At 33.5% G+C, this 144,179-nt stretch overlaps 5 protein-coding genes across 5 annotated transcripts in view; 2 read left to right on the top strand and 3 right to left on the bottom strand.

The window, feature by feature from the left end:
* Window positions 1-3,698, bottom strand: part of LOC127721249 (uncharacterized) — an 8,666-nt gene extending 4,968 nt beyond the window's left edge. The window contains exon 1 of the mRNA XM_052227926.1: window positions 3,294-3,698. The gene's annotated coding sequence lies outside the window, so the exon portion shown is untranslated. The remainder of the gene's footprint in view (window positions 1-3,293) is intronic.
* Window positions 3,699-12,621: 8,923 nt separating this feature from the next.
* LOC127721252 (uncharacterized) lies at window positions 12,622-15,192 on the top strand. The gene is made up of 4 exons (XM_052227930.1): window positions 12,622-12,768; window positions 13,294-13,458; window positions 13,821-13,999; window positions 14,864-15,192. Exons 1-4 carry the CDS (start codon window positions 12,715-12,717, stop codon window positions 14,871-14,873), a joined length of 408 nt encoding a protein of 135 aa, XP_052083890.1. The 5' UTR covers window positions 12,622-12,714; the 3' UTR covers window positions 14,874-15,192.
* A 13,120-nt stretch (window positions 15,193-28,312) lies between these two features.
* On the bottom strand, window positions 28,313-50,246 carry LOC127721248 (uncharacterized). Its single transcript, XM_052227925.1, has 4 exons — window positions 50,193-50,246; window positions 49,097-49,171; window positions 39,412-39,549; window positions 28,313-37,103 (listed from the first exon to the last, which is right to left on the bottom strand). Exons 2-4 carry the CDS (start codon window positions 49,112-49,114, stop codon window positions 36,096-36,098), a joined length of 1,164 nt encoding a protein of 387 aa, XP_052083885.1. The 5' UTR covers window positions 49,115-49,171; window positions 50,193-50,246; the 3' UTR covers window positions 28,313-36,095.
* Window positions 50,247-50,475: 229 nt separating this feature from the next.
* On the top strand, window positions 50,476-68,922 carry LOC127721250 (uncharacterized). The gene is made up of 3 exons (XM_052227928.1): window positions 50,476-50,598; window positions 59,923-60,055; window positions 61,876-68,922. The coding sequence occupies exons 2-3, from the start codon at window positions 59,924-59,926 to the stop codon at window positions 62,800-62,802; spliced, it is 1,059 nt and encodes a 352-aa protein (XP_052083888.1). The 5' UTR covers window positions 50,476-50,598; window position 59,923; the 3' UTR covers window positions 62,803-68,922.
* A 7,812-nt stretch (window positions 68,923-76,734) lies between these two features.
* Window positions 76,735-89,573, bottom strand: LOC127721244 (heat shock 70 kDa protein 12A-like). Its single transcript, XM_052227920.1, has 4 exons — window positions 89,271-89,573; window positions 86,505-86,723; window positions 78,948-79,083; window positions 76,735-77,993 (listed from the first exon to the last, which is right to left on the bottom strand). Exons 1-4 carry the CDS (start codon window positions 89,568-89,570, stop codon window positions 76,936-76,938), a joined length of 1,713 nt encoding a protein of 570 aa, XP_052083880.1. The 5' UTR covers window positions 89,571-89,573; the 3' UTR covers window positions 76,735-76,935.
* Between the last annotated feature and the right edge of the window lie 54,606 nt (window positions 89,574-144,179).

Genomic DNA, 144,179 nt, shown 5'->3' with positions numbered 1-144,179 from the left:
TTTGAATCTGGAATAATTTTAAATTCTGGAAAATTGATTAGAAAATAATGATGAAAACTAACCCAACTAAATAGGGTTAGCCATGCGCGCATATCTAAGGTTATTTTTCCCCACTAATAAATCATTATGAACTAACTAACCCCCCTTAGCCATGGTCGCATGGCTAACCCTATTTAGGGGGTTAGTTTTCATCATACATTTCTCATCAATTTACCAGATTTCAAAAGTATTCCAGATTCAAATAATTCCTTGTTTTAAGGATGTACTTAGGTGAAATTAAAAAAATCTAGAAGTTAAAATTGATACTATAAGACGGAAGAGCTTTAGTTAAGGAACAAAATAATTTGGCTAAAAATATTGATAGGTTATCTCCTTTTCGAGATATTTGAGTTTTAAATAATGGCGGGAAAAGGCTGACCCTGACTTTTACCTCGTACTTTCATTGGTATCATTTGGGTCTCAAATCGAAAGAAAAGAAATCTAGAATCTGCTTAAATTTTGGTAAATGACCTTTTATGAGCTATTGAAGTCTTATATGAAAAGAAAAGTGGGTGTTATGGGGCAAAATATTTTACCGTGTATCGTAGAAAAAAAGCCAAGGAGTCCGAACATCTGACACAAATTCCTTAACCTCACCTAAGTACATCCTTAAAGCAAAGAAATCCTAGTAATGTCTACACACTAGACACACAATAAGATAAATTTCTTTTGTAGATGAACGTAATATTGGAGATGATGTTGTTGGAATGCCAGTTGTTTTTTTTTTAAATCAAAAGGAACTGTCTAAATTTGGTATTACTATATGAGGGTTTGGATTGGGGTTAACAGAATAGAGAAAATAAACCCCCCAAAAAAATAAATACTAGAGAATAACGGGGTGCTAAAATATAGAGTAAAGAAAAATGGACCAAATATATAAAGATTGATAGAGAAAAATGACCTTGAAAACTTAAAGAATACAGAAATGAAGGACACCCCCCCCCCCCCCCAAATCCAGACCCTCCTTTTACCGAAACATTAATAAATACAATAAAATATGAATAAAAGGAAATAAAGGGAATAGGTCAGTAAGACGACAACCCAACGACACAAATGACAAAACAAAATAAATAGAGGTAACACACAGACATCTACGATAGACCGCAGTCTTTATTATATGTGAGGCTCCAAATGGTCCCCAGTCCTGAAAATACGAATAAAACAAATTGTTGCTGTCACGTCCTGTCTGCGTTTTTGTTTGATGTTTTTCTTTGTATCCATCTGATGAGTTAAGCCTTTCAACTGATTTTTATAGTTTGTTCTTATGTTGTGCTGGTATACCACTGTCCCAGGTTAGGAGAGGGTTGAGCACTCACAAACATGTTTAACCCCGCCACGTTCTTCATGTGCCTGTCCCAAGTCAGGAGCCTGTAGTTCAGTGGTCGTCATTGATTTATGTCTGTCATGTTTGTTTTTCGTAAATTGTTTTGTTATAAATTAGGCCGTAAGTTTTCTCAATTGAATTGTTTCATATTTTCATTTCGGGGCCTTTTATAGCCGACTATACGGTATCTCATTGTTGAAGGCCGTAGTGTTGTCTATAATTGCTTGCATCCGCTTCTTTTGAACTTTGGTGGAAAGTTGTCTCATTGGCAATTGTACCACCTCTCTTACCTTATTTTAGAATAATCAAAGATGTTCCTTCAACACAAAATGTGCAAAAATGACAGAAAACACATTATGGCATAAGACGTCAACTAAGGGGACGATAATTAGATTTGGCAGGGGGAGGGGGCAGGATGATTTTTTTTTGTGGCCGGAATATTCATTTTCAACTGTTGTAGTTAAGCTTACTTACATATCCTTTAAAAATAAATAATTTCTGCATTTTGTTGAGCAGAATATTCATTTTCATCCTGTCTTAGGCAATGCTATTTTTCATATCTTACAAGTAAACTTGAGAATGGAAACGGCGAATGTGATAAAGAGATAACAACTCGACTAAAGAGCAGAAAACAGCCCAAGGCCACCAATGGGTCTTTAACACAGCGAGAAAATCCTGCACCCGCAGGCGGGGTTCAGCTGTCCCCAATTAAAACAAAAATATGTACTAGTTCAGCGAAAATGGGCGTCACATTAAACTCCGAAACATGTATATTAACCAAAATTTTAGAAAAGGCCATGATCCGGTGTTAAGCTATTTTTTTCAGATCTCAATTCTCCCCCGTTTGATTTTAGATAAGTGCATAGAATAATAACAAGAACACACTTATCAGAAAAACGATATAAAGATAAAAAAAATCAACAATGAATTATATATATGTCGAATCAACAATGAATTATATATATGTCGAATCAATAAATGCTTATAGTACTTAAAACTTATGTTCGATTGAGTCCGTTTATATGTTGTTATGACTAGAATTTAAGTTGCAAGAAAAAAGATAAAACATGAGAAAAGTACCGCCTATATAAGTTTTACAAAATTTCAAACGTTTTACAAATTTACATTATTTTAAACCCATTGCCCTTTTAATAAAGCTTTTTTTTTAAATAAAATCTGGTTATTTTGTTTAGTGTACTTCATTTTTTTTTTGTGTATACATTTTCGAGATAGATTTCAATTAAGAATTCTCTCGGTCGCAGAAGTTAAACCGAATTTCATAATCTTATACAGTGTACCTTCTTATACACACTCATATCAGCCGCTGCATTGTAACATAAAAAATACAGCCCAAAACTAAGGCTATTTATTCTAACTTCAAGATATATAATATTAATAAGATATCTCATATAGTTTATAAGATCTCTTATATAGTTTATAAGATCTCTTATATAGTTTATAAGATATCTTATATAATTTATAAGATATCTTATACAGTTTATAAGATATCTCATATAGTTTATAAGATCTCTTATATAGTTTATAAGATATCTTATATAGTTTATAAGATATCTTATATAGTTTATAAGATATCTCATATAGTTTTCTTTATAAGATATCTTTTAAATTATATAAGATATTTTATAAACTATATGAGATATCTTGAAGTTAGTATAAATAGTAAAACGGCTTGCCATACAAAATATTGATATTCGTATTTTAAAAATGGCCAAGCGGGAAGCAGCATCTTTAAGAAACCAATCTTCATAAAAAATCAAATGTGTTTATATCAAACGAATAGATGAACAAATAAAAATAAACAAACAAATAGACAGATAAAAAGATGAATAAATGAAAAAATAAATTATTTTACTTATAAAAATTATACAAGTAAAAAACACTTATAATTTTGAAAAAAAATGAAACTTACTGTAATTTTCTTTTGACAGGCTATTACCAGACCTTTCTTTATTCTTATGAAAAAATTATGAAAGTGATCTCCTATCAATGAGACCAGAAAGTCACAAACAGGACCTTTGCATACGCGTAATGACGATTATAGAAGGATGTGTCTTGTTAAATCGTTATTAAATAAACAGTCAATGAAGGTAAAGGGGTCCCGAACAGGATGCAGACAACTACATGTAATCTTAATCTTAATTATTTGTTATAATCCAGTGTATGATACAAACAGGAAATATTTTTATCAGATTTATATGTACGTTACGTTTGAAAATATTATTGAACGATTATAAAAATACTTTTGACTATTCAGCTGTACATTACGTTTGAAAATATTATTGCACGATTGTAGTCTTTCAGCATCACCATGTTCGCGCTGCGTTTAAAAATACCAGTGAATAAAAGTATATTTTGTTTAAAAAAAGTTCTCAATTACTGTAAGTTGTTTTTAATGCGCTTTTTCAATTGACAGCAAACCGGATTTTCCTGGATGAAAATGATATTTGGAAATCTGAATTCCCAAACAGGATCAAGTAAAAAAATAAATGAGTTTTTGTAGGCTTCATAAATGGGAAGGTCAAACTGATCTATTTATTATAAGTGACATAATATTGGAATTTAAGAAGGTAGGAATAAGAAGTCATGAAGTCAATGATGAAAGAAATACCCGGTATGTCAATGAGATTATAACCTTTTTGATATGAAACCATAGAATTTTGTGGTCACTCCAATAAAAGAGAGGCGAAAGATACCAGAGGGACATTCAAACTCATTAATCGAAAACAAACTGACAACGCCATGGCTAAAAGAGAAAAGGACAAACAGACAAACAATAGTACATAAGACACAACATAGAACTTTCCAGAAACCCAATTTCAAACGGTTGTCGTCTGGTTATATATGCATGGAAGAATGATAGTCTGTAAATTCATCGATGAGCTTGGCCTTAATGAAGTGGATGCAAAGTACACCGAACTTTTCAACTGCTCAGTTTGTTTGAACTGGTCAATATTGATATCTTCAAGAAGAACTGTGTAATAATTGGGTGTCATCACAAAACGTATTGTATTATAAATTTTGTCCACATTGGTTGATGGGTGACCATGACCTTCATTTAGTCACAGGAAACAACATATCTAAATTTGAAAAGATTTCGTCAAAGCGTTATCAAGTTATTGCACGGACAACGCTCTAAGTATCACTGTTCACTACTGAAAGGTCTACAACTCAACAACGATAAAAGCTAAAATCGTGAAAATCAAACTGGACCTTCATTTAGTCACAGGAACCAACATATCTAAATTCGCCGCCGTACACCCCCAAATCAATAATCGTTATCATAAAAAAGCTTCTGCCAAATTTTCATAAAACTATATGAAGGTTTGACAAAGTAGTTGATATGTAACAAACTTTAACCCGTGACTGTGTCTATTTTTAAACTGTAAAAGTCCAATAATGTATAAGTAAAATACGGAAAAATGAAAATATATTTTGAAACTCCGAAACAGTGGTGACGTTGGCTAAACTATCAAAGTCAACGTAGTGTAGCAAGGAGGACGTTACCACTGTTTCGGAGTTTGATATATTTTTAATTTTTACTCTTGATACTTTCATTTGTTCATAAAAAAGCTTCTGTCCAACTTGAGTAAAATTCAATGAAAGTTTGACAAAGTTATTGATGACTAAAAAAAAAACTTTAACCACAGACTGAACCTTAATGTTTGCGACACCGAAACCGCCAACGACGGAATCTGGGATCGCTATGTCTAGCTCTTGCAGGCTCGACAATAAGAATATGATTGCCAATGAGACAACTATCCACCAGATTGACGTAGACTTTTGTTGTTTTTTTTTCATTGACTGGTCGAGATAAAAACTGGGAGAGTTGAGTATACCGACTCATGGAAATGTTTGTGGATACATGTATTACATTTACATAACACCGTTTTGATATGCATATGATATTTGCCGCGACCGTTAACTTGACACCAAACTACCAACATTTTCTGTCTGACAGAAGTTCAGTAGCGGATTCAGGGGGGGGGGGTTCGAGGAGGGCGTACGACCCATTTTGATCGAAAAAAAAATATTTTTCGCATAATTTTGTTTTTTGGCTGGGCTTTATTTTACCAGTGAGAGGATTTATGCCCCCCTCCCCTCATTGGACCCCATGATTCGTCCATGTAATCTGTCTTTGTTTTTACTTATATCTTAGTGTTTAATTATTTGATATTGATGTGAAAAATGTTGTACTCATTGTAATATTTAGTAACAACTTGTCCAGACTTTCGTTTAAACGATTGAACCGCTATGTGTTCTTTGTCTTGTTTTATTTCTTTGTGTGTGTGTGTGGGGGGGGGGGGGGGAGTTACTTCTGTCTCGTTAAAGAATAAATCGCAATCCAGCAGTTTACAACTTCTTTTTGACCCTTTAGATCATATAGATATTCACATGTAAAGGTAGTCGTACATCCCGGATTTTCAATCATTTTTTAGTTTGAGGGCTCCTTTGTGTTAGTGAAAAAACACGCTGCAGAAGCAATAACTTTATAAAGTGTTAGTTTTCAGATATACATAGCGTTAAGATACGGAATTCTCTGTAAATATCTATATAAAGGTCAATAGACAATAACAATTTGACAGCTTGCTTTCTTAGAAATTATTTAATCAATATTAAAATTTTGACAATAAATCTTGTTTTCAGTACAAAGATGTATATTACATAATATTTAAAGTTTATATTAGGAAAAAAAGCTATGTTTATTTGTAAATGTTTGAATGACCTTTTAGTCCTGTGAATTTTCGTTCTACATTCGCATAAATTATTAGGTGAAGAGATCTTCTTGTTTTTGGTTTAAAGTGGCAAAGACCTCACGGAACGCCCGTTCGATTTTCTGTGGAAGGGACACAAGTTCAAGTTGAAAATAAATAACTTTGCACAAGACAGGTTGAAAACGAATATTCGTCAACATAAAATGCGTGTAGCAATTATGTTCAAAAGTGAAAATAAATTTTCGCGCCAAAAATAAGCACGCATAGCAACATATGAAAATGAAAATTCAATCCGAAAAAAAATCTCCCCCCCCCCCCTTTCCCCTCCCTCCCCCGAATATCAAATCAATTTCAAACGTTTTTTATTATTAAAAAAAAAGTTATAATCTTTTAAAATATGTTATTTCAGCATGAAAGTTTTTATTTTCTGGTCCAACAACGATATGGTACTTGTAGGACCTAGGGTGAAGTATTTTTTTTCAAGTATAATCGGATCAAAGAAAGTCAAATAAATCATGAAAGCATTACAAATATAGCAGGAAGTAACTTCAGTTCTAGTAGAATTCGCTAAAACTACATTTATGTAAATTTAAAAGCCGTTTTTGCATGTTTTTAACTGTTGTGTTATAGAAGTCTCAGTATTTGTCAATGGCTTTTATGTACACTATGGTTAGTATTATATCATTACAGAACCGTGAGCTCTATATGTAGAAATACCACCTCGGCATGCAGTAGTCTCGTCGTAACATGATCGCCTCGAGTGCCGTTAGGGGGAGGTGGGTCGTGGGATCGAACCCTTGCAGGGTCACTCTAAGACTTGTAATTTTGGGTTTAGGCCATGAAGTCAGTTTGGGTCTTGGACGTTTCGGCCATGGAGCAAGTTCGGTCTTGGTCGTTTCGGCCATGGACCACTTCGGACATAAAATAAACGTCGTTTCCACAATACATTTACTTTATATAAACAGAGATTTGTTTTGTTTGAAATTTCATTTGTATTCCTTTTATCCTTTTATAACTTTAAAAAAAAAATTACTTTATTACACATTTAGTACTACCGTTTAATTTTAATTTATTTAATTCTTTTAATTTATATTTTTTTTACCACTCAAACTGTCGGTAACATTCATTATCTTATATATAGATATTGTCATGCTGAAAAGTATTACGGTTATTTCTTATATTTTAACTAAAAACTTTTTTTATAAGGTTAACAATTTATCGTATTTGTTTACTTAATGATTTTTTTTTTTTTTTTAAATTCAAAGTTAATTAGTTGATTGCAGATAACACATACAGTTATTTTTCATAATTGGTGTGATAATTAAAATACAATGTTTTCCTTTGAAGTTGTAATTTGCCACGTTTCATAAATAATGGTCTTTAAAGAGTGCGACAGTCCCAAGCGGAGCCCAAGCTTATGCAAACTTTGCCTGTTATGGAAAATGATAAAATCATATACTCAATTTGAGACATTCCTTTGATATTCCGCCTTGTACTTATAAAAGCTGAAGGCATGGTCTCCCAGTTTTTATTTCCTCTATTATGTCGTTTCCATGTGCTTACTGTGAGAAGGAGGTTCGTCCTCGACAGCATGCCTTTGAGTGTGAGACTTGTTCTTGTTGGCAGCATCGTCTTTGTAACACAGGTTAGTTGTATTTGATTATTTTGTATTTAAGGTAAAAGAACAGTAAAATGGCTATGTCACATATTTCGGAAAAGGTGGTCAACGTAAACTTTATCTGGAAATTTAAAAAAAAATAATTGATCTCTTCTTTTACTGAAATATTACTGATTGATTTTATTCAAAAAATAGGTGAACTTTTGTAAAGAAAGTACATAAAATCGAAAAAAAAAAACGTTCTTAACGTCTTTAATTCATATCATGAAATCTCATATTAAAAATCCGAAGATTTTTTTCTTTAAAAAAACTACATGTTGTTGATACATTGATTTCCGTGGAATGGATGTAAAAAAAATATGGTGTATATTAACCATTTATAGTAACTTGACCTTTCAACTTTACACCCAAGACATTATTTTATAAATGAAAGAATATCCCATCAAATTACTTTCGGAGTCATTTGTAAAACGTTTTTTGAAATCTTCTGCTTCTTCCTTCTGTAACTTTCTCCTGTGGTTAGGAGCACATCCATTGTCTAATTTTTACAGTACGCTTATAGCACACGGACGAAAATAGCTAAAATCACTCTGGTATTAAAAAAAAATTATAAAAAAGGATTGGTTTTATCATTATCGTTTTGGTATGTCAGATATGGTACATGTAAAAATAATCATATTGCACAGATTTTTAATGAAATTCCGTTATTTTAATTTCACTCGTAATTGCATGATTATGGAACATATATGAAGTTTTGATAATTCAATGCGTCTTTTTGTTATCATATATGGTGGTAGAAAAGATCAGAAAAATATCTTTTGATTTAGCATAAGTCAAACCATTGAAGTATTATATTGACGTCAATATAATAATTCCATGGTCAAACATACAACACAAGCTCTAAGGAGCTTTTGACCAAATATAAAAAGGGTAAAAACAGTCTAAGATATAAAAAACAACATGCAAAGTTGAATCTCACACATAGAATGATTTAAAAATTAAGCAGCAAAATTTATTTAGAATGAAATGAAAGCATGTTTAACCTATTCAAAAATTTAAAAATTTAGATTAAAAATATGGTTAACTATTTTAATAAAAAGATTACTTATATAAAAGTCGAATAAAAAGTTTGGAACTAATTAAAGTATATGCTTCCTGGGACTATTATACTAACAAAAAATCAATAAACCGCTATCAAGGCAATGAAATCTCAACAGATCGATCAGTTTCCAGTCCCGTTAGTATAATAGTCCCAGATGCTTCGAGATTTAGAAACGTCAATGAACAAAATATTTTCAACGTGCATTGATTACCTTATTTCTGGAAATATTTGTCAGTGACTAAACAATTTTTTTTGTTGTTGTTGGTATAAAATTGATATTTTACTGTGTGCTTAAGGTTGCGCGGGAATATAAACATAAATGATATAGAATTTGCTCATGCTTTGCCAAAATATAGGCTATATTGTGACAGGTTCAAAAATATAATAAAATTTATAGGTCATCGATCTTCTTTAGTGAATAAATGACACATTTTGTATGAATTATACACACAAAAAGCATCATTATATGAAGAAAAGGTAGAGTTTTGAAATAGAATATGAGAAGACAGCTCTTATAGAATGCTCTCAAAATATCAAAAGAAAAATTGTGTCACTGTACTTTTGATCCTTCTATAACATAAAATAAAATAATTTCATGAAGATTCCGTTATAAATTATACTTATTCTGAGTTACCCCCTTTAATAGGCACAATTTAAAAAAATTGATATCAAGCAAAACTATAATTATTCTACTTTAAAAAAAAATTGAGTGATAATATAAACATAGATTACATTAATTTGTTTATCCAACTAGTAAGTTGCATTCCTGCAATTTGCTGACCTAATTAAAATACTGGACCTACTGTGTTCTGCTATTTAACAATTTCAGATTGAGGAAAACACACGAACTATTTTAAATTTCATTTACATTTTAGGTGTTTCACTTGCTGATTATAGAAGACTGGTGTGCAATGAGGTAGAAATGTTTTTTGAGTGTTGTAAATGTTCCCCAGTATTGGAATGTGCATCAGAGTGGGAACCAGTTGTAGAAGATGAGCAACCTAAGGTAAGTTATAATTCAAATATATTGAGGGTCTTTAAGGTAGATTCACTGTATGCCGCCATCTTGGAATGTACAATAGCAATACACAATCAGTCTAGTTCTTTGCCTTTATCTTCAAATTTTGAAACAGATTTGCAATTCATGTGTAACACTACTTAATTGTATAAAGGAAAATTGTGATTCATTGCATCATCCAAAATATTTAAACAAAACCGAATATTTATGTTTTTACAAGGATTTGTATAGTGAGACTCTCATTATACAAATCCTTGGTTTTTAGAATCAATTTTTCAACTTGTCCATTTAAGGGGAGATAACTCTTAATGTAAAAAAATATAAATTAATTATGTATACTTTAAATTTGTAGGGTAATTCCTTTATCTTTAAAATAAACGCTTATTAGGTAAATTTCTTATGAAAATGATAGCACTATTTAATTTCTATGTAATTTGGGGATTTATTTATTCTGTGCAGCGTTCATTTCTGTAATCAGTATTGTATTTTTATTTAAATATTTTATTTTCCACTGTTATTTCATTATACTTTTGCACCCCATTATTCTCTTTTTATTCTTTTTGGCCATTATTCTCTATTCTGTAAACCCGGTCCAGACCTCATATATCACCCATGGATTTTCTTTTTTTATTCATAACGTAACAAATAATACGTTATATATTTTTACAAAACGTTTGAGTGTCGAAATCAATTTATTCAAATTTCAATTTGTTCTCATACTTTTTCAATTCTTAATTTCCATTCTATCGTAATGCTGAACCATGTGACAATAAGCACATAATAAAGTGATAGTCTTGTTTGCAAATTATCAAATCAAATTACAAGATGATTGGTTGAAAATGTGAAGGACCGACTCGGGCCTCGTGTGTGCTCATTTTTCCCCCAATTGTATTTTCATTTTCCCACTTCTCTTTTTTCTTCATGGACTCGAATTGTTTACCCCCAATATCCCACATCACAGAAGTGTGCCATCTCCCTCAGCAGACATACGTCTTTGGCAAGAACATATTATCACTAAGCTAATCTAATAATCCAATTAATCATACACACGTATATAAATGAATGAATATTTATTGCATTAAAAACAACATTGCTTATGCAAAAAATCTATTACAGTATACATAGAACAAATAAACTACTAGTATGCAGAGATAACTTATTATAACACATATTTTTGTACAACATATAATTTGTGATCTGAAATTCATTACCGCCTTTAGATAATTACAAATTTCTTTGAAAAGCTTTTTGACCCAGCTTTTAACAAACAAACAAATAACTTTCGCGTATATGTCCATGAACAATAAAATCTTAGTAAAAAAATACATTTCAGTGCTTTTAAACAGGACAAATCAACACAAAATGATAATCATCTTCAATGTTGTTCATTTTACAACATCTATAAAAAAGATTGTTTTTAGGAACATTAATTGTCATATGGACCTGTTTCTAAATTCAATTTTAAACTTTCACTACGTAATTTGGTAAGTATATTGGTATTAAAATCATATGCAGTGGTATCAATTCTCTATTGTAATACTAATTATAATCTCATTCACTACACTGGAAGTTAAACAACCAACAATCAATCAATCAATCAATCAATCAATCCACTACAACATTATTATAATATTTTAAAGCAAGGATTTGTAAAGTAAGACTATAACAAATCCTTGTTTAAAGCAAAAATAAAATGGAATAAAATTGAGAATGGAAATGGGGAATGTGTCAAAGAGATAACAACCCGACCTAAGAGCAGAAAGAGCCGAAGGCCACAAACGGGTCTTCAACACAATGAGAAAATCCCGCACCCGGAGGCGGGCTTCAGCTGGTCACTAAACAAAAATGTGTACTAGTTCAGTGAAAATGGACAATAAACATTGTTGTAATATTCTGTTCCGACATTTTTTGTTAAAATCTATATGTTAAAAATATGTATTCAACAAGTTGGTTTTTGTTTCAGAACGAGAGAGACATCGCTCTGGTTGACGCCCTAGAAAAGTCCCTTGGTCCGTTGTCATCCGAAGCAGCAGATGTGTCAATTCCAGACTTATCGTTCAACATTTCTATAGAGTTTGATCGTTAAGTTGTTGAAAGGTATGGTTATATATAAAATACCATAAAAAAGTTATATATTATTATTTAAAGTAGATGTCTAATTGTTCGACGATATTTATGTTTTTTTAAATTCTGAAGACCTACTTTCAAATCTCAATAAAAAATACTAGGGGTCATGGACCTCGTTTTTTCATTGAAATAAATTGAAATAAACGAAATCACTATCTGTTATATTATATGTGTTATATACGGAGAAATTATTTTTCCTAATTGAAGGAACATAAAACGATATACTTGATTGATTAAAACTCAATGAAAGAATTCTTTTCATAAATACTTCCTAAATATCAAATAGAAAAAGGGGGTCTCGGCCCTTATTTTTTGAAAAATAAAAAAATAAAACAAATTGTCCTAGCTAATTCAGTATGATTATCTGCCCTTAATTTCTTAAAGATTTGTTTTTCTTTCTGGAAACTTAACATTTAACCGTTGGATAGTTTAAAGTTTAAATATGTTTTTGTTGCACATTGAATAATTTTGCAACATGCCCAGAAGGGATGCTCAGAAAAAGAAACCCTCTTAACGAAGGATTGTGATTATAGGATCATTTGAAAACATCGAAAAAGGTTACTTACTATTTATTTTACAATGTATACATATACAAAAATAATTTAAAAAAAACACACACCATAACTCAGTAATTTATTGATTTTCCTTTTTAGTGACACAGATGACTCTGATTCCTTCACCGAAAACCATGACCAATCAGATTCCTTCATCGAAGACAGACCTGTGACCTTTGAGGTAGTTGACAGTGGTACGATGAGAAAAACAAAGAAGTTGGTCAGCAGTGATGGCTATTCATACACAGTAAAGGTAATTTAACTAACTGCATTACAATAGTATTGGGGTAGATGGATGTTAAACTTGTTTGTTAAATGCGTTAATTTTATTTCAATTCGATAAACTAATCCGGCCGTGAAATTGGCGATGAATTTCATTATATTTTAGAATGTTCGGCAATAAACGATAGAAGACAAACGCTTTTTTTTATACATTAATTAATGCCTAGAATCTCCTGGGTACCCACTTTATGTCTTTACTTTACATTCGTAATTTCATTTTATGATATGAATGCTAATTTATTTGTGTATGTTTCTTAACCATTATACATTGGTTTACGAGAATACAGATTAGTATTGAGAAATCTAGCTTCTCAGTGATCAACATAAGTTTTTGTTAAACTGCTATATATCCTATTATAGTCAAAGTGTTGGGTACCCTCATTAAATACTAACTTTATATATATACAAGGCCTAATTGGTGTTAAATGTGATACAGTATTTTGCTGTCAAACATTTGATCTTGTATCAAATAAAAAAATTAACTTATTTTTTCCAGAATGCTACATCACGTACAATCAACTGGAGATGCAGTGTTCGCAACAAGACCATCTCCTGTAAAGCAACTGTTGCACAGAGGGACCAGCACTTTATTCGAGGAGCTAAGCCACATATCCACCCTAATGACCCTGGTGTTGTAAAAAAGACAAAGATAAGAGCTGAGGTAATTTATAAAAACATTGTAAATATTTATATCAAATATCTGTTAGTGGTTAATCTTTTAATGTTTCTGATTCATATACTCTTTGACATTTCAATGATGAATAATAAGATAGCTCAAATTTAAAATAAGGAGATGCGGTATGATTGCCAATGAGTAAACTATCCACTAGAGACCAATGTTTACAACCTATAGGTCACCGTACGACCTTTAACAATGAGGACAACTCTTATAGTTATTAATTAAATGTGGAGCACTTATACATCTTTTATGCCGGGACAAAATAACACAAAATGGTGGCTTGCTACGTCACAAAAGTCAAGTGATGTCTTATATACTTTGTTAAATATTCTTGATCTTTTCAGGTCATGACAGAAGCTGTTGTTCATGCCCATAAGTCTGCTGCTGACATTGTAAAAGAGAAAATACACAACAACATCATTGGCGAAGACCTCAACCTCCCAAACACTAACAACCTTACCAGAGCAATCAACAGACTTCGACAGGAGCGCCGTCTAAAGGAACCTAGAGATTTAAACTTGAGGTACTTAATCAAAGCTAAGATTTGTCAATAACACAATTGTTCATATTTTTTTTTAATAAGATAGACATAGATGTAAAGTACTATGGGGTCTTCAACAATGAGCAGAACCCACACCAATGTTATGAGAAAAAGATGAAATTGATATCAATTTATCATTATATAATACTAGAAAACGCACAGTAGCTTTTAGATACGGATGTAATTATACTAACCGTTACGCGTCTGACATCATTTATTTTATTGCTTATATTTGTATAACATTACATGTATGTGTCAGTTAAATCGATAATTTTGATTGGCTTAAAACAATCGCGAGGCACACCCATATAAAATTTTATTTCCGTGTAAAAGTAAACAGCTACACGTGCTGTACACGTGCTATCCGTGACCATGTTTAAACTATATATATATATGCATAATTAAACAAACGAAAAGCTTGATATAACTCTTAATTTCATGATTGTAGTATAAAGATATTTATTTTATTCCGCATATTCCGTATAAAATTCAACAGCTATACATGAATACACGTGACAATGTTAAAACAATGCACAGAAAACAAACGAAAAGATTGATATAACTCTTAATTTCGTGGTTAAAGAATAAAAATATAATTATAAGAATTGGATCGTGTGCGCATTTTTAATATGAAGCGCGGAAATGATCTTCAGTCGAATCTGATCCTTTTACACCCCAACAAAATTATATAAAGAAGCATTCAATACTTAATTGTTTTTAATTTATTTTGAAAATAATAGTGATTATACTTGTTGAAATACAGTATTGCATACATGTATGTACTGAATTGTGTAATTAAGTTAAGCTATTTGTATATGTTTTTACATTTTTGTTCCTATCCTGTAGGTTAGCATAGACGCTTGAATGGTAAATGGTTGACACATCTATTAGTAGGCGAACACCATGAACTGAACAAATTTTGTTTGTGAATTCTATATGTTTTTTCTGTTTAAACGACAGAGTCTAGTGCTTTATATGATAGTATCTGTAACTAATTGTTTGAAATGAACATTGATAATCGCGGGCCTTAATATGTTTGTGTATTCTGCAATGTTTCGTGTGAGTGTTTTTTACGTTATAATGTATAGTGCTTTATATGTAACCATTCTAAATTGTTCTTGTTATTAACTGTTATTTGATGATACTCTTTGTAAACAATAAAGATATGAAATATATTCATTTTCTTTTTTCAAATCGATCATTTGGCATATATATCTGGGGTAATATACCTCGAGCTTCAACATAACGATACAAAATTAAAAATTACAAGTATAAATTTTATTTTGATTCAGCATATTGATAAACATTTGAACATAAGCTCTGATGGGCTTCTCACCGAATATAATGAAAAAAAAACCAACAACATTCAACATACAACAAAGAAAAAAAGTACAAATTAAGTACAAATGCGTACTATACACGGTCGAAACGGTAATTACATTGTCAAGGAATTCCGACCAAGTTCTGTACCTGGCTCTACTTGCTGTGTCATTCTAACAGTGCACCGTATTTATCTTTATTGAGAAAGGGTTAATATATATAATAAAGAAATATCCAAACATTGATAGAAAAGAACATTTATAAAAAATGTATAATGGACCGAAACGATCAAGGCCGAATCGACCATGACCGACAGGACATTGGAAGGCGTCACAGCAAAAAAGACGTCATAATTATTTTGCCTAGTTCTCGTCCTGAATATGCATTTGATTTTCCACTGGAATCTGCCACCCATCTAACTGTAGTACTAATGTACTGTTTTTTGATAGTAATGACACAAAGTATTGATAACCCCAACTATAAGTCTTAGCAGAACTACATTATAAAAATAAAGAGATGTGATAAGATTGCCGATGAGACAACTATCCACCAAAGTTCAAAGGAAGTGGATGTAAGCAATATTAAGCAACCGTACGGCCTTCAACAATGTCACGATTAGGTAAACATGAAGTTGATATGTAATGGGATCCTGGGACTTTATGAGGGAATGCCTGTTGGGGGACCTTCTTTTCTGTATTCTTTAATTTTTTCGCTCATTATTCTCTAGCTTTAAAAATAATGGCCATTCTGTAATTACTTGATAACTGTATTCTGGACATTGTTCTTTTATGTAATCAATATATATATATGTTTACCCAATTTTTGTAATTTTTGCAGATATTCTTTATATTTTAGCTCCCCATTATTCTCTTCTCCTTAATTTTTTTCCCAGTTCATATTCCTTATTTTCCACCATTATTATCTATTCTGTAAACCCTATCCAAACCATCCTATATAACTACAATACATAATGTAACGTGAAAATTCATCACATGGTAAAACATGCTTACACGAAACTTGATATCCGTCAGATGGACAGACAGACAGGTGTAGTATACTATGACTAGACTGTCAGTTATGGCATGGTATAGGTTGCAAAAATTTGATATTTTTCATTTAAATGCAATATTTCTTATTTAATTGGTATATATCTTCATTTAAATGCAATATTTTTTTATTTGAATGGTATATTTTTTCATTTAAATGAAATATTTTTTATTCAGATGGTATAATTTTTCATTCAAATGGTATAATTTTTCATTCAAATGGTATAATTTTCGTTCAAATGCAATATTTTTTATTCTGATGGTATAATTTTTCATTCAAATGGTATAATTTTTCATCAGATGGTATAATTTTTCATTCAGATGGTATAATTTTTCATTCAAATGGTATAATTTTTCATACAAATGGTATAATTTTTCATTCAAATGGTATAATTTTTCATTCAAATGGTATAATTTTCGTTCAAATGCAATATTTTTTATTCAGATGGTATAATTTTTCATTCAAATGGTATAATTTTTCATTCAGATGGTATAATTTTTCATTCAAATGGTATAATTTTTCATACAAATGGTATAATTTTTCATTCAAATGGTATAATTTTTCATTCAAATGGTATAATTTTCGTTCAAATGCAATATTTTTTATTCAATTGGTATAAAATGTCATTTGAATGCAATTTTTTTTATTCAATTGGTATAGTAGTTTTTTATTTATATGCAATAATTGCATTATGGGAAATTCTTTGACGTCATAAGGTCAAATTTGCAACAACGTTTGTGATTGGTCGGTAATTGTTTGGATTTCTCCCCTTTCTTTCTAAACTTGAGTGACCAAGAATTAAAAAACACGTCAGAATATCGTCCCTCTAACTAAATTTGGCGTTCGTGTGAGTTCGTGCATTGGCTATTAATGCCAATAATGGCCAGGACGAGCAAAAAATGCGAGTGACAAATAATAATAATTAATTTGACACACAACTTGTTCATGGATAGAAACAGATGCCTGCGTGCATAGCAAAAACACATCCAATGAAAACCTTTTCTGAAGAAACTCTCCTACAGTCTACACATTGAAATAAAAAAAAATACATAGCTAGCCCCCCTCCCCCTTCTAAGTCCAGATACATGTAATCATAACGTTCTTTAGTGCTATATCATTTTTTACTTTTCTTGATCCTCAGAAACGTTGCAGGTAGGCACACATGAAAAAAGAATAAAAAGCATCCAGGACGTTACAATTATTTGGACTAAGCCCCCTCTTTTTTACTACATGTAGAAAAAAAATCACCTAATTACGACAGCAGAACCAGAAACCCACAAGTAGAGAAATAAGCTGTTATACTCCGGAACTAATTCTTTAATAAAGACAATTCAGGATAAATTGGAACCAGTTACTTACCCATGTTACAACAATAGTCCTATGACATAGGACTTCACTATATGAGGCGTGAACTTCATATTTAATACTATCTATAATATGTGCTCTCATGTCTTATGCTGCAAATCATTTTACATTTAGGATTCGTTGCTGAGCTTTTTTTTACTGTTCTCGTCTCCGAATCCCTTAAATAGATTTTTTTTCAAGCCCCACAGTAGTTCAATAATTACTATATGTCTTTGCATAAATAAGTATGCAGGGCATATTTCAAAACATATTTTATCTTCAGGACTTTTAAATGATTTACTTTTCAATACTGCATTGGGAAGGGGGGTATACAAGTTTATTTTGTGACACATTACATAATATAATTAGGTATCCAACAAATTATATGATTGTACGTTTAGCTATTATCTGGACCCGTACAAAATGTTTATAATTAGACACATTTAACCGGGGCGGATCCAAAACCTCGGTGTCTAGAGGGAGGGGGGGAGTAGGTTCAAATTTAGATATTTGCATAGAGATGTATATATGCGAGTATTGGCAGTAATGGTTATGGTGTGTGTGTGAGGGTAGGGGTTTCAGGTCAAAGATCGTTTCTATAATTCTATATCTTTTAGTTTTTACCATTTTACTCTATTCTTTATCCTTTGATCTCTATTATATTTGTCCTAAACATGCGTGACATATTTGCCACTGGACATAAGGCAACCAAAAGTCAATCAACGTATTCTGTATATTTCATCATTTCTTTATTATGTTATCTATAGGTTTGGTCCCGCCCCTTATCTAGTTTGCACATAAGGGACGACATCAAAAGTTCAATGTAGGATAAAAAAAATATAGTCTTTTTCACTGACCCCCTACCCCCCTCTTAACTTAATTTGGGAAAAATTGATTGACCAATAAGGATATATATAAAATCGATGTTAATTAAACAAAACTTGCAGCAATTTTGACCCCCCCCCCCCTCCCCCCAAAAAAAAACTATTTGAATTAAGTTTTTTATCCTTCATTGATTTTCTGATGTCTTCCCTTATCCTCTCTATGTAAACCCAATTCATGTCCTGATAAATGGTGACTCATGCATAGCATCATATGTGGTTATTAAAACAAGAAACATATTCATATTATAATAATTAATGTATGCTAGGACTTATAGATGTCACTAGTCCCAGGTCATGTAATAAAGTAGGTCTTATAAAAATACAATAGCATTTTAATTTTGATGATTATATATATGTTTATATATTTAATAATGCCATTTTTTTTGGAAAAAAGGGTAGGGGCAAGGCGTTTTTAAAACTTATCAATGGGGCGCGTTTTTTTTTTTTGTTCTTCGGAAGTGAGCCGGAAGAAGTCCATTTCTGTTTTTTTTTGCATTGGGAAGATCTTCTGGCTCTCTTCCACCTCTTCTTTTTTGATAGGTTGGCGGCAGAGGCACATAACAAACATGGCGTCATTTAGTCTAAATGAAATTAATAAATTTATGAATGCAGATATATTAGAATGTGAGCTGTTTTATAAACGTTTTTATGGTATGACAGCCTTAGTGGGACATCCCTGTAGGACGATAAGCTGGATAAATATAAGAACTACACGGACAATAACAGTTAAGGGACGATTATTTAATATTCTAGGGAAGGGAGTTTGATTGATTGGTGTTTAACGCTACTTTCAACACTATTGGGCTATTCCGTGGTGGTCAGTTTAAATTTATAGATGAAGGATGGGGAAGGGAAGAGAGAGCATTATTATTCATTTCAATCTGTCGCTAATCATGCCTATTTTCCAGCTCTTACCAGGCAACCATATTCATATATGAAATCCTTCTGTCCCCAACAAATAAATAAATATCAAATGGTTTTTCCTCTTATTTAACACAAGTTTAAATTGATTGATTGTTTGTTGCTAACTTTAACGCCCAGTGAAAATTATTTCATGCTTGTTCAGGAAAACACGAGTTTAGAAGTCACGTATATAATATAAAAATGAAGAGATGGAATATGATTGCTAATAAGGCAACTATCCACCGGAGTTCAAATATGAAGTGGATGTAAGCAATTATAGATAAGATAAGATAAGATAAGAAAAATTTGTTTTAAGTCGGGTTACATGAAATACTACAAGCATAAGCTCTGTAGAGCTTTTTGCCGTCATGTAGACAAATGCTTTTTGTAGACAATCGTAAGGCCTTCAACAATGACAAAAATCTGATACTGTAAAGTCGTCTATAAAAGGCCCGACATGAAAAGTGTGAAGAATTCAAACGAAAAAACTAACAGCCTAATTATACATAACAAAACAATTTACAAAATATCAAATATGAGTCGAGACAGGAACCAACGACAACCACTAAACCACAGGCTCCATCCCTGGGACAGGCAAATAAAGATTATGGCAGGGTGGATATAAAAACGAAGATGTGGTATGATTGCAAGTGAGACAACTCTCCACAAGAGATCAAATGACACAGAAATCAACAGCTATAAGTCACCGTACGGCCTTCAACAATAAGCAAAGCCTACACCGCATAGTCAGCTATAAAAGGCCCCGAAATCAAAAATGTAAAACAATTCAATCGAGAAAACTAACGGCCGAATTAATGTACAAAAAAATGAACGAAACACAAATATGTATAACAAAGCAACAAACGGCAACCACTTAATTACAGGCTCCTGACTTGGGACAAGCACATACATACAGAATGTGGCGGGGTTAAACATGTTAGCGGGATCCCAATCCTCCCCATAATCTGGGACAGCGGTGTAACAGTACAACAACATGTTTGTGAGCAACCCATCCCGAAGCTGGGACAGTGGTGTAACAGTACAATAAAATAACAACCTGCACAAATCAGCAAATTAACTCAAAAGATCGGTACGAGACACACAAAAAAAACTAACATTAAGACAATAGACACAAAGCACCGACATAAGAGTATTTGCAATTACTGGAAGTTTGCTCAAACCTAATTACAACTGGTACTGAAATAAATCTTGTTCTCCCAGACTGAAGTATCAATCAGTACACAACGCGCGGCAAAGGATTTATTAAAAAAAGAAAAAAGTCTGAGAAACGTCTGGTTTACGTTGTATATAGATATAAGAAGGTGTGGTATGAGTGCCGATGAGACAACTCTCCATCCAAGTCATAATTTGTAAATGTAAACCATTAAAGGTCAACGTACTGTCTTCAACACGGAGCCTTGGCTCAAACCGAACAGCAAGCTATAAAGGGCCCCCAAAAATTTGTAGTGTAAAACCATTCAAACGGGAAAACCAACGGTGTCTAATCTATTTAAAAAAAAACGATACACTTGCATATAAATCCATATACAATGAAACGGTTTTTGAAAAGTGGACCGAACGTTTTGACCATCGAAATTTTGCAATAGAAATACTAGTTATGACCACAAGATTTTAACAGCCAGTGCAGGACTCGCACGAACGTTAGATTTAGTTAGAGGGGCGATATTCTGACGCGTTTTTTAATTCTTGGTCACCCATGTTTAGAAAGAAAGGGGAGAAATCCAAACAATTTCCGACCAATCACAAACGTTGTTGCAAATTTGACCTTATGACGTCAAAGAATTTCCCATAATGCAATTATTGCATATAAATAAAAAAACTACTATACCAATTGAAAAAAAAATATTGCATTCAAATGACATTTTATACCAATTGAATAAAAACTATTGCATTTGAATGAAAATTATACCATTTGAATGAAAAATTATACCATTTGAATGAAAAATTATACCATTTGAATGAAAAATTATACCATTTGAATAAAAAATATTGCATTTAAATGAAAAAATATACCATTCAAATAAAAAAATATTGCATTTAAATGAAGAAATATACCAATAAAATAAGAAATATTGCATTTAAATGAAAAATATCAAATTTTTGCAACCAATACCATGCCATAGTCAGTGGCGGATCCGGGGGGGGGGCATACGTTCATCCTTCGTTGATTGGAAAACATCATTTTTCAGCATTAAATCGTCCAAAATAAAATCTCGCTTGCTCTGCTTGGCAGTAAATATCCACTTTAATGTAATTGCGACCCTTTCAAAAGTCATGGATCCGCCCCTGACTGCATTATATATAATTTGTACAATATCCAAAACTAGACAGCGACTCAGAAAAAGAGTAAGGCCGTGACCGGCAGTACTAAATAAAAAGATAGGTTCTCTGAAACAACCACTGGTCAGTGATTCAGAAATGGAGTCAGGCCGTGACCGACAGTAATAAAGACAAGTTCTTCTAGACGACCAAGACATACTACAAGAGTTACTAGTCAGAGACTCATAAATGGAGTCAGGCCGTGACCAGCAGTATGAAATGAATTTAAAGGAAAAAAATCAAAAATCAAACAATGAATAAATAAATGAATATAAGAAATCAATAAGTATACAATAAATTAAGATTTTATTTATGATCAGTTAATATTTATAGAATGTTAAAACAATAAAAATATTGAATTAAAAACCAATTGTTCAGAGAACAATTGAAGGTCTTTCCACCAAAAGCCATGAATTTTAATATGAAAGTAGTAAAATTAGGTTAAAAATGTCATTTCAATGGTCAAATGATAGCTTATTGTACGCTGATTCCAAAAATATATGGTTTCTATACAATATTTTTTTAAATAAGGGAGATAATTTGTTACTTCCGGTTTGAAAAATGATACTTCCGATACTATCTGAATATTTACTTGACACTGATTCCAAAAATATCTGGTTCTATATACTTTTATATTAAGAAAGTACAAAATATAGCTACTTCCGGTTTACACAAGGTCACTTCCAGTTGTTTTTTCAAGGTTAAATGGTTTGATACCTATTGCCAAATGTCTCATGGCTTTATCATGTATACATATGAGGTAAAAGCAAAGGTCAAAATCTAGAACGTCAAAATAAGCTATGACCTTGAGATCAATTTCAAGGTCATAATTCAAGGACCTCAAATCAAAAGACCATAGGTCTTAATTATATTTAGTTAATGAGTTATATCACCATATGCGTATTTTTAAATACAAGAAGGGAGAAAACTCCGTTTTATGTTCAACATACCCTTGCAATCAAAATTTACGTGTTACGACATGTCGCAAATAACAATTTAGTAAAAATAATTTGTCGATATCTCATACGGTTTTTGGAAATAAGTGAAAAAAAGCCAAATTCAATTTAGAATATGACCTTGACCTTTGACCTTGACCTTATTTTCATTTTTTTGGACCAAGGACCTCAAATCAGAAGATCCTAGGTCTCTATCACTTATGGTTTACAAGATAGAAATGCATATCACTTATATCAAATGCATAAGGGGAAATAACTCTCATATGGAGCGTTCATATTGCTTCGGTCAAAATAGGACAAATCATGCAAAGGATATAACGAGCAATTTTATAAAATAAATTTGTCGCTTTCTTTTACGGTTACGGAGGAGATGTAGTCACAAGGAAAACAGTGTTCGGGGAGATAACTCTTACAAAGAAAATTGTTCGGCTTAGCATGGGTGAAAATAAAAAGCGCATAAACTATATGATACTATATAAGAAATATCTTAGCGACATATTGGGAAACAAAAATGTTACGCGAGAACAAAATTTGGCGGAAGAAAATAATAATAATCAGAACAAATACAATAGGTCTTTCCACAGAAAAGTGGAAAGACCTAATTATGCTAACTAAACAATACATCGCGCTAATCTTTGGCTATTTATCAAAATTAGCGGCACCAAAATTATTTTTGTGACTACCTTTCTGAACCTTTTGTGATTTATTTTTCAATTTCTAAGCCGCATGTCAAATCAAAGACTTAAACTAAGACTGGTACTTCGTAAGATCTGGTTTGGTACAAAGCAGTCAAAATTATATATAGACCCTGTGGTTTCTGCTTTATATATATATTATTTTATTTCATATACTAATCTTTTTTTATGTACATATAAAACTTTCTTCCAATTATTTTTCCTAAATTCACACACACGTATCTAGGCCTATTTGGTTTTATACAACATATTTGGCAACTAAATTCACATACACAATTTGGCATATCAAAATTCACCACTCTTTACTTGCTGCCGCTTTGCCGCTTGTTTGGCCTTTTCTCCTGTTCCGGATTTTGGTGATACCATTTTTATTTCTTGCTTTTTTTTTTTTATCTATTTAAGTTCTATTTATTTTTACTTTACTCATTAAACTATCAATTATTATTCATCAAATCATTTATTCATTTTTTTTTATCAAATTACTGTTCATTTTACTTTTTATTCATGTTTTTACATAATTTATGTTATGTATTTGTCTCTCAAAATTATACTTATTACCATAAGGTATTTTTTTTTTATTAAAATGCCCCAAAAAGGCGTAAGCCAGGGCCGACCGTGCGAGGCCCTCATGGGTAGTCAAGGTCGTTAAACACCCCCTAGTAGAAGTACAAAACTGGACATGCAGACAACTTATTGTTTTTGTTTGTTTGGTTGCTGTCTCATTCTTGTCTAGATCTATTGTAGAAGAAGTATGGTGGCCTCTAATTGTCTTCTGTTTATTTCTATCTTTGGTTGCTCTCTCTGATGTTTAGTCACATATAGGAAATGCATATATGCGTATTGGTTATTTTTGTGTGTACCATAACAACCAAAGCCGTAATACCGCTGTTGTGCACGTCTATCACATCTGTTATAACAGGTAAGTACATGGAAACCATACCACCCAACTAAGTTTAAATGCCCACGCCGCAGAAAGGACTTACTCCGAAACGATAAAAAAAAGTCTTTAACCAGTTTTTCAAAACCTTAGTGTAATTTCCAATACCTCATTTCAGATGTTATTCTCTTAGACATAAATCTGACTGTCTCCAGGAAATGAATAATACTCGGAAATATTGTCTAATGAAATTTGTTTTTTTTTACCATTTGGATGAATAAAAGAAAATCAATAGCCAGATTATGTTCTTCTAGATTTTTAAATGCAGTTTTGAAATCGTTTAAAATTGAAGTGTCATTTCATAAGTCATAAGGTCTTCTTGAAGCTTAATTTTCATGTATAAATATAGATGCTGATGAGTATTGCTTAAGTGAGTCAATGAATTCATTTCGGAGTAAGTCCCCTTTATGGCGTGCACATGTGCTTTGTAGAGGAAACTGGTGAAGAAATTTGACGGAATTTTAGGTGTCAGTGGCTTCGCACAAATCTTATACGGAGGTCTTCTCTGTGATTTTGCTGCATGTTTTGGTGCATTAAGCCATAGTCATGACTTTCAACTGACCATCATAGTAACTGAAAAGGAAACCAAATCATGTTCAGATATAAAACAAAATACTTTGAGGCATTTTCTCTATTTCTAACATTAGAGATGCACATTATTTAAAAAACTAAAATATGGACCAAAATGAAATACCTTAAATTTGTAATAAGTCATCATAACAAAGTAGGTGTGTTTGAATTACAAACTATCAGATAAAGACAAAATTATAGGATAAGTGAATTAGTTATCCAGGGTAGTCTATGCTTGTATGTTAGCATTTTGATGGAATGTTTGCTTGGATTGTGTTTTTAAGTCTTGTTTTTAAAAGCTCCCATAAAGTATTTACGCCTGATGGTTTATAGATGTTAAGTATGTCTGAATGGATTTTTTCTAACTCTGATTTTATGTTATTCCAGTTTGCCTTGTTATATTTCAAAACTTTACGTGGTGTTTCTCTTACCCCGTTAAGCCAGATATCTGCCTCGGCAAAGACAATATCGTGGTCACTAAGACTAATAAGTGGAAGAGTGCTTATTTTGTTTATGTAATTAGAGTTGCTTGTCAAAATTAGGTCGAGTATAGATCTTTTCTAGTTGGAATGTCTACTAATTGATGTAACTTTGAATCATTTATCAAGCCAAGAAGCATATAATGTTGGTGTTGGTCAGGTTTCCCCGACTCCGAGATGAAAAAGTTGTTCGACCAATTTATATGACCTAGATTAAAGTCACTGCCTATAATAACTGTTGAGTTTGTTTGTTTATTTATTCTGTTTATTAGGTCTTTCCACTATTTTGTGGAAAGACCTATTGTATTTGTTCTGATTAATTTTTTTTCTTCTTCTGCCAAATTTCAAAACTTGTTTTGTAGTTTCGCAAGATGTCTCTTAGATTTTTTGCATATGATATCGAACAGTTATTGCGCTTTTGAGACTGATCCTGTTTAGTCGAAGACTTTTTATTGTAAGAGTTATCTCCCCAAACACTGTTTTCTTTGTGGTGAGATCTCCTCCGTAACCGTAAAAGAAAGGAACACATTTATTTTACTAAATTGCTCGTTGATTTGCCAAATTTTAACCGAATCAATTTGTAGACTCCATATGACAGTTATTTCCCCTTTTGAATTTGACATGAGTGATATGTCAATGTATCACAAGAATGGTAAGTAATACAGACCTAAGGTACGTGTATTTGAGGTCCTGGGTTCATAAAAATAAATTTGCGGTCAAGGTCAAAGGTCAAGGTCATGTTCTAAATTTTAACTTTTCATTGTTCTGAGATCTCCTCCGTAACCGTAAAAAAGAAAGCGACAAATTTATTTTACCAAATTGCTCGTTTCATCTTCAGGATTAGGATGACCATTTGGACCGAAGCTATCCGGAGACTCCATATGAGAGTTATTTCCCCTTATGCATTTGATATAAGTGATATGCATTTCTAACTGTTAAACCTTAAGTGATAGAGACCTAGGGTCTTTTGATTTGAGGTCCTTGGTCCAAAAAAAAAAAAACCAAAATTAGGTCAAGGTTAATGGTCAAGGTCATATTCTAAATTTTGATTTTGGCTTATTTTCACTTCTTTTCAAAAACCATATAAGATATTGACAACATATTTTTACTAAATTGTGAGTTGCGACATGTCGTAACACATACATTTTGGTTATAAGGGTACGCTGACATTAAATGGGAGTTTTCTCCCCATTATATTTAGAATTACATGTACAACGATATAACTCATTAACCATATATAATAAAGACCTAGTGTCTTTTGATTTGAGGTCCTTGGTTTATGACCTTGAAATTGAGGTCAAGGTCATAGGTAAATTTGACGTTCTAGATTTTTGAACTTTGCTTTAAATTCATATTTATAAATCATAAAGCCATAGGACTTTGTGCATTAGGTTACAAGCCGTATGACTTTGAAAAAGCAAACATCAGTGACCTTGTGTAAACCGGAAGTGGCTATTTTTTGTACTTATTTCATGTAAAAGTATATAGAACAATATATTTTTGAAAGCAGTTTCAAATAAACTATCAAATAATACCGGAAATGACATTTTTCAGACCGGAAGTATCAAATTACCTCCGTTATTTCAAACAAAATTGTATAGAAACCATATATTTTTGGAATCAGCAAACAACAAGCTATCATTTGACACTGGTAATGACATTTTAAACCGAATTTTTATATTTTCATATCAAAATAAATCTTTAGAAGTGGAAAGACCTTCAATTGTTCTCTGGTTTTTAATTTACAATTGTAGTTGTTCTAATGCTATGCCATTGTCAGAAGGTGGTCTATAGAATGATGCTAGTTGTAAGTTTCTAGAACCGGTGATATTGATTTCTGCCTATACTATTTCACAATTAGTTTTTAATTCTTTTTTTTCAGAGTTTACAAAGTCTTTAGTTATTGCTATGAGAATTCCACCGTGGCTTTGCTCGATTTTGTTAGGTGGTCTGTCATTTCTATATATATTATAGAGTTCAGATGGGAAATAGTCATATGATGATGTATCTGAATCTAGCCAAGTTTCAGTGCCCATTAAAATATCTGGTTTTACAGTATCAGTAATTTCTAGGTGATCTGGTTTCTTATTTTTTATTGACTGGAAATTTTTGTTTAAGATCTTTAAAGGCTTTTATTTCTGTTTGGGGTCTACTTGTTACATATACTTTCATGTGATGGTGGACTGGTGCACCTAGACTAACTATGCAGCCGAAGCTTTTCTGTTGATTACCTAGGCTTTCAAACATGTTAGATGTTTCAATGGTTGTTGAGTTGAAGAAACTTGTTGAAAAGTTTGACATCCCACTAGCTGACTGACATTATGGGGAGGGACTGAATTATTCGGTTTTATTTGTCTCATATCTTGATAATGAAATGCTGTAAGGATGTAGGAGGTTCTAGATGGTGGTTCCTTCATTTTCTTTATATTTTTTGCTCATTTTACTCTATTCTATATATTTTGGCACCGATTATTTTCTTTTCTTTTCTTTTTTTTTTTGTCTCTTTTTTTTTCTATTCTTTTTTGTTTGCCCATTTTTCTGTAGATTAGGCCCATTATTCCCTATTCTTTTATTCAGATCCTCATGTGGATAATCAGATCATTACCAAGTAGGAAGAATTAAAATTTTCTGGAAAATATATTATTTATTTATTCATATTATTTCTTGGAGGGCTGTTCTAAACTGGCACTTATTTGAAAGAAACCCTGTTGATTATAATATAGTAAAGTAAAGCTAATCTTGTATGAAATAAAGGACATTTGTAATAATTGCCATTCATGATAATTTAAAATATTTTAGGCATTAGAAAGCTACAACTAGTGCGATATAAAATATCTTTTATTAAACTTTGTTTAAAACAAAGTAACAATATATAATCATAATATGCAGAAAACTCTAATCTCATGTGAACATATCATGCTGAAGTACAAAATATGATTATAATCTCACTGATTAGAAAATTTGACCTTCAATACTGTGTTTCTTTACAAATTTATTCTAAGCTTAAAAATAAATCAATCTGATTAAAATTCAGATTCTGTGTCAACGCTTTGCTTATAAGGATCTACCAACATTCCATTCTACTTTCTGTTCTGGTAATTATTACATCAGCCAATGAAATTCCTCCCTACAAATTGTTGAAGGTGTATATCACAACAAAATCAGAGGATCCTGTAAGATCTTAGGTAAGACAGAAAGTAGAACAGATCCGTCTCAGATCCTCGGAAACAAAGCATGGACACAGGATCTGTTTTTTAATCTGATTGAGTAATAAAAATATGTTACAGGGTGCAGGACCCAGTAAAGACAAAGTTGTCATGGTCTCACAGTACATGAGTTCTAATCCTACATTGCAGATCTAACATTGTTGGAAATTTTTTAATGGAAGTATAAAATTGAGAATGGAAACAGGGAATGTGTCAAAGAGACAACAACCCGACCAAAGAGCAGAAAACAGCCCAAGGCCACCAATGGGTCTTATACATATTTAAAGCTCTGTTCAGCTTTGACTTTTCAATTAAGAAATATCAAGTATATATTATTATGCAAGAAAATGAAAAAATGTTAAATATATAAATAGAAAACAAATATTTGGTTACATAAACATAATAAAGGTTGTATTACAAGTTGGATTTTCTGATGGATGAAAACAATGGACAATTTCCACAATAAAACTTACGTAGTTTGAAAATATGAAATATTTTGATTTAACAACCAATAAATACACAATTAAACATGTTCTGATTTGTAAGTTTTCTGATGAATGATTTCATTTTTCCTTTAAAAAAACAGAAAAATATAATAACAAAAATACATGTATAAGCACTGCATTAAAACAAATAGTCACAAATTAATTCACCAAGTTTACACCTTGGAATATTACCAGTCAGGGGCAGATTCAGGGGGGCCTGATCATAGCCCAAAGATGATTATTCTAATAAAGAGCTGCGCCATCAGTGCATGATATGCCCATCGCTTTTTCAACAAATAAAGGTTCACAACTCCTCAATGTCATATCAGAAATTTATAAAAAAACTAGAGGGAGCTTATTTTGATAGATATATATATATTAGTGATGTCAACTCGGTGAAGATTTACTAATCGAGTACTCGTAGGATTTAGCTAGCGATACTCGAGTACTCGCTCGGAAAAACATCTACAAAATGTAAATACAAAATTATACCCATTTTACGTATTGTGGGACGTTGTCTTATGGACATAAAACCCTCAACATTATTACCAAGGACTAGATAATAGTCCCAGGAATTTTATATCATAATAAATAGCTCATTTACTACATATACTAATTATGTAAACTGGCAATGATCTAATCAACTAATTAATAAACATCTATAGAAAAATGATTACTCAAACAATAGTATTTGGGAATCGTAAAAAAACACATTTAATGATCACCAAAGGGGTGATGATTAGAACTTACTGATGCCTTTAACCCGAGGGTAGACACAGGGTCAATGAATTTCTTCTTATTTAGAAATATTATCTTGTCAGCTTTTTCTGTGACAAGTCCATTTCTCAGCTTTGTTACACAACTAACAGTCCTGCTGATGAAAATATTTGTTCTGACGGTACAGAGGTGATGGAATGACTAAGACACGATAAACTAAAAGTGTAAGCCTTGGAAAGGTGCTATTGTTCATAGCCTTCCTATGTTCGGAGGAATTTTAAATGACAATTAAACGCAAACATTCAAAACATATTTTAATTTTGACTAATATTTAATTTCCCGGGAGTTGCTCTTAATAAAAATATTATTTCTTTAAGAAGGCAACAAAATTCCAACAGGAAACCGATTAGTCGAGTATCATTTTGGTATTCAATACTTGGTACTACCAAGCGATACTCGAGTACTCGAGTACTCGTTGACATCCCTTATATATATAAAACAAGTCATCAAAAGTTTTATGAATTTTTAAGCATTTTTGAGCTATTGTCCGTAAACTGGAAAATCTCCACTTTTTCATCCCATAACTCTGAAACGTAATCTAAAAATTTCAAAAGTTGAAAGGGAGCTTACGTTAATAGTTATAAACAATTCACAAAAGTTTCATGAAAATTGGTTAAAGCATTTTTGAGTTATTGTCCGACATGTTGAAGACGGATGGTATACCACCATAATACGTCCCGTAAATGGGCGTACAAAAACAGAACAAACATTTTGTAAAAAAAAAATGAAAAACAGATAAAGCTATACACAATATGCCAATGAGACAACTCTCCACCAGAGACAAAATGATGCAAAAGTTAACAACTATAGGTCAAGATACGGCCTTCAACAATGACCAAACCATGGCCAACATAGCATAGAAAGCATTAAAAGGCCTCTTAATGACAAATGTAAAACCAGAAAACTAATAGCCTGATTTCTGTTCAAAACAATTAACGGAAAATAAATATGATATTCGGCAACAAACAACATCCACTGAATTACAGGCTCCTGATTTGGTACATGCACATACAGAATGTGGCGGGTTAATCATGTTTCCAAGCCCCAACCCCCTTCCTAACCTGGGACAGTGTAACCTTATAAATAAAGCATTTAATTAAAAGCATCTGTATCAAAAAGACCACAAAATCTCTAAACAGCCATGGACACAAACTTGTATAAACACTATAAAAAATAAAGTTTCAGTAAATATCGTCTTTTCAGTACATTTCAAAAGGTGATATAAAATAATCAGTGTTGCTGGTCTTGTGTGAAGAACAATAAAAACAAAGTAAAAGCTTATGTCTGTATCTTATTACAATGTTATTTATGAAATTGTCATGTTATCTGAGGGTCTTTATAGGGGATTTTTCATTTTTGTATTCTATAATTTTGTAGGCAATTTCTAATTTATTGTGCCTATTATTTGTTTTATTTTTTTTACATTTTAGCAGACCATTATTATCTATTCTTTATTTTTATGGTCAATTTGTAATATCTTTTTTGCCAAATTTTTCTATTCTTTATATTTATTTGGCCCCATTTTTCTGTGATATTGGCCCACTATTTTCTATGATGTACACCCCATCCTAAGGGACAAGGGGTTAATTAAAAATGACCATAGGACAGAAATTTTAAGTTCATGAGGCCTAGTAATCCAAACTTTGTACATATATGATTAAAGTTTCATAATTATTTATTTGATTATGCAAATGAACAATTTCCTACACTGTACAATGATTTTTCTTTGACAAGACATTATTTCAAGAATATTTTCCCTTCATATTCACCTAATTGTAAATTATAATTTATTATTTATTTGTGACTTTTGGTTGTGAGACTTTTTGTCCATTCAATTTGCAACTTTATGTCCTATGACTTTATATCATGTGACTTTCTATCCTTTTGCCAAAAATACAACTGCACTATGATCAGATAATGAATGTTCAATGGTATTTTAAAACTTGTTGTAACCTGATTGCAGCATAATATCAAAAGTTAGCATACTGTGATTCCATTATTATTCATGGGATACCATTTTTGTGGATTTCATGGGTATAGCTAAACCAAGAATCCAAATGTTCAATGAAATACAAATATTCTATAGATATCTATGCAGAACTTTGAAAACCATGAACAAAAGTTTTCCAGAAAAAAACAATTTTTCCTGATAATCATAAAAATTGGTAACCCAAAAAATAAATGAATCTACAGAATATTCAACATATAGCTATAAACAATAATAGAAATGAGTTAAGATAAAGTAACTTATGATATAGACATGCATAATAAACAATTTCAGGGCCCCACGGTCATAAAACTTTACTCAGTACTCACAGTACAAAATCTATGCTCGAAACACCACATCCAGTGTTTTGATTGATTGATTTTAATAAGCCAATTACGGCACAAATTGCTGAGAATATAATACTAATCATTCATAACAAAATAAATATATATCAAACACAATTAAAATCATCAATTAACAATGATAAGTAAGAAAGAAATGACAAAATAATGGAAAAAAGAATCAAATAAAAACATGCTCAGATCCACAATATCAAAATAACCACATATTAAGTTGCAGTAAAAACATTGTCATTTACCATACATGAAACCATCACCTACTCACAACTTTAAATGAATAAGTCTCCATTAAAATCTCTGTGCAATAAATTTGTTCTATAAGAAATGTAAAGCCTTGCAAACTTAAAAGACCCACAATATAAGAGGGTCTGGATGGGGAGTCCTTCATTTCTGTATTTTTTAATTTTATAGACCATTTTCTCAATTCTTTATACTTTTTGCCCATTATTCTCTATTTTGTAAACCCCATCCACACCCTCACGTTATAACATATATATATTCCACAATTTAATGGCACAATATGCTGGCAAGAATACTTTGAAGAAAAAAATTATCTATTTGTCCATGATTACTCCCTTATTATTAACAGGGGCGGATCAAGGATTTTAGGTTAGGAGGGGGCGCAAACTTAAATTTTCGCCGAGCAGATCCAGGCAAAATTTTGTTTGAGGTAAAATTATCGAAATATTCTTTATTAGGCTGAGGACAACCCATGCTTTGCAAATTTTAGGAAGGGGGGTGGGAGGTGCACGCCAACCACGCCCCCTCCTGAATCCGCCCCTGATTAATTAGAGAGTGACTTATTTCACTACTTTCACAATACAAAAATTGCCAAAATTGCCCATCATAAAAAATGCCTTACATCATAATAATTTTATAATCATAAAAATACTTTCAAAAAGGTAAAAATTAAACTTAGATAGAATTAAATTCACCCTTTTCTTCTGCAAATCACCAACATTACCCAAAATACAGTAACCATGGTAACTGTTCACTAACATCAATGACTTTAGAATAAAATAATACTGCAAAGATTTCGACAAATCATTGAAACAAACAATGTTTGTCTCTTTAAAAGCATAGAATATTAAAAACTCCATATTTAAGTGCCAATGAATCAGGCAGTGGCGAAAACATGACAAACAAAAACCCACTCAAGTTGACATTGATTTATGTTCAAAATGTACAATGGTGCACAAATATAACATTCATTTCCTTTTCCTGTTCTAGTAATTCAAGATATAATTTGGTTGAAATGCACTAGAAACTTACAATTAAGGGGAGCTAACTCCGTAATTTGCTATTATTCTAACCAAAAGTTATCTAGAGATTTCTCGAATTACCAGACACGCAGAAATGAAAGACCTAACATTTCTATCTCAGGAGGAGGATAACTTTCAAATAGGATGGTTAGGTTGGTGGGTTTTTTCGACCATGTTTTGATTTTTTTCAAAATTGCCTGATTCTTACAAAGACTGGCACTTAAGTGAAAACAAAGCATAGGAAATATCAAATACTGTTATTTACATTCTGATTTATCTGAAGAAAAGGTAAAATTGCAAACAAAAAAGAGACTTTGATGTCATATTTGATCAGAAAAAAACATTAGTCAATCTAGAAACTGACCATTTATTAGAAATTTCTCATAATAAGTAAAACAAAGCAAAAAACATGACAATAAACAAACAAACACTGTCACTAAAAAAAAACCCAAAAAACATAAAATGCAACAAAAACAGCAAAAAATAGTTACAAAAAAGTGCTGTAGTAATTAATTTTGGATTTCATTATAGATACATGAGAATAATAAATGGAAAATGTGTCCATGGGACACAGATGATGCCCCGCTTGCATATAATGTTATAAAGGGGCATACATGTAACTGGAGAACAGTAAAAGTGACAAATTCATACTTGATCTATGTTTTGTAGTAATAAGCATTGTGTATTATGTTTCCTAACATTTGTTTGAGGCAAACTTAAGTTAGAGAACAGTAACCAATTTTGGGATGTATGGACGGACGAGGGTAACACTCAATGCCCCCTCGTTAACTTAATTAGCCATAATATTATTTGATAAATTGATGTATAGGTTTGTTGTAGTTGAGGTTGTGATACATAGATTCAAGTGTGATATGGTATTTCTTCCCTCTAGACAGTTCAATTTAAAAAAAAGTTGTCGAGAGATGGCGAAATATCATAAGAGGGTCTGGATGGGTTTTACAGAAAAAAATAAAGAATACAGAGAAAAATGGATAAAAAATTACTAATAGAGAATAATGGGGGCTTAAATATATAAAAAATAGAGAATACTGGGAAAAAAATAGAGAGAAAAAAAAAATTGCAAAAAAATTAAAGAATACCAAAATTAAGGACACCCCCCATCTACATCCTCATCATATTGCACGAGATTAGTTTAGATGGTCTAATTTATTTTTTCACGATATGTAGACGATTCAAATTTTATTTTTCAATGATAACAAACCATGTGTTCTTTCTAGGTGAAGTCATCTTATTTACATGACCAATGAAGAACTCAGATAAAACAAACCATACATTGATTATAAAAAAAACATTTTCAGGCAATTTTTCTCTATTCTTCATACTTTTTGCCCATTATTCTCTATTCTGTAACCCCCCCCCCCCCCCATCCACACTCAATTATGCAATAACAACAATGTGATTTACTTAAAAAAAAATAACAGAAAATGTTTAATTCATCAAGATGACTTATCACAAAAATCAGCGCTCTTTCCCCTTAAATTCTTACATGAGGGTCTGGATGTCATTTCTATAAATTCTTTAATATTTTACAACATTTTTTCTTTTCTTTATCTTTTGCCTATCCAGACCATCTTACATGGTCCAAGTTTTCTATATGAATGACAGATCTGTACATGCACAATAATATACTTTTGTTGAATAAATGTTTTCACCACTTGAAAATTGATCTATTTCAGAAAAAAACACATTTGAAAAAAAACATTTCCTAAATAATTTCTTGTTTAATTTAAAAAAAATCTTTAAAGAAAGTTTAAACTATTAAAAACAGAAATATCTGCAGTTTCTTGCAATAATTTTCATATATTTATAGAATATATTTGACCAATTATGGACCCGTGCAGAGTTTTAAATTTCATACTATCATAACAATGATTTTTTTTATAACAACAAGCATTCTGAGAGTATTGCATGGCAATACATAGTCCCCTACCGGGTAAAAATTCATTATACTGGAACAAAATGCTAACTTGTTCTATAACTTGTCATGGTGTAAACAAAAAGAAAATATCAAGTCAATATCTTCAAGCATGACTAAAAACAGTGTGGAAAACTGAATATAAGAGTGAATTTTTTCAAGTCCAAGGACCATAACTCTGCACAAAATTATCAGACCGAAACAAAAATTTGAACTTGATCTGTAACTTGTCATGATAAAACTATATACCAATGGTCAATCAATATCTTCAAGCATGATGAAAAAAGTGTGGAAAACCTATAACACTCTAACATTAGATATGATTAATAGTTCTCTAAAATCAGATATGATGTAATACAATGTATATCTATTTTCAAATTACAATCAAAGATCATTTTTTTCTTCCCTCCCCTTTTCCCCCATCTTATTCGCTATTCTTTCTATTTTTTAGCATCCCATTATTCTCTATTTATAATTTTTTTTTGGCCTGATTTTCTTAATCTTTATATTTGGCCCTTTATTATCTATTTCCCTCATTAATTTCTATTCTGTAAACCCCATGTATCTAGACCCTCTTATATGCATGTTTTTTTAATATTTTACAATCTTCCCATTTGCATCTAAATGTATAGGTTCCTCAGGAAGATTGTCTAATCGAGGATCCCACTCCATCACTAAAGGATCTGTATTTTTAAGTGTCTTTGCAAAATGTAGTCCTTTCTCCTTCCAATTTATCGTCATACCAGCATTATGTGGGAAGTTTGGATAAAGTGTCCTTTCTTTTTTACTATATGCATAGTAAATGTGCCACATAGTCCACATACTATCTGTCTTCCCTTGTTTTAAAAAAGTTTTGTACCACCCTGTTGGCAAAATTCCAGGAACATAAGGCTGAAAGCTTGTATTTTTACGTGCTTCTGCAAACCAACGTTGAAATCCTATCCAATTCTCTTTCTTCGGTGAAAATCCCCAGGAACCAACAATGGGATACAAGAAGACTACATGATCATCGGGTGCATGGAGATTTCCACCAGCTCCGCCATGTTTTATGCTGATACCTTGCAATGAATAACCATTCACTTCTGGTCGATGGTCGTAACGAGCGTGGACATTTTTCAAATAACGGTAGAAAAATGGCGACACTGTTATATCATCTTCAAAGATAACAGCAATTTCTTTACTATCTGCTGTTGGTTGCCACGTGTCAATCCATTGCCCATAGATACCAACATGCTTATCCTGCTGGTGAACCGTTTTAAAACCTTTTTCAAAAGAAAAATTTCGTGCAGTGCCAAAAGTCTTTTTATCTATAACGCCATCCTTTGACCTATCAACCCAAATTTCAAGGACAACTCTATCCTCCAGGTAATCTACCTTGTTCAAAGAATTTAACAGTCTAAGCATAGACTCCGCTCTATTATACGTGATCACCATTATTCTTAAATGAACTTCTGTTACTCTCGGTGGATGGATGTAGTCATTGCTTGTATCGCCTTTCATTTCCCATGGGCGTGGTTTAAGTGTTGAATATGGTAAATTCTTCGCCACTGGAGGCGGTCCTATGTTATATTTGTCTGTAAATGGTTTGATAGGTCCCCTCTGTAAAATACAAACAGTAAAAAATATACCACTGATTTATTTTTATTAAAGATCAACCTAAGGGACCAGCCATTTAACTGTAGGGGGAGGGAAAAAAATGTAATTGAGTATTGCCATTAGAAAATAAATGTTTCCTGCTTAGCACAGCAAAAAAAAATATAAAAATTGGATACATGTATGGTTCAAAATTAAAATGTTTATAACAAGAGTGCACACGCTGAAACATGTGAAATGTCTCGCCTTCTTTACTAATCATTGATATTATGTTGATAGTCCTAAATATAAAGATTTATTACAACTGTCACATAAACTTAACATTAACCAAGTAAACTAAACATTGACCAATGAACCATGAAAATGAGGTCAAGGTCAGATGAACCATGCTAGGCAGGCATGTACAGCTAACAATTCTTCCATACAACAAATAGAGTTGACCTATTGCTTATAGTTTAAGAAAAACAGACCAAAACACAAAAACTTAACACTGAGCAATGAACCTTGAAAATGAGGTCAAGGTCAAATAAAACCTGCGTGACTGCCAAATAGATCATAAAATATTTCCATACACCACATATAGTTGAACTATTGCATACAGTATAAGAAAAACAGACCAAAACACAAAAACTTAACTATAACCACTGAACCATGAAAATGAGGTCAAGGTCAGATGACACCTGCCAGTTGGACATGTACACCTTACAGTCCTTCCATACACCGAATATACTAGACCTATTGCTTATAGTATCTGAGATATGGACTTGACCAACAAAACTTAACCTTGTTCATTGATCCATGAAATGAGGTCAAGGTCAAGTGAAAACTGTCTGACGGGCATGAGGACCTTGCAAGGTACGCACATACCAAATATAGTTGAACTATTGCACATAGTATTAGAAAAAAAGACCAAAACTCAAAAACTTAACTTTGACCACTGAACCATGAAAATGAGGTCAAGGTCAGATGACACCTGCCCACTAGACATGTACACCTGACAATCATTCCATACACCAAATATAGTAGACCTATATGGCATACAGTATAAGAAAAACAGACCAAAACACAAAAACTTAACTATAACCACTGAACCATGAAAATGAGGTCAAGGTCAGATGACACCTGCCAGTTGGACATGTACACCTTACAGTCCTTCCATACACCGAATATACTAGACCTATTGCTTATAGTATCTGAGATATGGACTTGACCACCAAAACTTAACCTTGTTCACTGATCCATGAAATGAGGTCGAGGTCAAGTGAAAACTGTCTGACTGGCATGAGGACCTTGCAAGGTACGCACATATCAAATATAGTTATCCTATTACTTATAATAAGAGAGAATCTAACATTACAAAAAATCTTAACTTTTTTTTCAAGTAGTCACTGAACCATGAAAATGAGGTCAAGGACATTGGACATGTGACTGACGGAAACTTCGTAACATGAGGCATCCATATACAAAGTATGAAGCATCCAGACCTTCCACCTTCTAAAATATAAAGCTTTTAAGAAGTTAGCTAATGCCGCCGCCGCCGCCGCCGGATCACTATCCCTATGTCGAGCTTTCTGCGACAAAAGTCGCAGGCTCGACAAAAAACCGCATAAACCCTCAATCAATCCCAAAGTTAAATGTTCTTCCCTAATTAAATTGTTATTCTTTCTGACACATGTGACAGTAAGATTAAATGTATATTGCTTTTTATTTTGCAATGTGAACTTAAAATCTAACACTAAATTACAATAGGGTGACTAGGGTCAGGTGAACCCTGTCCAGAGGAGGATTTAGGAGGTGGCCTTGGGTGTAATGGACATGATGGACATATATCTGTACAGAAAGTATAAAGCATTCAGGTATTCTACCCTCTGAAATATCAATTAGCTGTAAACAAATAGTTTACACTGCAGTCTCCAGATTGTAATCTCTACCATGTCTATGTACGGCATATTCATTCTGCAACAAAATTATGCTACAGGTAAGAATAATGCAAGGTTTTTTCATTTTTTTTTATCGTTTTCCAGAATTTCTAAAACTTTCAGACATGAGTTGGAGTGACTGAAATAAAATAAACAGGCATCTCCTTTTATGAAGGTCTAGATGGGGTCCTTCTTTTCCTTTTTCTTTAAATTTTTAGGTCATATTTCTCTATTCTATATTTTTTTTGTCCATTTATTCTCTATTTGTTATATCTTAGCACCCTATTATTCGACATTCCTTATTTCTGTATATTTTTTCCCATTATTCTACATGGAAATAACAGTGTTGCAATATCAAGATACACATGACCTTGCACATTATTCTATAAACTTACAAATTCCATGTGTGGTTCTCCATCACTGAAAAAATGGAAATTGAATATGTTCCAATCATAGTTTACAAACTGTAGAACAAACAAAGCTATAAACAACCACAGAACAACACACATAGCAGACGGTCCATTTCTTCTCCTCTGAAATAAAAGAACATAAAAATATATATATATATATATATACAAGTCTAAAGTTGAAACCTATGATTGCGTTGGATAAAAACCGCAATTTTTATACGTGTGCATGCAAAATAAATTTCTTGTTAGAGGGGTCTAAATACAGCACAAACAACATTTTCCAAAAGACCAAAAAAGTGAAAAAGTATATTTTAACAAAACGCATTTGACTAACAGGTCGAACAACAAATGTTCCTTAAACCCTGCTGACTGCCATTGGCCACTGCCAAATAAACGGATCACCGATGTAATAAATGAATCTTAATTATAAATTTAAAACTAAACAGTAAACAATAAACTCGCGGAAAAGATGGTATACCGCAAAGGTTTTTGTACACCATTTTCCGATTTCGATAATTAATGTCTCTTCAGTGATGTTAGGAATCGAAAAGGTATTTGGAAAGCCATACAATTAACCTCAATTTAGGATAGACTCTTGAATATATATATATAAATTGCCTAACAATATAATTTTAACACACTATTTAGAATGTAAATATTAAAATGTTAAAAATACATGAAATATTTACAATGCAATAAAAAATAAACATGATATTTCGCTAAACAAACTAGCTTCATTGAGCCTGCATCTATCCAGGTGAAATCAGATGCAGATAAGAAACTTTTGTAGCTCTTTGTACATGAATTTTGCTGCCTTGTAAATACTTCAAAGTTGGATGAAGTTCAAGATTATTTATTTTATTACAAAATTTGTGGTTGAAGTTTGCAACATCCATTGGCCAATATTACAGAGATATAAAGGACGATGCTGCATAATTTATTATTCTTTATATATATATATATATATAAGTATGTCTAAACAAGTGACAACTCTACGACAGATCCATCCATTGGATCACCAGTGAAGGTGATAAACGGCTGAAAACACATATTATATTCATAATTACTCTAAATATCAGCACAACAATGTTAAATCTGCAAATTTGGGGAAGCAAGTTTTTGTTCTTCCCTTGCCGGGATTCGAACTCATCCTATTGGGATATCGAGACAACACTGCCTGCACTGTTTCCATCACTCACAATAATAAATCCTACATTTTTGTCCATTCTTCAAAAATCGATATAAAAAATGCAAGCAAAAGTTTCTGACTGTCAAATTCAAAGGAATATTTTTTTTACCCTTTTTTCGTATCCAACCGGATATATATGACGTACACAGGAAATAAGGGATGAAAATTTTATTGATAAACTTCCAGTGATGGTTATTATCTTATATGCAATGAAAAGTTATGTGAAAGTTTGACTGTAGTACTGGACGGGATAAATCTTGACTCATGCCAAGTATTTCTTTATTTGAAACAAAGATAAATTCTGCAGAATTTTTTGAAAAGTGCAAATTTAACAAAGACTAATTGTGGAAAACAATGGTGGTAATACACCTACATATGTATTGTGAGAACAGGATTAATGGATTTGATCAACAGCTTTTAAAAAAAAAAGTAAAATCACAAAAATACTGAACTCCGAGGAAAATTCAATCGGAAAGTCCCTAATCACATGGCAAAATCAAATGACAAAACACATCAAACGAATGGACAACAACTGTCATATTCCTGACTTGGTACAGGCATTTTCAAATGTAGAAAATGGTGGATTGAACCTAGTTTTATAGCGCTAAACCTCTCACTTGTACGACAGTCTTATCAAATTCCGTTATAAAATATAATAACCATAATCATGATAATAAAAGGCAAACTATCATATGTATCAGTTCTATTTTCAATTAGTTTATTTTTACAAGGTTAAAAATGTTCAGAATTTTTTTTATTGTAATTTGTTCAATAGTCAGGTTGTCCTTCGTTATATATCATATTACTTTGTTCTCTTTGGAATTCCCTATTGATCTATTGTAAAAAAATGAATTTCTTACTTAGCTTGGGGAAAATTTAGTGCTACACATTATATGAGGGTCTGGGTGTGTGGAAGTTTTCATTTCTGTATTATTCATCTTTAGGCATGTTTCTTTATATTGATTACAAAAATAAGTTTTCAACTCTTAAACAATTCACTTATAAATTTCTGAGCACAAGGTACAATTTTTAAAGATCAATGACTTATTGCAAAAAATCTGCATCAGAAAAAAAAACCATATATTTATTCACTTTTATGTTTTTATTCATAACTTTTTGAGAGGATTAATCAGTATCTGTACCAATATTTTTTTTAGCTAAGTCATTAAACTTTTAAACAAGATGACCTTGGCAACCTCTTTATAGCAAAAATAATCCTTGATTTGAATAATTAGTTGTCCAGGATATAATCCCCACTCAAAGATTATAAACTGATCAATGTCTAAAGATTATTTTCTAATAAAAAATTTTAATGTTTCATTGTTCAAATTTAGCATCCTGTTATGTGTATAAGTGACCGTTTAGGTAGACTACCTGGTAGTTAACATAAGGGAATGACCATTTAACTTCAAGAGGGGGGGGATGAAAAAAAAATTATTCTGAATCCAGATTTTCCACCTACCTAATTATAGTGTTAAATTTTGAAAAAAATAATTTGATTGATAGCTAGCATCGAAAAACTGAAGAAAAAATATCTGAAAGACAAAATGACCATCACCCCCCTTCTGAAGTTAAATGGTTGCTCCCTAATTTGTGTTTATTCTTAAATGCATTTTTTGAAATAAAAATTACACTTTATAAAGGTGTTTGGAATCCTAGGAGCTTTTCTGGATCTACCTTCATCAGTAATGGTCAAAGACAAAATTTGAAAGCTTGGGATATATACATATGATGTGCTTAATTAATTGTAAATGACCAAGATTAACTTAACTATAATAGCCAGAACCATCTCAGTGGCGAATCCAAAACTTTTTATAAGGGGGCCCACTGACTGCCATAATAGGGGGCCCGCTACAGTCATGCTTCAGTGATTCCCTATATAATCAACCAAATTTTTCCCACAAAAGGGGGGCCCGGGGCCCCCCAGGATCCTCCTATACATCTAGGGTCCACTGTTACTGTGGGAGTTTGAATCTAGTTTCAAAATAACATAGTTTAAAATACTTCCAAACAGAATTCTTGATTTCTAACATTCTTAATAATTTTATATGTTATGTATAGAACTCACAAATTAAACTGCGACACTTGCATGAGGTCGACAGAGCAGGCTGCCATGAGACCATAGAGTTGGTTCCAACATTACATTCATGTGAGGTAATATTTTGTTGTTATGACATAAGATGATTACTTTTAGATTGTATTGTTCAGAAATTAGAACTGAGAAAATGAGTATACTTGAGGGTCTGAATGGGGGTCCCTTATTAATTATTTAGGTCATATCTATGTATTCTTTATATTTTTTTGCCTATTATTCTCTAATCTTTATTCCTTAGCACCACATTATTCTCTATTCTTTATTTTTTTTCCCCTTTATTCTGCATTTTTTCTTCTTTATACTCTACTCTTTCAGAACCTCATACTTGATACAGTTGTAGCCCCTGTTGTATCACTCACAGTAAAATGTATAACCATACAGAAAAACTTCCAAACTGTTACAATCTTAAATAAATTTCAAATCAATTACAGTTCGAAAAAATTTGTAACTATATTATACATAAACTTTTATCACAGAGATATTTCTTGCCTTTTTGTAATTTTGATAATGCAAATGTTGAAATTAAAATAGCAATACTTAAACATGTAAATTATGCAAATATTCAAAGTCGATGAACCATGACTGAAGGTACATGGCTAAACAATCTCCATGGAATGAGATGTGCCAATGCTAATACAACTGCATACCAAATACCATTGACTTATTATAAGTCGTTCCCTTTAAACAAACCTAAACACAAACATTAACTTGTAAACTATGTAAAAGTTTCAAAGTCAATGAACCATGATCAGGGGTGGGGCTATATAACCTCCATGGAAACGATACTAGAAAATGCCAATAAAGTTGCATACCAAATATCATTGACTTAACATTAGCAGTTCATCTTAAACTGATCTAATCACAAACTAATACATGTAAACTAAGCAAAAGTTTCAAAGTAAATAGACCATGACTGAATGGGCAGGGCCAAATATTCTCCATGGAAATGAGATGTGCTAATGCTTATACAACTGAACACCAATTAACATTGGCCTACCACTAATGGTTCCCCTTGAACTGACCTAATCACAAACTAATACATGTTAACTTAGCAAAATTTTCAAAGTCTATAGACCATTACTAGGGGGCGGAGCCAAATAATTTCCATGGAAATGAGGTATGCCAATGCTTATACAACTGCATACCAAATATCATTGACCTACCACTAGTGGCGCATGGTTCCCCATAAACTGACCTAATCACAAACTAATACATGTAAACTATGAAAAGTTTCAAAGTAAATTGACCTTGACTGAGGGGGCGAGGCCAAATAATCTCCATGGTAATGAGATGTGCCAATGCTAATACAACTGCATACCAAATATCATTGACCTACCACTAGTGGTTCACCATAAACTAGACCTAATCACAAACAAATACATTGTTGAAGCGGACGCTGCCGCCAATGCCAGAAACAGAATACCTATGTCTCGCTTTTAGACTCCGTCAAGGCGAGACAAAAACCAATTATTGAATAACATTTAAACAAAAAGCAAGGGTAAGTAATCATGTACTATTTGGCATTAAATGTTCAACAGTTATCTCCCTTTATTATGTTAAATTGGGATTTTTGGAGTCTTTTAAATGATAGAGTACTTGTTCACAAAATAATTTTAAGATTTCAACATAATGTAATGTTCCATAAAGTACAGGTCAAGTTTGATTTAAAAGTTTACTGTTTAAAAGTAAAACTTCTTAATTATCTTCAACAAGAGGCTGTCAGAGTGACAAAAACCAGATTTTTTAACATTTATTTCGATCCTGCCGTTTTTCAATATCACAAGGACCATAATTCCTGAACGGTAAAGTGACAATCATCAATATTGAATTTGACCTCCATTTTGTCATCAGTAACAACATATTAATGAACAACTTAATGAAGCATGCATTCAATGTAAAAACTTCCCTTATATTTCAAAGTATGAACAATGTCATGTGAGTCTGAAAATTTTAATATGTTAGTGTCAAGATTTATAAGTTCTTGTTTTGAAATAAGAGAAAATTTGCATTCCAGTAACTAACTAAATATACATGTAGTAGTAGTGATGTTACAGTAGCTTATTTATTTTTATGTATTAGAGAGGGTTAATATCCTATTTTATTTATTTTCAAACACCATCTGGTATGGATTATAGTTATTTAATCATTTATTTTTAATGTAATATATCTCAAAAATTACTGTATAATTAATACTATACATATATGTATATGCTCCGAAACAGGCCCTTTAATTGGATTCAATAAATATTCTTATTCTTATTATTCTTCTTATTAAAATTTGAAAAGCTTTGGTTGAAGGGTCCATGAGTTAAAGCACGGACACGACTGGAAACACAATTTTTTTTCAATCTTTCAAGAACCATAACTCCTGAACCGTGAAATCCGGTTAATAATGAAAAATTGGGATTTTTGGGGTTTCAGTGTGATCCTGTTGAAAAATGAGAGTATTACTAGAAAAAAATCTGTTTAGATTTTAACACAACATCTTCAACAATAAAATACAGGGGCTCTTTTCTCAAAAAATCGTATGACTAAAATTGATTGTAAGTTATACTGAAATATTCACGACTTTAATAGGAGTGAATTTAATTTACTCCTAAGATTTTTTGTGAAAAGAGTCGGAGATCAAGTTTAATTTTGACAGTTTTGGCAATTACCTTCAGAGAGTTGTGCCCATTAGAGGGTCTCAACATATGATTTTGGGTACAAGTGTGCTGCTTTGGTTTAAACCTCCCATTCATATTCTAAGGTTTTGAGCAAAATTCCAACCCATAATCATATTTCATGGTAAAATCATAACACATTCATACCCCAAGAGTAACTGGGGTATAGAAATATGGCCATCTTTGGTTTTCTTCCAATCTTCTGATCTGTAAACCCTTGCCAATGAGGGGCGACTGTTAGGTTGTGCAGGAAATATAAATACACATTCATCTCCACTCATAATGAGGAGGTTAAATCAAATGCCTCATGTAGAGGAGTTCCATGCTGTCAGCACATTTAAATAACCCTTGTAACAATTCTTTGAGCAGTGCATAGGTGGTTTCTAATTAATATATCCCTATTTTCCAGTCAGTGAAGGTTCAAATTTCCCGTCCGTGGAACCCTATTACAGAACCTGACTATTGTTTTTATTGTTAACTTGTTCTCTTCTTAAACATGCAGAAAATATTTGCAACTTGACATTAAGCAAACATCAATCAAGCATAACCCATTCATAAATTTTTTAGTCATAAATTATACAATCTGTGATCTTTGATAAAACTTAAGGTAGCTTGGGTGTCTAAATGTTCAAAGATAGATTTTTTTTAAACTTCTAGGTCAAAGTACTTTCAAATTTAATTTAAAATTGGAGGTCATGGACCTTGTTTTTCATTTAAAATGCACTGAAATTATCGAAATAACAGTTATTTTAAAAGGGTTATATAGGGAAAAACTTATTTTTTCTTCATTGAGGAATTAATTAAATGATAGAATTAGTTAAAATTTAATGAGATAATTTCTTTCCATAAATACTTCTGAAAGATCAAATAAAAATAGGGGGTCACAGGCCTTATTTTCTTTTAAAAGTCCCCCAAAACACAAATTTTCCTATCAAATTCAATATAATTATTTGCCCTTTGGTATTAGGTGGATTTTTTCGGAAAATTTTAAATACACTTTACGACACTTCATTTTTTATCATTAAATGTTAAAATTTCCAGATTTAGATGTTTCTGATGTATATGGAATGTTATTTGGTAAAATATTTTAAACCATAACAGTAATTTTGAAACATGCCCAGAAGGCATACTCAGAAAAAGACACCCGATCTACCTTAAAAAGATTATTCAATGTGTGTCCTAAAAAAATTTCAGCAGAAAAACATGTGAATTTTCATAATCTTTATATAGACACCTAACAAATGACAATTCATTGCAGCTACATGTCTGCATATACATGTACCTTCATATACATGTAGGAAGAGATACCTGTGATTGTGCCCTTAATTATTTAAAAATAGGGATATTGCGGTTTTTTTTTAAAGTTTCCTGATGAAAACTGAAGTACCACTTGTAAATGTACACAGCAGACTTTTCTATAATTGAGGGTATGGATGGGGTCTCTCATTTCTGATTTTTTAATTTTTGGGGCCATTTTGCTCTTATCTTTCTAATTTTTTTTTGCTGATTATTCCCTTTTCTTTATATTCAGCGCCATATTATATTCTATTCTAATTTTTTTGGCCTATTTTTTCTCTATTCTGTATTTTAGACCCTTAGCTTCATTCAGCATTTTTTGCTCATTATTCTCTATACTCTCATGACTCTATTCTGTAAATACCATCCAGAACCTCATATTTCATAGTTTAATCATTTTACATTCAAAAAATTTTCAAAGTTATCTGATGCGAAGAAATTTGTTTGGATTCTTTCATCTGAAGATTTGTTTGTTACTTCAAACTTATGTTAATTATTGCACTCCTATTTGAAGACTGAAAGAAACTTCTAGAAAATATCAAGTTTGAAAAAGAAACAAAAATAATCAGGAGTTGTCTCCCATATCATTGCATATGACTAGGCCTATAAAATGAATAAGAAAACATATTTTTCCAGGTCACAGTAGACTTCCAAAAGACTTTTATCTGTTGTCAATGACATTGCTTATAATAAATATATTTCATGTACTTCGTTTAAATGTGTATACATGTTTTTGTTTAAATGTAGTTCAATCACTCTAATCATTCTAATCACTCTAATCATTCTAATCTTTTACCATGTTTACTTTGCTTAAGGATGTTCGCTTGTTATGTTTTGGAATTTTTGTTAGATTTTCGGGATCCTCTGGTTTTATCCATTTGAATGCCTTAAAAAATTTTGCCAACTAACAGTGACTAACGCCCATTTTTCTTTTTATAAATCTTTTACATGTATAATTATAAGCCATCTGTAAAAGTCTAATAAAATCTTTGTTATTTTTTTTTTTTTTTTGAGACCAGGCCTCTACAATTACTTTTTTTCCAACTTGTCCAGTAGGACAAGTACATACCAAAACTTACTTGTCCGAATGAAATTGTAACTTGTCCAACAAAAATCTTAATAATAACCTTTTTTGCATTTTAAGTTGATTCAAGGAACAAAGTGAATTAAAACAATAGAACAGAATTTGATTTATATCTTTTGAAATACCTTTTAAAAATATGAGTCGAGAACAACTGAATCTAGTCATGTCACAGGACTTAGGTTCTAGTTTTCGTCGATGCCAAAGTCTCATCAGACTCTTCACATGAGGCACCGTCTGATAGGCCTGTCAATTTCCACTCATTGGATTTGTATCCTGGTTTTTTAAGTTGAAAAAAGTTTATTCAAATTCAATCAATAAAAAAAAGAAGATGAGGTATGATTGCCAATGAGACAACTCTCTGCAAGAGACCAAATGACACAGAAATTAATAACTATAGGTCACCGTATTGCAAGTATTGTTTTTTCTTCTATATATGATCAAATATGATTTGGGAATTTTATGGTAAATAATTTCTTCATTTTTATTTAAAAAATATTTTTGTTAAAAAAATTACGGTATGGTATTTATTATAAAGCAACAGAATAAGGTAGGAAAACGAGGTACTGATTTGTCTTGGTCCCAACATGTCTCCTGTCTCCTGCGTTCCCAAACTGTCTATGAATCATGTCTATTAAATATGTCTCCTACGGTGCCAAACTGTCTATTAAACTTGGAGCCAAATCGTTTCCGAGCTGGTGAGCTGGTAACGAACTGTCTTGTAAAGTTACCTTATCTACAAAACGCATCGCTGATTCGGATCAGTAAGACTAGTTTCCGAGAATAGTATGCCTTTTACCTGTTAAAAAGTACCTGACAAAGAACCAGTTTTAAATTATCGATTGCAAGTAAACATGTCAAATAAATACTTGTGTTTATCTTCTTTTCTTGTGTTTTGTTTATAATTACTTTTTTCATCAAAGTTGGATTAAATTTATTTTCTGCATAATAATTTAACTTGTCCCGTCGGACAAGCTTGATATAGCTTTTACTTGTCCGACCTTTTTTTCCTCTGGTACCGGACAATCGGACAAGCGTTATTGTCGAGCCCTGGAGACTTAAACTTGTCAATAATAAAGCTATGAAAAATCAAGAGAGAACATTTTCCCGCCAAAATTTCAATGACTAATATCTCGAAAACAAGCACAATGACCTATATTTTTTTTTCTCGCTCTTTTGGTTCCTTTATTAATCCCCTATCAATATATACTAGTGTTATGAAAAGCTTGTTATTTTGAAACTGAGTAGTAAACTTCCTTAATTATGTAATAATTCATTTGATTGTATTGCTCAAATTTTGGGCACCATGATTGTTTAATAAAAATATCTTATCTTATTACACTTACCATGATGTCATTTATCATCACCAGATGCTGAATATGAACAGGAACTTGACAACACCTAATTCACATTCATGTGTACTGCAATACAAAATGTAAACTACATGTACAAAAAAAGAAAAAAATAGGGTTATACTTCATCCAAGATCTACAGAAATGCATTTATACATTGGTTTCAAGTACGGTACACCCCTCAGACCATCAATTTTAATGAAATAAAAACAGACATCCCCACTCTTCATTTTGTATTTTTTCCATAAGCATGATACATGTGATAAGCCCTAAAATATATATAGGTCACATTTTACCGTTCACTCTGAAAGATTGTCAAATGACCAAAGAGAAAAAGTAAGGCGCAATGCATTATTGGAGCTGATTTATGCAAATGACCGTGGGTCAATATGAATACATAATCTAACACCTCGTTCATTTACAATGCAAATAAGCTGAATGGCCGAGTGTGTTCCGATTGTTACAATGTTTGGCTAGGAAGGTCAAAGGCCGAAATTAGCATAAAAACTTGCATATTTAAGTTTTGAGGCAGCGAAGTCTCTCGTAACTTGACGTCCATTTGAAAATGAAAGTTAAAATGCCGGAATCAATGGGTCAATGTGAAAACTGTCCAAATATGAGAAAATAAAGGGTGGCAGGTATAATCATGATAATGCAGATGAAACTTACATAAATGCAGAGATAAATGAAAATGAACAAATTGAGCCCGAATTTAAATGGATCCAAGGCTGTCAGTCATGAGGCGGCGCATCCATATGACAACCACGGCCCCAGCTTGTCTGGCATAACAGCCGTTGGACGTCAGAGCAATCTCGGACTAGGTAAACGCTCCAAGTAGGCCAAGTTCATTTTTCTCAAACACAAGTACCTGTGGCTGTTGTCTCGATCTGTTGAAGGCAGGACACAGTGGTTTGTTACTAAATAAAATACTGTGGGCAGAACATCATGTTTTATTTGTTTACATCTTGAATAATTTGAGCAGTGTGGATGATAAAAGCAATCAATACTTTTTAATTGTTTAGGTGGTTAAAATTTGGGCGTGATATTTCGAAAAAAGCTGGAAGGCTTCACAGCTTGACTTAACACTTACAACAATAAAGTAGAACCAGTTTGCGTTGTGTCAATTATTAATCAAGGGAGGCGACTCGGGTAGAATCTACTAATAACGGAAACAAACCGGATTTTTCCGTTTTTCCGGATTTTGTTATGAACAAAAACTAAAAAAGACATTCAAATTAAAGAAGCCTTTAATATGAAAAGCGATTGATATGTTAGCTTTTCCACAAAAATGATACTTATAAGAACCGTTTTATTGTAACAGTTAGTTGATTGCATTAATCAATGTTAAATCATTTACTGGTATCTTTTGGTAATCAAGTACCATTCAGGTACCAGTTTCACCACGCTTCATTGACAACGGAATAGCATCACATACCTGTCCGAACCTAATCAAGAAGAGGAAGACCAGTGAAGCTACTTCTACATTAAAACAAAAGGTATAAGCGTTTACAATGTCCTTTAATCGTCTGTTCAAGTTGGTGCTCTTTTCTTTTAGCTATAGTCACAATATGATCATGATATAAACATTAGAATCAAGGTCCTTTCGCCTATAGGCTATATTTTCATACCTAAAGACTAAAGACTTCATACCTGTTTGTCTATATTCTAACATCATTCTCAGTTTTCATGATAAACTTTGGGAGCGACAGGCCGAAGTTCATTTCATGGAAAAATTTGTATAGATCTATTCGCCTCATGTATTAGAAATTCTTTTGGGCCAGATAGAAATTTTACAAGAAGGTCATAACTTATGAGCAGGTAAAGCTTGGGGCGGTAGTTTTTCATAACCGCACAATTACTGACCACATTGAAAATACTATCTAAACATATTGTTTTCATACTATTTATATATTTGACTGATTTCTGAACGAGGAAGAATATTTTTACACATATATTAAAATACACCTTATCGCTATTTCGTTACTCCAATCCGGATAAGTTTTGAAATTGCACAACTTTTTCATCCAGTTGAAGCTACCTGGGCCCTTTTTAAACAATGTACTATGCATAAAACTTTTCAAAGAGATATGTTTAAACCATCGCAAACACCTCATTCAATGGCTCATACACATGTCATACAAAACATTTTTATGATTTTAATTTGTGTTTTAAAAAATAAGATCATAATCTATCATAGTTTTAAAATGTAGGCTTTCTAAACATTTTCCTTCCTCAGCTCGTTACTGATGACCTTTGTATTTTAATCCTTGACCCAAACTGAAAGTTGTCTAAATGACTTATTTTTTTCCGGATTGGACTATATAGTGTAGCGATAAGGTGTATTAAATAGAGAGGATATTAACCAGAAAAACCAAAAAGAACATTCTTTTGAGGTAAACCAATTGCAACTGATTTTCACAGTTTGTTTTGATGTAGTACGTTGTGCTGTAAGACTGCTGTCCCAGGTTACTTAAGGGGGAGGATAGAGTGCTCACAAACATGTTTAACCCTGCCACATTCTTTTTTTCGTTCATGTTCAGCAAACAGTGCTTGTCCCAAGTCAGGAGCCTGTAGTTCAGTGGTTGTCGTTTGTTCATGTCTGTCATATTTTTTTTCCTAAAATGTTGTGTTATAAATTAGGCCATTAGTTTTCTCAATTGATTTGTTTCACATTCTTCATGTTGGGGGCTTTTTAATAGTTGACTAGGGTATGGGTTCTCATTGTTAAAGGCTGTATGTTTACCTACTGTATACATTTGTACATGTATATAGTTGCTTACATTCGCTTCATTTGCCTACAAAAAGAAATCTTGAGAGAAGACACATATAGATAAATAGAAACTTTTGATTTCTTTGACATGTTTGAGACATGAAATCTTTCATAATTTTAATATGTTTAACCCAAAACAAACTACATATGCCCATTAATAAGTTATGTTGTAATTTTTGGTAATAACATTTTCAGACAAAATAACAGATCTATAAAATAAATTAGAAAAGTTAATTATGTTTCTGTCATTTTTGTTGAGCCTGCGAAATTTATTTTGTGAAAACGAGACATAGTGATCCTAGATTCCGGCGTTGGCGGCGTCAACATTTAGGTTCAGTCTGTTGTTAAACTTTTTTTAAACACCAATAACTTTATAAAACCTTCAGTTTTTTTTTACAGTTATCATTCAGATTCAGTCTGAGGTTAAAGTTTTTCTGTCATCAATAACTTTGTCAAACCTTCATGGAATTTTATGAAATTTGGACAGAAGCTTGTTAATGACCAAAATACAGTATCCAGTGCAAAATTATGAAAATATTTATTTTAATTTTTCCATATTTTGATGATATATGAACTTAGTTTATTTTACTGTTAACAAGTAGATACAGTCTGGGGTTAAAGTTTGTTACACATCAAATACTTTGTCAAACCTTCATAGAATTTAATGATTAAGAGATAATGTCTGATTCAAAGTTTTGAAAATATATTTCATTTTCAGTATTTTTCTGATAGATGGACTTATTAGTTTTTTACAGTTAACATTTACAGACAGTCTGGGATTAAATTTTTTTGACATGACAAGTTTGTAAACCTTCACGGGTTGTTATGAAACTAGGACAGAAGCTAATCTTCAAGACCAAGAAATAGCATCTAAAGAAAAAGTTTGAATATTTTTTAAATTCTGTATTTTACTGATAAATGGACTCACTTTTTAAGTCAACATTACACTTTTACACTGACAGCAGCAATCATAGGCGAGACACAGCATGCACAGGGTTCCGCGGAACCCCTTATGGATTTTTTCAAAGTAACTTTTTTATTGGTATACCAGGGTTCTCACTAAGGCGAGTCTATGAGTCCTGGACTCATGAAAATCTGTCTGGACTCACCATTTTCAAAACTGGTGAGTCCAAAAATGCATCAAGATTGAAATATTTTGTATAAACTGAACACACATATCATCATTTTATAGCAAAGTTTAAAAGTAATCTGAATTTTAATGTCATTTCATTGCTCTATTAGGTCATACAGACTAAAATAATAAATTATATAGCAATAAAATATCTTTTTCTTACTGTTGGACTCACCATGGCCAAAAATGATGAGTCCCTGGACTTGCCTTCAAAAATCCGTAGTGAGAACCCTGGTATACCATGTATACAGTCATGACAATACTCAATTTCAATTTCTTCAAATTTTTCCTGATTAAGGTAACACGATACCGAATGACGTTACGCCACGAGTTATCGTTCCTGACGTTATCGAATAACGTTCACACATACAAGCCAATGCAGCAGGTTCTGCAATCACAAAGTGATAAAATAATAAAAAAAATATTTTTGGTAATTCATTATGTGACATTTTTAACGGTAACTTTCCCTAGATGTAGAGTGCTGAGAGTTTTGATGCAATACGTAACGGTTAACTTATTTGACATAGATTGCTTTATCGTTTTCCGGCAATTCTTCTGCTCATTGTTAACCTTTAAAAATGTATTACTTTACTTTTAAATATTGTTTTTCTTTAATTTTTAAGCATCTGCACGATTTATCTTATATATGTTTTTATGCATAACAGACAGAGTTTTAACACTTTATTTTATTCTTGGTTTATTTTTGCAATAAATACTTATTCATGATGCGCGCCGTATCGCCATGAAATTTTGTTTTGAAAGTCGAAATCTAATCTATAGACACTTGGGATGATGTGTGAAAAAACAACTATTAATTCGTGTTAAAATGGTCGTCAAAAACACCGCTCGGGCAAAATGGAACAAGGAAATTTATCGGAATGAGAATACGGATAGAATTAGGCGAAAAAGCACAATATAAGCAGACTTTGATACTCATACAGAAAATAGTTTGTTAGTATGGAATGTAAAAAACGTGGTTTAACTTGCTTATTTTGCCGAATAACTTTCCCTATGTTCCAAGTGTAAACAGTCTCTGAAAATCATTGGTTTGTACAGAGTAAATCCGATATAGTTTCGGAAACATTTTAAAAATAAAGTGCTAGCTTTGTAACCCTATAGACCAAGTCTACACAGGGCAGACAGCAACATCGGAACGAGGCCTGAGAAAGTTAACGTAGGCTGAGAAATACATGGGAACTTGATTCGGCAAAAATGAAATAAAAAAAATTCAGGTCCCGTTACAGTCTGATTAAAGCCAGCTCCAAGTATCCACTTGCGTCTATAAACGCAAGTTGATAGTTCGGGCTGGCTCTAGTCAGACTGGTTCAGTTACAATTTTTTTCTCTCGAAATTTACAAGCAAACGACTGACTAATTATTTTTCAAACGGCAGAAAGAGACTGAAATAGCTTGATCTTGAAATCATTTAGATTTTATATTCGTGTTAATTTACGCTTGCATGGGTATTCGGTGGTAGTGTGGTTTTTTTGGTGTGATTTGAGTTGGAAATAATTTACATTTACAAGTTCGGAGACAAAACGACTGAAAGAGAATAAACATAGTTGCCTTTTGAGGCCCTGAGGGACATATTGCTCACATACTAGGCGTCAGGAAAAGCCCGAGGAGTTTCACAGTCTTAAAAGGAGTTTTTAGAACAAGTATAAAAGTATATATATATACATGTAAAAAAGAAGTGTTTTTATTTCTTTGTGTGGATAAATATACTATATATATATATGTACATTGTAATATAAAATGTATGTGTACGAGCTTTAGAAACACGATGAAAAGCGAGACTCGCCGACCTTTCCACTTGTTTCGTAGTGAGTACAAATACATTGAATTTTATATTTCTGACAATGTACATAATTTTTATATTTTGTTTTTATTCTACAATTTACACCCCAAGGATGACTAGGAAATAGAAATATGGTCACTTGGTCTTCTTCCGACCTGCAGTCAGAAAATGCTTCCAAAGTGGGGCGTCCATTTGGCTGTGCGGGATGTATCAAGTTTGCAGCCACGTCCGGTCAGAATGGGGACGTTAAATCCGATGCCTCGTGTAAAGAGAGTTCTACGCTCTTTGAACATTAAGAACCCTTGAAACAACTCTTTGAGAGGTCCGTTGGTGGCCTGTTGCGAAACAAAATGTCTGTCCCTATCCAATATACCCTAATTTTCCAGTGTCAGTCCAAATTTTCTCGACCATCATCCCAGATGGCCTCTACTACAAAACCTAGCTATTGTATTTATTGTTAACTTGTTCTCGTCCTGAACATGCATGAACTATTTGCCACTGGACGTTAAGCAACCAACAATCAATCCTATAATTTACACCCGTCACTTATAACTTTAATTGTTAAAATTTAAATCATTGCCTCTAATTTTTTCAAAGCAATCGACCGCTTGCTCATTATGGAAGTGAGGTAACATGGGACTTTATTTGTAAAAGGACAAGTACAAATAAAACAAAAAAATATATGGTACATGTTTTTTGTACAAAAGTTGGCTGTTATAATGATAAATGGAGATATGGGATATGCAATTTATAAGATAGCAACATCTGGACATTTAACGACATCAAAACCAAAGACATCAAGAAAATAGTCTAATGCTAATTGGACGAGTATCTTTTTATTTCTAATTTGTAGTTTTAGTAAACGTTGGTCCCCTAAATTGGAAAGTATGTGTAGTATAATTATCACAGTAACATTTCAGTCTCTTAGTACATATTTGTTAAGTCTTAAAACTTTTGTTCTTCTTGAGAAAATTCAAACCATAATGAAATAAGGAGATGCGGTAAGATTGCCAATTAATCAACTTTCCACCAAAGACAAAATGACGGAAATGGTAGCTTGCTTACATTGCTACTTCATTTTAGATCTCCAAATTACCATTCCATTATATGAACTGCATATTCAAAAATATGTTTTGTCACCAAAATTCCAATAGAGCACATATCATCATATTGTTTCACCCGTGTCCGTTCGACCGTCAATCCCGCACTTGACATATATACATAGGGTTTATACATACGGCTAATTATTTAGGACTACAGTCTTTTTGCTTCAGGTTTAAATTATTTACCTGGTGTTACTACTCATATTAAAGGTACGCATGTCGTCTGGATTTTCTTTATTTTTTGTTCATGACAGGTTGCTGGATTAGGCATTTTGATAACATATAAAAGGAACGCAGTGTACAGACTCCGGCTTACATCTCCTACATGTGGAATTTCAAGCTGGAACTTTTATATTTCGCGGTTTGCTTTACTTATAAAGAATGAATATATGATCTCAAGATTTGTTTTGTAAATAATTTTCCACAAATGACAGACTGTTGAACTTTGTGAAATTTTGCATACAGTTTGCAAGGTTTGTCCGACTTGCTCAACCAACCAACTCACACATTTACACCACGTAGAGTACACTATACTAATGTATGTACCAAGTCAAGAATATGACGGCTGTTTATCATTCTTTCGATGTATTTGAGCTTATGATTTCGTCATTTGATAAGGGACTTTTAAGTTTTGAATTTTTCTTTGAGTTTTGTTATTTTATTTTTTAGAATGTGTATTTTATCAGGATCATTATTTTCCCTCATAATTTTCACAACTAACAGAATGTTTAACCTTTTTTGACTTGCTGCATCAAATTTGTCTTTTATAAACAACTGTTTTCCAAATTGTATTGTGTCGTCCCGAACATGCATGAACTATTTGCCACTGAACGTTAAACAACCATCAAAAACCAAGCAATTATAAATCTGTTAACTGAATCAAATTTTTAAAGTACTCTATTTCTGCATGGATGCAGCGATGACACCACCATTGTCTTAAATGATGGAGTTAAAAACTCAGTAATTCAAATGAACCACACGTGAAATTTTTCATGTTATTTTCACGTGAACTTTACAAACATTTGGAGGTATTTTTCATGATTTTAATTAAATTTAGAATAAAGATATTATTTGAATAATCTTATTATAAAAATTTACGTGAATTCAACGTGTACCAAATTCCGTTGATTTATGCGTGAACTATTATCATAAGATTCACGTGGAACCAACCAGTTCAAGCAAGTTTCAAGTATATGCTCGTTTGGTGTGAAATTCAGACGAGATTAATGTTAATTCATGTGAGTGAAATTTCCATGTGCAGGACGAAATAAATTTATATCAGTAGAATTTCATATTGCATAACTAGGAAATTTACGAAACCCGACAGGGGAAATGAAAATAAAAAAACAACATTCAGATCCTGACACATATTTTGTTTTCCATATCTCTGAGTAGGAATAACGTTATATTCTGTATTCAATAACGTCATACGTTTTCGGTCAAATTCTAGGCATATCGATCAACTTTGAAGCCATTTATCTCAAAAACAAGGATGGTGACATATGAGTTTTTTTACGTGTATGGATTCAGTATGCAATCCTGGATATTATGTTAGTTTTTTGTTTTTCTCCGTATATAAGAACATATCCATCCATTGGAAAATCTAAAAAGGAAAGCCGAAAAAAAGCCATTTCTCCTATATACCTTTGTAAATTTGTCGCCAAAATTGACGTATTCCTATCAAAATACCAAGAAAACAAAAATGGTGACCCCCATTTTTTATTACATATTCCGATGTAATTCGATTCAAAGAACACGTGTGTCAAAAAGTTTGGAAATTGGGAGATATGCCATTCGGTATCGTGTTACCTTAAATAGGACAAATTAATCAAAATTTGTTCAGTGTAACTGCTGTAGGCTGATGTCTTTTTTTCAATGAAATTTTTTTGTTTTGTTTTGAGTTTATACATGTACATGTAGATTTTCTTAAAAAAAATCACTAGATAATTTTAAAAGGATACTTTACTTGTCTATTAAAGCAACAATGCCCCTGATTACATATAAGGTCAGACCACCCTTAAACAATTAAAATATGTTGCCTACCCATGCCTCATAGGGTTGGTTAGAGGTACAATGTACATGTAGGTAAGGATTTTATTTTTTCTGCCAACAACATAAGTTACATGCATATGTTTTAGACAATGTTAGAGGAGAAAACAACGTTAGAGCAGGAAAAAAATCTTTTTTTGATTTGTGTCATAAAATGTTTTGGGTAGGTTGCATTTTAGGTGGGTAGGTAGGCAACATCAACCAATTTAAATTTTATTTTTGGCCTCACGATAGAGAAGGCTACAGCTCATAGGTTAGTGTAGGTTATTTGAATTATAAAGATATTTCAAAGATCTTACAGATTATATTCTGCATGAACATGCATACGCCTCTGGGTGCGGGAATTTCTCGCTGCATTGAAGACCTGTTGGTGACCTTCTGCTGTTGTCTGTTCTATGGTCGGGTTGTTGTCTCTTTGACACATTCTCCATTTCCATTCTCAATTTTATGTACATTTGTCAACTAATTGTTTAGCCCCTGCATGGTTATTAAAATTCTTAAATGTTTAGGCTCTCACCACATACTGTCTCCTGCTTTACTGGATATGTTATATTTACTGGGAAGGCATTTGAATTGCATTTTGTCAAAATGGTGTCTGTTATAATGGGAACAGGACATTCTAGCGAAAAATTAAAAACTACTAGGGAAAATTTATGGCCCACGTCAGCACCCAAATTTATATGTTCACCTTTATTTCTGATAGCCCATTTAGTGAAAACTCACCTGGTTGAAAAATACTCACCACAGTAAAACAGTAATTATTATACCCTACTTTAAAAAAGTGGGGGTATTTGCCTGGTATACTGTTTTACCTCTCTTTGTTCGTCGGTCTGTCCATCTGTCCGTCCATCCATCCATCCATCCCATGAATATTTTTCATCGCATCTTTCTCAGGAACTACATCATAAGGATTTCTGAAATTTGGTTTCAGGGTTTATATAAGTCAGCTATACAGTGTGATGCGTTTTCAGATTCATCCCTCAACAACTTCCTGTTTACCGAAATATTTGGGCAGGGGTATCATCAGTGAGCAGTAGCTCGCAGTTTCACTTGTTTACACTGGGTTATTGTTTAAGTATTAGATAGTGGTGAAACGAAACTGGAAATAAAAGTGCAATATGTGATGGTAAATTAGTGCAAATAGACTTGAACCATCATTTAATCACATTTTTTATGTCATTCATGATACAAAAATGAATTATTAGTCTCATATTATATATATTATGTTGATTCATTATTATTCGTTGGATACAAATTTTCCAGGATTTCATGGGAACAGCTGAACCACCAAATTAAATGTTCAACGAATGACAAAATTTCTTTAGGCTTTAGGCTTTATATGCAGACTTCAGCAAAACCATGAAATTTAATATCCATGAACATGATGAAAATGCAAGTTTTCTTGAAGCCACGAAAATTGGTACCCACGAAAATAAATGAATCCACAGTACATGTATATGCAAACATGATTATATCACAATGATAGTATTCATTCAAAGTAAATTACATGCAACTTGGAAAAACAAAAAATATGTTACCCAAAACTATTGTAGTAAATATCTATATACATGTGTATAAGTTTCGAAAAACATTGAAATATAAGATATCATATTATGAATACCCATCATAAACAGACACACACCCTAAAGGAAAACCAAATATTTTTTAAAAACCTGCATCGAGAAGTAATGCTAGAATCGTTTCTGGGTAATGATGCAGAACCACATTATGAATATAAAAATTAATACGAAAAAAGAAGTTTTGACAATTTGGCAATCATACCATATCTCCTTACTTTTGTTGAAGGCTGTATCATGTGTATGGTGAGTCTTTTTTGGTGACGTATAATCCCTTACATCCACATCATTTTGATTTTTTTTGGATAGTTGTCTAGCTAATTGGCAATTAAACCACATGTCCTTATTGATATTTTTATTACTTGAAAATCAATGTCTTCATATAATTTCAGAATGGGTCTGATAAGAAAATTGAAGTCGTCATGGTTACCATCTTCTATACTCCTTGGCATGTTTTTGTGTTGGTACATGTTACATCTGATACAGAACACTCCAGGTCGGGATCCGGATCCACATAGTGATGAGGTAAAATACTTAATATACATCAATAAAAATTAAGAAAGAGGGGGAACCCTTTTCCTCATGTATATTTCAAAACTTGTTCAATTATAACATGTCAGTTGTGAATCTATAAATATAAATCTACATCTGAATCTGTATATATAAATCTACATCTGAATCTGTATATATAAATCTACATCTGAATCTGTATATATAAATCTACATCTGAATCTATATATATAAATCTACATCTGAATCTATATATATAAATCTACATCTGAATCTATATACGAATATATGAATAACAATCCACAAAAGACTACACAGAAAATTTAACATTTAATAATATATAATTAACACATAGCTGAGAGGGTGATAGAGCAGATTGTTACCCCGAGAAAATATTGTCAGCTGAGGGAAAGCCAAGGTTGACAATGTCTTTTCAAGGGGTAACAATCTGCTCTACCACCCTCTCAGATATGTGTTATTTAATTATTTAGGGAGGGATATCTGAGTTTCCTGGTGTCACTCCGTGAATAATTGTGGTATACGGAGTTTGGAAACATGTTAGCTTTAACTGTACTGTATAGTGATCAGTCTGTCTGTCCGTCTATCCGTCCATCTGTCCATCCGTCCGTAACAAATTGTGTCCGCTTTATATCTAGAGAACCGTTATGATTTCATACTTTATACTTGACATGTATATTAACCAACACCAGAGGGTGTGTCATAATGTTTGTACAACTTCTTAGGCCAAAGGTCAAGGTCAAAAACTTAGGTTTTAGTTGACAACCCCATGTCCTATGGTAAAGATTGTGTCTGCTCTATATCTTGAGAAACTTTATGATTTCAAAATTTATACTTGACATGTATATTAACCAACACCAGAGGGTGTGTCATAATGTATGTACAACTTCCTCTACTAGGTCAAAGGTCAAGGTCGAAAACTGGTTTCAGTTGACAACCCCATGTCCTATGGTAAAGATCGTGTCCACTCTATATCTTGAGAACCGTTATGATTTCAAATTTATACTTGACATGTATATTAACCAACACCAGAGGGTGTGTCATAATGTTTGTACAACTTTCTAAGTCAAAGGTCAAGGTCAAAAACTTTGGTTTTCAGTTGACAACCCCATGTCCTATGGTAAAGATCATGTCCGCTCTATATCTAGAGAACCGTTATGATTTCAAAGTTTATACTTGACATGTATATTAACCAACACCAGAGGGTGTATCATAATGTATGTACAACTTCCTAGGTCAAAGGTCAAGGTCAAAACCTTTGGTTTCAGATGACAACCCCATGTCCTATGGTAAAGATACAAATTTTTTACCACACGTTATTCACAGCGGGGCCCACAGAGATGGCTCCCATCTCAATGATGTTTAGTTTTATCTACCCTGATTAGTGTCAAAAAAGGTAAATTGTTTATGGAGAACCTTATTTAAACAAAAAGCAATTACAGTTAATCATCATATTGGGTATTGTACTATATTTGCTAAATGAGGGTCTGGATGGGGTTTACAGAATAGAGAATAAAAGGCAAAAAGTGCAGAATTAAGGGCTTAAAAAACATAGAATAGAGAAAAATAGGCTTAAAATAGTTGAGAATAATGGGGTGCTAAAATATATATATAAAAAAAAGGATAAATGGCAAAAAATATAAAAAATAGAGAAAAATGACCTAAATAAAGAATACAGAAATGAAGGACCCCCTATTCAGACCCTCCTAAATTATTACCCACTCTGTTTGTCAAGTGCTCATTGTTTCAGGCTTTTATTATGATTAAAAGTTGTAGTCATGACGTCATGGTAATTTGATTTTGTATTTCAATTTCAGCCTAAAAATTTTCCAGTTATTTTCGATTCTTCACCACAGTTAAGAATTATTGTCCTAACTTACAATAGGTCAAAATCCTTAAAACGCTTATTTGATTCGTTGCTACTGACAGATTACCAAGGTGAAAGAGTAGTTTTAGATATCTGGGTTGATCGCTCTATAAATGGTGAGGTTCACAATGAAACAGTTCAGTTTGCAAAAGATTTTCAGTTTGTACATGGAGAGAAAAATGTGTATGTTCGTGGCCAACATGCAGGGATAATAAACCAGTGGTTGAGAACTTGGAAATTATCGGATAATCCGAGGGAAATATGTGTCATTCTTGAAGATGATTTGACAGTATCTCCAGTTTTTTATCAATGGTTAAAATCAGTACACTCGACTTACAAAGATGATAATAAAATCAGCGGATTTACACTTCAAGGAGTAGGCTCCATTTATTCTGGACCCAGTGCACTTGAAAATGTTAATGTGTCGAAAAAGCATTTAACCTATTTGTACTCAATGCCAGGCAGTTGGGGATTTTCACCAAAACTGAACCAGTGGAAAGAATTTATAACTTGGTGGGAAAAGATGTCACTAGATAAAAGTTTTCATCCCCTGGTACCCAATAATCTAGCGACTGTATGGTATTCAGAAAACAGAAGACAGGGAAATGCTCAAAATATGTGGACCATGTGGTTTATTTATTTTAACTGGAAATTTCATAAGTATGTTTTGTATCCAAATATAATGCCAAAATACAAAGGTTTCAGTTACAACTGGCAGGAACCAGGGCTAAACCATTTTGGACATGCAGGATTACCATCCACTGGGCCTCTTGTTGTAAAATGGTTGCCAGAGTTTGACAGTCTGTCTCCTTTACCTCCTATTGTATTTACAAATGGCACAGTTTTAAATGAATTGAATAGAAAAATCACTGTATAATGTTTAAGACTGGTGATCATGAAGATTAGCTATATAATGTTAAAGGTTGGTGAAAAATAACTGTAATAGGATAATGTTCAAGAATGATAAGAAACACAAAAAACATGTTTTTTTCAGTTTGTATCAATACTATCAATATTTGTAAGAATTTATGTGAATCACATTTGAGGGGTACATACTGCAGTCTTCGTGATTATAACCACAAACCCTACGACCCAGGCGGCCAGTCCTGAGTAAAATTGTTGTTGACCCAGTATAATTTTCGTGTAAAGAGGCCTCATAAGCCAGGAGTAAAATGTTGTCAAATTTTTTCGGAAAATGAGGCCTTATTTGATGTACACAAAAATGAAAGTAAGATGAATTTATATTTTTGTTTTTTTTGTAAAATTGATTTTTGTAACTTGTAAGTCAAAAAAATTTTGGTAAAGACTACTGTAGTGTACTTTGCTCTCCTTGAGTGTGGTAGGTCATGGGTTTGATCCCTGCTGAAGTCAATACCCAAATACAAGAAAATTGGTATTTGCTGCGTCTCCAGGCAATTAATATTTAGCACATGATACCTCAGGCTTGTAAATCATAAACGTTTGGTAAAGACTACTGCAGTGTAGTGTATTTAGCTCTACTTGAGTGTAGAAGGTCATGGGTTTGATCCCTGCCCAGGTCAAAACCAAAATACATGAAAATTGGTATATGCTGCTTCTCTGGGCCCAAAGCATGTGGTATTCAGGAAAAAGAGTAAAGACTGATCTGCTCAGAGCTAAGATAAAGGAGGTTGATATGCCTTTCTACTGTTACCTTGTGAACTACAGTGCAGCTCGGGGGGATTTTGCTTTGTCCACCCGCCCACAGTGAGAGTGGGCACCAGGTGGGCAAAATTTCTAGCTTGTCAACTCTTTCCACCCATAGGAGTGGGCATGCGTTTTATTTTGTTTAATCAAAAGACTTGCAAGTACAAACAATTGAAAAAAGCAGATAAGCATTTGTAATTAATATTTTTACAAAAAGAAGAGAATATAGCTAGAATGGGCACAGGTGGGCTGTCCACAGTGGGCAGGAGGAAAAAGCAAAATCCACAAGGGCTGTTGTGTAGCATGTATAAATACCTTCTCAGTACATCAGTCTATTACAATGCAGGGTTCTTAACATGTTCTGGTCCTGATGTACATGTGACATGTGTAATATTTGTCACTGCCTGGACATCAAACAACATCTAGCCAATGGACAAATCAATTAAATGACCTATGACATTAATCAGGCCGTTATTTTTCTCGTTTGAATTGTTTGACATTTGTCATTTCGGGGCCTGTTATAGCTGACTATGCAGTATGGGTTTTACTCATTGTTGAAGGCCGTACGGTGACCTATAGTTGCTTACCTTCTAAGTCATTTGGTCTCTGGTAGAGAGTTGTTTCATTGGCAATCATACCACATCTTCTTATTTTTACATGGCTCAACTCCTGATATAATAATTAGGCCAAGTAAATTTAATTAGTAGATTTTCATCCAAATTTTTGAAAAAAATGGGGTGGGTGGGAGGATTTTATTTTTTATTTTTTATTAGATATGAAACGCTCTTGTGACGTGTTCTTCATATATGCAAGTGTAATAATAAGGTTCTATCATGTATATACATGTATAACGAATCAAACATACAAAGAAATGCAAAAACCAAAATTTGAAACAGGATGTTATTAATGAAACGAAATTATCGACAGTTACCGGTAACAAAAATGAACAAAATCCGGAAATCGTAAATTTTTCAAAATAAAAAAAATTGGGGCGGAACGATTTCAGAGGGGCGGGCGGGGATGAAAATCTATCAATCAATTTTAATTGGCCTTATAAGGAACTACTTAAATTTATAGAAAACAGTATTCAAATTTTTTATATAAATTTATTTGCATTCATTTTGTATTTATATATATATACCTTATACTGATCTTTGTGAAACTCAATGTATACATGTATTTAAGTTTTGAAAAAAGATAACTTATTTATCTTTATACATACATAATTGACTATTGAATTGCTGGATTGATAGTATTTTGGGGTTGTTAAAACTTTTTCCAATACTGTGGATTCATCATTTTTCGTTGGATACCAATTTTCGTGGATTCAATGGGTACAGGTAAACCACAAATTAAAATGTTCAACAATTACAATTTTTCCATTGGCTTGTATGCAAATTTTGGCAAAACCATGAATTAAATATCCATGAAAGTGTAACTTTTCCTCAATCCACAAAAATTGGTACCCACGAAAATAAATGAATCCTCAGTAGTTAAAAATTCCTTTTTTTAATTTAAAAGTATCTTTTTTCCCTTATGAAAAATATTGGGCAGAATTTAAGGACAAAAGGGAGCATTATTATTAAGAGAAGAGTAACTGCCCCACTATTTTTTGCTATCTCTAACAGTGTAAGAAGGGACACTTTAATTTGGTGTAAATGTCAATCAAATGCTAATGTCATATATGTGAACTTATTTACCATTTAATCATACCAGTGCATATCAACAGTTCATATTGATCAATGACAAACTCACTTTTTGACGGGAAAATGTATCAAAGTTTTGAAGTCTTAATTCTACCATGATTGAAAGGCTAATGACAAACTTATGATAATTTATGTATTGTAAATCCAGAAATTTTTTGTGTGCATTTATTTTTGTTATTGTCTAATAATGATCACAAATTTAATTATTACGATCTCAGCAAATGCTGCATACAAATAATCCTATCAAATTTAGTTGGAGCTTTTATTTGCAAAGCCACAATTTTTGCAATAATAAATACATCACAAAAATTTGTGAATTTACAGTATTTTGTTTCTTTTACAGTATTGAGGTTTTATGGTTAAAAAAAATTATTAAAGATTACATTTGGCAAGCTTCATTTCTAATTAGAATAAATACACCACACAAAAAAATATCATTGAATGTTCCACTATTTGATAAAGTCCAGTCACAATATTGATGTTTTTTTTTTCCACAATAAGAAGATTGAACAAGACTTTACCCTCCATAATTGATTGACAAATTTTCAAGTGACCTCAATTGTATTATGTTATAAAACATAATACATTATTTGTCAGTTAAAGGGAGTTGACATAGGTAAAGGGACACAACTCTTAGGAATCAATTGTATGTTTTTATGTCAACATTGTCATTAGAATTACAAATTTTTAAAATTTTGTTCACATGCTTAAAAATAATTCATTAAATTGCCTATTACAAATGCATTACTGATTTGAAGGGAAAGTGTGCCCCCTTTTCCCCAGAGATATTCTTATAATAAAAGTACAAATCAACAAAACTGTTCAATCTTACTTTTAGGACAATAGATGCAGAATAAACTCTGAATTTTAAGATGATATTTGTTCATTTTTAATGGAATATTCTTAATGTACTTTCATAGCTACTTCAGAGTATACACTATAAGTTATTTCCTATACACTTTTAAAGGTATTTTTAAAAATGGTGTATATTGAATTTATAACAAAAAACAAAATAATAAAAAATAAAGAGAAAGGTCGAGTTTTGAGGTCAATATACATTTTTTGCAAGAGTAATTTATCAATATGTGTTATGTATTAACAGTGTTAGAGGATACCATGCTTACTTTTGTCACACAATCAATTGTTTTACTCATGTTCTCATGTATATATTGACAATCTGTTTTTGTTTTGATTTATTATATCATGTATATTTGCAACAATTTATATTATTTAAAAAAAAATGTAGATACAAATATGAATTTCAAATCCTGATAGAATTACATATAAACATGATAAACAGCATTAGTTATTTTTTTAATTTTGAAAATTGACAATCTAAATGTGTGACATAGCAGAATGAGAGCAATTAAAGGATTAATTTTTTTGTATTGGAAAACTGCTCAACTTCTGTGAATTAAGAGTATTATTCTATTCTTTCTGTTTGTTTGTTGTTTATATAAATATTTTTGGTTGTGTATATTTTTTATTGGCTATTTGGATTTTTGAATTCAGTTACATCTATATAAATGTGAACAGCAGTATAGGAAAAGGTACTGAGAACAAAGCACTAATCATTTTCTATAGATATATAACATAGTACCTTTTGTTAGCTATTATTCGTATGTTTCTCTGTCCTATATGTTCTCCCATTTATTTGTATTGTAGTCCTGTCATGTAATGTTGTCATTTTAATGTTATATTTAACATTAATTGCCATAAAAGCGGGAGGTTTGGCTAGCCACAAAACCAGGTTCAACCCACCATTTTTTTCTTAAAATGTCCTGTACCAAGTCAGGAAAATGGCCATTGTTATATTATAGTTCGTTTCTGTGTGTGTTACATTTTAATGTTGTGTTTCTGTTGTGTCCTAGTTGTCCTCTTATATTTGATGTGTTTCCCTCAGTTTAAGTTTGTAACCCCGGATTTGTTTTTTTTTCTCAATCGATTTATGAATTTCGAACAGCGGTATACTACTGTTGCCTTTATTTATAACAAAGACATTTTTGACTTATATTTTTTGGAAAATTTGTTGATTCTCAAAACAAATAATGCTTGAAATTAAAGATATGTCCCCATGAGTAGATGATTTCCTGAAATAATTTAATATAACTTTTTACAATGTTAAAAAAATACCAATGAACATTCGCTATCTTTTTACCCAGGTGAAATCCTAAAATAAGAAGAGAAAACACAACAAAACTGTTTTATTTTACCCTTTTAGGACAACAGATACATAAAATAAAAAAAGTCAAGTTTTGAGGTCAATAAGATTAATTTATCAATATATATATCATGTATTAAAACATACACTGTTTACTATTGTCGCACAATTGTTTAACTGATGTTTTAATGTACATTTACATTCCAAATTTTTGTATTGATATACATGTATTTGCAACAATTATTTAAAAAAAATGTTAATTAGAATTTGCATTTTAAATTCTGATTAAATTTGATGTGTATAGCATTAGTGAAATTTGATCAACAATCATTTGTGAATTTATAGCGTATTTTATTTTTTTTCTCTGTGTGCTGTTTTTAATAATGTGTAATTTTTTTGATTGACTATATGCATTTTTTTCTCAGCTACATCCATTTTATTGTGATCAGTAGTATAAGAAAAAGTACTTAGAAGAAAGCATTAACTATATAATTATTTATGAATATTCTGTAAATAGGTAACAAATTAATTTCTTGACACATCTTTTAGAAAATTAAATTTGTTGATTCTCCAAAAAAAAAAATGCTTGGAATTAAAGATGTTATGAAACCTTGAGTAGATGAGAATCCTGCAATAATTTATTTGACTTTTTTACAATGAGTTTAAAAATACCAGTGAAAGGTCCATTATCTGATTAAAGCATATCTATATTGTATTTTTGACCACTACCTAACTAGGTAAGATAAGATTGAGTTTAAATTGGTTGTAATTACACTAGAGCTCATTGGGATTTTATACTTTCACCACCTGGCTGCCATGGACAGACAACTCTTGCTCACTCAAATCTAATCTCAGATTTTGTAAAAATATTGGAAAAAAATAACTTTCCATTATTAAGTATTTAATTCTTATGAAGAAAAAAAAAAAGAAATTGCATGTCTTATCCAAAAGTTTGCCACAGGGGACCATATAGAATATTTGCCCATTTTGAGCCCACTTAACCATGGACAGCTGATGGAAAGAACAAAATCTTAGTGAGCTGTATGATCTGCTTACCCTTTGGGAACACCTGAGATCACCCCCTGGTTTTTGGTGGATTTGTGTTGCTCAGTGTTTAGTTTTTTATGTTTTGTAGACTGTTGTTTCTCTTTTGGTTGTTTTTTCGTTTTTTGTCATGGTGTTGTCAGGTTGTCTTTGATATATGAGTTTAAAATCCCTTTGGCATCTTCTGCCTCTCTTGTAGCATATGGTACTTATGAAATCCAACATTTGTCAAATCATGAACTTTCAATGGTAATTTTAAACATCTAATATGTCAGATTTCTGTTGTTTCACATTTTTCTCAGACATTTACATTTTTCCTCTCTATACATGCATTATTTTTATTTATTATTGAAATTTTATGAATTTATATGTTTTTGTTACATTTATTCTAAAATGCATAATAAATTTATACATTTTCCAAGTCGAATTTATTTAGTTTTCTAATGAAACCTTTTTTTCATGGACATAATTTACCATTGTTACCTTTTTTACACATCGAAATATGTCCTTTGTGATTATGCAAGAAATGGTATGACTCTAAATGAGACAACCGTCCACCAAAGAAAGGACAATGATATGAATACAGATCACCATTCTGCCTTCAACAATAAGCAATTGTTTGCCTCTTTTTATTCATCTAGTTTATTATGGTATACAGTTGTATGTCTGTCTGTTAGTCCTTGTATCTGTCTGTTTAGTAGAGCATGTCTTGAAATTACAAAAAGAGACGAAAATCAGTTGAAACAGTGTTGACACATCAGATCGATACACAGCACACAAAAAAAAACCCTCACAAAACACTTAGCATAGCAGGAGTAGCTTACCTTGATGACGCCCCCGGTATCGCTCCCTTTTGAGTCCATTCGATTCCCTGAGTGTTAGTTTCTTACTTTGAATTGTATGTTCTGAATACATTTTTGCGATTTGAACATTGGCTAATTATTGTTGCCTCTAGTTAGACAAAAAGCAATACCAAAGAATGCTGAGCATTATGTGTTCTACAGTAGTCGTAAAGTCTGCTGCTTTAAGCCAAGCTGACGATTTATAGACATGTCATTCATAACCAGCTTGCAGAAATCAGAATTTATGCTCATGAAGTTTACAGGTTTTTGCAATAGTTTGTAAGGAACACATGATATTTGTTCGAACATGTGACTTAAATCAATAGAAAAAATGAATTTAAATAAACTCCTCATAGATTCCAGGATTTAAATTGTGTACGCCAGATGCGCATTTCGTCATAAAAGACTCATCAGTGATGCTCGAATAAAAAAAGTTTAAAAGGCCAAATAAGTGCGAAGTTAAAAGAGTATTGAGGTGTCAGACCACCTATGCACTCCCTCCAATTTAGAACATATGTAAAAGTAGCCCTAATCTGACAATAAACAGTACTTTTAATGTCATTGTTTACTTAAACTAACCAACAAATTTGCAGAAATGAAATTTTTGGTGAAAGAGAAATATTTTTAGACCATTTTGAGCCAAAATTTACTTGTCCATGAGTTTGCTCCATAGTCATGATAGTATACTAATTTAAGATTTCCAGAAAACCAGGGGTTATTTTTAGTAGTACTTGGCTTCCGAAAGGCAGTTCTTTCTTATAAGACTTTAAACTTTGGTTGAAAATAAAGGGATTTTGAATTGGTGGTCTGACACCTTGAGGACCCAACATTCCGAAAGGTTATATATAAAAATAATGGTATGATTGCCAATGACACAACTACCTACCAGAGACCAAATTACGTGGATGTAAGAAATTATAGGTCGCATTACGACCCTCAACAATGAGCAATAGGTATATGTATAGTAAGGTATAAAAGGCCCCGAAATGACAAAATGTGAATAATTCAAACGAAAAACTAACTTCAGGCCGATCTAAGCTAAAACAATAATTTGAAAACACATACGAAAGACAGCAACCAACGACAACCACTGAATTACAGGCTCCTGTCAGTGCAGATACAGAATATGACGGGGATAAATATATTTTTAAGCGCTGAACCCTCCTCCTTAATGTCCGGAATAGTGGTGTAACATCACAACATTTAAACAAATTGTTAAAGTCATGTGTAAAGGGATTGTATATGTATTGTTTTAATTGTTTTTTCCAACTTTTTGAAAATTTCCTGAAAGTGTCTGCATAATTATGTAATGTGGTGACTCTACTTGTGACGCTTCTGCTTCTAAGTATGTTACTTCGCGCCATTACATTTTTTTCTTTCATTATATAGACTTTTCCACAATCAGCTGTTTCAAAGGGGACTTTGGTCTGTTCTTTCACAGAAATAATGTCGAATCATGCTGTAAAACGGCTCAGCATCTGATGGGTAAACGGCCGGCTTCTTTGTCTGGAATTCAAAAGTATTGTCTCTAGGAAGACGACGAAAGCGGTTAAGGAATCTGTGAAGGCGATGATTTGAAATTAGAAAATATTTCATTCTTGTCTCATCCCTATGTTTGGAGTTACTACTAGTATATGAATATGAATAAAAGGAGATGTGGGGTAAAGTTAAAACGGCGATGAAACAAAAGGCACTAATTTACGTTGAAACGTAACAATAACAAAACGGTATATTGCTGGGTCTTCCAAGTGCTCCACAAAACCTCTCTACATTATTTAACATCAATTTTATCAGCAATCAAAGCCGGGCTTCAAAGTTATTGTGAAACTACATATTTTAGAGGTGGCGTGAATCAGATGTGGATACTAAAAATTCCAAAGATCTTTTAGAGTACATACAATCTAAGACGCTTTCATCTTGCAATAGTATTAAAACATTTGACTTTTCTACACTTTACACAAGTATTCCACATTCCAAATTAAAAAGACAAATTGGAAGAGTTGGTCCTGCTTTGTTTCATAAAAAAGGAATGACCAACGTAGATACAAATATCTTGTCTTTGGGTTGGATAAATCCTACTTTGTAAAAAATCACTCTGATTCAAACAAAAAATTCTCTGAAACTGACATTATCAAGATGCATCGACATACCCCGGTATCTGTTACTTTTGGAGGACGTGTTTTTTAACAAACAATCGGCATTCCCATGGGAACCAACATTGCCCCTCTACTTGCCGACTTGTTACTTTATTCATATGTGGCTGATTTCATACAGGAACTTCTTAGGAAGAAAGAAAAGAAGTTACCAGTATCGTTTAACTTTACTTTCCGCTATATAGATGATGTTCTCTCACTAAATAAATGTAATTCAAAATTTGGTGACTATGTTGAACGCATCTATCCCATCGAACTTGAGATAAAGGATACAACAGATACAGTTAAGTCTGCCTGATATCTTGACTTACATCTAGAAATTGACAATGAGGGTCAGTTGAAAACAAAGCTTTACGACAGAAGAGATGATTTCAGCTTCCCAGTTGTGAACGTTCCATTTCTATGTATCAACATTCCAGCAGCGCCTGCATACGGAGTATATATCTCCCAAGTGATACTTGTATTTCCTATCATGAATTTCTTGATAGAGGGTTGCTGCTCACAAGGAAGCTATTAAACCAAGAGTTCCAAGTGATGAAGTTGAAATCATCCCTTCGAAAATTTTACGGACGCCATCACGAGTTGGTTGACCCTTACGGAATATCCGTTTCACAGATGATAGCAGATATGTTCCTTATGTCGTAAATAAAATCCCGCCCCTTTTCCCGAATTAGACTTATTACCGGGTTTGTACTAACATGAGCAACACGACGGGTGCCACATGTGGAGCAGGATCTGCCTACCCTTCCGGACCACTTGATATCAATCCCAGTTTTTGGTGGGGTTAGTGTTGCTCAGTCTTTAGTTTTCTATGTTGTGTATTGTGTACTATTGTATGTCTGTTGGTCTTTTTCTTTTTTAGCCATGGCTTTGTCAGTTTATTTTCGACTTATGATTTTGAATCTTCCTTTGGTATCTTTCGCCTCTCTTTTGTTACGTTGGACACTAATTGCCGGAATGCTAGGTTGGGTTGTGAACCGATGAAATACGAACATAAAAATAATATGTGTCTACAGTTACGTTGCATTATTGTTACGTAAGGTTTATCAAAATTTAATTATAACTGACTTTAGTTTTGTTGCTGATTAATTCTCCGATAGGCTTGATAATAATAATAATTATTATTATTATTACTCATAAAATCAAAATGGCTGCCTATCGAACGTGTATTAAAGGAGTACACTTCGAAGTACAAAAGTTCTTAATTTTCCTATTAGAATCAAAATGATCTTATCATGCCATGATATATGCTCATTTTAACATGGGTAGGCACTATATGTGTCAACATTTTACACCTCGCTAACGCTCGGTATAAAGGTATTGACAAATGTAATGCCTACCCATGTTAAAATGAGCAAAGAGCATTACACGAAAGAATTATTTCTTAGATATTACATACATATGGAACAAACTATTTATATTACCATTCCCAGCATATATTGAAATGCATCAACGTAACAATAACACAACTTAACTGTAGACACAAATATTATTATTACGTTCCTAATTAATCGGTTCCTAACCCAATCCCTGCATTCCGGGAATAAGTGTCAAACGTAACTATAACTTTTTTTGTTATTATTCGGGTTACGTTAAACAATAGATAGGTGTCTTTAAAATATATGTCACGCTCTAAATAGTCCCGAGTCTTTAAAAACTGTTGAAAAATAAACAGTAATAATAAAAAGGTCTGCCCTCCAAGTAACGTATGACGAATTACAATTACTGACGAGGTTTCTGCCACGGAAAAAGATGCATGTAATGTGGTCGGGTTTGAATAAGTGATGTCTGTTTTTTACTGTTCTGCTACTGCATGCCAGGATATTACTACCACTATCTCCATTGTGACGTTGAATTGAACAATACCAAAATGGCAACAAAAAAAAAGCAAACTTTTCGATAACAATTGATTTGAACTACCTGACAACATTATTTCAGAAAATTAAAAGACAGGCCGAATATACCAAAGGGGAGAGTCACACTTATAAGTCGAAGACAAATTGACAACGCCATGACAAAAGACGAAAAACGACAAAAGACAAACATCAACATAACATTGTAAATGTAACAATGTAGCATTGTAAATATACATGATTATTAACACATTCAATTTCATCGTATAATAAGAATAATGTAAAATCGACAGTTCCCGAACGATGCATTAAAACACTGAGAAGCAATCAAACAATTTTGAAAGAGAACATGTATCTAGTAATAGTACGCAACTGGTCATTTATGTAACTTAATGACAATAATTACGGGAGCTAACACGAAAAAAGCATTTTGTATAATTGTAAATGATTTTGTTATGAGTGGAGTATTATCTTTCATATTTTTTTTAAAGTTTCCATTCAAACTCATTAGATATTATGATGTAGAATCTAGTTTCTCAAGACCTCACACTAACACTTTTTTTATGAAAGATAAAGACAGAGAAAGTATTTCTATATGCTTCTATATGTTGTCATGTATCATCTATTTCTGTTTATATAAAACTATTATGTGCCACTGGACGTTAAACAACCAACAATCAATCAATCAATCATAAAACTACTTGCCAAACCCACTATAGGACTCTGACGTATGTCACATTGATACCCTACTCAATAAAAAGTAGAAACGTAATGGAAGAAGAAAAAAGAGAACCCTGGGACATAGTTTACATCAGAAGATATGGTCTGTCCCTTTAATTTGATTTGCTCTCATACGTTTGATATGTTTTGCCTTCTTGAATTTTAGTTTCCAAAGTACCAGATGAAGATCATTCGAGAAATACGAGTCGTAAGGTACCATATATTTTGTAGATATCTTTGCAAAGGTCGTCATCTGTTTTTCACTAACAGTTAATCATTATTGTATATATTGAAATGTATCTTATGTTAATATAAAAAAGAAGATGTGGTATGATTGCCAATGAGACAACTTTCCACAAGAGACCAAATGACGCAGAAATTAACAACTATAGGTCACCGTACGGCCTTCAACAATGAGCAAAGTCCATACCGCACAGTCAGCTATAAAAGGCCCCGAAATGACAATGTAAAACAATTCAAACGAGAAAACTAACGGCCTAATGTATGTACAAAAAATGAACGAAAAACAAATATGTAACACATAAACAAACGACAACCACTGAATTACAGGCTCCTGACTTGGGACAGGCACATACATACAGAATGTGGCGGGGTTAAACATGTTAGCGGGATCCCAGCCCTCCCCTAACCTGGGACAGTGGTGTAACAGTACAACATAAGAACGAACTATAAAAATCAGTTGAAAGAGGCTTAACTCATCAGATGGATAAAAATACAAATACAAGCGGACGTGGCCGGGTACTTGTACATCCAAACAACAAAAATACACTAAGTACAGATCTGAGAGTACTCGCAATTACTGACAGCTAGTTCAAAGCCACTAACAACTAATAAAAAAAATCATGCATCTAAGACTAAATTATCAATCCGTACACATCCAACATCCAATGGATTTAGTGTAAAGACGTCATAAACAGTCAGAGAAAAACATGACCTTGTGCAATGCCAAGATACAGGTATCGACATATTGTAGATCAATGAATGTGTATATGTATATAACAATAATATTTAGTTTGCTTTTAATTTACTGATAACAAAATCAATATTAGTACCAATAAAAACAATATTTAATGATCTAATTACAGTGTTGAATTGGTAACCTTTTAGAATAAGTTTATTTAAAGGATCGATAAGTTTACCAGGATCGTTTCTAAATTTCCGGGCAGGGTAAATAATATTGCCGTAAAAATGAGGATGTGCAATCCCGTTTGAAATAAGTTTTCTACAAGTACAACCAAACTTCAAAACCAAATCTTTATATCTGTGGAAGAATTTAGTAAAGGTTTTAAGTAATTTGTGGTAACGAAATCCCTGGCTTAATAATTTACCAGTAATACATAGATTGCGTTCGTTAAAATCAAAAACGTCACAACAGACACGGGCATAGCGAACGAGTTGTGAAATATAAACACCGTAAGATGGTGCCAAAGGAACATCACCATCCAAAAAGGGAAAATTAACAATAGGGAACGAAAAATCGTCCCTTTTGTCGTAAATTTTAGTGTGGAGTTTCCCGTGTAAAACCGAAATATCTAAATCTAGGAAAGGACAGTTATTACCGTTTAAATTTGATTTACTTAAAGTAAGTTCCTTTGGGTAAATTTCGGCAGTATATTGAGAAAATTCTTGATTATTTAACGAAAAAATATCATCAAGATAACGGTAAGTGTTGTTGAGTTTATCAATTAAATGCAATTTAGACGGGTCTTTACTGAGTTTGGTCATAAACTGTGATTCATAACAGTACAAAAACAAGTCTGCTATTAAAGGGGCGCAATTAGTGCCCATAGGAATACCTACAACCTGTCGATAAACTTTGCTGCCGAAACGTACATAAATATTATCAAGGAGAAAATTAACAGCTTCTATCATCTCATCACACCTCCAGTAAGTATATCTAGCATATTTACCTTTCTCATTAGAGAAGAAGGCTTTAAATGAGTTGCAGCAAATATATTTGCATTCAGATTTACCAAACGACCATTTATTTAAATAGTCAATTTTTTGTTTGATAAGATTGTGTGGAAGTGTAGTGTAAAGAGTAGAAAAGTCAAAACTGTCAACAGAATCAAAAGGACCATCAAAAGCACGTAATTTATCTAAAACATCCAAAGAATTTTTTACACTCCAAAAATAGTTAATTCCACTATTTTCATATATTTTATTACAATAGTTTATGATAAGCTCTTTGATAGTAGTTAAGGAACTTGTTAAAAGCACTGAAAGATTAGTTGTAGAACTCTTACTAGAGGCCGAGATGAAACGATATTTTACTGGTTTTTTTGTGTAGTTTAGGTAACCAATACATAGTAGGGACCTTGAAATGTTCAGACGAAGCCTTACAATTTATTTAAATAAAGTAACGTGTCACATTTTTCGTACAGTAGTTTTCTTTTAGTTCCATCCATCTTCATGCGAGTGACTTTGGACGTATTCAAAACGAATATTAATTAATGTTTGTTTTAATAATGAAGCAATACAGACTTTCTCGCATTAAGATATTTATACCGAGGTTTTCATAAATGAAAACAAACTGACACATTGTTTAATGTAAGCAACTTTGACCATTCTTTGCTTATTATTTTAATTGCATGAGGTTCCAATGAACACGTGTAGTGTACATGGTGTATACAAACATCATTGATTCATTGTAATTCTTTATTTTAGACAAACAAATTTCCAAAGTTAACCCAAATTTAGTGACTTACACGGAATTTCCTTTGAATTGATCTATTTGTATATTGGTATGAAGCCCCAAAATGAAAGACTGTTTTTTTTAAAACCACACCAGTAACAAGTTGTAAAGACGCATATGATAAATTGAATCTTATATCTTAAGATCAGCTTAACGTTGAAGTTCGAAAAACTCTTTCTTTTCGGATTTGGATTCAACATCAATTACTGTTAATGAGAATTCTGTGTCTCCAAAGTTGAATATAACTTTCATTTCCCTGGTATGTTTAGTTGGATTTATAAAATGTATCGTAAATTCTCCAAGTAATGAACACTCTCCAGTGTCTGTATACATAACGTTCTCATGTTTGGTGTAAAACACTTGGTACAAACAAGTTCTTTGAAACTGCTCACGTGTTTCATACGTTTTCTCAATTGTGTGGCCAACTGATATAGGTGTATTTATCTTCATGAATGGAGAAAACACATTTTTGCAATATCTTTTCCCCGACTCCACTTTTATCTTCTCCATAGCATGCACCTTATCATCAAAATGACAGTCGATCTCTATACCATATGTATATCTTGCCATTCGAGATGATATGTAATCGGATGTATAACCAAATAAAACTGCACCCTTAAGAACTATAGTTGAAGTATCCTCTTGCAAAATTATGTTTTCATTAAGAAAAGCAGATTTCATAGTGTTTTGTATTACCTTGCAATCTGCAAAACCACCGACAAGAAGAATCTTTGTAACGTTTGGAACTGCCGACTGTTGCAAAACAGACTGTAATAAAGATACAACATTATCACATGTTGCTTTGAACAATGATTCAACAAATACTGGTTCAATTCGTATTTTGTCTCGAATTATTTCAATGTTACTAGACAGACTGGATGAATTAATGACGGTAGTGATATTTTCCCCTAAATATGACTGGCACAGATCATCAAGAGTCGAACGAGGAATTGTTATATTTACTTTCCTAGTTTGTGATGTCTCATATACTCTTTTAACGTTCTCTATACTTCGAAGCAGATACAAGTAAGAATCAGGAAACTCTGATTTTAGGCTGTTCATAATTGGTCTACCAAATATACGAACGAACAACTGAATAAATTCATCATCAATAAAAGTCCCACCACAACCATTTCCAGAGGCTTTTACCACTTCCTTCAATGTTCCATTTGCATTCTTTTCATGTACCGTTATGTCTACTGTGCCACCTAGAAAACAAAATATGAAAATATGTAATACACTTTTATAGGAATCATCGATGTAGTAAATTGATAAGAATCCCCAGGTTATACCTCTTACATTAAACAAACTTCATAAACAGCCTTGTGCTCCTTCGCCACGATGAAAACGACTGAAGCCCGCCCAAGAACAAATGATCGATACGATTTATCTGTCAAAAATAACGAGATGCATGTTTTCGCGGTCTGAGAATTTGCGAGACAAAAAAAGTCGTCTAATCTGTAAATCTATTGATCGTATCCTTTTTCTATTTTGAAATTGTTTTAAGGTGGTACCAAACACCTTGACTAAAATTAATTTGGCTCGTTTAATTTTCATAAAATATTTACTTTGACTTGTTGACAAAAATATAAAAATTTCAAAAAATTTGAACCAAACACTTTATCTAGAAAATTTCATTGGATATACAGCAGTTTGACAAACACTTATTTTGATCATTGAGAAGCTTAATATTTCCTTAACAATAGAACGTGATTAAAACGTTCATCTGACTTTTACAAAGTTATCTCCCTGTAGTGTTATGTACCACCTTAAGTCTGGATTCGCATGGTGGGTGCTGTATGCATATCAGAAAACTTTAATTTTAAATTATGTTTTACTGTTTATGGTGTGTCAGGTGTTTCGACTTAGGATCGTGAATGCACCCTTTGTATGTTCACTATTGTTCTCTATAATTCACTTTACGACTATCTTCCTGAAATAGAAAAAAAATATTTATATCTTTGTGGGATATTATTGATTTCTCAGTACACCTTGCTTAAATTTTGCCCATGACTTTAATGCAGAGGCTATTTATGGCATAGGTTTAACAAATCGCAAGTGCCCATTTTTTGCCGTTATATCTAATTCTTAATATAACGATATAGCTTGATTTAATCACTTGAACTGTTCGAAAGGACTTTGTGTCCATCCATATAACTTACCCCCAAGATCCACGACCATATATCTTGATCCAATTTCAGCGATTTCTTGGCAACCAGGAGACGGGAACGTCTGACAATATATTGATGCCGCTTCTGGTTCAAGGGCAATAGTTAAATTATCTCTTGGTATTCCAGCCTGTCAAAAAATATGCTCTCCTTTATTCTGTTATGATTTATTGATTATATCGATGAGTGCCTAACGCCATGAACGTGAATAAAGGCTATATCATGGCCAAAAATGCAATTAAGTTTTACAAACATCAAGAAATGGGCACGTTTTAATACCACAGATTGATTGATTGTTGGTTGCTTAACGTCCAGTGGCAAATTTTTCATGCATATTCAGGACGAGATCAAGTTCACAATAAATACAATAGGTAGTTCTGTAATAGATTAAGTGATTAAGGTCGGAGAAACTTAGACTGCCACGGGAAATGAGAGTATATTGGATAGGGACAGAAATTTAGCCTTGCAACAGGTCACCTACGGACCCCTCAAAGAGTTGTATCAAGGGTTCTTAACGTGCAAAGAGCGTAGCACTCTCTTTATACGAGGCATCGGATTTAACGTCCCCATTCTGACCGGACGTGGCTGCAAATTTGTACATCCCGCACAGCCAAACGGACGCCCCACTTTGGCGAGGTACCGCCGGTCGGAGGAAGACCAATGGTGACCATACTTCTATTCCCCAGTCACCCTTGGGGATTTTAATACCACAGGGTCGATTATTAAGCAAAAAAGTTATAATAAAAAAAACCATATATATGCACATAAAATGAAACATAAAGGAGACTGAAATATTGTCAATTAGAATTTTAAAATATTATTACACATTTACATCTTATGGTAAACGCCTATAGTTCTTAAAATTTGAAATAAGTCCCTTTGGACTTTTGAGAAAAGATCAAACACGTTATTCAGTAGCATTATGTATTATTTTTCTAAAAACAAATCCTTGATTGTATAGATCACTGCAACTGGTAAGCCAGCCTTGCATGAGTGAAAAACGGAACTTTATATGACATTTGTATAATTCTATTCAAATAATATCAATTCAGGGGAACCACCTCGGTGGTCTCGTGGTAGCGTGTTTGCTTCGAGTGCGGGAGGACGTAGGTTCAAACCCAGGCCGGGTCAAACCAAAGACTTTGAAATTGGTATTTGCTGCTTCTCCGCTAAGCATGCGACATTAATGAGTAAGAGTGAAGACTGGCCAGCCCGGAGTCAGAATAATGTGTCCGGGTAAGATGATATGTCTTCCTGCGAACTGTTACCTTGTGAATTAGCACGTAAAAAATCCGACTCAGCGTGTCGGTCAAGTACAAAGCAGGGTTCATATTCATATCACATTAACATGTTCCCGTCCGGAATATGCATATTAATATGCCGCTGAACGTTAAGTAGCAATCCATCATCATCATCATCAACATCATCATTTCAGGGGTATGCTTAAACACGCCTATTCTCTATGTTTCTTTCAAAAAGCTTCTTGTGCAAATTATTTCGACGAAAACGGAATTTAGGTTTCACTATCAACATTGTCAGGTGATTGCTTGAATCCATCAATTTGAGATGCGTGATACTCTATTAAAGAACTGACTGTCAAAATCGACGTAATGTCATTCTACAGGTTTCTTGAAAATGTCCTTGACCGTCTGTATATATATAGATATTGTAGTATACATCTTAATCTTAAAGGTTATCAATTTCGCACTGTAGTAAGATTTAGTGAATAGTGTCTTTATCAGTACTATATGACAATTCACAATGCCATTCCGTTATCAACATCAATGGTCCTACATCGTGACAATACTTATATTAAGGTATTGTACAATATCACGCGTTTCTCAAACGTGTATGACGTCTTTACACTTAATCCAATGGAGGTGTACGTATTAATATCTAATTCTTGGAAAACATGGTTTATTTGTAAGATGAATTTGGTATGAACTAGCTCTTAGTAACAACAATTTCTAAGATCGCAACTTTGTGTTTTGTTTTTCATTTTGTTAAATTCGTATTCCACTTTTTTAACTCTTTTCCGATCTGGTTATTCAAACCTTCTCAAAATAGTTTTTACGTTTTGTTCTAATGTTTTGTTGTCTCAAAACTTTCCTAGGGAAGATTAATTGTTTTCAAACAGGTTTATCCACCATATACTTGTATTTGCCGCACGCCCGCAGTCAGTAGTTTAGTTGTTGTCGTTTGTCATAAATTTTTGTTATCTAATGCAAAAACTTAAATGAAGCCGCAGCCTTTCAGTTGAATTGTTTCAGATTCACACTTAGGTATCTCGGTGCCTTTCGGAATTCAATCAAATGCTATTGGTTATGCTCATTCGTAAAACTAAGCGCTGACATGTTGTTGCCATGCTTTTTGCTTAGTCTTTGGTAACAACAGCCCGTTTTTGCTATATGCATCGATTATGAATTGGACTAGAGATATTTCAAAAATGTTTTTTTTCTCGCAAGATTAAGACTTTTCTGAGCTTTTGGTAGTTTCTTTACAGTGTATTCGTAATTTATACAGGCCGACTCTCTGATTGTTTTGTTAAACATTTGAACCCCTACAGTGACTGCGGTATTGCAAAATGGTGTTCTTCCGTTCGGCAGTAAAAATATTGCCAAAGTTAGTCGTTCATTTGGCTGTTCGGGATGTATTAATTCGCTGCGACGTTTGGTCATTATGGGGATGCTAAATCCGATGCCTCGTCTCGTGAGAGTGCCGCACTCTCTGCAGAAAGAAACATCCTTTCAATACATCTTTTAGGTGTTTCTGCGTCAATATCGATCCAAAATACGATTGATGTCCCGTTGCAGTCCAATTTTCCAACTTGCCGTAAACATGATAAACACGTATCACACGGACAATGGTAATTATTTCAATCTTTCAATCTGATTGGTTAATTAGCCGGGTGTAAATATCATTCCATCCTAGTTGAACTATTTATACACCCGAGGATAAGGTTTCTCTCCACTCCCAAAATTTTAAAATATCACCCCCAGTTGTTGGTGGGGTTCGTGTTGCTCAGTCTTTAGTCTTCTATGTTGTGTTTTGTGTACTATTGTTTGTCTGTTTGTCTTTTTCTTTTTTAGCCATGGCGTTGTCACTTTATTTTTGACTTATGAGTTTGAATGTCCCTCTGATATCTTTTGCCTCTCTTGAATAGAAAGTAATTGTTTTATCCAAGGATAAACGAACAGCAACAGCCTGCAAATCAGTGGTGAGTTGGACCGTACTATGAATGACGTTGTCCTTCACAAGAACTGTTGATCCTCCAGCAGCACGTTCATCTTTATTAGAAAAAAAATATCAATTTAAAGAGATATAGTTACTTTCTTTTAAGTGAGTTTCTTAAAGACAAAATACAACAGGTAAAAAAGAACTGAACTAAAAGTGTTAACTCAAGAAGATTTATTTGAAGACCTCGGCCATTCCGTTGGATAATATAGGTCATGAATTAAGAGAAGGGCGAATGTGATCAAGCTTTCCAGCATTTTTCTTTCGATTTTCCTGTGATTGTGGTTTTTCTGATGGAACAATATCATCATTCCATCTGCGAGTCCTCTAACCCAGCAAACCTATTTTGAGAAGAGAGAACTTTCTCTTCTTGACTCGAGTGGTTAGATGATGTTTTCCCACCTCGCCGTGTATCACGAGATCGCCTCTCAGCTTTCTGGGAGAATGATCTTATCGGTGATTTTGTGCCTACTTTCGGGTTTAAGTTACGCAGTGGAGACGGATGTTTGGGTGGCTTAATCGGGGGCGATTTCTTTTCAACATTCAAGGGCTATCTGTTTTCACTAACAAAACTGTCAGGTTTTTCGGTAACTTTTACATTTAAAACTAGATTTCCTAAATCCCTACTTTGGAAGATGACTGTGAACTTTGTAGCGGAGGTTGTGTTGATTGAGTAGCGGTTTTAGGAGGTTTTGGTTTTCGTGGAATTGTTATTTTACCGGTAGGTTCAGTTTCAACAGGCAACATTTTAAAAGTGTCAGCATCAATTGGCCATGTCATGCGAGTTTGTATAGTTTCATGACTGAATGAACGGTCAACATTACTGGCATACGATGGTTTGTTTACAACTGGAAGATCATTCGAAACAGAAGCTATCTGTTTAGCTTCTGTTTAACTGATGTTTGTTTTTGTTTTTATTTTAATTATATTTTTTCTTTAAGGTAAACGGGGCATTACCTAAATAATGAAAAATGGGATCCACCACAGTTTACACATTTAGTAGATGAAGGAGGATTTGAAGTTCTAAAGGTCAAAAGTTAAGTATTAAGTTTGATTATATTTTCTTTTTTATTTGAAATCTAACATCATCAGTTACACCTTGGTTTCAAATTTCATTTTTAATTTCGTCCACAGTAAGGTCAGCCAGATATTGACTTCTGTCTCGAATGATTCCTTTACTACTGTTCAAACTATTGTGAGGAGAGGCAGATACAGTAAAGTGTATAATTGTTTTCATTGTCAGCAAATTTGTTGATTGACTTTTGTTGGAACATCCAACCAACAAATTACCTGATCTCATCTTAGAATGTTTTTTCACAGTGCCAGCAGTCCTTGGGATTTGTTTGTAAAGCACAAAAGGATATATTTGAAATAGATTTTTCATCTGTACCTTTAGGTAGCAATACACAGTTAGAAGTTCAGTTTCGCATTTTGGCTATAATTATGATTTTTTTAAATATGAAAGTTTTTGTACAATAAATTTTTTTTTTATTAGTTGAAGAATAATATAGCCTTCCAAGTGGGTTTATATGAACATCAAGATTGTTTTTTGCATGTTTTAAAGGTCATGCTTTTCTGTTTAACAGTCCGTATTCACATCCGTACCGCCCATAGGTCCAGAAATTATTGTAGTGTTTTTTTACCCTCGAACTTTTCAATTCAATTTTATAGAAAAATGAGCAAAAAATGATTTTCTTTTTGACCTGTTGATAAATAAATGTCTATGGTTTCAGGAAAGGCATCCCTCTAATGGATTGAAATTTTCCTTTGGACCAAATTTTGGGGACTTTTATTACATTTTCACCCCCCTTTTTCCATATTTTGTATCAAATAAATTCAGATTGTTGCCATGGTTACACCAAAAAGATTATATTTCACCATTATAACTATTGAAAATCAAATCTATAGAAGATGCTCTTTCCATAAATATACACATGCATAATACAAATATAAAGCCTTATTTGTTAGAAAGCAATGGAAAAAGGGTGGTTAAAAATTATGAGTGTCAATTTTAAGTTTTTTTCCTAACTGTGTATTGCTACCTTAATTACTCTAAATCGGGGCCAACTGTCATTTTCCGGACAGGGAGCCGAGTCATCACATTTTCTTTTTTCATTTATTAAAGCTGATTGCTAGGGATTGGTTTTGGTGTGCCATAGGAAATGAAAAAGATTCACTATTCGTGTCATCCAACCACCTCGGAGTGCCTACAAGGGCGATGCTGTGTTTCCGTAACGAACCGGGGCCAAGTGCTAATGCTGAAAACGAGCTCCAAGTATAATGTAGCTCTCCCCAAAATAAGCACCAAAGATCCACTGCGGAAAGCACCAGATGTTACAAGAATAGTATAGTTTACTGCAGGGTTTGTTGCTCGTGCTGTGTGGTTGCAGTAGAATGTGTCCCCGTGCTTGTGGAGTCTGCCCTTATATTTTACAATTATGGGTTGTTTGCATGTGAGCGTGCTGTTCGGTGAGGGCCAATGCTCCGTGTTGAATGCTGTACTTTGACATATAGTTGTTTACTTTTTTATACATTGTGACTTGGATGGAGAGTTGTCTCATTGGCACTCATACCACATCTTCTTATTTATATCAAGCAGAGCGTATCCATCAAGCGAAATAGAAAGCCTACCACTTGATTGACCCATGAGCCATCGCCTTCTTCAGTTATCTTAAATATAATTAGCTTAATTTAAATGCATGTGTATATAATGAACATTGTTATAAGAAAGCTTATTGTTGTGGATAAACTGAAGGGCTCGACATGACCAGCCGATTGATCGGATTGTGTCCATCCGACCTCTCGTTTGGGTGATATCGGAGCCAAATCAACCTATTGAACTATAGTCTCGTCCGTCCGGGTATTTTTCTGACCGTATGGAGTCCGGCTACAGACCTCACACGCAAGGATCTCGTCAACCACCGACACGGGTAACAAACCACGGCAAATGGGTTGGAATGCTTATTTTATTTTAGAGATCGGGCAACTCGTACGATGTTCGGATGACTTTAGTCTGGCCTCTACCCTTCGACATGTCCAGCATGGGTGACCCTAACAGGAGACGACGCTCCAGCTGGGATAGCTCTTAGGGTCACTGAGACACATAAGCCCCTCGACCACGACAAGGATAGCAATCTATCGGGGGAAATAGTATATGGTGCTGTGAAAAACAATTGATACATTGAATATACGAACTTAATGACTAATATACTAAAAGAATAAAACTAAATTTGAACGAATTACTTTTATGCGTTGTTAACAGTTTGCTAAAGCTATTTTTTAATATGATATAGTATGTAGAAATTTAAGTAACAGCAGGTCACCGATGATCAAATCTCATAAATCGATTTTGAAAAAAAATCAACCGCAACAGAAAATAAAAGAATCGCATGAACTCAAAAAATAGCGAAATCGGGTGCTTCGAAAAGGTCAGCACGCATCACCAACCATACTAATCAAAATTTCACGATCATTCAGAAAATTTGTGACAAAATAAGTTGATGTTGAACTTTAGTAACCATCTTCCATAAATTATAAAATATCTGACATTGGGGACATTTTTTCCTGATAAAACTGAGAGTGAAACGTATAATACATTAATTTTGTCGTATGCCTCTAACCAAATAAAACCCATCATTATTAACAAACATCTTTTGTTTAACTAATATAGCAATCGATATATTAACATAAGTCTACAAATGGAAATATCAACATATACAGGCGTGTCTGGAATTCAGTATCTGCTAAATAAAATGGTATATATTGCTGCATATATTGATAAACACAAAATTATAACTGTGAAAGAAACTTTCAAATAAAGGCAACAGTAGTATACCGCTGTTTGAAATTCATAAATCGATTGAGAAAAAACAAATCCGGGTTACAAATCTAAAACTGAGGGAAACACATCAAATATAAGAGGAGAACTGCGACACAACAGAAACACAACATTTAAATGTAACACACACAGAAACGAACTATAATATAACAATGGTCATTTTCCTGACTTGGTACAGGACATTTTAAGAAAAAATGGTGGGTTGAACCTGGTTTTGTGGCTAGCCAAACCTCCCGCTTTAATGGCAATGTTAAATATAACATTAAAATGATAACATTACAAGACAGGACTACAATACAAATAAATGGGAGAATATAAAAGACAGAGAAACATACGAATAATAGCTAACAAAAGGTACCAGGTTTAAAATTTAATACGCAAGACGCGCGTTTCGTCCACACAAGACTAACCAGTGACGCTCAGATAAAAAAAGTACGAAAGCCAAAACAACTATTTAAAATTAATAATGAATTAATTACCTTTTCAGCACTTTTCCTCATGAACTGCTTAGCTGTGTCTGTCCAAATGGCAGGAACGGTAAGTACCCATTTCGTCTGCCTTTTGTCAAATTCTATGTTCTTTACTTCAATAGAACTGTGTAGGTGACATTTTAAGGCTTGAATCGATAAAGAAAACACGTCAATGGCAGGTAGTGGTTTTCCTCTCACATCTTCAAGAACCATACTCATTCTTATATTCTGTAAAAAGAGTCTATTTTCTTAAAACAAAAATACGAAGTCAATAAACAAAATATTTGGCATTTTTATGCAGATTCTATGAATTACATCGAAAAAGTTTTTAAGATGTACGCAAGAGATCAGTATCAACAACATTTAAATTGCAAAATACTTTAATAAAATTAACGTATCAATTTTACTGCACCACATGCATATTTTGAAATATAAACTCAGAGAGTTGTGCATATTTTTGCGTTTTTTTTGTGGATAAAAAGACAAAAAAATAGAAATAAATTATTACTATTTCAGTTATCTGCAAACGAACATTGCAATGAAGATTTAAAATGAGAATTAAACTTTTGCAAAACCTATTTCGTCGCAATTTCATAAACAAGCAAAATATCGCAAAATTTTCCGAGTTTACAGTAAGTGAACCTGATTTCTTTCTCAAAATATACTGTAACTATTGAGGGTTCGTTTTTATTCTAGGAGATAAAATATGATATAATAAAACTATGTTATATATCTGTTTAATTCTCATAAAATTCGTGCTAATAACTAATCTAAATTGTGGTTGACAGGATATCTATTTTGAAAATAATTCTAACCAAGAATAACAAGAACTTCGACAGGAGGGATTGGTTGATTGGTTGATTGTTTGTTGCCTCAGGTCCATTGGCAATATTTCATGCATGTTCAGAACGAGTAGAACAAATTAACAATAAGTACAATAGGTAGGTCCAAAAATAGAGGCCGTCCATATTAGATCGGGGAAATTTAGACTGCCAGTGTCAAATGGGATATGTTGGATAGGGACAGAAATTTAGCCTTGCAACTGGCCACCTAAGGACCCATCAAAGAGTTGTTGCAAGGGTTTTAACGTACAGTTAGCGTTGCACTCTCTTTACAAGAGGCATCGGATTTAACGTCCACATATTGACCGGACGTGGTTGAGTACTTGTAAATACCGCACATCCAAACGGACGCCCCATCTTGGCAAGGGTTTCACTGCCGGACGTGACCAAAAGTGACCATATTTCTTTTCCCCATTCACCCTTGGGAAGTCGACCGGAGCGAAACCTGGTGCGTCAACATGTTATGAATCTCTGTTAAACATGCTTCATTTGTCAAGCGAATCCAGATTTAGCAAACAATATCATGATAGGAAAGTAGACGTAATCACTGTCGGTTGCTGTATTCTACGACTTTGAATAAGTTTCTCGTGTTGTGCGCAACAGACATATCGTATTGCTCAATAAATTAGTTCAGTAACCATAAGGTTGACTATTTTTTTGGCAGTCATATACCAATAATCGTAATCATTACTGCTGGTACCTCAGAACGATTTTTTTACATTAAATATTTACGATATGAGGCTACAGGTACTATATTGTGTGTTGGTGCATATCAAGTATTTTTGGTACCTTATATCATGTAATACATAACTGTACAATACTGTCAGCTTCAATTGTCAATATTTTTTCTTGTCGTTATAAATCATATACCAGAATAGGAAATCATTACTCTTGCTACCTCAAAAACGGAGGGAGGGGGAAAAAGGGGGAGGGGGCAGTTTAACTTAACAGATTAGCTATATAAGCGCGTATATTAAACGAAAAAGTTAAATCACAAAAATACTGAACTCAGAGTATAATTTAAAACGGAAAATTTGTGTTGATTTGAATTAACGAGTGCCAACTGTATCCAAAATACTAGTCTAATAGATCGGCAACTTAATTGCTGATATAATTATATTTATCTTACCTCCTATACATTTCTAGCAATATCATTAGTTAAAAGCGATCACGTGGAGACCGTTTATATTTAATATTGGGTCAGTAGGCGTGTTTCACTTTAATACACGGTTAGTAACAGTGTTATGTCCCTTTACCCTTCCGGAGCACCTGAGATCACCCCCCGTTTTTGGTGGGGTTCGTGTTGCTTAGTCTTTAGTTTTCTATATTGTATTATTATTTGTCTGTTTGTCTTTGTATTTTTGGCCATGGCGTTGTCAGTTTGTTTTCGATCTATGAGTTTGACTGTCCCTCTTTTTTATAAACAACATGACGTTAAAGAAAAATCTGAACCGTTTTCCTAGACAACAGATGAAGAAACTGATAATCGATTGTAAATAAATGCAGAAAACACACTAAAATCCACCAAATTGGTATTGTTGGCATTTGTTTTTTGTGAACAATGAAGACTTGATCTCTTTAATAGGCAACTAGTCTAAATTCTACATGATAGTCTGCAAGATAAATTCGTTACGCAGTGTGTTTGTGGCCAAATACGATATAAAGTAAATTCCGTATATATCGTATTTGCTCTCACTCCATATGACATTTATTGACCCCGTATACATCGTATTAGATCAATAGCACACTGTGCAACTAATGATATACCATACTGTCCCAGTGGTACATGTATGTACTTATTTTCCTAACTGCTGATATATCTGTCTATATCATATTCACAATAATATCCCAGTGATACATGTATGTACTTAATTTCTGAATTGCTGATATATTTATCTATATTTTATTCACGATACTATCCCGTTTTAATTACCTGATTATTATGAAGATTCATTTTAAATCTATGAAAGAAGTAGTAATCATCAGCATGACCATCCATTACAATATCTGCATACTGTTCCTCTGCTTCATACCCGAAAGCTACCAGGTCACGTTCTTTCGTGAGCAGTAGGCAAGTTGGTGTCTTTAACGATGCAACTTCTGCTGTTCCAGAATTCCATACCTGATTGGATAATATCTCTACATTCTTCAGCTCAGTGTTAGGTGAACTCACAGAAAATGCATACCCTGAATATGTAGTCCCAAAGTCTATGGCAGCCACATAGACAGCCATGATTTATCTGAAAATATTCGATAATTACGCACAAAAAGCCTCATTTGGGAAGATACTTAAATAGTCAAAGATATTTTGCTTTATTTCAAACCAGGTCCCCAGATATATATATATATATATATATATATTCTACCGTTGCATCGATTGTGATACGATATTTCACCACTCGAGACAGTTAAATTTTCAAATTTAAAACGCGAGGCTCGCCGGGCGTTTTAAATATTTAAAATTTAACTGTCGAGAGTGAAGAAATATCGTATTTCACGAGAATCTGTGGTAAAATCTTTTTTTCTAATAATTTTCAGACTATATGCCTTCTTTTCCAATGATCTGCAAAAAAGACGTTTTCTTTCTTTGTAACGTCATCAGTCATTGACGCCATTTTTCTTGAAGTCACAAGAGGAAATTCAGAAGTAAGCAAAAATATTTGACGTCATAATTGAATTTTGACCAATAAAGAATTGAGATCAAACGAATCCCATGTTGATTAACAAAATAATCAACAGGCCAGGAAAAGGATAAATCGGGTAATAATTAGGGAAAATCTACTATAAATACAGAAGGGGAATTTTATCAGTATAAATACAGTTTGATACATTTATCAAAATCAAAATAAATTATCAGGATGACTTTAATATCATTTTACACGTAAAGAAAGTTAATTGTATAATTTACACAGAATGCAACCTATAAATATTTTTTTTTTCAAAAACACATAAATCCTAAACAGTTTGGGGAAATCTGGAAAAAAAACTAGCATTGATAATGAAATAAAATAATTCCAATTGAAATGAATTCACAATACTGTATGTACGGAAGTATGCGTAAAATGAGACGTTCAAAGGGAAGATGATATCTTTTTCAAACAGTGAACAATACTGAAAATTTACAACATTAATTTTTTTTCAATTGAAGTACAAAAAACATTATCATTCGTAAATTCAAAGATATTTCCGTACAATTGAAAGTTCAGGAAAAGGGCAAGAATGTATATTCTGCCCTACACAATGCAAAAAATAATTTTGTAGAGGAGTGATAATAAATAAGCAAGCCTTGTTACAGGTGAAAATGATATATTATCCGCAAGAACCTCCTTACCCCCAACCTCAAGCGCGGAATATCAAAAAGTCGTCATCTTTGATATTTAACATGAATACAGTACTCTGCGGGAATATGGCTATATTTTCATTTTTTTCTGGTTATATTTCCTGGCTTTCATGAGAGGTTGTAAATAGTCTTAACTTATAAAAAGTCTTCTCGGAAATACAGCGGACCAGTTTTACAAATTTGCTGCATCGATATGAACATTTTGGGCTTTGTTATGATGATAAAAAAAGTCGGCGTTGTCTATAAACACATGTGCGTGTATCAACATTTGACCTTTTAACTTTAAAATCCATGACTTACTAGACCTAACTACACTGAAAATTGAGAATACCAAGTGTTGATGAAATCATTTGAAAAGAAACAAGCTCTACATTGTCCACAAGTTTGTAACGAACGACGCATGGATAGCTCCGTTACAATATGCACTTTGATTCGATGGAAAAGTAGGATCGATAAATTTTAAGAGGCCTTCAAAAAGTAGTTTTTCGCTTTGAGAAAGCAGTGCAGTCTTCCATGGAGCAATCACACATCTTAGTATATTTGTGATCGGATAATTGTAAAATAAATCTGTTGGTGTGAATTAATAGCATTTTTACTTGAAGGTATACTTCAATATAAAATAATTGCAAATACATATTTGTATCAGTAAATTATAAGAGAAAAGATAAAAAAAAAATATGAAAGAGGCATTTACTCGTTATTCGTTCATTGAAAAAAAGTATAATACCGTTAAAATTAATATGAATATATGTTATGGTAATCTTGAATGATTTTTATTGATACGACTCTTCGTTTAACCTGTACACCGTAGTTGTCACTTATATTGAACATGTCTATTTAAATTTGTAGATAGTGTTCACCTTTATTTACTGATAACTGATCGTGAACAGAAATGAAAGGAAAAGTAGAAAGTACACAATAACATTCAAACAGTAAAGGCAGTGATTTGACCAATGTAAGACATATATCAAATATCCGTGCTTCATCAATTATTCATTGGCCTTTCTGTGAGCTTGCTGTAAATGTACATTGAATGTTTGCTACAGACTGATGTTTGTCAGTAAGGGATTTGAAACTGATTAATTATCAGTATTTATCATGAAATAAAAAGAAAGTCGTTGAGATTGATACTGTTTCTCTTCTTTTGTTTAAAAAGGTATTCCATTATTTAAGTAATAAAGAAAAAGAACAAAGATACTATTTTATGTTTTTTTAATTGACGGGCTCCAACCCGAAATAAAATAATAATATGTTCAAAACGTGTGAAAAAGTTCTCTTTAGGTACAATTCACACCATTATTTCGTGTTACATCTTGTATCAAACGTGAAAGTCAAAATAGTTGAACTTTTCTTAATAGTATTATCACTTGAAGAGTTTTATAAGTATAACTTTCAAACATTCAATTTCAAATTGACAATAAATAAATTTATGGAATGTGATATTCTCATTTGACACATGTCGTATCAAACATGGATTTAGTTAAAAATTATTATACTTCATGTGAAAATGCAGGATTCTGATTGGTCAATACGAGGGAGACAATTTACTCTTTCCCATGGCAAAGACTCTATTACCCTTCACGGAGACGCTTGATCAATTGTGCGATTTACTGGGTGGTTGTTATGTACAAGACGTAATTTATTATTTATAAAGTTTATTACTTTGAAATTTAATAGACAGTAGTAACAGAACATTCAGTATAATAAAGTAAATAACACATAGCTGAGAGGGTGATAGCTATGTGTTATTTATATAATGTCCTACCTTGAATAAAGTTATCACAAAAAAGGAAGTAAATTGACAATGCGCATGCCAAATATTATTATCAAATCAAAGATAAAAAAGTTAAGGGCATTCATGCAGGAAATAGAGTTAAAATTAGATCAACACCAATAGATATTTTCCGAAAGTATACAGCGAAATCAATAAATTTAACTACAATAATGAAAGTAAAAGTAACAAAGTTAAACAGAACTCATTACACGTCGTCATGTGAATATCTTAACGATATTACACTCATGTTCCTTAATGCTGTTAAATCGAATATTAAATTATAAGCGTCATTTCCTTAATATTCGACTAAGAAACAAACAGTGATGTCGAAATTGAATATATGGACATGCATATCAACTATTTGTTAACTTGTATTTTTATCTTTTGCCAATGTTAATACAACTGCATACCAAATACCATTGACTTTTCACAAGTCGTTCCCTTTAAACAAACCTAAACACAAACATTAACTTGTAAACTATGTAAAAGTTTCAATGTCAATGAACCATAATGAGGGGGTGGGGTTATATAATCTCCATGGAATGAAACTTATAAATGCCAATACATTTGCATACCAAATATCACTGACTTAACATTAGTGGTTCAAATTAAACTGACTTAATCACAAACTAATACATGAAAACTAAGCACAAGTTTCAAAGTCAATAGACCATGACTGAGGTGGCGGGGCCAAAATATCTCCATGGAAATGAGTTATGCCAATGCTGATACAACTGCATACCAAATATCATTGACCTAACACTAGTAGTTCCCCATTAACTGACCTAATCACAAACTAATACATCTATACTGACCATTGATTTTATGTTGATAGTCCTACATATAAAGTTTTACTACAAGTATCACATTAAAATTTATGATCCAAGAAAATGAGGTCAAGGTCAGATAAACCAAGCCGGAGGTACATGTACACCTTTAATACAATCATTCCATACACAGAATACAGATGACATATTGCGTATAGTATAAAAGAAACAGACCAAACCATGGAAATTCTAAACTGACCAATGAACCATGAAAACGAAGTCAAAGTCAGATGAACCCTGCCAGACAGACATGTAAACCGTAAAATCAGTCCATGCATCAAATATAGTTGACATATTGCTTATAGTATCTAAGAAACAAAGTTAACCAGGAAAACTGAACATTGATCAATCAACCATGAAAATGAGGTGAAGGTCAGATGATACCTGCCAGACAGACATATACACCTCACAATCATTCCATACACCAAATATAGTTGACCTATTGTTTAAAGTTTAAAAAAAACAGACCAAAACACAAAAACTTAACATTGAGCAATAAAACCGTGAAAATGCGGTCAAGGTCAAATAAAATCTGCCAGACTGCCATGTACATCGTAAAATATTTCCATACACCAGATAGAGTTGACCTACTGCATACAGTATTAGAAAAACAGACCAAAACACAAAAATTTAAGTGTGACCACTGAACCATGAAAATGAGGTCAAGGTCAGATGACACCGGTTGGACATATACACCTTACAATCATTACATACACCAAATATAGTAGACCTATTGCTTATAGTATCTGAGATATGGCCTTGTCTAAAAGGCATGGGGATCTTGCAAGGTACGCACATACCAAATATAGTTATCCTATTACTCATAAGAGAGAAATTAACATTACAAAAATTTTAACTTTTTTTCCAGTAGTCACTGAACCATGAAAATGAGGTCAAGGACAGTGGACATATGACAGACGGAAACTTCATATCATAAGGCATCTATATACAGCGTATGTAGTTCATACGTGTTTCTCGTTTGAATGGTTTTACACTAGTAATTTTGGGGGCCCTTTATAGCTTGCTGTTCGGTGTAAGCCAATGCTCCGTGTTGAAGGCCGTACCTTGACCTATAATGGTTTACTTTTATAAATTGTTACTTGGATGGAGATTTGTCTCATTGGCACTCATACCACATCTTCCTATATCTATGAAGCATCAAGGACTTCTACCTTCTGAAATATTAAGCTTTTAGGAAGTTAGTTAACGCCGCCGCCGGTTCACTATCCCTATGTCGAGCTTTCTGCGACAAAAGTCGCACGCTCGACAAAAACTAAACTAAGTTTAAAAGTCAATCGACTACGACTGAGGGGGCGGGCCAAATTATCTCCGTGGAAATGAGATATGCCAATGCTTATACAAATGCATACCAAATATCATTAACCTACTACTAGTGGTTCCCCATAAACTAAGTTAATCACAAACTAATACATGTAAACTTAGCAAATTTCAAAGTTAATAGACCATGACTGAGGGTACGGGGCCAAATAATCTCCATTGTAATGAGATGTGCCGATGCTAAAACAACTGCATACCAAATTTCATTGACCTACCACTAATGGTTCATCATAAACTAGACCTAATCACAAAATCATACATTGTTGACGCCGCCGCCGGAAACAGCATACCTATGTCTCGCTTTGTTTACTTCGTCAAGGCGAGACAAAAAGTGGACACAGATTCCGATAAGACTTCCACGACTAAGTGGGAATCTGATCTATGGAATTTAGTTTAAACTTATGTCTTCATTTATGAACATCGATATAGACTTGTCAAAGTATAAATATACAGAAGGTCTTATTTGCCTGTAAAACTGTGTAAAATTGTAGTATTTGTCTGTCTGCACATTTTCATGTGTTTTAACATTGTTTGAATACAATAACATCTAAACAAAATAATAAATTCGCCTTCCAGAACACATAGCTTTATACAGATTATGGACACATGCCTCTATTACGGCATTTTACAAATGATTGATTGATTGATTGTTGGTTGCTTAACGTCCAGTGGCAAGTATTTCATGCATGTTCAGGACGAGAACACGTTTACAATAAATACAATAGGAAGGTCTTGTAAAAGAGGCCTCCGGGTTGATGGTCGGGAAAATTTGGACTGCCACTGGAAAATGAGGGTATATTGATTGGGACAGATATTTTGCCTTGCAACAGGCCACCTACGGACCCTCATTGAGTTGTTGCAAGGGTTCTTAACGTGCAAAGATCGTGGCACTCTCTTTAAACGAGGCATCGGATTTAGTGTCCCCATTGTGACCGGACGTGGCTGTGTACTTGATACATCCCACACAGCCAAACGGACACCCCACTTTTGCAAGCGTTTTACTGCCGGTCGGAAGAAGACCAAGTGACCATATTTCGATTCCCCAGTCACCCTTGGGGGTTTTCTCAAATGATATTGTCATTTAATCTGAACCAAAGTCAAGATATATGAAAATATATGGGGTATATTAGTAGTTTAAAACATGCAAGTTTGTGTAAATAGTCGCTGTTTTTGATATACCTCTGAAAACTCATTTTTTTCAAGCACATAGTCATTAATTTGGTCCAATAACGGGAACAAGTTCAATAATTTCAGATATATAGTAATTTTACAAGGAAAATGGATACCCTTTTACATTTAAGAACAAATTATGTTTAACTCAAATAGGTGCTTCCTTCTAAACACGTCATTAGGAAACGGATTAATATAAGTTAACAGCTTGTTTCCGGTTCCTATTAATTATTTAGTTATATTGAGTGTTTATGCCAAATTGTGTATATTCAAGACCATATGAGTATTTGTACCGTACGCGTACGGTCCGCACTCATACGGTCTAGTACGAGCTGGACCATACATGAATTTGGATCATATAGGTTAATTTTAGACAAACATTTATCAAAATCTTTTGAGTTTTACAAATTTATAATATTACAATTAGAAGATCAATAAAGTGAATAAGTGAACATTCAATCAATTGAAATTAAATATTTATTTAATCGTCTATTTGAATCTTATTTTGGCACTCTCGCCCAGAGTGATACTTGCTGCCATAAGAAACGTCAGATGTTTTACATTTACATGTTTTGTTCATGCATGTTCCTTTGTATTTGTATCTCTTGCTAGCAAGAGAAAAGCTTGCTTGTTTTGCGGCATGCAATGAAATTCCGTCTGTTTTCCAATGTGCAGCATCTTGCAATAGTATTAAAACGTTTGACTTTTCTACACTTTACAAAAGTATTCCCCATTCCAAACTAAAAGACAAATTGAAAGAGTTGGTATTGCTTTGTTTCATAAAAAAATAATGGCGAACGTAGATACAAGTATCTTGTCTTGGGGAGGGATGAATCCTACTTTGTAAAGAATCACTCTGATTCAAACAAAAAATTCCCTGAAACTGACATTATCAAGATGCTTGATTTCTTGATTGACAACATATTTGTTACGTTTGGAGGAAGTGTTTTTCAACAGACTGTCGGCATTCCAATGGGAACCAATTGTGCCTCTCTTCTTGCCGACTTGTTTCTTTATTATTATGCGGCTGACTTCATACAAGAACTTCTTAGGAAGAAAGATAAGAAGTTAGCAATATCCTTTAACTTTACTTTCCGCTATATAGATGATGTTCTCTCAGCGCCTGCATACGGAGTATATATCTCCCAATTGATACGATATTCCCGGACTTGTATTTCCTATCATGATTTCCTTTACTCACAAGGAAGCTATTAAACCAAGAGTTCCAAATGGTGAAGTTGAAATCATCCCTTCATAAATTTTACGGACGCCATCACGAGTTGGTTAACCGTTATGGAATAACCGTTTCACAGATGATATCGGATATGTTCCTTATATCGTAATTACAATCCACTTCCTTTTTCACCACGAATGTGACCTACCAAATTAGACTATTTACCGGATTTGTAATAACATGAGCAACACGACAGGTGCCACATGTGGAGCAGGACCTGCTTACCCTTCCGGAGCACATGAGATCACCCCCAGTTTTTTGGCGGGGTTCGTGTTGCTTAGTTTTTAGTTTTCTGTGTTGTGTCTTGTGTACTATTATTTGTCTGTTTGTCTTTTAATTTTTTAGCCATGGTGTTGTCAGTTTATTTTCGATCTATGAGTTTGACTGTCCCTCTGGTATCTTTCGCCCCTCTTTTTCTACACCACCCATATCATCATAATCATAACAAGAGTTTAATATGCCAAATTCACATGAAAGTTTTTACAAACTTGCATCTTTACCAATTATATCATCAACCCTACATAATAATCGGGGAAAATCCCCTGATGCCCTATCAACAACTGGTATTCTTACAGTAACAAAGCTACCTTTTTCAATCTTTGCATTAGTTTTCGACTTTTTTTTTACATGTATTATATTTTCTCATTTAATTTTCAACAGATTTTTATAATTTCTGTCCAGTATCTTTCGTATTCTGTCATGAGTCATTTGTCTGTCGTCCGTTGTCATGGTACAGTTTCTGCCATCAGGAGGGAGCTATAATGTTATTCAGTATCATAAAATCATCAAATGCCATGAGTTCATCCTGTGTATGTCTGTAGTCTGTAACATCGTATGTCTCAGTAGATATTTTTGACGTTTCAGTTCGTCGTCGTTTTCGGGTAGATTGAATGATTCCTGTTTGTAAGTCGGTCTCGTTTTCTGTCTGTGAGTCGGTCTCGTTTTCTGCCTGTGAGTCAGTCTCGTTTTCTGTCTGTTTTCCGATAACTTCAATTTCAGTGAGCACAATTCAGTTTCATGTATTACTGGCATGCTAAATACAGGAGCTTAACAGATTAAATTAACGTGACTTTTTTTAAATAGTTACAGTTTTTATTTTAATTACGATTGAACTTTTTATATTAGTTCAACTATTTCAGTTATGTTGATCTGTAATATACATTTGTATTTGATAAACTTGACCTCCTTTTTAAAATAAGACAAACCGTACGCGCACAGTTCGAAAGTATGCGTATTTTGAAAGAGTACGCATACGGTCCAAACAGTAGGCGTACGGTCCAAATACTTAGTACTCATATGGTCTGGAAACAAGTATAATATTTAACTTGAGTTTAATTTATAAAATATGTTTACGCTAAATAAACCATTTGTTCAAAATTAAATGCAAACCGGAAATGTCCGTTAGTAGATACTTTACATTAGGCGTACTTGTTTCTCAACAAAAATGGGCTGCTTGTCGTGTGACAGGTAAAGAAAAGAACCAAGCAAAACAATAATATTTACGTGATTGCAAAATCTTTTATTATTAAATACAGAACGGAAAATCCATTCGTGTTTGATATTTGTTATTAGTTAATAACAATGCATTTATTTATTTTAAGATTCAGAGGAGAGTTTAGTGTACTATGTTACGCCATGTACACCTCAACCAAGCACAAGTAAGGCTCCATCACCTTGAAAAAGAAAGAGGGGACATTAAATTAGAAAAGAAACTGGAACAAGTTCCAAAAGGGAAGCCAACAAAGTCAAAGGAATTCACCACAGGAGGAGAAATGCCATTTTCAAAGAATTGCTTCATTTAAAAAATGAACACCCAGTGGGAGGCGATAGTAATTTTACGATCAAAGGATAGGAAGAAAATAGTTTGTGGGGAACAAACACTGAACTTGAAGAAACGTTTTTCAAGCAGGAAGATCTTGTAGACAATTTGTACATAATTAAAACGAAAGACATGCACAAAATTGACATGTCAAGTGTTATGATTAATCTGGCAACAGTTGGCAAAAGGTGTTATGGGTTTTTTTTGTGCTCAATACATTTTCAATTCTTGTAACAAAAAAAATATCGAAGCTAAATTATTTAATAAGTATTTTGTACATAAATTAGGCCGTTAGTTTTCTCGTTTGAATTATTTTACATTGTCATTTTGGGGCCTTTTATAGCTCACTGTGCGGTATGGGCTTTGCTCATTGTTGAAGCCGTACGGTGATCTATAGTTGCTAATTTCTGTCTCATTTGGTCTCATGAGGAGAGTTGTGGACATTAAGCCAACCAAAATCAGTGAGACTGAACTGAAAATGACACTTCATAAATTTGGTGTGTACAAAATGCTTTTCTAGAACACTAAAATTCAAAACATGAAGACTATATATTAGACCTGCATTAACTTATTTTGCCATAGCTCATTTTGTCAGGGTTTTTAGTTGTGCCTTTTGTGATATCATATACTTACAGCCTCCTTTTGTTTTTTAATCAGCCAGAGCTGTTAAGTCTTCATCCTGACCGCCATCCTCATTTTGCATTACTAAATCTTGATCGTCAATAAGGGACTTATCATTTTTTATCTGGGAGGGGGGCTGGTCAAAATGCAGGGGGGATCAAGTTTTTTTCTGTATGTGGACAAGGGGGGTTCAAATTTTTTTTATAAATTCAAAGTGGGGGGATCAATATTTTTTGCACTTGGAAATAAGTAGTTCACATACTTCAAGAGACAAAATGTCAAGAAGAACATTACAACAGTCAAATCGAAATATATTAACACCATTCATATACAATTAGGTAAGACATCACAAGACTTTGGTGATGTAGGAAGCTGCCATTTTGTGTCATTTTGTCCTATATAAAATACATAGGTGCTTCATAATCCGAATAATTCAGTTGTTATATTTAACCCACGTCGATCACTAAATTTACAAGCATTATTGCCAATGTATCTTTTTGTTTTCATTACAAGAGCCCTTTGGGTCCATTTATACCTCTCACTCTCTCAAAATTGGTACTTTTTAGGCTAATAAATCAAAAATTTAAGGTTACTATCACACATTTATGAATGAAATGTGACAATAAATGAGTAATTGAATTGTTCAAGGTGAAAGCATAAGCTATCCATATAAAAGTTTAGCGACTCAATGGAGGTTTCAATAAGGCCATACGTAAAACTTAAGTTTAAGCAGCGTTCAAGAGAGGAACATATAAATAATGTGTTGTTACTGTTTCAAAAAAGTTTACTTTTTAATCTATATTTTTTACAGTGTTACTCAGAATCATGTTTTCTTTCATAGCCTAATATAGAAAATTAGAAAAAAAAGTCAGAAAAGCTACTCAAAGCACTGGCTTGCTCTACCTACTAATATTCATGGAAGAGCCCTATTTCAAGGCAAGTTTCCCTCAAATAAGTTTTGGGACTCAATCCACTGAGAATATTTCATTTTCAATATTTCCTTGAAATAACATGATAAGTGATTTGCATGTTAAAATTTTGGCATGTTTAATAGAGGGGGGATCACATTTTTTAAATGTTTTTACAGGGGGGATCAAATAAAAATAGTGAAATATTATGGGAGGAGGGGGGATCAAGAAATTTTGTATGTATGATTTCAAAATGACCAGCCCCCCCCCCCTCCCAGGTAAAAAATGATAAGTCCCTAACTTAAGTAATTCTGCGAAAAATTCAAGGTGAACAGACTTTTTTTTCGTAGAATTTCTTTTTTGAACCTGTCTTGATAAGCGCTTTTTTGTTTTTTATCTATGAAAATTTTCTATGAGATCTATTATTTGATTGTCTATGGTAGCTATTGTCTGATTATGAAAAGTTAAGTAATGATCTGCTTCAGAATCTGTTACAAAGACAGGATGCTTTAATGTTTGATCATCTGGACCCTCTTGATGAATGAAAAACTCAATCAAATTATAATTGCGTTTTCTTATGGCTTCTTCAGTAAAATTCAATAAGCCCTCATTTAATTTTTCTCCTTGAAGAGACTCATGAATGTACTTTTCATTTAACAAATACTCTTTTTTCTGTTAAACAAACCCGCCAACCACATATAGCATCATCTTGGTTGATTTTTCTAGTATTAGAGCTGTCTGTATCAAGCTGAAGGATATTTTTATTCCCGTTACCGCCCAGCCATTGTCAACTTGATGAGTTCATTTTAGAAGAAGTAAACAAGGGAATGAAATCATGGATAAGACGTGGTGTAGCGAGTGATAATATGTGACTTAGCGTTTGCTGAAATTATAATCAGTTAAATGAGATACGGACAAAGCTTAAAAATATCCTTCAGCTTGATACAGCTAAAAATCAGGTTAGAGACAACGGGCATATGACAGACGGAAACTTTGTAACATAAGGCATCTGTATACAAAGTATAAAACCTACAGGTCTGCTACCCTCTGAAATATAAAGCTTAATACAAAAAGTTTATGTCGTAATCCTCGTCTCCCATTCAGCAACTATTGTTTAAGCGAGACAAAAACCAAGAAGTTGTTTTTTTCTTTTGGATTTTTTTTTCATTTATAAATTCCTTGCCCTTTAAAAGGTTATCGGTACTTCCTATATGTTATGGTATTCTCTCATTGTTACACTCGTACGGTGGTCAATAGTTGCACTCACTAACACTGACTCTTCAGATAATCATTTCATTGGCAAACACTCCATACTTCTTATTTTCATGTTGAAAGAATAAAATATCCCATACATTCTAGCTTGAAACTTTTTATGCCAAGTGTCATGAAAAGCTACATAAATTTAAAGATATTATGAAACACTTATTTGAGTGCTTTAAAGCAAAAAAGTAACTCACCAAGCAAGTCCATAAAGTACAAGATATTAAAAACATGTCAATTGATTGATTGTTGGTTGCTTAACGTCCAGTGGCAAATATTTCATCCATATTCAGGACGAGAACAAATAATCAATAAACACAATATGTAGGTTCTGTAATAGGGGCGTCCGGGATCAAGGTCGGAAAAATTTAGACTGCCACGGGAAATGAGGGTATATTGGATAGGGGCAGAAATTTAGCCTTGCAACAGGTCACCTACGGACCCCTCAAAGAGTTGTTGCAAGGGTTCTTAATGTGCAAAGAGCGTGGCACTCTCTTTACACGAGGCATCGGATTTAACGTCCCCATTCTGACCGGACGTGGCTGCAAATTTGTACATCCCGCACAGCCAAACGGACGCCCCACTTTAGCAAGGGTTTTACTGCCGGTCGGAGGAAGACCAATGGTGACCATATTTCTATTCCCCAGTCACCCTTGGGGGTCAAAGACATGTCAAATTCTTGATTCATGGAAAGACCAAAACAACAAGTAAAACAGTTTTACTTCCTCATGGATCCAATTGTAAAGTGGTAGGTTATGGTTACTGGTATGTAAAAGAGTATAGAGCAAATGCTTAGAAAGCACACAATGATCAATTTAAAACATATTGTATCATTTGATTAAATTGCCATTTCCACAAAAAAACCTGTCCTAGGAAGATTTTGATAAACAATTTTCTGGAAATATTAAACTTGCTATATATTTCTACTGATATTAGTTACATACATTAAATAAAAATCCATGTAATTCATATTTCATTTGCCAGGAAAATTGATATAAATCAGTTAAATTGCTTGTTCATTTACATACCCTTTAACATTTAGACAGTAACAAAATAAAATATTTAAAAAAAAACTACGGTGACCTTACTTAATTTTTTATTTATAAAGTATATTTAATATGTTATAACTAATCACAATATACATTGAAAAACTAACTATCTGTTACAAATACACAGATGATAAAACTTTTTATTCCATTTTTTTCTTATCTGTAATATTTTTGTTTCAAATAACTAGATTTCAAGTTCTTAGTATGCAAAAATGTAGTTTAACTTTATAACTGAAGTGAAAAAAAAATTATAGGCAATTATTCTTCTGTCCTGGATCATCCTCAACCTCCAATTATATTCATCTTCTCATTGATTACCCGATATATTTTGTGGGTTGGGTCAATCTACCATACTTCTATTCCCCAGTCACCCTTGGGGGGGGGGGCTTTTAATACAGAAAGCATGTAAAAGTATCAGCTACCAAAATATAAACCAATAAATTACTACTGCAGTGTTAAATGTCATTATCATGGCAATTGAATGAATTCTTTTACCCTGTATGATTATGACTAACTAGTTCTATTGCTAGTGTACAACTCCAAACTTTGTGCTGTTTGAGACAAGATGAATTCAACTAAATTTTTAAATAGCTAAAAAGTTGAAATCTTACCTTTATCTGTCCAGTATGATGTCTTTACTTTTGTTTTATACACTTTTGGAAATAATCTAGTCTTAAAAAAAAAAGCTTCAATTCATATTATGGTCAATTCCATTTAAATTGTTTTGTCATATATTAGATTGTTAGTTTTTTTAATTGAATTGTTTCATATTTTTATGTCGGAGCCTTTTATAGCCGACTATACAGTATGGATCGTACCGTTGCCCATAATTGCTTGCCGTCCACTTCATTTGAACTTCGATGGATAGTTGTTTCCTTGGCAATCATACCACATCTCTTGAATTTTATCTATCAATGCCACATTGATGCTTTGTATGGGACATCATTGCTTTAAATTTTTGAGTATCCTGTCCTGTCCTGAACCTTCAATATTAGTCAGTAGGATCACATGGAAAATGCACAAGCTACCAATAAATTTTTCCTAAAAGGAACAAAACAGAATTTTTCATTACAAAATTTTTGCAGGTTCAGATGAAAAGTTGAGACAGTTCAAGGTAGTTACAGGAGGAGATCAATTGACAAGGAGTCGGCTTAATGAGTCAAAAGCCTTAAAAAGCTTGTCTCCAAATTATAAGAAACTTTTTGATGATGTTGATCCCATTGTTGTTGAACTCTGGCATGTAAAGCAAGATTTGCTTGAGGTATTATCCAGTAACCAAATAGAAAAAATAAATATTATTAATACTACATGCAGCAATGCAAAAATCAAATAATACTTAAAACTTGGTCAATATCTTTTTAAATTTCAAGTTAGTAAATGCAATAGTAGAAATTAGATATCATTGAGATGGAGCCATCTCTGTGGGCCCCGCTGTGAATAATGTGTGGTAAAAAATTTGTATCTTTATCATTGGACATGGGGTTGTCCACTGAAACCGAAGTTTATGACCTTGACCTTTGACCTAGGAAGTTGTACATAAATTATGACACACCCTCTGGTGTTGGTTTATATACATGTCAAGTAAAAATTTTGAAATCATAACGGTTCTCAAGATATTGAGCGGACACGATCTTTACCATAGGACATGGGGTTGTCAACTAAAACCAAAGTTTTTGACCTAGGAAGTTGTACATACATTATGACACACCATCTGGTGTTGGTTAATATACATGTCAAGTATAAACTTTGAAATAGTAACGGTTCTCTAGATATAGAGCGGACACAATTTGTTACGGACGGACGGGCAAACGGACGGACAGACTGATCACTACAGGGCGTCCGCCATTCGGCGGGGCCCTAATTAAAGTGGAATACTTAAACTCAAAGAACCTTGACTGAAGGTGCAGGGCCAAATAACTTCTGTGCAAATGAGAATAGACAATGCTTTATATACAACTACATAGCAAATAAATGTGACTTACTATTAATGCACTTGGTTTTTTAAAGATTGTATTTTAAAATTCAATGAACTGTGATGAAGAGATGGGACTATATCATCTTATGGAAATGAGACATACAAATGCTATTACAACTGCATACTAAATATCAATGTCCTACAAGTATGGGTTCCAATGTTATTGATCCAATCACACATAAACTAAAAACATGTTTCAAAGTCAATAGAACATGACTGAGTGGCCAGATGCAAATAATTGCTATAAAAATGTGTTGTGCAAATGCTCATTCAACTGCATACCAAATATTTTTGACCTACCACAAGTGGTTACATTGAAAAAGTTAAAAATATCCAGGGAAGGCACTTGAAAAATAGGGTTATCATTTATAAAGGCGATTTATGAATTTCTCTTTCATTTAACTAACTCGTTACTCAATATTCACCCATACAATGAGTTCATTACAGACTTTCCTGGGTCCATGTTCATTATTATAGAACAGACCAAACAAAATAAAACTTTTATATTTTTCCTTATTTAAACTTCAGAAATTCTACAAAGCCATGTTTGATACAGGAAATGTCAGAACATAAGGCAGTTTGGCCTATTTCAAATCCAAACTGCAAAGAACGGATGTGTCAGGCAAAGTAAAAGGTCACTTCAAATCCCACATGGCTTTTCTGTCATTAATTGGTGAAGCCGTTATTACAGAACAAGGCAGACAAATTTTGAGCGATTTAGAAGTTAAAGTAGAAGATAATGATGACAAATTTGAAGCTTTAAATGAAATTTTAGATTTGTTTGTTTAAAAATTTAATTATGTACCTTCTATTAATGATAATGCTTTGTTATGCCAAGAAAAAGATGAAATGTTTAACTATTTTAATAATTTTGCTCAGTGGTTTATACACATAGAGGTACTGAACAAAACAGCTAAGGATGGTGACATAACCAGTATCATACCTAATTTGTTAATATCTTTGCCTTTTTATCATCATTCTACTTTAAGTAAATATCTGGTTGAATGTATTATTACATTATTCATGTAGAGTATTTACTGTCACCACTCATGAAACTGCGTGTTCTTGGAGGATCTTTTGTGAATGTTAAAGGGGAAAGGTCAAACAATATAGAAAGTGATCTACTTCAAGAACACGCAGTTAGAAATCAGAAGGCTTTAATAAAACAGCTTGGTGCTAATAAGACGCACAACCTTATCACTGAAAAACGAACTGCACTGAAAACCTTACGTTTCAACAAAATCGTCATCAAACCTGCAGGTAAAGGCAGTGCAGTGGTCATCATGAAGAAATCTGCCTATTTTCAAGAGGGTGAACGGCAACTTGACGATACAATGTTCTACCAAAACCAAGACTCTGATCCTACAACAACTTTTCTGTGTAACGTCCGCCATGTTTACATGAGTCGCTTACCATAAACTAGTCAAAGTGCACTGTCGTGAACGGCGATATTACGTAGAGTCGCTTTTTACATTCAATTAAAAATATTCTGTTACATTTTCAGTCAGCCAACAACAAGAAGGACGCAGTCTACACTTTCTATGGCTCTACCTTTCCTGCTACCGGAGAACATTCCAGATACCTTCCGTCAGTTAAATGATAAAGCAGACCATGCTGCAGTACAGAAGGTGATGGACTACATCTATAAGACCTGGACACGGAACACAGTATTTGACATCGACTATTGGTGCGTCTTAACGTCCTCAGTCCGTACCAAAAACGACTTGGAGTGGTGGCATAACAGCGTCAACACCAGAGTCTACACCAGGGGACCAGTGCCTTTCTTTTTCTTGGTTACAGAACTGTTCAAGGAAGCTTCCGACATTTCGTTACAACTGAAGATGATTTCAGAAGGTACGATTCAAAGGTATCAGCTAAAGCAGAGTTGAAAGACCCAGTGCCGGTTTTTTGCACTGTAGGACCAGTATTGTAGCAACAGCATATCCGCCTCCAGACTGCTAACGGAATGTGACTGTGTCTATGGACCACCACCAAAGTGACATTGTTAAAACTTAAAGTGCTGCGTGTACATATGCAATATGTTACATTTACAGTTTATCTTTTTTTAATTTTTATATACCAATTTATTTTCCTTCATATGAAATCCTCCAAACCAGCGGAGTCGGGAAGATTTGTCTTTATTTAGTTCATTTGTCTACAATGAAAGAATTGCTAACGAATTACATGAAAAGGTCATGCCACAAATACCACAATTTATCAAACACCTTAAATCGCAGATGGGATCAAACCTTCTACCATTCATCCAAATTCAGTGATCCTCCTTAAACAACACTGCGAAGAACATCTTACATCGGACAACTGTGATAATATTGAAGCTCGCCTTATGGACATCACTATCATTCAATCTAAAAATTTGCCCGAAAGACACCAATAAAAGAAATTCCACAGGGATTGCATTGGGACATTCATCCTCCTATACAATCTAAAGAAAAGACGAAAATAGGACGACGTTTCAAACGAACGCCAAATAAGACTAATACATACTTCAATGGTGTGGTCATTCTATCTAAACACCAGTTGACAGAAGATGAAACTTCTCTACCCCCGATAGGCCTTAATTGATGTCCTTGTCCTGTCCCTATAAATGAGACAAAATTGTCTGAAGACCTTTACAATTCTGTCAGAAGTCTCTGCATTAAGGGATATTTCGCGTCCAATGAAAATAACAACGAACGCTTCGATTGTGACTCGGGAATTTCAGATATCGAGAAAAACTATAGATTTATTGAAAATGCACTTGGATCCCAAAACCGAGCAAAATTGCCACATTAGAATCATTTCATGACAATCTTAAGCCCGACATTCTTAGAAATACCAGGGAAACAATAGATCTTACCACAACCTTATCACTGAAAAACGAACTGCACTGAAAACATTACGTTTCAACAAAATGTTTTCATAAACAAATCTGTCTATTTTCAAGAGGGTGGACGGCAACTTGACGATACAATGTTCTACCAAAACCCTGATCCTGCAACAACTTTTAGCAGAGAAATAACTGCAAGTTTGGTAGAAATGAACGGAGATGGCTTCATTGATGACAAAACTCTTGAAAATTTAAAACCAGAAAATCAAAAACCGGGAAATCAATCTTTTGCCAACAATTCAACCGGCCAATAACACTGGAAGGCTCATCGTGTAAGTGGGCGGACATCTGACTGAACAAATTTCGATATTTGTTGACTTTCATCTGCGTCTACATGTTGAAGATTTACCATCTCACATCAAAGAAACAACTGATTACATTAGAAAATGCCTGCCATAAATAATCAAATTTTTCGTTCCCATTCTCAGCAGCTGTGTTGACCTAGGTGGTCATATTAATATTCCCTAGTCACCATTAGGATGAATCAATTGGGGAGAAAAAGTTGTTCAAAGTGGTAGAATGACAGATTATTCCTGGAATTTGTTTCTTCTCTGCTGATGATCTGACATTAGATAACCTACATGTACAGCGTCGACAGAAAGATGGTCTGCACAAAATGATTGCCAGTCCATCTGTTGACCAAAATTATAACATCAAAATTAATGGCGTGGATAAAGCAGATAAAAACCAGAATACAATGTGCAAAAGTTGGCGGACATATACATCTTATTTTCTATTGGACATTGTAAAAGCAAAATATTTTATTTTAATGAAGGAGTCACCGAATCTTAATTTGAGGACAAATACTTGAAAAAACATATCTTTCTTGTTTGTTACTTGTTTTCTAATCCTTTCAGTGTATTTCAATACAATTGATTGATTGTTGGTTGCTTAACGTCCAGTGGCAAATATTTCATGCATATTCAGGACGAGAACAAATTAACAATAAATACAATAGGTAGGTTCTGTAATAGGGGCGTACGGGATAAAGGTCGGAGAAATTTAGACTGCCACGGGAAATGAGGTTATATTGGATAGGGACAGAAATTTAGCCTTGCAACAGGTCACCTACGGCCCCTCAAAGAGTTGTTGCAAGGGTTCTTAACGCGCAAAGAGCGTGGCACTCTCTTTACACGAGGCATCGAATTTAACGTCCCCATTCTGACCAGACGTGGCTGCAAATTTGTACATCCCGCACACCCAAACGGACGCCCCACTTTAGCAAGGGTTTTTATTGTCGGTCGGAGGAAGACCAATGGTGACCATACTTCTATTCCCCAGTCACCCTTGGGGGCCAAAGGTTCAACGAATGATTTGAGAAAGGGTTTAAACAGAATAGTTCCCCATGTTTCAGGAGACCACTCTCTATGCACAGATATGGAATGGTGTACCTCAAGGATGACCCTGTAAATTTTAAGTTAGAAATTTTTTATTGGACTAATGTGATTAATATTATAATAATTATACTTAGTAATTATTATCAAAATTGTGCATTTTGATTGTATACTCTCGTAAATTAGACAGCATTATTTTTTTCAATGAACACTGTTCCTCTGGAACTACATGCTGTATGTTTTATCGGTCGTATTCGATATAAATGTAGAATATGCATATTTGAATCTTCAAGTGTAAGGGAATTGTTTAAGTTGGCTCTTAAGTCTTATTCTAGATATCCGTCTGTAGCAGTGAGTGCTGAAACACTTCTGGTATCACCCGTCAGTACAGTAGACTGCGAGAGCGGAGGATTTCCAAGGATGAACATAATTACGGAACTTCAGAAACGAGTAAGCCATCAACAAGCTGAAGAATGAAGAACCTCATGCGTGTAAGTTTGCATAAACGTGACATGACACATTTAACTTTTTAAAAAATATTTAACAAATTTAAGTGTGGCGGGGAAGTAAGAATTAAGAAGGTTATTTGTGTAGTCATTGTGCAGTTGACATGTGAACTTATAACTTTTCTTTATTTTGTAGTGAAATGACTGAATATTCCAGCGAAGAAGTCAAAAGATCATGGAAACAGGAGAAGGGACGTGGGCGTTGACGTGTTGGCCAGCTTCGCCATGCAGAGGATATGGGGTTTTGTTGAGTCTCAAAGTCAAACCAGTAGCAGTTGCTACTTCCCCGGAACCTGGATAATTTGATGATGCAAAGGAGGTCCGGGGAAAAGCAGACAGGAGGACGACCCATAGCGTGGAGGGGGTGCTGGTCAGGCGGGATTCCCCGTGCCCAGTTTAAGGATGTGGGATAGTTGACCGCAAGTTAAGGAAATATATCATCTGGGTGCACTTGTCGCCCTTGTTTGATATCACCTTTGGGGAACTAGTGACCGATGCGTTTCATCTGTGACAGAGGGATGTTACCAGGCAGTTGGTCAAGTGCATAGTTTAAGGCTGAAGGTAAAGTGATATGTTAAAGCTTCCTTTAAATGCAAAAAAATATTTCCTGTCTATGCAACCGAAATCTACCTCATGTAGGAAATGGGAAGTTTGAAGGACCTTTACGCTTATGGCTTCTGTAATTTGTGGTTTCAAAAAAAAAATATATGTGGCATAAATTTAACCTTTGCATAATCAATTTTTAAATACACATAATACAACCACCTTGACATTAAGCACCAAAATGAAACCTAAAGACCATACTTCGAATTTTATACTATTTTAGAAGACACCAAAACCAGTGCAGAATGTAATGATTGCAATGCTAAAGTCAGTGTAAAAGCATGAAGACTTCGTATCCACATGCAGAGGGAAATGTCTTTCATCAAAACCACCCCAGAAGAGACCATTTACAATAAAATAGAAATGAGAACATTTAAAATGACTTCAAACTAACACGTCATTGTTTCATCACTTACAGTAATTGACCAGGTAAAGAGTGGTTTTACAGTAATATCTACACTTAATTCAATTAACCAATAATTTGAGTTTTTAGCGCCGGCATGGCCAATTCTAGTATTGACCACTTTTTTGCAAACCTTTGTTTGTCATTTATATCTAATACAAAAGTATGTTGGTTGCTAAACGTCCAGTGGCATATATTTCATGCATATTCAGGACGAGAACAAATTAACACAATAGGTAGGTACTGTAATACATTAAGGGATTAAGGTCGGAGGAATTTAGACTGCCACGGGAAATGAGGGTAGATTGGATACGGACAGAAATTTAGCCTTGCAACAGGTCACCTACGGACCCCTCAAAGAGTTGTTGAAAGGGTTCTTAACGTGCAAAGAGCGTGGGACTCTCTTTACACGAGGCATCGGATTTAACGTCCCCATTCTGACCGGACGTGGCTGCAAATTTGTACATCCCGCACAGCCAAACGCACGCCCCACTTTGGCGAGGGTTTTACTGCCGGTCGGAGGAAGACCAATGGTGACCATAATTCTATTCCCCAGTCACCCTTGGGGGAGCTGATAGTATGTGATATAAAGTTCTGTATGCTTGTTAAAATATATAACATAATTGTTATGCACTGGCTGTTAATTTCAATTAAGTATTAAAATATGTTTTTTGTATATAATTATATTAATTTATATATCAGACGACAGTTGTATCCAGTGCCACAGTGATGTCAGCCCTATACCAGAAACATTACAGTGTGATGCCTGTCAAAAAGTGGCAAAATAGAATATGCAACACAGGTTAGTGGTTTTTAGTATTATTTGAAAATTAAGAGAAAAGAGGTAGTGCAAATTCTCCTTCAATACGTTTCACTTCCAGAAATTCCCATTAAAGCTAGCAGCATGTGTATATAAGAGAGTACATATATCTTCAATAAAATTGAAAAGGTAAAACAAAATGGAAAATTTCTGATTTTACCGCACAGTTAAGGTATATATGTATCAAGCAAAACAAGACCGTCAACTGCCTAGTTACTGTTATACAAGTTGGTGACAACTATAGACTAGGCCTGAAAGAGAATGTAAATCAAGCAGTCAGGATCTATGATAGCCGTCATGATAAAAAAAATTGAGGGATGTGTTATTTATATAATCTCTTCACTGGATTAACCTCCATCAGAAATGCTCAATCAAATTTGAAAGCGGAAAGCTATCATAATTTAAATCGAGAACAAACTTTGTCGGAACTGAAGTTCCTCGTTTTTAATGTGGTGGGTTGTTGTGTAATTTTCCCGCAGAACTAGGGGCTTTCCTTAGCGTAAGCTTTTGATATGGTGGATCATTATATGCTCTGTCAAAATTTGAGATGATAAAGATCTCATTTTTTTCTCTTCGTTGGTTTGACCTTAAGAACACAGAGGGTTTGTGTTGGACATTTAAACTCTGAGCCTGTCATATGCAACTATTCCAGTCATAATTACGTTCGATAACTCTGCATGTTACTGGTTTAATTAGGATTATGTAAAATTTACTGGTTACACGTGTGATGATTTAGAAAATTGAAAAATACAAATATTTCACCTCGGATAACATACATTTGAGGTTTTCTTTTTTTAATATAAAATAATAAAATGATATAAAAGAATTTCATTAAGAATAGGACAATACTAATCTACATAGGTCTTGTCAAAACTAACATTGTGAGTAGGTGCCATGTTTGTTTTCTTTGATCACGTTGATGACTTAATATCTCCTTAATGTGTTTATTTAAATTAAATAAAGTATTAATACAGGGGAACTAGCTTTTGGCAATTTGCTTACATACTTAATTAACGTCTCCAGGAAGTTTCATTTAACCTATCAAGGTTGGATATCAGTAATTCTGCAACCTTGTTCTTTAATTAATTGTTATGATTGGTATCTAGGATGCTAACCAAACCATTGTACTTGATTAGTGATAACTATCCAATCAAATGGTTAATTGTTGTCTTTATTTTATCACAAGCACGCTTGGTCACTTTTGAATTTTCACAAAGCGTGTGCAGGCGTTTATTTTAATCAACTCGCATTTTAATTTTTTATTAATGGAATATATTTTGGACTAACATGGTTATATAATTGACTTCTGAACGTGCTTTTGAACGTGCTGAACAGCAAATCAGAAACATTTTAAATATACCAGAATGGTATATTTTTTTTCAACGACGAAATTCACTATGTTGCCAGATTCTTGAATAGTTTTGAAGGGAATTTATCAAGATTCTACTGGATTGTCCGATTAGATTGTGCTGCATCGTGCAATGGATGTTTATTCTGTGGACATATAAATAAACTTTGTACTTCAAACACAAAGTACACGATGCCAGAATAACGGACTTCTTTTCCCGTATTCAATTTGCTAGAACATTTATGTTTAATATAGTTTCAAAACGATACAATTTTGAAATGTTTATTTCGGACAGCGAAGACATTGCACCATCCATTAATTGAACTTTCAGACATCGAACGGGTGACATAATGGTCATCAAGTAAGAAGATCAACGAACTAATGGTGGCGGAGTTAATTAAACTCGGATTTGACTCTATTTAGGCGCTTTTATAACCTGGAAGATATGGACAAATGTGAATTAGAAATAAAGCAAATTCAGTCAATATATTTTAAGTGTTAAAGTGACAAATTGTTAATCCGTTTATCTCACCTTTTACCTTTCTTTGTGTTTTATTAATTCTATTGTTAAATATATATTTGTCGTAATGGAAATCACTTTGACGATGACAAGTTAGTCCGTTGGACACTAATCCTTTTCTATAGATACTGTTTTTATGTATGCTTTTGTATGATATTTTGAAATCAGTTTAGGTTTTAGGTCTGGTACTGTCCGGACCTCGCTAATAAAGTTAAAAGTATTGGTATTCCGTCTTTGAATTACTATATCCGGAAAACTCCCGGTTACATATTGGTTGAGGTTACCCGTGGCACGATCATGAGCTAGTTCCCCCAAACTAGCAAATGAATACCTTCAGAAGCAACAGAATGGAAGGATCTTGGAATTACCAGCCTTGCAGAAATGGACATCCGTTTCCGATAAGAAAATCAGATACCGGTTTGGAATTTCTGTGCAAATACTGCGGTAAGACATTGAATGTTTTCACATACCATCGGTGTTATGCAATAAACGCTTATTGTTACAAGTGCAGACATCATGGACATTTTGCCCGCATGTGTAATTTTCACGTGAAGTCATTTGTCAGCAACCAAAAACCAAAGAAGTCGAAGTCAAAAATTCAGAGAGACAGCGACCGAATGAGAAAGTTTATAGAGAAGAAACAAATGTCTCAATTTCCGTTTCAAGGACTTGAGAACAAGGAACTCTCCGCTTTTACGTGCTCCATACAGGACGAATCCGCGAAACAGCATATAAACAAGTTAAAAGCGTCTCACCTAAACTCCTTGAAAGAAATCGCAAAGATTCTGACCGCTGCAAATTTGTACTAATAGGTTCTATCCAGAGGAAAAACATATTGGACAAGCAAATAAATGTAAGAAAAGATAATAAAATTATTCATACGGTGAATTCACAAAAGGTTTTCAGATATAAATATATCACCACCTTACATGGAAAGAGCAAATATTTCAAATATTTCAAATGTCTTGTATAAAATAAGTGAACGTGAACTCTTTCGAAAAAATATCCTTTATCTTTATTTTCATAAATGTACCGATATTGAATTATTGACTTCCCAGACACTAATTTGCCGACCTTTTCCCGTATGCAGTCACCTTAACTACGAGACCTCTCGTTATAACTTCGGCCACCGCACAGCACAAGTGCGCGAGGGGGGAAACCGTGATGAAAGGATGTAAACACACGTGTTCTTGAAAGTACATAGAACATATTCTTAAAGAACAAATTAAACACAACAAATCATTAACTGTCGAGGAATAGCTTAATTAACAAATGGAACGCCTGGAAAATATAAAAACAATTGCCATGGCTCTTTCAATTCACTAATCTGTTGCGCTTTCTACGTGCTCTGTTTTTATTGTTAAAAAAAATAATTAGATTGCGACCAACAACCACTGAATGAAATATTATTTGTCAAAAATACGTTAAAGATGTTTAATAAATATCAAAACGAGCATGCAAGACTTAGTTAAGTATATATGCATGCATTAATTCACTAATTTCGATTACTTTAAAATTTAAGAAACTCATTTCATATGACTTTAAATCATTAGTTCAAGGTCTATTCTATCAATATTTGACTTCTGTAGCACATGTGTGGTGATTGTAATAAAGTATGCCTCCAGATTAAATGGGCAGGTTTCCGTGACAGAATTTTAAGTGATGACTAATACTTGTGCATTATATCTTACACACTAAAGCTCTTGATTATCTGAATAAAGTTGTTTTCAAAACTCTAAAATTACTTAGAAAATTGATTGTTAATTGCTTAAAGTCCAGTGGCAAATATTACATGCATGTTCAGGACGAGAACAAATTTAACAATAAATACATTACATTTAGGGAGGTACAGAAATGGAGGCAGTCGAGGGAATTTGGACTGCCACGGGAAAATGAGGCTAAGGAGGATACGGACAGAAATGAAGAAAAGGAACAGGCCACCTTCGGACTCCTAAAAGAGCGTAGCTTTCTCTTCACACGATGCATCGGATTTAAACGTTCACAGTCGGACCGGACGTGGCTGCAAACTTGTACATCCCGCACAGCCAAACGGACGCCCCACTTTGGCGCAGATTGTAGTGCCGGTTGGAGAAAGACCCCACGGCGGTGATCATTATGCCATATAACTATTCCTAAGTCACCTTTGTGTGAAATTTATGAATGAAATTTAAGATCGATCTAACAAAACAATGTGGTGGGTATTCGGTCAAACACGAATATAATGACAAAATCATTTACATACAGTTCTGCAATTCTGTGGAATAGCTTACCATCAATCACAAAAAAACATTAACATCTTAATATTTATATTTATATTTTATATTCAAATATCTCCGTCAAACAACACAGGGATATATTATTGATTGCCATGACAATATGAGTGATGTTAATCTTATGTATTTTTACTGCTTGTTTGTTTATTTGAATTTACTATATCATATCAATAATATCATAAAGTGAGATTACAGAATACTAATTGGGGTACCCGTTTAAAATGCAGAATATTATTATTATTATACTCTACTACATTTATGAGATAGTCCAACTCTTGGGTTAAACACAAAGCCCAGCGAGACACGTCAAATAACATTCATTTGGTATCAGAGATGGCCTATATCATATAATCACACACAATTATCCGATACAATGATTGTTACTACTTAAGACAGTCAAAATAATTTTGTCGTTGTAAGTATCTAACGTTCATACTTAGAGTGACTAAATCATTTTTATTTACCTGGACCACGATACGTCACAGGAAAAGGGAGAATATCTATATAAGTTATTAACGATTGTTGCAGTAGAGGATTAAACTAATTTTCATTCTTTATGGCCATATATGTGAAATGAAGCGACTGCATTAAGCACAACGAAACTTCCAATTATCTATCTACAGATTTAATACTACATAACTACAACGACAAAATTATTTTCAACATACCTATGTGACGTATTCACCCGGGCATCGGATAACAGGTGTAGACTCGAAAACTCAACGACGCATCATGCATACCATATTGAATGAACTATCAGAGAATATTCATTAAAGTTTGAGTTGTCTTTATTTTAAAGTACGCTTGTAACTTAAACACTGAACATGGTAAAAGAGATCTTTAGCCGACCGATTTCTAAGAACAAATACTACAGAATTTTATTGACATCTCAGATCGTATTAGGGCAGAATAAATAGAGTTTTAGACTTCATGACATAACATAACAGAATAAATCTATATTGTTTTACATTCGCAGTAGTTTTACATCACACGAGAGACCTATTTAATTTATTTATTTTTTCTCGTCCTGAACATGCATGACATATTTTCTACTGGATGTGGAGCAACAGACAATCAATCACACGATATTGTTAAATTAATCACAACACCAAAGTGTGACTGGGGTATAGAAGTATGGTCACCATTGGTCTTCCTCCGACCGGCAGTAAAACCCTCGTCAAAGTTGGGCGTCCGTTTGGCTGTACGGGATGTACTAATTTGCAGCCACGTCCGGTCAGAATGGGGACGTTAAATCCGATGTCTCGTGTAAAGAGAGTGCCATTCTTTTTGCACGTTAAGAACCCTTGCAACAACTCTTTGAGGGGTCCGTAGGTGACCTGTGGTAAGGCTAAATTTCTGTCCCTATCCAATATACCCTCATTTCCCGTGGCAGTCAAAATTACTCCGACCTTAATGCCCACGCCTTTATAACACTACCTTCATATTGTATTTATTGTTAATTTGTTCTCGTCCTGAATATGCATGAACTATTTGCCACTGGACGTTTAGCAACCATCAACCAATCAATCTATTAACCACATGTGGTTCTCCTTTTTAAATCTTAAACTTATACTACTCTACAATAAATACACATATGGTACCAATTTTTCTGCACCAGATGCGCATTTCGACAATCAATGTCTCATCAGTGATGCTCGAGACCAAAATATATGAAAATCCAAAGCTTATTAAAAGGATGAAGAGCTATAAACCAAAAAAGTGTAGACTAGTTTCTCACTTTTCACACAAACGAAACGAGTCCCAGCTTTATCTTGATAACAAACCATCCTTATAGATGACTTGGAGTAGCTAATGGTCACTTAGGTCTTTTTCCGATCGGCATTAAACTCGAAAGGCCATGCAATAAAAGTAGTTTCAGTCATACTTTTATTTCAGATTAAAAGAGATTTAGTTGTATCGGTATATGACTTTCATTTTTTTACCTTTTATAACTTTAAAAAAAGAAAGTAGCATATGAAAGTTAATAAGAAGTTGATTGCAGAAAACACTTACCATTATTTTTTTATAATCGATGTGATCATAAGTACACAATGTTAAAACCGAACCCCCGAAGGGTGACTGGGGAATAGAAATATGGTCACCATTGTTCTTCCTCCGACCGGCGGTAAAACCCTCGTTAAAGTGAGGCGTCCGTTTGGCTGTGCGGGATGTACAAGTACGCAGCCACGTCCGGTCAGAATGGGGACGTTAAATCCGATGCCTCGTGTAGAGAGAATGCCACGCTCTCTGCACGTTAAGAACCCTTGCAACAACTCTTTGAGGGGTCCGTAGGTGACCTGTTGCAAGGCAAAATTGCTGTCCCAATCCAATTTACCCTCATTTTCCAGTGGCAGTCTAAATTTCCCCGACCTTAATCCCGGATGGCCTACATTACAGAACCTACCTATTGTGTTTATAGTTAATTTGTTCTCGTCCTGAATATGCATGAAATATTTGCCACTGGACGTTAAGCAACCAACAATCAATCAATCGTGTAAAGAGAGTGCCACGCTCTTTGCACGTTAAGAACCCTTGCAACAACTCTTTGAGGGGTCCGTAGGTGACCTGTTGCAAGGCTAAATTTCTGTCCCTATCCAATATACCCTCATTTCCCGTGGCAGTCTAAATTTCTCCGACCTTAATCCCGGACGCCCCTATTACATAACCTACCTATAGTATTTATTGTTTATTGTTTATTTGTTCTCGTCCTGAATATGAATGAAATATTTGCCACTGGACGTTAAGCAACCAACAATCAATCAATCATTATTTGTTTGTATTTAGGTGAAAGATAAGACTTCAAATATACTGTTTGAAAAAAAAATATTTTTGAAATTTTCAGTAGAAATGATTCGGGTAAGTAAAGGTGTAATTTCCTCTTTTCGGAAGCCTTCTGTCTTCATCCTTACCGGTGTCCTTATGTTTGGGATTTAATTACCAGGAGAGAATGAGCTTTTAGACTTTTCAGAATTTTTTATATGTTTTGGAATAAAAGACAAACTTGATACACACAAAGTGTTATGAAAATAGAGCTGGGGGAATTGTTTTTTAATTGCCATTATGTTTAAATAGACAAATAGTTGGAAACAGCTGTGTTCTCGTGCCTAAGAGACTGTACCCAAAAATGGACATTTTGGTCCCCTGATTTGCACAATATGCCTCAAAATTGAAATTTAAAGATATTTCATTGTTAATTTATAGTTAATAATTGAAAAATATTTTTAAATTCAATTTTGCAATATTTTTGGATTGTTATTTATATGTTGAATCTTATAGGGCAAATCTTAAAACAAGGGGTCATAATTTTTCTATTTTGAGCAAATTCCTACTTCTTTCTGGCAAATATGGGGGGATAAATTTCATGCATCCAAATGCCGGCGGGATGGAGGCAAATACATGTGCACAGACTTGCGTACATGATAAGGCATCTTAATTTTCATTTACCTTATTTTGATGTCTCGCATCTGTGCCATAAAACAAAAGGCATTAATCTTGATCATCTGGTGTTAAAGCCACACGGCTCATATGACCATTGGTTGGGTCACCCAGCTTCATTGCCATCTTGCAAGTTAAACTTAAAGATGCCAAAACAATTACCTTGGTGTTATTTATGTTTTAGGATTTATAAATTCAATATTTACTTTATTTTATACTTGTAAACAACAATTTCAGATATATTTCTGAAATATTTTGGTGGTCCTTTAAAGGACCTTTGGTTTGGTTACTGTGTTGCTGGTCTTATCTATGGGGCTGGTGGCAGTTTTCTCTTGCAGTAGGTACTATGGCCAAGTAAGACAGGCACTGGGTCCAACTGCCCTTTTCTGTAAACATCTCGCTCTTTATTCTTTAGCTTGACCTCTATGTTCTACTTTTTTGTTACCACTCTGTGTGAGACGTCTACGTTTAACCTCAGTTTTTTTTCATAGTCTTGGTTGTAGGTAAACTGTTTGTCCATACTGCCAAGGAACTAAACTGCAATCAGATAAATTAATCCCCTGATGTTCACACTTTTGCTTTGTTGGGGTTTCTGGCATGTTGTCGTATCTGTGAATTCCAGATGCTAATCTTTCCTCCATGCCTCTTGACAAGATTACATTCTTGGGTAAATTCACACTCAAGGATCTGTGCACAGCTTCGTCCTTGCTTGTCGTGTTGTAAAGCTTCATACATTGTACTACTAATCGCATCCCCCACTGAGCTTCATTTTCAAGATCTCTTGCAGGAACAACTTGTCTTCATTTTTTTCTTTATCTCCATAGAACATGCCTTCGCTGAACTGAGCTCACAGTAATGCTCGGAACTGTGACTGCCCAAGGGGAACAAAGTCAGCTAGCCTTCGACATGGGTATAGGACTCTGGTTGCGTCATCGATACCTTTGGTAGCCCGTCCGTCTGTCTTCATCTATTGTGCTATTCTTTACAAGGATGTCTTGAAGTACCAATTTCTTTTCCCATCTCATACTCTGACACTGGAGCTGCTCTGTATAAGTTTGCAATGCAGTCTTTGTGGCCATTGGTACAATCTACATCAAAACCTTTCCCCTCAGCCAGGCTCCTTTCCAGCACATCTGATTTTGGGCAAATGATACAACAATATATTTTCTCTCTGTTTTTGTCTCAATGGCAAGTGCGAAAGCTTGGGTGGCATTCAGACCTGGGTTTTCTTCGGGTGCGACACCATCCCTCTGGTCATGAATTGTCGCGGTGAAAACCAGAGTTTCCTCCCATGTTAAAATACATTTGAGGAAGCGTGCTCATCTTAGTCTACTTTAAGCAACACGTGTTTATTTACAAAAATACTCAACATGTTAGAAATTTTTATACTTCAAAATACTAACTAGAAAACCTATATCCATGTTTGATATTGACCAACTGGATCGGAGTCTTTCTCAAACTATTGAAATGATAATTTATTTATAAATTTACTTAATCTTCAAACTTTAAAGAACCTTTACAAATACATTATGTGTTATGAAAATAGAGCTGGGGGAATTGTTTTTTAATTGCCATTATGTTTAAATAGACAAATAGTTGGAAACAGCTGTGTTCTCGTGCCTAAGAGACTGTACCCAAAAATGGACATTTTGGTCCCCTGATTTGCACAATATGCCTCAAAATTGAAATTTAAAGATATTTCATTGTTAATTTATAGTTAATAATTGAAAAATTTTGAGCTTGAACTGGTTTCTGAGGAGCATTTGCTGGCGGATACAAGATTGAAGCGGAACCTTAATATAAATGGTTGCGTAAACACTTTCTTTATTCTATATGATTTTAGAAAGCCCAGTGTAAGTGTGGTCGGAATCTTGACATACTTTTGAGTCAACTTATTTGAAACTTCTAATGATGACAACACTGCAGACCTTTTATGTTATTTTACCAAATCTTAGACCGATGGTCTTGAAAATGCATAATAAGATGGACACAAGGACAAGTCTAGTATTTGCATGACAACACAATCATCACCTCAGGTTACGTTCACAACTAATGGAGTACACCGTTTATGCTTTCATTTGTACAAATAACATGGTAAAAAGAACGAAACGATCAAAATTATAATACTTAACATAACAGAGGCGTATACCCATGAAAACTTAAACGAAAAAATAACTTAACTCTCTTCATAATGTCATCCTGATCCACATAAGGAAGCTGGGTGGGATTAACATCAATAAATGATAGTACTCTCTGAGACTTGGTATTTGACATTTGTTACAAAATTGTCATGGTCATTGTTATCTTTCTTGTTGTTCAAAATAAAAATGCGAAAGCAAAAAGTGAAAGAGTAGCAATACTTCCTGAACAAAAACTCTCAACTGCATTTGTATCTGACTAAGAAGACTAAGCTTATATCTCCAGACACAAACGGTTCGGTTTATGTTTTAAACCCCCAAGGGTGACTGGGGAATAGGAGTATGGTCACCATTGGTCTTCCTCTAACCGGCAGTAAAACCCGTGCTAAAGTGGGGCGTCCGTTTGGCTGTGCGGGATGTACAAATTTGCAGCCACGTCAGGTCAGAATGGGGACGTTAAATCCGATGCCTCGTGTAAAGAGAGTGCCACGCTCTTTGCACGATAAGAACCCTTGGAACAACTCTTTGAGGGGTCCGTAGGTGACCTGTTGCAAGGCTACATTTCTGTCCCTAGCCAATATACCCTCATTTCCCGTGGCAGTCCAAATTTCTCCGACCTTAATCCCAGACGCCTCTATTACAGAACCTACCTATTGTATTTATTGTTAATTTGTTCTCGTCCTGAATATGCATGAAATATTTGCCACTGGACGTTAAGCAACCAACAATCAATCAATCAATCATCCTTTTTTGCAGCAACAGCTATTTTCTTCAAATTTAAATGGGGTTTTGTATCTGCTCCTAAAATCTTTTACATATTACGGGTGTAAAAAGAAAAATCTGGAATAGCTAACTGTACAGGAGTAGTTAAAAGAGAATCTGATAAAGCTGAGGTCAATCGCTTTTCATCGAAAAATTCCCATACAAGAGCTAACTAAGTTAACTGGATAAAAAAACACATGAATTATAACAAATAACTAATCTAGGAGAAAAATATATATTATAAAAACAATCTATGATGCTCACACACCGAGGATAAGTCTTTATGAAAATCACTGGCATGTTTGTGATAAGACTGTCCTTGTCTGGCCTCTGTACAAAGAAATTTAATTGATTTTCTAAGGCACGTAACCCTTGGTGGAGAATATCTGAGACAGTTGTCTCAGATACATTGATAAACCTTTCGGGGAGACTACACGTCAAGAAGGAAGCACAGTTGAACATAAACTGAAAATATATAAAAAAATTGCATAGAGCTTTGACAGATTAATTTAAAGGCAGGTATTCACATAACAATAAAGCATAAGCTCTGTAGAGCTTTTAACCGTCACAAATCGTTCATAAATCATAAACACAACAAAAACTGATACCGGTATAATGTGATTAACAAATAACCCTTTTTGACATTTTCTTTCATGTGTTACTATTGCAATCCCCATTATCAAAAAGAAAAAAAAACAATTACTCAATTACTATAATTAGCATGATCAAAAGTTAATTATTAATATTAAAACATTATCATAGATTATATAAATATTTATACAGGGTTGTACTTTGTGCCTACCCCAAGACTACTACCTGCAAAAAGGCTCGAATCCTTATTGCATATTCCCAAGTGACACATTTTGGTTTCCCTTGCCATAACATACGTAACTGGAATGACATTGTTTGCCATATTTATGACACGACTCTTTGTAAGCGGATAAATTGACCTTGATATACATGACTTACCGCAGCCTATACAGGATCCAAGTGGACTGTTTTGCATTACTGGTCCTTGACTTTGTACTGGCATCATGGGCTGGCGGTCATTATATCCACCCCCCCCCCCCCCCCCCCCCTTTCCACCCCTACAACACTACAATACTCTACAACACAGATTGCAAGAAAGAAAGAAGAAATATTTACGAACCGCTAACTTTATTTTCTTACAAACTAGTCGAGATAAGGATAGTTAAAAAAAAAGTTTTTTTCTCTTTTTCTTTGTAAATTCTTGATATTATTTTCTTTCTTTTCTCGATTAGTTTGTTTAAAAATAAAATACCTTGTTGTCTCATCTATATACAGTTTCCTTAACCAAAAATAATAACACCTTTCATTTGATAACATTTATTTAAAATATTTAAGATTGTATTTGATTTTTAGTTGAAACATTTAAATTGCAACCATTTTTTTCTCTTCTTTTTTATTGTGAAAATACTGTTTATGTCTCGTTGCACATACATTTTCTTTTGGGTTTCCAAATTAGTTTCTGTCTTTTTTGCCTTTTTGTTCCGTTGGATGTATTCATTGTCACTATCTTCGCTGTATTCACCTGTTTCCTTAAAATAACCTTTTTTGGTCATCCAACAACGTGTCAACAAAATCTACTTCCATCGGTTCCTAAAACATATATACACTTGTAATTAAGTATTAATTTTTAGTAATAAATAATATTTAATTATTTGATAAGAAAACAAACAAAATATGATGAAATTCATTTTTTCTTTAAAAAAAACCCCAAGGGTGACTGGGGAATAGAAGTATGGTCACCATTGGTCTTCCTCCGACCGGCAGGAAAACCCTTGCCAAAGTGGGGCGTCCGTTTGTCTGCGGGATGTACAAATTTGCAGCCACGTCAGGTCAGAATGTGGACGTTAAATCCGATGCCTCGTGTAAAGGGAGTGCCACGCTCTTTGCACGTTAAGAACCCTAGCAACAACTCTTTGAGGGGTCCGTAGGTGACCTGTTGCAAGGCTAAATTTATGTCCCTATCCAATATACCCTCATTTCCCGTGGCAGTCTAAATTTCTTCGACCTTAATCCCGGACGCCCCCATTACAGAACCTACCTATTGTATTTATTGTTGAGTTGTCCTTGTCCTGAATATGCATGAAATATTTGCCACTGGACGTTAAGCAACCAACAATCAATCAATAGAAGTATGGTCACCATTGGTCTTCCTTAATCTTAGCACGTTAAGAACCCTTGCAACAACTCTTTGAGGGGTCCGTAGGTGACCTGTGGTAAGGCTAAATTTCTGTCCCTATCCAATATACCCTCATTTCCCGTGGCAGTCAAAATTACTCCGACCTTAATGCCCACGCCTTTATTACACTACCTTCATATTGTATTTATTGTTAATTTGTTCTCGTCCTGAATATGCATGAACTATTTGCCACTGGACGTTTAGCAACCATCAACCAATCAATCTATTAACCACATGTAGTTCTCCTTTTTAAATCTTAAACTTATACTACTCTACAATAAATACACATATGGTACCAATTTTTCTGCACCAGATGCGCATTTCGACAATCAATGTCTCATCAGTGATGCTCGAGACCAAAATATATGAAAATCCAAAGCTTATTAAAAGGATGAAGAGCTATAAACCAAAAAAGTGTAGACTAGTTTCTCACTTTTCACACTAACGAAACGAGTCCCAGCTTTATCTTGATAACAAACCATCCTTATAGATGACTTGGAGTAGCTAATGGTCACTTAGGTCTTTTTCCGATCGGCATTAAACTCGAAAGGCCATGCAATAAAAGTAGTTTCAGTCATACTTTTATTTCAGATTAAAAGAGATTTAGTTGTATCGGTATATGACTTTCATTTTTTTACCTTTTATAACTTTAAAAAAAGAAAGTAGCATATGAAAGTTAATAAGAAGTTGATTGCAGAAAACACTTACCATTATTTTTTTATAATCGATGTGATCATAAGTACACAATGTTAAAACCGAACCCCCGAAGGGTGACTGGGGAATAGAAATATGGTCACCATTGGTCTTCCTCCGACCGGCGGTAAAACCCTCGTTAAAGTGAGGCGTCCGTTTGGCTGTGCGGGATGTACAAGTACGCAGCCACGTCCGGTCAGAATGGGGACGTTAAATCCGATGCCTCGTGTAAAGAGAATGCCACGCTCTCTGCACGTTAAGAACCCTTGCAACAACTCTTTGAGGGGTCCGTAGGTGACCTGTTGCAAGGCAAAATTGCTGTCCCAATCCAATTTACCCTCATTTTCCAGTGGCAGTCTAAATTTCCCCGACCTTAATCCCGGATGGCCTACATTACAGAACCTACCTATTGTGTTTATAGTTAATTTGTTCTCGTCCTGAATATGCATGAAATATTTGCCACTGGACGTTAAGCAACCAACTTTTCGGAAGCCTTCTGTCTTCATCCTTACCGGTGTCCTTATGTTTGGGATTTAATTACCAGGAGAGAATGAGCTTTTATATGTTTTGGAATAAAAGACAAACTTGATACACACAAAGTGTTATGAAAATAGAGCTGGGGGAATTGTTTTTTAATTGCCATTATGTTTAAATAGACAAATAGTTGGAAACAGCTGTGTTCTCGTGCCTAAGAGACTGTACCCAAAAATGGACATTTTGGTCCCCTGATTTGCACAATATGCCTCAAAATTGAAATTTAAAGATATTTCATTGTTAATTTATAGTTAATAATTGAAAAATATTTTTAAATTCAATTTTGCAATATTTTTGGATTGTTATTTATATGTTGAATCTTATAGGGCAAATCTTAAAACAAGGGGTCATAATTTTTCTATTTTGAGCAAATTCCTACTTCTTTCTGGCAAATATGGGGGGGATAAATTTCATGCATCCAAATGCCGGCGGGATGGAGGCAAATACATGTGCACAGACTTGCGTACATGATAAGGCATCTTAATTTTCATTTACCTTATTTTGATGTCTCGCATCTGTGCCATAAAACAAAAGGCATTAATCTTGATCATCTGGTGTTAAAGCCACACGGCTCATATGACCATTGGTTGGGTCACCCAGCTTCATTGCCATCTTGCAAGTTAAACTTAAAGATGCCAAAACAATTACCTTGGTGTTATTTATGTTTTAGGATTTATAAATTCAATATTTACTTTATTTTATACTTGTAAACAACAATTTCAGATATATTTCTGAAATATTTTGGTGGTCCTTTAAAGGACCTTTGGTTTGGTTACTGTGTTGCTGGTCTTATCTATGGGGCTGGTGGCAGTTTTCTCTTGCAGTAGGTACTATGGCCAAGTAAGACAGGCACTGGGTCCAACTGCCCTTTTCTGTAAACATCTCGCTCTTTATTCTTTAGCTTGACCTCTATGTTCTACTTTTTTGTTACCACTCTGTGTGAGACGTCTACGTTTAACCTCAGTTTTTTTTCATAGTCTTGGTTGTAGGTAAACTGTTTGTCCATACTGCCAAGGAACTAAACTGCAATCAGATAAATTAATCCCCTGATGTTCACACTTTTGCTTTGTTGGGGTTTCTGGCATGTTGTCGTATCTGTGAATTCCAGATGCTAATCTTTCCTCCATGCCTCTTGACAAGATTACATTCTTGGGTAAATTCACACTCAAGGATCTGTGCACAGCTTCGTCCTTGCTTGTCGTGTTGTAAAGCTTCATACATTGTACTACTAATCGCATCCCCCACTGAGCTTCATTTTCAAGATCTCTTGCAGGAACAACTTGTCTTCATTTTTTTCTTTATCTCCATAGAACATGCCTTCGCTGAACTGAGCTCACAGTAATGCTCGGAACTGTGACTGCCCAAGGGGAACAAAGTCAGCTAGCCTTCGACCTTCGACATGGGTATAGGACTCTGGTTGCGTCATCGATACCTTTGGTAGCCCGTCCGTCTGTCTTCATCTATTGTGCTATTCTTTACAAGGATGTCTTGAAGTACCAATTTCTTTTCCCATCTCATACTCTGACACTGGAGCTGCTCTGTATAAGTTTGCAATGCAGTCTTTGTGGCCATTGGTACAATCTACATCAAAACCTTTCCCCTCAGCCAGGCTCCTTTCCAGCACATCTGATTTTGGGCAAATGATACAACAATATATTTTCTCTCTGTTTTTGTCTCAATGGCAAGTGCGAAAGCTTGGGTGGCATTCAGACCTGGGTTTTCTTCGGGTGCGACACCATCCCTCTGGTCATGAATTGTCGCGGTGAAAACCAGAGTTTCCTCCCATGTTAAAATACATTTGAGGAAGCGTGCTCATCTTAGTCTACTTTAAGCAACACGTGTTTATTTACAAAAATACTCAACATGTTAGAAATTTTTATACTTCAAAATACTAACTAGAAAACCTATATCCATGTTTGATATTGACCAACTGGATCGGAGTCTTTCTCAAACTATTGAAATGATAATTTATTTATAAATTTACTTAATCTTCAAACTTTAAAGAACCTTTACAAATACATTATGTGTTATGAAAATAGAGCTGGGGGAATTGTTTTTTAATTGCCATTATGTTTAAATAGACAAATAGTTGGAAACAGCTGTGTTCTCGTGCCTAAGAGACTGTACCCAAAAATGGACATTTTGGTCCCCTGATTTGCACAATATGCCTCAAAATTGAAATTTAAAGGTATTTCATTGTTAATTTATAGTTAATAATTGAAAAATTTTGAGCTTGAACTGGTTTCTGAGGAGCATTTGCTGGCGGATACAAGATTGAAGCGGAACCTTAATATAAATGGTTGCGTAAACACTTTCTTTATTCTATATGATTTTAGAAAGCCCAGTGTAAGTGTGGTCGGAATCTTGACATACTTTTGAGTCAACTTATTTGAAACTTCTAATGATGACAACACTGCAGACCTTTTACGTTATTTTACCAAATCTTAGACCGATGGTCTTGAAAATGCATAATAAGATGGACACAAGGATAAGTCTAGTATTTGCATGACAACACAATCATCACCTCAGGTTACGTTCACAACTAATGGAGTACACCGTTTATGCTTTCATTTGTACAAATAACATGGTAAAAAGAACGAAACGATCAAAATTATAATACTTAACATAACAGAGGCGTATACCCATGAAAACTTAAACGAAAAAATAACTTAACTCTCTTCATAATGTCATCCTGATCCACATAAGGAAGCTGGGTGGGATTAACATCAATAAATGATAGTACTCTCTGAGACTTGGTATTTGACATTTGTTACAAAATTGTCATGGTCATTGTTATCTTTCTTGTTGTTCAAAATAAAAATGCGAAAGCAAAAAGTGAAAGAGTAGCAATACTTCCTGAACAAAAACTCTCAACTGCATTTGTATCTGACTAAGAAGACTAAGCTTATATCTCCAGACACAAACGGTTCGGTTTATGTTTTAAACCCCCAAGGGTGACTGGGGAATAGGAGTATGGTCACCATTGGTCTTCCTCCGACCGGCAGTAAAACCCGTGCTAAAGTGGGGCGTCCGTTTGGCTGTGCGGGATGTACAAATTTGCAGCCACGTCCGGTCAGAATGGGGACGTTAAATCCGATGCCTCGTGTAAAGAGAGTGCCACGCTCTTTGCACGTTAAGAACCCTTGCAACAACTCTTTGAGGGGTCCGTAGGTGACCTGTTGCAAGGCTAAATTTCTGTCCCTATCCAATATACCCTCATTTCCCGTGGCAGTCTAAATTTCTCCGACCTTAATCCCTTAATATATTACAGAACCTACCTATTGTATTTATTGTGAACTTGTTCTCGTCCTGAATATGCATGAAATATTTGCCACTGGACGTTAAGCAACCAACAATCAATCAATCAATCTTTGCACGATAAGAACCCTTGGAACAACTCTTTGAGGGGTCCGTAGGTGACCTGTTGCAAGGCTACATTTCTGTCCCTAGCCAATATACCCTCATTTCCCGTGGCAGTCCAAATTTCTCCGACCTTAATCCCAGACGCCTCTATTACAGAACCTACCTATTGTATTTATTGTTAATTTGTTCTCGTCCTGAATATGCATGAAATATTTGCCACTGGACGTTAAGCAACCAACAATCAATCAATCAATCATCCTTTTTTGCAGCAACAGCTATTTTCTTCAAATTTAAATGGGGTTTTGTATCTGCTCCTAAAATCTTTTACATATTACGGGTGTAAAAAGAAAAATCTGGAATAGCTAACTGTACAGGAGTAGTTAAAAGAGAATCTGATAAAGCTGAAGTCAATCGCTTTTCATCGAAAAATTCCCATACAAGAGCTAACTAAGTTAACTGGATAAAAAAACACATGAATTATAACAAATAACTAATCTAGGAGAAAAATATATATTATAAAAACAATCTATGATGCTCACACACCGAGGATAAGTCTTTATGAAAATCACTGGCATGTTTGTGATAAGACTGTCCTTGTCTGGCCTCTGTACAAAGAAATTTAATTGATTTTCTAAGGCACGTAACCCTTGGTTGAGAATATCTGAGACAGTTGTCTCAGATACATTGATAAACCTTTCGGGGAGACTACACGTCAAGAAGGAAGCACAGTTGAACATAAACTGAAAATATATAAAAAAATTGCATAGAGCTTTGACAGATTAATTTAAAGGCAGGTATTCACATAACAATAAAGCATAAGCTCTGTAGAGCTTTTAACCGTCACAAATCGTTCATAAATCATAAACACAACAAAAACTGATACCGGTATAATGTGATTAACAAATAACCCTTTTTGACATTTTCTTTCATGTGTTACTATTGCAATCCCCATTATCAAAAAGAAAAAAAAACAATTACTCAATTACTATAATTAGCATGATCAAAAGTTAATTATTAATATTAAAACATTATCATAGATTATATAAATATTTATACAGGGTTGTACTTTGTGCCTACCCCAAGACTACTACCTGCAAAAAGGCTCGAATCCTTATTGCATATTCCCAAGTGACACATTTTGGTTTCCCTTGCCATACCATACGTAACTGGAATGACATTGTTTGCCATATTTATGACACGACTCTTTGTAAGCGGATAAATTGACCTTGATATACATGACTTACCGCAGCCTATACAGGATCCAAGTGGACTGTTTTGCATTACTGGTCCTTGACTTTGTACTGGCATCATGGGCTGGCGGTCATTATATCCACCCCCCCTTCCACCCCTACAACACTACAATACTCTACAACACAGATTGCAAGAAAGAAAGAAGAAATATTTACGAACCGCTAACTTTATTTTCTTACAAACTAGTCGAGATAAGGATAGTTAAAAAAAAAGTTTTTTTCTCTTTTTCTTTGTAAATTCTTGATATTATTTTCTTTCTTTTCTCGATTAGTTTGTTTAAAAATAAAATACCTTGTTGTCTCATCTATATACAGTTTCCTTAACCAAAAATAATAACACCTTTCATTTGATAACATTTATTTAAAATATTTAAGATTGTATTTGATTTTTAGTTGAAACATTTAAATTGCAACCATTTTTTTCTCTTCTTTTTTATTGTGAAAATACTGTTTATGTCTCGTTGCACATACATTTTCTTTTGGGTTTCCAAATTAGTTTCTGTCTTTTTTGCCCCCCAAGGGTGACTGGGGAATAGAAGTATGGTCACCATTGGTCTTCCTCCGACCGGCAGTAAAACCCTTGCTAAAGTGGGGCGTCCGTTTGGCTGTGCGGGATGTACAAATTTGCAGCCACGTCCGGTCAGAATGGGGACGTTAAATCCGATGCCTCGTTTAAAGAGAGTGCCACGCTCATTGCACGTTAAGAACCCTTGCAACAACTCGTTGAGGGGTCCGTAGGTGACCTGTTGCAAGGCTAAATTTCTGTCCCTATCTTATATACCCTCATTTCCCGTGGCAGTCTAAATTTCTCCGACCTTAATTCCGGAAGCCCTATTACAGAACCTATCTATTGTATTTATTGTTAATTTGTTCTCGTCCTGAATATGCATGAAATATTTGCCACTGGACGTTAAGCAACCAACAATCAATCAATCAATCTGTCTTTTTTGCCTTTTTGTTCCGTTGGATGTATTCATTGTCACTATCTTCGCTGTATTCACCTGTTTCCTTAAAATAACCTTTTTTGGTCATCCAACAACGTGTCAACAAAATCTACTTCCATCGGTTCCTAAAACATATATACACTTGTAATTAAGTATTAATTTTTAGTAATAAATAATATTTAATTATTTGATAAGAAAACAAACAAAATATGATGAAATTCATTTTTTCTTTAAAAAAAACCCCAAGGGTGACTGGGGAATAGAAGTATGGTCACCATTGGTCTTCCTCCGACCGCCAGGAAAACCCTTGCCAAAGTGGGGCGTCCGTTTGTCTGCGGGATGTACAAATTTGCAGCCACGTCAGGTCAGAATGTGGACGTTAAATCCGATGCCTCGTGTAAAGGGAGTGCCACGCTCTTTGCACGTTAAGAACCCTAGCAACAACTCTTTGAGGGGTCCGTTGGTGACCTGTTGCAAGGCTAAATTTGTGTCCCTATCCAATATACCCTCATTTCCCGTGGCAGTCTAAATTTCTTCGACCTTAATCCCGGACGCCCCCATTACAGAACCTACCTATTGTATTTATTGTTGAGTTGTCCTTGTCCTGAATATGCATGACATATTTGCCACTGGACGTTAAGCAACCAACAATCAATCAATAGAAGTATGGTCACCATTGGTCTTCCTTAATCTTAGCACGTTAAGAACCCTTGCAACAACTCTTTGAGGGGTCCGTAGGTGACCTGTGGTAAGGCTAAATTTCTGTCCCTATCCAATATACCCTCATTTCCCGTGGCAGTCAAAATTACTCCGACCTTAATGCCCACGCCTTTATTACACTACCTTCATATTGTATTTATTGTTAATTTGTTCTCGTCCTGAATATGCATGAACTATTTGCCACTGGACGTTTAGCAACCATCAACCAATCAATCTATTAACCACATGTGGTTCTCCTTTTTAAATCTTAAACTTATACTACTCTACAATAAATACACATATGGTACCAATTTTTCTGCACCAGATGCGCATTTCGACAATCAATGTCTCATCAGTGATGCTCGAGACCAAAATATATGAAAATCCAAAGCTTATTAAAAGGATGGAAGAGCTATAAACCAAAAAAGTGTAGACTAGTTTCTCACTTTTCACACTAACGAAACGAGTCCCAGCTTTATCTTGATAACAAACCATCCTTATAGATGACTTGGAGTAGCTAATGGTCACTTAGGTCTTTTTCCGATCGGCATTAAACTCGAAGGGCCATGCAATAAAAGTAGTTTCAGTCATACTTTTATTTCAGATTAAAAGAGATTTAGTTGTATCGGTATATGACTTTCATTTTTTTACCTTTTATAACTTTAAAAAAAGTAAGTAGCATATGAAAGTTAATAAGAAGTTGATTGCAGAAAACACTTACCATTATTTTTTTATAATCGATGTGATCATAAGTACACAATGTTAAAACCGAACCCCCGAAGGGTGACTGGGGAATAGAAATATGGTCACCATTGGTCTTCCTCCGACCGGCGGTAAAACCCTCGTTAAAGTGAGGCGTCCGTTTGGCTGTGCGGGATGTACAAGTACGCAGCCACGTCCGGTCAGAATGGGGACGTTAAATCCGATGCCTCGTGTAGAGAGAATGCCACGCTCTCTGCACGTTAAGAACCCTTGCAACAACTCTTTGAGGGGTCCGTAGGTGACCTGTTGCAAGGCAAAATTGCTGTCCCAATCCAATTTACCCTCATTTTCCAGTGGCAGTCTAAATTTCCCCGACCTTAATCCCGGATGGCCTACATTACAGAACCTACCTATTGTGTTTATAGTTAATTTGTTCTCGTCCTGAATATGCATGAAATATTTGCCACTGGACGTTAAGCAACCAACAATCAATCAATCGTGTAAAGAGAGTGCCACGCTCTTTGCACGTTAAGAACCCTTGCAACAACTCTTTGAGGGGTCCGTAGGTGACCTGTTGCAAGGCTAAATTTCTGTCCCTATCCAATATACCCTCATTTCCCGTGGCAGTCTAAATTTCTCCGACCTTAATCCCGGACGCCCCTATTACAGAACCTACCTATAGTATTTATTGTTTATTGTTTATTTGTTCTCGTCCTGAATATGAATGAAATATTTGCCACTGGACGTTAAGCAACCAACAATCAATCAATCATTATTTGTTTGTATTTAGGTGAAAGATAAGACTTCAAATATACTGTTTGAAAAAAAAATATTTTAGAAATTTTCAGTAGAAATGATTCGGGTAAGTAACACTACTGGACGAAAAAACAACTGTCCATACCAGTAACAGTCGTTGTACGACTGTCTCAGTCTGAGGAAGGCTGAAGATGACTGTCAAAGAAACTGATACAGTTGATTAATGTCTGTCCCAACACTTTTATGGGTTGTGAAAATCAAAAAATGTTACCAACAGTCATTTAAGGACTGTTGCAGTGGTTTAAGGGGTTGTCACATTCAAATACTATTTATTACAGTCTTTCCAAAAGTTGTGGCAGTTGTATAATGTTTGTCCCAACCTTTTAATAGTTGGGACAGTTGAAATTTGTTTGTGTCAACTTTTCAGACGTTGATGCAGTCAAAAAATGTTTGTTACAACGTTTTTAGAGTTGGGACAGTTGTAAAATGTTTGTTACAACTTTTTAAAGGTTGTTACAGTCATAAAATGTTTATTACAAATTTTAAAAGGTTGCTACAGTCGTTAAATGTTTAAAACAAACATTTCATAGGTTGTTGCAGTCGACAAATATTTTAGCGTCACGGTAGCAACTCAGTGTAAAAAAAAATTACGTTTCACCCGGCTCTCAACATTTGATATAGTTGTGAAATAGGCCATAATTTATACTATTATTATCTATTGTGCGGTTGTTGACTTGTTTTGTTTTTTATTTATTTATTTTGCGATCGTTGTTTGTCTTTTGTCGTTTTCCGTTTATTGCCATAGCATTGTCCGTTCATTTTTGACATGTGCGTTTGACTTTCCTTTAGGTATCTGTACTTTTTATTTTATCTATTCAGATTCGTTCATAATTGGTTTTACATACCAGAAGCCTTCGTTTAAAAATGGAGTTTTATATTATTGCAGAAGATGCTAAAGAATTCATTCAAATTTATATTTGAAAAAAGTTTTGATAAATTCTGAGGAATAGAAAATGTACCGTCGGTGTACCTGAAGTAAATTTAAAGAATATGACTAAGTTACCAATATTGTACAGCATAATAAAACAGTTTTAATTTGAATTACTCTCCATGAGGGATATTTCCGATGATAAAAAAAAATTAAATCTGTCAAGTTTCATTAAAAACGGAAAACAATTCTTCACCGTGAACGATTTACCCTCTTTATTTTCTTGTCGGCAAACTGGACCTGCAGGTCGGCAAACTATATTTTACACAGGAAACTACAGATGTTAGACCACATGTACAATATAAGCTGAGCTGGAAATTACGATCGGTGAGTAGAAATGAACAATATTTTCAAGCATGTCTATCGAATAATCATGGATCCAAGATTTTGAAGGGAAAATGTGCACATTTGTTCTTCCTACAGACAGGCTATGAATCGACGATCTATATATCACCACACTCGTGCATAGTTGCATGTTCCAAGGCAAAGTTAGGATTTGGGCTTTGAAAAGTTGTGCATCATTGAAATTCATGTATAACACCATTCCCCCTCCCCCTTTTATCATGTGTATGTCATTTAATCCCTTATTTACTTTGCATACATCTCCCCAAGGGTGACAAGGTCAAGGGAATTAAAAAAGGTTACTCTTGATCTTCATCGTCTTACTGTTAAACTCTAACATGGTGTGCATTGGTTAACTTTTGTTGTGCGGGATGGCCTTTTACAGGACCTATACATCATGTACATATTGTATGTTAATGTATTGTTAACTCTGGTCTTAAATTTGCATGAAATACTTGTCACTGGACTTTTTATAACCAACAATCAACCAATCTTTACATGTACATATCCATATAATTGTGTTACTAATGGTGGATTACAAGTATTTCCCTGGTTTTTCTTTATTGGCTGATAGTTTTCGTTCTATTAAGAATGCATTGTGACGTCACAATTTCCATTGAAAAAACATGGATTGCATAGTACAAATTATATACATTAATATGACGGTGTACAAAAACATATGATATGACCATAAAATTTTATGAAAATTATTAATTTTAGTGACTTATTTAGCAAGTATGCATTTTCATTCAATTTCTAAATAATTCCCAAATCATGGACAACAAAACATGAATATATTTGATAATATATTAGGCATTGAAAGTGAATATGTATAAGATGGTTCAAAATAATATTAATCATCAAAATAAAACAATATTATTGAATAAATGTTCCTGAAACCATGCACAGAGTCATAACAGTTGCCATTTAAACACAGTTGATTAAACAAAATGTGCTAATTCAATTAGTAAATGTTTCATTATGTACTTAAGGATTCAAATTGAACAAGGGTTGTGGAGGTTGTTGCATCTTTTCTCAAAATGAATAATTACAATGAATAAAATATCTATAAATATTTCATCATGTTAATTGCTACATGTACATAGTTTTAAGTTAAAAAGAAATAAAAAAACATATTAAAAGAGCAAAGTTAGCATCATAATTATATTCTTTTTAGATTTAACATAGAATATTAAATCACTATACATTTGTAAATACTTTGAACATAAACTATATATTTTCATGTGAAATTTTTATATAAATTGTGCCCTGTAGCATGGTTAGTCAAAATTCATTTATGCCATAAATGTTATCTAGTAGTAACATTCAAGGGTCTTTTTATTTATTCCACCATTAAAATTATTAAAGGACTTTCTATTCATGAGTCAAATTTGTGTGTTAAATTGTGTTTTGGTTACTTTATTGTTGCCTTACTGTTGGGTTGATGCATCATCGATATATAATTATATCCCACATCTCCTTTCATCATGTGCATTCACATCTGACTGCAGATTTTTTGCCTTTTCTACATAATTATTTTATGTTTAACATTCAATATGTAGGGAAAACATAACAAAAAAATCTATCTGTAAGCATATTTTTTTTTATCTAAACATGGTATAAACTCTTTTAAAGTATTTTATGAAGCTCAAAATAGTTTTTATAGATTTTGTATTATCAAGTAAGTTGTAATAAAATTTACTGTGTTAACTGCATTGTATGTCTAATAATTTAGTTTAAAAATACCTTTTATTCAAATTCAAAATAAATAATTAAAATATATGTATTTACTGAACATGAATTCATGACCAAGCAAATGTGACATTAAACAATGTTAAAATAGGTAATAATCAGGATGTTAACACTGGATAGGTGATAATCAGGAATTCTTATATACATGCTATAGCTAATATACAGATTAAGAAACACAATAGTTTATTGCCTTGGGGAGGAATTTTAAACTGTCATGGGTATATATTGAAGATGATTTTATAATGATGTTCACAAATTATAATTGTCCTCTTCAAAATTTTGATAAATTTTTCAAAATAAATTATAATTTAAAAAAAATATGAAATAGCAGGATTTAATATTATTTTGGATACAAAAAATGCATATTTTAAAAGTTATCTGAGTATTGATTTATCAAAATAAAATTGGGTAAATAACTAAAATAAAATAAAGAAAGTGTTGTCTGAGCTGCAAAGCATTATTTAATACAAGCTGTAATAAGTAAAAAGTATACCGGGTAACACAAAAGATGTAAAATTAAACTCAAGGATTTAAAACATTAACAGGGAGGGTTAAGCCTTGGAACAGTATATATATTATCCTGATTAACCTTAGGACAAAGATTCTACATTTACATCACAATGGTTTATTCATTATATGCACTTGACAAAGGGAAAGTCAATAGCATTTATATAGTAACAGTGCATTTATTTATTTAATTATTTTTTTCATTCTTTAAACTTTTCTCTGTAGTATCAATCTATTTCATATTAACATGAACAAAAGCAATAACCTGTTGTGTTTTAGAGAGGAATAACTATGTCCATGATGTCTGACTTTAAAGAATTGATGAAATAAAGTATGGTGTGAGCCTCAATAAGACAGTAACCCTTCAATGAAAGTACACAGTCACACATAAAAAATCATTAATGTAGGAAAAAAGACAACACCATATATAGAATTTAGACCCCCTAAAAAAATTTATTCTTCTTGCTTAAAATTGGGACTTAAAAATATAATTGTATAAGTCCTAGAAATTTTTTGTCAATCAAATGAGGATTGCTAGTTTACATCAAGGTAAATACAGTTATTGTAATTGACTTTCTTCTAAGTACTGTACAATGTATATAGTATTATGTTAGTTTAAATTTTACTGTACTTTAGTCTCAATGTTTATATTTTTTTTGTAGATTCATATTGGCTTGAGCATGATTCCCACTTAGAATATGTCCCCCAAGGGTGACTGGGGAATAGAAGTATGGTCACCATTGGTCTTCCTCCGACCGGCAGTAAAACCCGTGCTAAAGTGGGGCGTCCGTTTGGCTGTGCGGGATGTACAAATTTGCAGCCACGTTCGGTCAGAATGGGGACGTTAAATCCGATGTCTCGTGTAAAGAGAGTGCCACGCTCTTTGCACGTTAAGAACCATTGCAACAACTCTTTGAGGGGTCCGTAGGTGACCTGTTGCAAGGCTAAATTTCTGTCCCTATCCAATATACCCTCATTTCCCGTGGCAGTCTAAATTTCTCCGACCTTAATCCCTTAATCTATTACAGAACCTACCTATTGTATTTATTGTGAACTTGTTCTCGTCCTGAATATGCATGAAATATTTGCCACTGGACGTTAAGCAACCAACAATCAATCAATCACTTAGAATATGAAGCCTGCTACATGTGCACTTTGATGCATAGGAAATATACATGTAGATGTCACTGAGTCACTCTTATAGCTGCAAATTGTGAAACAGTGGATTAATTCATTATTTTGTGCTAGTTATTTATTGTTTTTGGAAATAATGAATAGCACTTGCAGCATTATTCCATGATGATGATGACTTGTGATGCTAGGATTAAATTGGACAAGAAAAAAATTGTGCATTGTACAAATAGGAAACTTACAAATTGTATTAAAGGAGGACCACAGTACTGGATGACTAAATAACTTGGATAATCATGATAATTATTCATTTGGTATATCAATAATGAATTTGGAATAACAAGATTTCATAGTTTCAGTGCATATTAATAGTGCAATCATACATTGTATCTGAATTCCATGAATACCTTGGATAATTATTCATTTGAAATAGCCATTTGGAATAATGAAAATTCATGGTTTCAGTGAATATTAATAATAATAGTGCATCATATCTGAATTCATGAGTACTTTAGTGGATAATCAGTCATTTTAATATAATAACAATTTGGATAATGTGAATTTCTAGTTTCAGTGAAATTTACAAAACAGTGCATGTATATCACATCTGAAGTTAATGTTGGCATTGCAATTGTTAACTACCACCAGGGTGTGTAAAAAGACCTTAACCACCCATGAGGGTCTCTCGTAGTCCGTCACAATTGTTTAGTGTCAAATGACTGCTTGCTGTACTTTAAGTCTGAATTAGAATTAAATAAAAATCTAAATTAGTGTCCAAGCATATTAAACATGTTAAACAAATAAACCATGTACTTCAACATGTTCGAAGTATAATTTTATTGTCCCGCCTGCAACAAAAGTTGAAGTATGCAAGAAATAGGTATTACAATCTGGCAGCGGCTACAGTGTAACCTATTTGTATAAAGCTTCACTAGGTACATTATAGAAGCTTAAAGACCTGGATACTTCTTTATGTTATGAAGTTTCTGTTAGTAACTTGTCCGTTGCACTTTACCTTGTTTTCATGGTTCACTGACTGTTTGAACAGTCATACAGTGAAATACTCTCTTACATGTACATGTATAACATGTGTAATGAGTAATTGGATAAATTTATATGGTATATATATATAGGTATCTTGAAAGGTCTACATGTCTCATTGTCTGTCAGGCAAGGTTAACCTGACCTTGACTACATTTCATGGATCAGTGATTAAGGTTATTTCAGTTACTTTGTCAAGTTTGTTTCTCAGATACTACAAGCAGTAGGAATGGTAGGTCAACTATATTTGGTTTATGAAATGATTGTAAGGTGAATATATTTGACTGCAAGACTTGCATCAGACTTTGACCTCAATGAAAATGTCATAGTTCATTGAACAATGTTTAGTTTTTGTGGTTTGGTCTATTTCCCAACGTTTCTCAGATGCTATAAACTACATGTACATGTACATGCATGACATGTATAGGATCACTATTTTTGGCGTATTGGATATTTTCGTAAGTTGTACAAGTTTGATTGGGAGGTTTTAAATCTGACCATGACCTCATTTTCATGTTTCATACTCATTGGGCAATGTTTAATTTTCATGGTTTGGATGTTAAGTCTATTTCACAGATACTATAAACCACTAAATTTTGGGTATGGAATGTCAGTTTGTAGGTTGTACATCATCTGTCTGGCATGGTTAATTTGACCATGACTTCTCTTCAAAGGTAATTGATAATGGAAAGTTTATGTGATTCTTGTAAATGTAGTAAAACCTTCATACATGTATTACATTTTTTACATTCAACATAAATTCAATTTTACATGTAGTCATGTATAACATGTATAATGTCATGAATGTACAATAACCAGAATAAGGAGATGTGGTATGATTTTCAATGAGACAACCATCAACGGTAGACCAAGTGATGTAATTGTTAGTAACTACACATCCTTCAACAATGAGCAAAATCAGTACCACATAATCATGATAATGAAAAACCTATAACATGCCTAGCCATATTGGATGATGTAACACAATGTAAACAAGTTTAGATGAGAAACCCAAGTTTGATTTATATACAAAAGCAACAAACAATCAGTTGGCAATAAAATTGGGTCAGTTAATAGATATAAGAAGATGTGGTATAATTGCCAATGAGACAACTTTCCATCCAAGTAAAAAATTTTGAAAAAGTAAACCATTATAGGTCAAAGTACAGTCTTCAACACAGAGCCTTGGCTCACACCGAACAGCAAGCTTATATAGGGCCTCAAAATTACAGTTAAGCATGTTTAGAATTTGAAAAAATTGTTCCTGGATGATCATTTCTGATGTCTCTCATTTTATCATGTTTACAGACCCATTGAAACATGATGACAAATGTATTATGGTTTACCAAAGACTTATAGGTGATCCAATATTAACAGGCTTCTGCCCTTATTCATGTTATTCGTGTTTTTCTACAAATCCATTTTATCTGTTTTTGAATAAATGCCTTCTAAATATATATCCCAAGATGTTTAGCAACATTTTCAATATACACAATAAGCATTACAAAGGCATACAAAAAAAATATTGTGTTATGCACTATTAGTGAGCTGTTTGTCAGGTTTGTTATAATTTAATTATAATATTTATGTGTGGAAGCATATTTTGGGGGTTTTAATTTGCTATGATTTTAAAAACTTCTAGCAAAAGAAAAAAACCAACCTGAAATGAAAATAAAAAATATACAAAAGTAGTTTTAAGAAAGGGATGAGAATTGGACATTTTTTTTTGTGGCTGTACAATTAGAATTAATGTATCGACTATGATTGTACATTATACATATATATAGCATGGTGTGAAAAGCCTATGTAATACAAACATGACAAATAGACTTAAAAATTTGATAATAAACTGGTGAAATTGAGTAAACTGCTACTATATGACATCAACCCTACAACAACTAAATATTAATCTAGAGGTCAACATATATCTATACGTCTAAACACGTGAAAACTTTACGATAGAATTTCATCCATTAGAGAACAAGTGATCATTGATGGTGATACACGGCTGAAATCATAATTGCTCAAAATATCAAAACGACAATGTTAAATAGAACTGCAATTTTTTTAATAAGATCATTATTTAATAAATAAAATGATGTGGTACTTGTTTACAAATTAGACAATTTTTCACCGAAAACCCAATGACATAGAAGTTAGCAACTGAATTGGCAAATTTGATAAGGTCAGAATATTAATTTCCAACATATAGGCAGCCAGATTATATATTTTCACTCAGACCAGGGCCAGAATACTTATTTTCAGTCCATCCTTCTTTTAAAGTGAGTCAAAAAAATGTATGATTTAATTAATCAATGATTTTTTTTTCTAAGGGGCGCCCAAATAAATTCTGCTGGTAATACATATGTACTGTTTTCATCACTGATTGAAGATGAATATAATTAGAATAATGGACCCATTTGCCTAATTTATAAATGTGACCATTTTAAAATTTCCATTACATCTAGTAAAATTGTTTAAGTTTTCTTTACTGGTTGAATAATATATACAAGCATTTATATGATTAAATAAATTGAATTTAAAAAATGGAAATTGGAAAATATTTTGGATAAACGTTAGCATGGTTAGTAAGACTTCGTTTCAACTGAAACCACAAAAGAGAATCTGACGTCAGTCTGTAGAATTTAACAAGACAGGAGTCTAAAGAATACAACAAGTTCTAAACCGTTATGTGAATAAATAAAAGAAGATTTGATTTCCTTGTCTGAAACAATGCGAGTTTTCTTGTTTTGAAAATTTCAACTTTCACTGGCGCTAGTTATTTTGTCGGTCTTGTATAGTACGTCCATCTATTTATAAATACATGTACTTTTGGTAAATTGGTTGAGAAAAAAATCCGGCGAAAATATGAATGATCTCGAGTGATAATAATTTTACCTCAATCAATCATGAATGAATGCCGAAGTGCTTTTTATCAAGGACATTTGAACTTCAAATAGACCACTCGTTACAATATACAGTACAAAGTCGAGTCAATATTGAATTATTCAAAAATAAAATATAGTAAAATAAATTAAATTTAGATAGATTTAAGAGTATTTTTGTTTTTCCATAGCTGCAAAAGATGCGTTAAATGTTCATCATAGCTTTGATTTTTTTTTATATGTATAGAAATCAAAATGGTTAATACCGTAACGGCAATATTTTTAATTTTGCAAGAAAAAAATGTAGCCCCAAATAAAAGCTCAAAATAAGTGTGTGAAATAAGCCCTCGGGAAAAAATTAAGCAGTTTAATATGGGGATAAGTTTTACAAGAGTGTATATTCGGAGTTCCCCGCTAGGTTTACAGTATATCATGTATATTGACCGTTATTATGAAGTGACGTGATTCGTAAAACTACGGGTATTGAAGACAACCTTGTATGCATGAATGATTTCACACCTAACTAATTTAAAAAAATTAAAAAGTTTTTATTTAGATAATATTGAAAATTGTCAACTGTTAATACAGTTAAAGATACATTTGGTTACAAATATATTGGGTAACCTTTTTCGATTTATCTGTTAGTAGTTTTAAATGCGAATAAAACCGTCCAGTGTGAAATTGCAGGTATTTAGTGCTGGTTCCGATTTTGTTCGATGAGATGAGAGGAGAGGGAGTGTTAAATAATTATATAAATTTAGCACATTCATTAAAAAGCGGGGAATACCAAAATGTTCAGCGGCAATTATTTCAAAATACTATTTTTTTTAAATCAATTTCTATCTAAAATTAATGTATTAAATGGGTGTGATATTTGTATCTCTTTGTCACAACCTTATATTGCACACGGTAAAATTGTTTTACAAATAATTTAACCTATCCCTGACTGTCAGAAATTTTGTATCCGTGACTTTTAAGTCTTAATGACGATCAATGTTTGGAAGTTGCTACACTTATAAATTAGCTATGACTATGTAATGGTTGTAGCAATCATATATTTACTGTAACAACCTTTTCAGCGTTTAAACAGTTTATTTATGACTGTTTCAACGTTTTCCGTGTTGGGACAGTTATTAAATAACTGTTACAACTTTGAAATGGTTGCAGCAGTCTTATTATGACTGTGACAACCTTTTAGACGTTTAATCAGTTTATTTATGACTGTTACAACGTTTTTCGAGTTGGGACAGTTGTAAATCAACTGTTACATCTTTGAAATAGTTGTATCAGTCCTTTAATGACTGTGACAGTTATTTCTAGCGTTGTTGCAGTCGATTTATGTTATAGACAAACATTTTTAAAGTTGGGACAGTTACAAAATAACTGCAACAGTGAAATTTAACAACTGTTACAACTTTAACAAACATTATCAGTCTTAGAACGACTGTTACTGGTATGGACAGTTGTTTTTTCGTCCAGTAGTGTAAAGGTGTAATTTCCTCTTTTCGGAAGCCTTCTGTCTTCATCCTTACCGGTGTCCTTATGTTTGGGATTTAATTACCAGGAGAGAATGAGCTTTTAGACTTTTCAGAATTTTTTATATGTTTTGGAATAAAAGACAAACTTGATACACACAAAGTGTTATGAAAATAGAGCTGGGGGAATTGTTTTTTAATTGCCATTATGTTTAAATAGACAAATAGTTGGAAACAGCTGTGTTCTCGTGCCTAAGAGACTGTACCCAAAAATGGACATTTTGGTCCCCTGATTTGCACAATATGCCTCAAAATTGAAATTTAAAGATATTTCATTGTTAATTTATAGTTAATAATTGAAAAATATTTTTAAATTCAATTTTGCAATATTTTTGGATTGTTATTTATATGTTGAATCTTATAGGGCAAATCTTAAAACAAGGGGTCATAATTTGTCTATTTTGAGCAAATTCCTACTTCTTTCTGGCAAATATGGGGGGATAAATTTCATGCATCCAAATGCCGGCGGGATGGAGGCAAATACATGTGCACAGACTTGCGTACATGATAAGGCATCTTAATTTTCATTTACCTTATTTTGATGTCTCGCATCTGTGCCATAAAACAAAAGGCATTAATCTTGATCATCTGGTGTTAAAGCCACACGGCTCATGTGACCATTGGTTGGGTCACCCAGCTTCATTGCCATCTTGCAAGTTAAACTTAAAGATGCCAAAACAATTACCTTGGTGTTATTTATGTTTTAGGATTTATAAATTCAATATTTACTTTATTTTATACTTGTAAACAACAATTTCAGATATATTTCTGAAATATTTTGGTGGTCCTTTAAAGGACCTTTGGTTTGGTTACTGTGTTGCTGGTCTTATCTATGGGGCTGGTGGCAGTTTTCTCTTGCAGTAGGTACTATGGCCAAGTAAGACAGGCACTGGGTCCAACTGCCCTTTTCTGTAAACATCTCGCTCTTTATTCTTTAGCTTGACCTCTATGTTCTACTTTTTTGTTACCACTCTGTGTGAGACGTCTACGTTTAACCTCAGTTTTTTTCATAGTCTTGGTTGTAGGTAAACTGTTTGTCCATACTGCCAAGGAACTAAACTGCAATCAGATAAATTAATCCCCTGATGTTCACACTTTTGCTTTGTTGGGGTTTCTGGCATGTTGTCGTATCTGTGAATTCCAGATGCTAATCTTTCCTCCATGCCTCTT

The sequence above is a fragment of the Mytilus californianus genome, unplaced genomic scaffold, assembly GCF_021869535.1.
Source record: "Mytilus californianus isolate M0D057914Y unplaced genomic scaffold, xbMytCali1.0.p SCAF_12, whole genome shotgun sequence".
Lineage (NCBI taxonomy): Eukaryota > Metazoa > Mollusca > Bivalvia > Mytilida > Mytilidae > Mytilus > Mytilus californianus.
The sequence above is the reverse complement of the archived record's forward strand: the minus strand, read 5'-3'. Positions and strand labels throughout refer to the sequence as shown.

Bases quoted from the DNA above. Each gene is read 5' to 3' on its own strand.
- LOC127721250 (XM_052227928.1), top strand. From the start codon at position 59,924: ATGGGTCTGATAAGAAAATTGAAGTCGTCATGGTTACCATCTTCTATA. The intron at 60,056-61,875 runs GTAAAATACTTA...TTTCAATTTCAG, and splicing joins CGGATCCACATAGTGATGAG to CCTAAAAATTTTCCAGTTAT.
- LOC127721252 (XM_052227930.1), top strand. From the start codon at position 12,715: ATGAGAAAAACAAAGAAGTTGGTCAGCAGTGATGGCTATTCATACACA. The intron at 12,769-13,293 runs GTAATTTAACTA...TATTTTTTCCAG, and splicing joins GCTATTCATACACAGTAAAG to AATGCTACATCACGTACAAT. The intron at 13,459-13,820 runs GTAATTTATAAA...TGATCTTTTCAG, and splicing joins AGACAAAGATAAGAGCTGAG to GTCATGACAGAAGCTGTTGT.
- LOC127721248 (XM_052227925.1), bottom strand. The intron at 37,104-39,411 runs GTAAGTTTATAG...TGTATTTTACAG, and splicing joins GAGAACCACACATGGAATTT to AGGGGACCTATCAAACCATT.
- LOC127721244 (XM_052227920.1), bottom strand. From the start codon at position 89,570: ATGGCTGTCTATGTGGCTGCCATAGACTTTGGGACTACATATTCAGGG. The intron at 86,724-89,270 runs GTAATTAAAACG...CTCTTTTTACAG, and splicing joins TGAATCTTCATAATAATCAG to AATATAAGAATGAGTATGGT. The intron at 79,084-86,504 runs GTAATTAATTCA...ATTTTTTGACAG, and splicing joins TGAGGAAAAGTGCTGAAAAG to GCTGGAATACCAAGAGATAA.